The following is a 144,179-nucleotide window of genomic DNA, read 5'->3' as shown; positions in this document are numbered from 1 at the left end:
AGCAATAATAATAATACCAAACCTAGATACATTTTATTGAAATATAATATTTATGGATTCCCCATCCCCATCCTTTTAAAGCTTGTAACATTTGTTTTAGTTTGGATTGAAAATCTGGAAAGATTTTTTTAAATTTTGTGCAAAATTATGTTCATTATATTTAAAAGTGGACAGAAGTTAAAAATATAGTATGTTCTAAAGAAGGAATGATAGTTTTCCTTTTCAAATATGTCCTTGATTATGTTCTACAAACTTAAATGAATATGGCAAACATAAATTGACTTCATGTTTCAAACCTCAAAAGATTTTTTTTTTAAAATGTGGTTCAGAAAATAGATTAAGAGAACATGTTTTCTTCATAAATAGAGGTGATGTTTTGTAAATTAAGAGAAAATTAGCTGGTGTTAGGAAAATGTCTCTAAATGTGGCCATGCATAATACATATGAAGCCACAGTAATTTAATGCTGAATTGATACTCTGAATATCTAGAGACACTTTAAAGAATAATTACAACATTTTCTATAGAATCCTGGATGCTTTGTGCAAATATTTGAGATAAAAGAATGCTCCTGAAAAACCTTACAACTCAGGTGTTCTTTAAAGAACATCGTATTTCATTTATGTTGTTGAAAGCCTTGTCTCTAAGCTGTCATATGGCATAAGTGCCAACGGAGACTCAGCCTGCTCTGTGAAAAATCATGAAATAAGTAAATAAGTGTAGTCACTCTTCTCATTTTAGAGACTTTTATCTTTTTGTGGGAGAGTATCCAGGGTATCTGGTTTCTCCCTTCCCTTAGGTACTCGTGCCTATTATCTCTCTCTTTTTTTTTCACTCCCCCTTCCCATTTTATTTTTTTTATTAATTTATTTTGATTTATCAATAATCACTTCCATATGCTTTTGAGTTGAAAATTTTTCTCCCCCTTCTTCCCCCCACCCCAGATGGTACACAATCTGATACAGGTTTTACATTTAAATACCCATTAAACATATTTTCACATTAGTGAAGTTGTAAATAAAGTTTTTAATGTTTTTTTTCCATATGCTTTTGAGTTGAAAATTTTTCTCCCTTTTCCTCCCCCCCACCCTCCCCAAGACGGCGCACAATCTGACATAGGCTTTACATACCCATTAAACATATTTTCACATTAGTGAAGTTGTAAGTAAAAATTAAAACCAATAGGAGGAACCGTCAGAAAGATGAAACAAAACTCAACAGAAGTATTATCTCTTTTTAAAATGAATTCTGGAAAGTATATGAAAACAATTCATACTAAGAAGTAAACAACAATAGCTTAATTTTTAAAATTGTAGTAGGCATATAGAGGGCAGCTAGGTGGCGCCATAGTCTATAGAGTGCTAAGCCTGGAGTTAGGAAGGCTCATCTTTCTGAATTCAAATCTGACCTAAGACACTTATTAACTGTGTGACCCTGGGCAAGTCATTTAATCCTGTCTGCCTCAGTTTCCTCATATGTAAAATGAAATGGAAAAGGAAATGGCAAACCACTCCAATATCTTTGCCATGAAAACTCTTTGTCCAAAGGTTGGATGTGACTGAAAATGAATGAACGACAATAAGGCATATAGAACTAAAGGAATAAAACCCCTAACTGTGACTTTCCAGTTTTACTAAACAAGTGAGAAAGTTCATTTTATTTTTATTGTTTTAGCAGTAAGTCAGCCTGGAATTATAAAACCACACCATACAAATTCTCTTTCCTTATAACCTTAGCTTTGAGCAGATTATGACTTGCCAGCTAAGTATGGACAGGTCAGCTTAGCTACAGTGATTTTATGTGCTATTCTCTGCTAAGATAGTCCCTTTACAAAATTTTTCTTTCTTTCTTTTAAAGGCAATTGGGGTTAAGTGACTTGCCCAGGATCACACAGCTAGTAAGTATTAAGTGTCTGAGGCTGGATTTGAACTCAAGACCTACTGACTCCAGGGCTGGTGCTCTATCTACTGTGCCATCTAGCTGTCCCCCTTTATAAACTTTTTGCAAAATGGGTAAGGACAGCTCCTATTTTTCTATTTGTAGATGCAAAATTGATATTTGTTTATATTTGTTTAAAATGAAGGTATTTGAAGGAAAACTCTTTCCTAATTTTAATCTGTAGTGAGCAGGGCTATGAAAACGTCCCTACAAGGGCTTACCTATTGGGATCAATCTTAAAACTGCTGAGATAATCATGCTATAAATCACAGAGCTAGAAAGAACTCTAGTTACTTTAGTCAAAAGGTCCTTAACCTGGGGTCCATGAACTTGTTATTTTTTTAATAGAATAATTGCATTTCATTGTTACTATTTTTCTTTGTAATCCTATGCATTTTTAAAAATTTGCATTTAAAAATATTATTTTAAGAATGGACTTTAGGTTTCAATAGAATTCCAAAGGGGTGTCTTATGACAAGGTTAAGAAAATTTGTTCTCATCCAAGTGCCTCTTTATAAAGTTATAGCCCAGAGAGGCAAAATTAACCTAAAATCACACAGCTGATTTGCGGCAGAGCCAGGATTAGATCTAGAGTATTATGACTGTCTGTCTAGTGTTCATCCACATTTTGTGTCCTTTGAGTGGTTGGTCTATTTGGACCCTTCCTACTTGTTTAGGTAGATTTCAACCTAAGTACTGTGAATTTTGCTTTCCCTGTAAAATGGAGGATTTATCTTCCCCTCCTAACCTGTTTATGAATTGGTTCATTAATCAAATCACCTATCATTTCACCTCTCTGTGAGTCTTTGACACATTCTTATATTTGGCTGAGTGTTTTGGTCAGGATCTGAAATGCTGATAGCTCTTCTAAAGGAAGATCCCCTGCTCTCAAGCCTTTAGGCAAGATGCTATTTAGTGTCTTGTGCTAACAAAAATGAAACCTACACAAAGGGTCACATATGTATCAGTCTTCTCTCACACCTTGGACTGCTCCTGCAGCTGCAGTTTTAAGATAACCATGAATTGTCCTAACCCTACATCAGTAATAAAGCCAATTAATTACAAGACTGGGGTGAGTGGAAGAGCTAAATATGCATTCCTTCTACTGTTTTGGTTGGTGGACTTGTTATATTTGTGACAATAAATGAGCTGCTTGTTTTAGGGCTTCTTCAAGAAACATGATATAGCACTCTATTTTTCTTCAGATTTTGTGAATTGCAGTTGACACAGTTACTAAATTATATTAATCTTGACGAGTCATCTGAGGATGATCACTGCCATGGATTGCTCTACTGAGACAACAAAGGAACTTTTCAAAAAAGGAAACACTGCCCTCTTGTGATCCAAAGTAAAATGGGTGTAATCTAAATAAGGCAATTCTTATGAAATGCTTTCTTTGATCTCTTTAAGAGCAGGGAGCCTTGCAAAAGATCAGAACTGAATACAATTATTTTATCCCTTCTTTCCTCTCCTGTGCCACTCCCTCAAAGCAAAACAAAAGGAAAGGACGTCTAAATTGCCCAATAGATTGATTCCATTTACTGATAAGTATAATGAGCATATTTCTGTGTGTTCGTACTTCAAAAGATTGGTGATTTTGTTGGTAGGTTTCTCCTGGCACTGTTATGTAGTGAAACCACTTAACAGATGGTTATTCATTAGATGCTTTGAAAAAAATCATTATCTCCTAAGCAGCCTTCTGGTGGTTAGTTAGCCTCTGTGAATACTGCTAGGTTGAGCTGTCCTCAGAGGACAGCCTCCAAAGGCACTGCCACATCTAGACCTGAAGCTTCTTTGGTTTGAGGGCAATCCTGTGCTCTACTGGTACAACCTTCAGGAACTGTAGAGTCAACTCCCTACCACAATGAGGCATCACAGTTGGATTTTGGTACAAAAAGAGGTTAAAGAAATTCAATGCCTGTCTTCTTTCTGATTGGTTAAAGAGCTGATTTTTCACACCACACACTCTCTGAAAAATATACTACTCTGTACCCCAAATCAGTAGGTCTGTTGTTTTCAAGCGTGTTGTGTTTGACTTTTTTGTTCCACACTTTGAAAAAATTATCTATTTCTATCTACATCTATCTATCCATATATATATATATATATATATATGTATATATATATATATATATATGTATATATATATATATATATATATATATATATATACATACATACATACAAATAATCATCTACCTGACAGGCATAGTGCTAAGCATTAGCGATACAAATATAAAATTGAGACAGTTATTGACCTCCAGTACCTTACATTATAGTTGGAGAATATACATATATACAAATAAATATGTATAAAATTTGCACACAATAAATATAAATGATTTTCATACAACATTTAGCAAACTACTCATGTTTGCAAATAATCAAATTGAACTGTGAAGTGAGCACTTCCTACAGTGGTATAGATCATGACCCATTCATCCCATACCTGCCTTCCTATGCCCCTGATATTTTCATGTCCTCCCATCATTTCACCACAAAAGGCTCTCTACTTGTCATGTATTGGGGGCCTTCTCCTCCCAATTTTGTGAATATACCATTGAAATATACCAGTTGTTTTCCTTGATCTTACTCTACGACAAGCCCATTTTTTCTCTTGTACATCCTTTATGCTGCTTCTCCTTTGTAGTTCTCTGTTTACAGCGTATTTCAGAGGTAGCTGGGTGGTACAGTGGATAGAGGACCTGGAGTTAGGAAGACCTGAGTTCAAGTCCAGCCTCAGACACTTACTATCTGTGTGACCCTGGGCAAGTCACTTAACCTTGTTTGCCTCAGATTCATCATCTGTCAAATGAGCTGGAGAAGGAAATGGCAAACCACTGCAGTATCTTTGCCAAAAAAAAAAAAAGACAACAAAAACCCAAATGGGGTCATAGAGAGTCAGACACAATTGAAACAACTGAATAACAGTGTGATACAAAGTATTCTTCATCACCAGGCATTACTCTATTTTCTTTGAATGATTTAAATTTAAATTCTTTGGAGACTTGTGTTCTATGACTTTAAGCCATACAATAACATTAGACAAACATTGGTACTTAAATACTGGCTTTTAATTCAGAGAGAAGTTTGAGGTCATTAAAATAATTTTACAATTTCTGAAAGGGAAAACATGTATCCTCCTTCTGTTCAATTCTTGACCCAACTCATTACTCATTTGTGGTGTTTGTTACACATACATATATGTGAATATCTCTATCTATGTCTGTATATCTATCTGTTCATTTATCTATCTACACAGTCATCATCTTTTACATGAAAGGCATGGTGCTAAGCTTTAGGGATATAAATATAAAAATGAAACAGTCTTTGCCCACAAGGACCATCCATTTTATTTGGAGACAACCTATACACAAATGAGTATATATAAAATATGCACACTGAGGTAATTTCTTTTGGTGACAGGGCACCAGAACCTGGAGTATCAGGAAAGGATTCATATAGAAAGTGTTGCTTGCGTAGGGGTGTGAAACAAACAAGGATTATAAGAGGTAGATGTGAAGTGAGACAGCATACCACTGACAGGGGACAACCAATGCAGAAGAGTAGAGATGAGAGATTGACCCTCATGTGTGAGAAACAGAAAGAAGGGTAGTTTACCTGGATTGTAGAGTGTACCAAAGGGAATCATATCTAATAAGTTTGAAAAACTAGATTGGGGCTAGATTGTGAAGCTAAGTGAAGGTGCTAATAGTTGATCTTAGAGGTATCAGAGAGGTGCTGTAGCATACTGAGGAGGAAAGATCTGCCAATGATCAGACTTTAGACTTTTGAGCACTTTTGGAAAGTCATCTTGGCAATTAGGAGAATGGATTGGTTGGGAAACGGGGAGAAACTTAAGGTAAGGAGGCCAATTAGATAGCTATTGTAATATTTCTGGTAAGAGATGATTAAAAAAAACCTGGAATAGATGATTGGCTGTCTGAATAGAGAACAGGGGACAGACATGAGCAATATGGAGGTACAAACTATAAGAATTAGCAACTGATAGTGTATGTAAGGTGAGTGTCAAGGATTATACGAAATTATTTTTGACTGGATGACCAGAAATATAATTGTATTCTTAAAAAGATTAGGGAAGTTCAGAATAGGGTTTGGAAGGAAAGATAATGAGTTCAGTTTTGGACATGTTGGGTTTGACGCTTATGGGATAACCAGCTTGAAATATCTAAAAAGCAAGCATAAAATCAAAACCAGAATCATCTGCACAGAGATAATAATTAAACATAAGGGAGCATTTACTGCAAAGGGAGTACATGGATATATGCTCTAAATAGGATTACAGAGAAAGGTCCATAATATAGCTTTAGGGTACAGCCACAGTTAGGGAGCATGATATAGATGATGAAACAACAAAGGAAACTGAGAAGGAACAGTCAGACTTGTAGGACATGGGAAAGGAAAAAATGTTATGAAAACAGAGTGGAACCCAGAGTGGAAGAGAATTTCCCCTTATTTGTCACTCCTTTCCTTAGTTTTAGAGTTTTATTTATTCTTTTTTCTTTCCTCCTTTTATCTAGTTATTTAACTCTCCCTTTTTCTTTCAAATAGGACATTAAATTTTCTCTTTTTTGTGTGGGGGGGAAGGGATTAATTAAAAACCTATTTGCTTTTGTCCCTTTTAAATTCGTTTGTTAGTTTTTTCCTCATATTTTGTGCCTTTTTCTGAAAAAGATTTTTTTTTGCCTTGTTCTAGTCAATTCTCTTCACTTCTGTCTATTTTAAACTTTTATTCTTTGATTTATGGTCCTATATTTGTTCCTTATTTATACTCTGTGTTCCTCATTACTGGGTCCATGGCCTCCCACCCTTCTGGATGCTGGTTGCTACTAGGAGTACTAATTCTTCTTTTCTTGAGGTAAGATATTGTCCATGGAGGGACAATACATTCTCAGATTGTTGTATCTCTGAATACCAAATCCTTGCAGGTCATTCCCATTTTCAGGTCCCATTACAGGACGTATTTTTTCCCCCATGGAAGTGTTCTTTACTTTCACAACTATACTGAGATTTCTCCTTTTTTCTCTGTTCCAATCTCTCCCTTTGCCACCTTGCCATTCTCCTACGCCTTTTCTTCTTTATGGGAAAAGATATACTTATACACAAATCCTGAGTCTGTCAGCTCTTTCTATCTCTCTGTATGTCTGTCTGTCTCTCTGTCACTGTCTGTCCTGTCTCTCAACACGGACCACATAATAATTTGTTTTGCTAGTTCATGCATAGTTGTCATAGGGGATTTAATTGTCTTTTTAATTTTTCTTTGGAGAAAAGTTGAAGGGAGAGGAAATAGATTTTTGTTAGTTGAAAAAAAAAGACATCTTTTAATGATCCCACTACTAATTCCTTTTTTTTAAAGCCCATAGCTGCCTTTCTTTTTCAAGGTGTTTTCCTTTTAATACTTTCTGGAGATAGGGCGATTTATTGTTATTTGTACTTTGCTTGGTAGCTGTGTCAGGCCCAGAAAGAGACATTTCCCTTTTAGTGTGATTCAAAGTGAGATCCAAAATTGGTAAACAGAAAAGTGGCCCGAAATCAATTCTAGTATTTCTTAGAGGCTGAGAGGAGAGAAGAAGTTAAAAACTCAATTCTGGAACAATGTTCCAAAGCCTGGGAGAAGGTAGGCAATGACCAAGGTCAGGAAACTGGAGTTTGAGAAGAGCACAAAACCTTCATTGGTGACTGACAGCTTGCCTCACCTCTTGTAAAGAATCATTCTGAGATAGTCTTCCATGGCTATGGAGTGCTGGCCATGTGGTTTTCTTGCTCAGCTGCCTCTTTACAGCTATGAACCCAGACAGACTCATGAAGGTCATGCCACATCTACTTAAGTCAATGAAGTGTTCAAACACCACCGCCCCTCCTTGTGATTCTTTCCAGGCTTTAGTATATGCATTTATTTTTGGCCTTCCTGCGCTCAGTTCTATCTCTTGTGACTTTTCCATAGCAAACAGCCATTTGAATTCTAGCCAGCATTTCATCGTTTGGTTACCGAGCACAGAATAGAGCTGCAGCATGGACATACTACACTTTTTGTTTTTCATTCCTTTCTAGGAGTGCATCATGCTACAGTGAAATACTTTGCAGGTAAGTATAACAACTATGTTTTGTGTAATGTTAGCAGTTATTCTCCAGGTATATGATTTTCTCTCAACAATACTGATTAAATGCATTATGCCTAAGCTCATGTGTATTGACATGAATATACCTAGATTCTATAATCAAATAAAATGTTGCAGTTTCCAGAAGCAATTATTTCATCACCTTGGTTTTTAGAAGTGATTTCTTTAAGCTGATTTGGATCTGGCAAAGGATACAAGGTTTTGGTTGAAAAGCACACTAATGAGTAGAGTCTGCATTTGGTAACATGATGTAATCTGAGAAGTAGCTTCCAGATCACCTCCAGTGAGCCCAGAGTGCAGGCATGCAAATCTTGAACCATGCTGCTTCTGCCAAGAGAAAATTTAATAAGGGAATAAATCTTTCTTTTCACAGTTAAAAGTCCTTAATTCCTTCAACTTTCCAAACTTCTCTTTTCTAAGGATTCTAGGTATCAAAATGGTGTCCCTTGAAAATTATGCTTTGAGATTTAGATTATGCCTTCCCCCTGCCAAAAAAAAAAGTATTTATGGGTTTGTTTTTAAATGTCAGAACAAAATGTTCACCTTAGGCAAAATTGTGAACTTCATTGTGAGTATCCTCCTCTCTCTTTAATACCCCCCTCCAACATATAAATAGACATCCACCTTTATACTGTGTCTTTTAATTCCTATTTTTAGGGGCTCTCCTCCAAGAGCCCCATTGTGGAATATTTACCCTGGCAATCTTAAGCTGCCTGTTTGGCCACCTAAATCTTGTTGATATTAAGAGAATTTGCTCTTTCTTCTTTCATCACCCAAATTGAGACTGGATTGTTTTGTATTTCTGTGCCTTCTAAAGATGACAACTTGCTAGCATGAGCAAGCTCTAGAAGGAACTTTCAAGCCTTTCTATTTTCATTGCACATAGTGCTTTTGAATGAGTGTGTTCATTTTTACAATTTATTTCTGGAAACAGTGTTCTTGGCTTTGTTATCTAATTCAAAAGAATGACTAATGGTTGAAATTTCAAGCTGGATAGGCATGGAGAGCAGCAGGATGGCAGAAGAGATATTTTTTGGCAAAGGTTGGTGACTTCATTCAATGACTTGGTTAACCTGTCCTGGAGATGGCTGGCCCTGGGGAGTGTTGGGTCATACAAATAAAAAAGACACTTGTGAACCAGTCTTCTCTGAGATATGATGACCTCCAAACTAAGAAGAAGATTGATGAGGGCTAATGTAACATGGAATAAGGCATTCCTTGGGAACTATTACTGCTCCCCTCCCCCACCACGCTGGTATCATTTTGTACATATCCTTATTTATTTTCCAGTGAATGTGTTCTATGTAGCCTTGGTAGAATACAAGTTGTTTTACAGAGGGGACTATCTCACTTTTGCATTTCTATTCACAATGCCTAGCACAGTTCCAGTTACAACTAGGTCCTGATTAGTGTGAATAATGAATCCCTTTGAAATAGCCACATTATCAAATCTGTAATACTTCTATCTATCAGGATGGAACCAATGACCATATTTTGCATTATTATAACTTCAAATAATGCAAATTCAAAACATGACACCACTTCATAGGAATTTATTATTTGCACTAATTGGGGCCTAGCTGTATCTAAGAGGTGCTTAATAAATACTATTTTTTTTTGTCATTCAAAAACAAGTAAAATGCTTTAATTACTTGGCCCCCTGAGCTTGCTGGTGCTTTGCTTTGGCTATGAGCTAGATCTTTTCATTCCTTACAACTGAATAGTCTCTATCTTTTTCACCTTTAATAATTTTTATTGATTTTCTCCTTCCCCTTTAAAAAATATGCCATGGCATGGAGATAATCCTTGATTATTAAAGACTTTACTAGTGGAGTACGAACTCTGCCAGGCTTTACCACCCCAGAAACATCTTGACTATGGTCCTGGAAATGACTATGTCTGCTTTTCAAAGAGCAGCTTAGCTAAGTGTGGGGAAGCTCACCATGAGGAGAATAGCCACTAAATCAGACATGCACAACTTGGCAGTAGATAGGGGCCAAAATTAAAATAGGCTAAACTTCTTTGGACCTCAGATAGATTTTTAGCTGCTCACTTTCCAAGTAAAGGTATAATTCATTATTAAACTATTTCTCAAAAACACTTTTTTTGCTGGGACATAATCTAAAACTGCCATCAGCATACACCTCTTTATGAAGTGACCTTCAGTAAAAGACTTCCCAGCAGCATCAATATCTTTAGAAATCTGAAAACTAAACTTAGTAGCTGCTTCATTTTCTGAGTTTACTTTCTTGAAAAACTGTTGTTTCCCACTGAGATTTTTCAACAATTTAGATGTTTTAATTTGCTTTTCATTGTTGTCCAATTTGCTTAAGTCAGGATGTTTTGTTGTGAAATGGCAAAGAAGACTGTATTCCTTCAGAATGACTATTACTTTTTGGCAAACAAGGCATACTCATGTAAGTAAACAAATATCTACTTGTCTACTCCGGATTAAATACTCTATGTTCTGAATCGATCTTCTGTTTGTTTTTATCTGTTTTACAAAGTCACACCAAAAACTTCAGTGTTAGAACCAAAAAATTTCTATAGCAACTGCTCACATACAAAGAAATACTGAACTGAATGTCTTACCTTGGAGAGAGCACCAGACACTTGTGAAAGATGGAGGTTGGCTGTGCAGTGAGAAAGGGGAAGAAGCCCTCACATTGTTGCTGCTCATTGCATAGAGGGTGTCAGCTACATTGGCACATGGCTGCACTCACTTGTCCCTGTTCAATGCTAGTAATGACTGAAAACACAGCAGAAAGATATGACTCTCTCCTCTCAGACTAGAGACAGAATGACATTGATTGCTGTGGGTCATGTGACAAACAGGAGAGAGAAAGAGAGTGCACAGTGGCAACCTACCCACCAAATTACATGATGGGCACAATAGTGACTAGTGGAAGGGTGGTTAATTGGAGCATTGACAAAGCATTTGCTACATCTTTACTTTCTTTTACATCCTTTTCCTTTTTTGCAGGCTGCCCAAAATCCTTTGGTGGGCTGTGAATAGCCTGCAGGTTGTATGCTGTGCAGGCCTGCACTAACTGCTTAATTCTTTGTTCATGGCAACCCATAAACCAAAGGAAAGTACAAAATTTCTATTAGATTTGTGAAGTCCCTGCTTTGCTTCTGGAGTAATGTTGGAAGAGTGGTAGAAAAAGGGGCTGAGATCACTAAAAAGTATGCAGTTTTATACAATCTATAAACATCAATTTAGCTGTTAGTTCTCAAATGTGAGATCGTTATTTAATTCCCAAGAAGTGGACATACTACAGCACAGACCATAACTAGTCAAAATACTCTAGAAGTTAGACTGTACAAATTGAGGCAGAGAACTGATCAAAGTAGATTATTATTTTGGGTAACAAGTTAAGACACTTCTTTTCACTTGAATTTTTCTTTTCTTTCTCTTTAGGGTAAAATTTTGAAAAATTGCTTTGGTAATCTTTTTCTTTATGTCTACATTGGCAGTATCAGAAATAAGAAATTAGAAATTTTGAAATGATTTTGTACAACTTGATATGCTACATCTGTCGGTACATGCATGTCTCAATCGCAGAGTAATAGTGGTCTCTTTTCTAACAAGTACCAACACCTCTAGGAAGCTTTGTGCAACTAATCCCATCCCCACTGATGAATGAGAGGTACCATGATAGAAAGAACATTGAATTTAGTGCCAGAGGATTTGGATTCAAAGTCTGACTCTGATACATGCTACCTGTTTGACCTTGGGCAGACACCTAACACAGTTCCTCATCTGTAAAATGAGGGCATTGGACCTAATGACAAATAAGATTTTTTTTTTTTACCAATTATAGATCTATGATATTATGAATTTGAATGAGAATAGAGGGCACTCCAGCCATGGCAGAAAGACAACCAGTGAAAGGACACAGAGTCCAGAAGTGAAGTGCCATGTGCTAGCAGCAACAAGATGGCCAGTGTCACTGGATCTTAGAGTACAGAGAGGGGTGTAGAGTGTAAAAAAACAAAACAAAACATTAGAAAGGTAGGAAGGGACCAGGTTGTGAATGGTTTTAAATTCTAGGCAAACAATTTTTATTTGATCCTGGAGGTAATAGGAAGCCACTGGGTAGAGACAGCGACATGGTTAAGCCTTGACTTTAAGATAATCATTTTGGCTGCAGACTGAGGAATGGATTAGAGCAAAGAGAGACTAGAAGCAAGGAGACAAATTGAAAGGTTATGATAGTAGTTGATGTATGAAGTGATAAGGGCCTACACCAGGGTGATAGCTTTGTGAGTAGAGTGAAGGGGACATACTTGAGAGGTATTTTGAAGGTAGAGATAATAAGACTGGGTGATATATTGGATATGCAGAGTAAGCATGGGTGAAGAACTGATGATGACACCAAAGTTGCAAGCCTGGGTGATTAGGAGGGTGCAGGCCCCTTGACCGTAATAGGTAAGTTCAGAAGAGGGGAAGATTTTAGGGGAATGATAATGACTTGTTTTAGACATGTTGAGTTTGAGATGTCTACAACACATCCTATCTCTCTTATCCAAAATACAGTTGGTAATGTGAGACTGAAGCTCAGGAGAGGTTAAAGCTAGATAAATAGATCTGAGAATCATAGAAATGATAATACAACCCAAGAGAGGAAGAGATAGTATAGCTGGAGAAAAGAGGAGAACCTAAGGTAGAGCTTTGTGGGACACCTACAGTTGTGAGAGTTATGTGGGTGAGGACACAGAATGAAGAGTGAAGAAAGGTTAGACAAGTAGGAGGAGAACCAGGAGAGAGCAGTGTCACAAAATTCTTCAGAAAAGAGAATATTAAGGAGAATAGGGTGATTGGCAGTGTCATGGATTTCAGAGAGATCAAGAGAAATGAGAAAAAGCCACTATTTGGGGATTAAGATATCATTGACAACTTTTGAGAGACCTATTTCTGTTTAATGATGAAGTCAGAAGACAGACTATAGAGGATTTAGAGGAGAGTGGAATCACTGAATAAAGATGGTTTTCTTAAGAGCTTAGCCATGAAAAGTTAGCCAAGGGTGATAGCTAGCAGGTATAGTCAAACCAATTGAAGTTTTCTTAAAGTGTAGAAAAGAAATGAGTTTGTAGGCATCAGGGAAACAGCTTATAGATAAGGAAAGCTTGAAGATTACTGAGAAAATGAGGATGAAAGTGAAAACAATCTTCTGGAGAAGATAAGAAGGGATGGAACCAAGAGCACACATAGAGTGGTTTGCTTTGAAGGGCTACCTCCTCAGTGAGACAGGAGATACTTGATAATATTTGAGACATCTGAGTGAAATAAGTTGAGGAGGAAAGGAGAGGAGAGAGATTTTGGAGAATGGTGTCATATTTTTCAGTGAAGTATGAAGCAAGCTTCTTTGGTGAGAGGGTTGGAGAGGAGATGCTGTGGGAGGTTTGAAGAATGGTAAATATACTTAGAATGGCCCCTGTGGTGAGTGGCACAATGAATTGATATTGGAGGTGTAAACTGATTGCCTTGCTGCACTGAGAGCCCGCTTGACATTATGTAACATGAAAGTGTAGTGGGAAATAGCATGATTCCATGATTTTCAACTGTTTCACTCAGAAGCATGTGAATAAGAGAGAAAAACACTACATAATGAGAGTGATTTAAAGACGAGGCTGAGCAAGATGTGATCATTGATTGGATGAAGGGGCTAAGATTATAACATAGAAGATAGTGTAGAGTTGAATTGATTCACTAAGGGGTTATTTTTGTGCATATGGTACCTTTTGCTCTTTGTTGTCTTTGAGGTACAAACCTTGCTAGTATAAGTGGGTCAAAGGGCACAAACCTAAACTAACTTTTTGTGCATAATTACAAATTGCCTTCCAAAATGTTTGGTTCTATTCATGACTTCGCCAACATGCATCAGTGTGCTTGTTTTCCTGAAGCCTTTCTGATTTTATAATTTTTTTCTCTTTTTCATCTTTAGCAATCTAATGGGAATGAGGTAGAACTTCAAGTTGGTTCAATTTACATTTCTCTACTTATTAGGTTTTTTTTGGAATATTCTTCATATGGCTATAAGTAGCTTGAGTTTCTTCCCTTGAGAACTCCTCTTACCCATCATATTAGGTCCTTATTCTTATAAATTGTCTTGGATCATTGTACTGCTGAGAAAAGCTAAGTCAATCATAGTTGATCATTGCACCGTGTTGTTTTTTACTGTGTACAATGTTCTTCTGATTCTTCTCACTTCATTTCACATCAGTTCATGTAAGTCTTTCTAGGTTTTTCTTGTCTTCCTGCTCATCATTTCTTATAGCACAGTAGTATTTCATTGCATTCATATACTACAACTTGTTCAGCTATTTCCCAATTGATGGACATGCCTACAATTTCCAATTCTTTGTCACAACAAAAAGAGTTGCTATAAATATTTTTGTACATACAGGTCCTTTCCCCTTTTTAATGTTCTTTTTGGGATACAAATCTAATAGTCGTATTGCTGGATTAAAGGATATACATAGTTTTATAGCCCTTTGGGCATACTTCCAAATTGCTCTCCAGAATGGTTGGATCAGTTCACAACTTCACCAACAATGCATCAATGTCCCAATTTTCCCATATCTTCTCCAATATTTGTTATTTTCCTTTTCTTGTCATATTAGCCAATCTGATAGTTGTACAGTGGTACCTTGGGGTTGTTTTAATTTACATTTCTCTAATAATAGTGATTTAGAGCATTTTTATAAGACTAGAGATAGCTTTGATTTCTTCATCTGAAAACTTCCTGTTCATATCCTTTGACCATTTATCAATTGAGGAATGACTTGTATTCTTATAAATTTGAATCAGTTCCCTATATATTTGAGAAATGAGGTCTTTATCAGAGACACTGGCAGTAAAAATTGTTTCCCAGATTTCTACTTTGCTTCTAATCTTGGTTGCGTTAATTTTTGTTTGTGCAAAAACTTCTAAGTTTAATAAATCAAAATTGTTCATTTACCATTAAATTATTACCTTTTTCCAGAGATCTGAAAGGCAAACTATTACTTGCTTTCCTAATTTGCTTATGGTATCACCCTTTATGTCTAAATCATGTATCCATTTCACCTTATCTTGATATATTATATAACATGTTGGTCAATACCTAGTTTCTGCCATACTGTTTTCTATTTTTCCCAGTAGTTTTTGTCGAATAGTGAGTTCTTGTTGCAGAAATTGGGGTCTTTGGGTTTATCAAACACCATATTACTACAGTCATTTACTACTTTGTCTTGTGTACCAAATCTATTGCACTGATCTACCACTCATTTCTTAGAAAAGTACCAGATGATTTTGATGATTGATGCTTTATAACATAGTTTGAGATCTGGTACAGCTAGGCCATCTTTCTTTGTATTTCTTTCATTAATTCTCTTGATAGTCTTGACCTTCTGTTCTTCCAGATGAATTTTGTTATTATTTTTTCTAGGTCTATAATATAAATTTTTGTAGTTTGTTGTGGCACTATGTAAATTAATTTAGTTATAATTGTTATTTTTATTTTGTTTGCTTAGCCCACCCATGAACAATTGAAATTATTTCCAGTTGCTTAGATCTGGATTTATTTGTGTGAAAAGAATTGTATAATTGTGTTCATATAGTTTCTGGGTTTGTCTTGGCAGGTAGACTCCTAAGTATCTAATAGTGTCTAGAGTTATTTAAAATAGAATTTCTCTTTCTATTTCTTGCTGCTAGGCCTTGTTGGTAATATATAGAAATGCTGGTAATTTATGTAGGTTTATTTTATATTCTGTAACTTTACTAAAATTATTAATTATTTCAACTAGTTTTTTCAATTCATTCTCTAAGTACACTATTATATCATCTGCAAAGAGTGATAGTTTTGTTTCCTCATTGCCTATTCTAATTCCTTCATTTTTTTCTTGTATTATTGGTAAAGCTAACATTTCTAGGATAATATTAAATAATAGTGGCGATAATGGGCATCCTTGTTTCACTCCTGATCTTACAGTGAAGGCTTCTAGCTTATCCTCATTACAGATAATGCTTGCTGATGGTTTTAGATAACTACTACTTATCATTTTAAAGAAAAGTCCATTTATTCCTATGCTGTCTGGTATTTTTAATAGGAATGGCTCTTATATTTTGTCAAAAACTCTTACTACATCTGTTGAGATAATCATATGATTTCTGTTGGTTTTGTTATTGACATGGTCAATTATACTAATAATTTTTCAAATATTGAACCAATCTTGCATTCTTCGTACAAATCTCACCTGATCATAGTGTATAATGTAGTTGATATGTTGCTATAATCTCCTTGCTAGTATTTTATTTGAGTTTTTTCATCAATATTTATTAGGGAAATTGGTCTATAGTTTTCTTTTTGTTTTGGCTCTTCCTGGTTTAAGTATCACTGTCATATTTGTGTCATAAAAGGAATTTGGTAGGACTCTTTCTTTGCCTATTTTCCCAAGTAGTTTTTATATAGTATTTGAATTCTTTAAATGTTTGGTAGAATTCCTTTGTAAATCCATCTGGCCCTGGAGATTTTTTCTTAGGGAGTTCATTGATGGCTTGTTCAATTTCTTTTTCTAAAATAGGGTTCTTTAAATAATTCATTTTCTTTTCTGTTAATCTGGGTAATTTATATTTTTATAAATATTCATCCATTTCACTTAGATTGTCAGATTTGTTGCCATACATTTGGGCAAAATAGTTCCTAATTATTGCCTTATTTTTCTCTTCATTGGTGGTGAATTCACTCTTTACATTTTTTATATTGGTAATTTGGTTTTCTTTTTTTAAAATTTAAATCAAATTAACTAATGGTTTATTTATTCCATTTCCCCCCCATAAAACCAGCTCTTAGTTTTATTTATTAGCTCAATGGTTTTCTTACTTTCAATTTTATTTATCTTTCCTTTGATTTTCAGGATTTGTAATTTGATGTTTAATTGGGAACTTTTAATTTGGCCTTTTTCTAGCTTTTTCAGTTGTATGCCTGATTCATTGATCTCCTCTTTCTCCATTTTATTGATGTAAACATTTAGAAATATAATGTTGCTCTGGATGCATACTATATATTTTGGTCTGTTGTCTCATTGTTGTCATTCTCTTTGATGAAATTATCGATTGTTTCTATGATTTGTTCTTTGTCTCACTCTTTAATATTAGATTTTTTAGTTTCCAATTATTTTTAAACTATCTTTCCATGTACCTTCATTAAACGTAAGTTGTTGCATTATAATCTGAAAATGATGTATTTAATATTTCCGGCTCTCTGAATTTTATTGTGAATATTTTATGCCCTAACACATGGTTAATTTTTTGTGTAGGTGCCATGTACCATGGAGAAAAAGGTATATTCCTTTCTATTTCCATTCAATTTTTTTCCCCAGAGGTCTGTCAGTCTACCTTTTCTAAAATTTTGTTACTTCCTTAACTTCTTTCTTATTTATATTGTGGTTAGATTTATCTCATTCTGAGAAGGGAAAGTTGAGGTCCCCCACTAGTATAGTTTTACTGTCTATTTCCTCCTGTAACTCATTCAACTTCTCCCTTAGATATTTGGATGCTATGCCATTTAGTGCATATATATTTAGTGTTCATATTACTTCATTGTCTATGGTACCTTTTAGCAAGTTATAATTTTGTTCCTTGTTTCTTTTGATTAAAACTATTTTTGCTTTTTCTTTGTCTGAGATCATGATTGTTACCAGTTTTTTTGTTGTTGTTTTTGTTTTTCACTTCAGCAGAAGCATAATATATTCTGCTCCAGCCCTTTTCATGTATTCTGTGTTTGTCTCTCTGCTTCAAGCGTATTTCTTGTAAACAACATATTGTAGGATTCTGGTTTTTAGTCACCTTTCCTATCCACTTCTGTTTCATGGGAGAGTTCATCCTTTTCAAATTCACAGTTATGATTACTAACTATGTATTTCCCTTCATCCTATTTCCTACCTATTTATACTTCTCTGTCTCTTTCTCTCTGTCTCCATCTCTCTGTCTGTCTCTGTCTCTCTGTCTCTCTCCTGTCCCTCCTCACCAGTATTTTGCCGCTAACTCCTTCCTCCCTAAATCTGCCCTTTCTTCTATCAGCCCTTCCACATTTTTGTCCCCTCCCCTCTTACTGCCCTATAGAATAAGATAGATTTTTATACCCAACTGAGTGTGTATGCTATTCCTTCTTTGAGCCAAATCAGTTTAGGGTAAGGTTCAAACAATGCTCACCCCTCTCCTTTCCCCCCTGCCTCCACTCTAATAGGTCTTTCACACCTCTTTTTATGATATAATTTACACCATTTTGCCTCTCCCTTTCCTCTTCTCCCAGTGAAATCCTCTTTTTCAACCCTTAATTTTTTTTATGTCATCCCATAAAAGTCAACTTAAACCCACTGCCCTAATAGAGATATAGTTCTTTTTTGAAACTTTAGTAATTTATTTTGATTTATCAACAATCTTTTCTATAAGCTTTTGAGTTTTAAAATTTTCTCCCTCTCCCTCCCCACCTCCTTCCTCAAGACAGAGTAAAGTTGAATTTTCTGTTTAGCTCTGGTATTTTTATTGGGAATGTTTGAAAGTTCCCTATTTCATTGAATATCTGTTTTTCCCTCTGGAAGATTATGCTCAGTTTTGCTTTGTAGTTGATTCTTGGTTGTAATCCTAGCTTCTTTGCCCTCTAGAATATCATATTCCTCTGATTCTTTAATGTAGAAGCTGCTAAATCTTGTATTATCCTGAATGTGACTTCTCAATATTTGAATTGTTTCTTTCTGGCAGCTTGCAGTATTTTCTTCTTGACCTGAGAGTTCTGAAATTTGGCTATAATATTCCTGAGAGTTTTCATTTTGGGATCTCTTTCAGGAAATGATTGGTTATTTCTTTCAATTACTATTTGGCCTTCTGATTCTAGGATATTGGGGCAGTTTTCTTTGATAATTTCTTGAGAGATGATGTCAAGGCTCTTTTTTGATCGTGGCTTTCAGGTAGTCCAATAATTCTTAAATTTTCTCTTCTGCATCTATTTTCCAGGTCAGTTGTTTTTTACAGTGAGATACTTTACATTTTCTTCTATTTTTCCGTTCTGATATTGTTGGACTTTTTCTTAGTGTCATAGAGTCATTAGCTTCCATTTGCCCAATTCTAATTTTTAAGGAATTATTTTCTTCAGTGGATTTTTGTACCTCCATTTACATTTGGCCAATTCTACTTTTTAAGGAGCTGTTTTCTTCAGTGAATTTTTGTGCTTCCATAGTAAGTTGTTGAATCTTTTGTTTTTATGAATCTTTTGCATAGCTCTCATTTCATTTCCTAATTTTTCTTCTCCCTCACTTATTTGATTTTTAAAATCCTTTTTGAACTCTTCCAAGAGGACTTTTTGGGCCCAAGATCAATTCATATTTCTCTTTGAGGCTTTGCATCTGTGTTTTGACGTTGTTGTCCTCTTCTGAGTTTGTGCTTTAATCTTCCCTGTCACCATAGTTTTCTATGGTCAGAGCTTTTTGTTTGTTTTTTGCTCATTTCCAGCCTATTTCATGACTTTTGAAGTTGAGCTTTGCTCCTTGGGACACTGTCTCAATCCTCTTGTTCTTGGGGCTAAGGGCCTGGTCACTGGCTTGTGCTGGGGCCTCCCAGGCTGGCAGCTTGCTTGCTGCACTGGAGCTGGAGGCCCCACAGCTGGCTTGCTGGGCTGCTAGCCTGCTGATCTAAGATGGGGTCTCAACTACTGATCCGTTCTGGTGCTAGGGGCCTCTAGCTGGCTCGTCCAGACACTGCCTGTGCTGGGCTGAACTCTCCTTTTACCCAAGTGAGACAGACCTTTCCTGCAGTCCTTCTAAGTTATCTTGGGCTGAAAAAATGGTTCTGTTTTTGTGTGTTCTGTTGTTCCAGAGTTTGTTTTGAAGCTTGATTTAAAATTGTTTCAAGGGCAACTTCTTGCCTTTTCTCTGCCATCTTGGCTCTGCCTCAGTGCTCCTCTTGTGCATTTTGAATTATATGTTCTATAGACATCTCAAATTCAACATTTCTGAAATAGATCTGGTTATCTTTTCTCCAAAATCTACTCTACTTAAGAATTTCCTTATTATCGTCAAAGGGACCATCATCCTTCTACTGTGATCTTTATCTATTCTTTCTTTCTCATCCCACATACTTAATTGGTTGGCAAATCTTGATATTTCTACCTATATAATATTATTTACTCATTTCTCTACACTAAAAGCCACTACCCTAGTTCAGGCCCTAATAACCTCTCACCTAAAGTATTGTGATCTCTTCCTATTTGATGTCCTTGCCTCAAGTTTTCCAACTCTAATACTTCTTTTACTCACTGCCAAAGTGATTTCCCTAAAACACAGGTCTGATCATGTCACCCCCATGCCCTACATATATACACACTAAAGAAATTCTACTGGCTCTCTGTTACCTCTAGGATCAAATATAAACTCTTTAATTTAATTTAATTTAAAACTCTTTGTAGCTGGAGCCTTTCCTATCCTTACAGTCTTCATTCACAGTTCTCTCCTGCAATCATTCAACATTCTAGACCCACTGGCTTATTTGCTTTTCCTCACATATTCTGTCATCTCCATACCTTTTCACTGGCCATTCCCCATACATGGAATGTTCTCCTTCCTTGTCTTTGCCTTTTAGGATACCTAGCTTTCTTCAAGACTCAGCTCAAATGCCACCTCCTTCAGGAAGCTTTTCCTGGTTTCACCAGCTAGTAGTGCCTTCCCCTGTAGGGTTACTTTGTGTATGCTCTTTATGTATCTTGTTTATACCTATTCATGTACGTGTTTTCACCCCCTCCCATTCTGATGTAAACTCCTTGAGGAAGAGAGTATTTCTTTGTATTCTTAGCCCATATGGAGCACAGTACCTGGCACATAATATGTACTTAAAGTAATTGAATGCTATAACAAGATCAACAGATAATTACTCTACGGACCCTATACTCCACTAGTATTTATAGAATGTTGTGAGATTTAGAGTTGGGACTCCAGCAGGTCGATCATATCCCATATAGCCCAAAACTCTCTATATTAATTTTTCTCCCCTAATTTTCATTTAAATCAAAATTTTTTACAGATCTAAATTTGCCCTCCATAAAGAAAAAGAGGTCTAGCCCCAACATGAACCCTAGCCTTTATGTCATTAATTAGAATAGTCAGTCAACAAGTAATTTTTAAGCACTTACTATGTATCAAATACTATGCTAATTGCTAAGGATTCAAAGAAAGGCAAAAATATAGTACTTGCCCTCAAGGAGCTCATATTCTAACATGGGAGACAATACGCAAACACCTATGTACATAAAAGATAAATGCAATATAAATGAAAGATAAACTCAAAGGGAAGGTACCAGCATGGGGGTAAGAGGGAAGGGACAGGATAGGACTGGAAAGGTCTCCTACAGAAGGTAGGATTTAAGTTGAGTCTTAAAGGAACCCAGGAGGTGGAGGTGAGGATCTGAGTGATGGACATTTAATATTAAACCTAAATAACTTGACCATGACATTAAGACACTTGCTCCTTGAAAGGAAAGCTATGACAACTCTGGATAGCACACTAGAAAGCAGAGACATCACCTTGTTGACAAAGGTCCATATAGTCAAAGCAATATATGGCTGTGAGAATTGGAGTATAAGGAAAGTTGAGTGCTGTAGAATTGATGGTTTAAATTGTGCTGGAGAAGACTTTTGAGAGTCCCTTGGACAGCAAGGAGATCAACTCAGTTAATATTTAGAGAACTTAATTCAGACTATTCATTGGAAGGTCAAATACGGAAGCTGAAGTTTAAGTACATTGCCCACATAATGAGAAGACAGGATTCATTGGAAAAGAACCTGATGTTGGCAAAGATTGAAGGCAAAAGGAGAAGCTGATGGCAGAGCATGAGATGGATAGATAGTGTTATGGAAGCAATAAATATTAGCTTGGACAGACTTCAGGAGATAGTGGAGGATAAAAGAGCTTGGCATGCCATGGCCCATGGGGTCATGAAGAGTTGGACATGACTGAACAACTGAACAACAACAATAACACAAACTAGCTTCAAGACTCAGTGCAAGTTAACCTCTTTGGGACTCACCTTCTTGATTGAGTAAATGAGGAATTGAACTAGGTGACCTCTAAGCTCCCTTCTAGCTCTAAATCTGTGATCCATAAGTACCCAGCTTTTGAAGATATGAAATTTCAATGATTCCAAGCTCTATGATTTCAATAAACATGTTTCTTTATTTTTCCTCTTGTTTTTTTTTGAGGTAAGATTATAAGAGAAGAAAAAGGTTATTTCTTTTTTGTTTTGTTTAATTTTTAGGCAATTGGGGTTAAGTGACTTGCCCAGGGTCACACAGCTAGTACATGTCAACTGTTTGGTCTGAGGCTGGATTTGAACTCAGGTTCTCCTGACTTCGGGGCCGGTGCTCTATCCCCTGTGCCACCTAGCTGCCCCTATTTCTTATATATAAGTAGTCCTCTGGCTTCACTTTTTCCTTTTCCTTACTATAAACCATGAATAGACTGTACGGGAGCAAAGCTACCAAAGAAGAAATATAGAACAAAGCAAAGAGTTCTGAAGTTGGGGAAAATTAGTGAAACGGGATCTAGTGACAAGGGAAAATGCTCTTTGCTTATGAGACTCCTTTCTCATTTACAAATGGCTGCATCTCCAACTATTCTGAACATATTGAATCAAATTAAATGCAGCCTATGGCTCTGCTCTGTATGATTCTCTGTACACTTTTGTTTAAAGCATGTCATTCCTTTAAAATAAATCCTTCAAATGATCAGATTTTATTTTTTTATGTGAGTACCAAATGAGCTTTTGTGTTATTAAAAAAAAAGACAGAGTTACTGTTAAAATACATTTTCTCAAGCACTACTGACATTCTGTAGGCTGTAATTTTATTTGTAGGATTTTAGTTACATTTACAAAAATTTACTATGTTGTACCTGACACTTTGAACTAGATAATAAGGAATAAATTGTCTGTTTTGACATGCATAATACTCTTGAAACATCTCTCAATGTCAACAAATTATTTTACCTGCCTCAGTACTTACTAGGCTTAATTAGAGACTACCAAAAGCTCGATAAAAGCTATTCTATGATAACCAATCATCAACAAGCATTTATTAAACACCTACTATATGCCAGGCTCTGCATTGACACATATCTTATAAAAAAAACCACATTTCTAAAATATTTTTCTTTTTCCTGCCTTCCCCCAGCAAATTGAGTGATCCTAGGGCAAGTAACCTAACCTATATTCTTCAGTTTTTTTTTCCCTTTGTACAGTTAGAAAAATACCAACCCATCATCATATAACTATCAAGTATAAGCAAACATATGATAGCTATATTAATAATTTAATGTATATCAAATCATAAATTAGATGATATTTCAGTACTTCAAGAACATTTAATTTTGTAGGTGTGGGTACTTCTTCCAACTAGATCACCATCAATCTAAAACTTTGCCATTAGGTGTTAACTGTAGCCTAAAAAAATAGTTCTAAAGCTAAGATGGTAATGAGTCCCCCTGAACATAACAAGGCTTGTCCTTTGCAAGAGACATTATTGGACTACATTCAAAGCCTTTTTATACACATATATTTATGTCTGAAATATTTTAATACATAATCAACAAGCATTTATAAGTGCCTACCACTCTATGCACCAGGCATTGTGCTTGGTTCAGGGGCTTAGAAAGACAAAAATGAAACAATCTCTCTTTTTAAGGATCTTATTTTGGGGGGAGGGCAACATGTGTACATATAAGTATATACACATAATATGTATAGGACATCTCTGCCCCAGGTGGCTTTGAGCACTTCCCTAAAGGCCAGCCCTAAGATGCTATATGTAGCTTCCTAGTAGAGATACATGACTTTGAATTGCTAGAGAGAAGAGGGCAAAGAAGTGGAGAAAAAGAGAGAGAGATCTGGTTAGAGATGAAGTGAGTTCTTTGAATGATGGGGAGAGACCTTCCTGGAGCCACCTGTGCATAGGAAAGGTCTATAGCACAACAAATGGTAGAGCCATCTAACTCATGGTAGTCTTTGATCTAATCTAATCTGCATAGTTTCCTCATAACTGCTTTACAATTTGATTGATTTATTTGCTCACACTAGAAACTGGAAGAGGGATCAAGAAAGGCATCATATAGAAGTTGATGACTGAGTTGAGCTTGTTGGAGCTGGAGGGGAAAAGGGAGTGCATTCTAGGCACATGGGACAGCCAGTGTCAAGGGACAAAGTGAGAAGAAAGAGTGTCGTGTCTAAGGAAAAGCGAGGACAGATTGGACTGTATAGTGAATGAAAAGGAAAAATGTATCATATAACAAGCCTGGAAAGGATTTGGAACTTTCATTGCCAATCAGAGAAGTTGGTGTTTGATACTAGAGGTAATAGGGAGTCACTGGAATTTATTGAGTAGGGGAGTAACACAAACTAGGAATGAAGGTTGGGCTGAGTTCCCATAAAAAGTAAAAAAGACCTAGAAGAAGGTCTCCAGAATGTTGTGGGCATCCACTCTGGAATAACACAGACAGACATCAATCACACAGGAGGCAGGCACCAGTGGGTGTGTGCACTGGATCTGAAGTCAGGGAGAACTGAGTTTGAACTCTGCATCAGAAACTTACTACTTGTGTGATCGTGCCTGGGTAAATCAGTTAACCTCTCTTTGCCTCAGTTTTCTTATCTGTAAAATGGGGATAATAGCACTTACCTCCTAGGATTGTTGTGAGCTTCAATTAAGATATTTGTAAAGTGCTTGTGAATCTTAAATCACTATGTAAATACTAGCTGCAATTATTATTGTTATTATTATATCTAGCAGGGGAAGGAATGCCCATATTGATCCATGATAGCTGCAGATCCATTGAAGTATTTATCAGATGATATCATTTTTGTGAGTTTCTTTTAAATGAAATTTAAATGAACATTCTCTATAATATTTCCATCTTGTTATAAGGCTGTTATTAGCTGTAAGATATTTCCTCTAGGCCCTCTCCTATGAAGGCCAGCAGGAAAAGCATACACACACACACACACACACACACACATCTATTTATATCTGAGGGCTGGTTTTAGCCTGCTTTATTTGTTTTATTATTTATTAGACATTTTCTTTGAGACCAAGAACAACCTGGTAGGTGGTACAGCGCAAATAATAAGATAAGCATTATCTAATGGTTACCTATAGAGAAAACTGTCAGGAACCATTCAGTTTACACATTGTGTTGAAGCTGAAACTTGCCCTCTAACCAAAAAAAAATTTTTTTTAGAGAGCTATAGACTGGGAGGACTCTTGAGAAGTCACACAAAGATGTATTTCTTAGATAAGAACTTCCAAGTGAAGTATAGGGGTAGCCCAGTGTGCTATTGCTATAAGTGCATTTACTGAAAAGCTGCCAAGGAAGAATGCAGCATTCAGGAGACCAAAGCCCTGTCATTTCATTATGTCAGGAGATGGAGGACTTTGTGGGGTTGGGAGGTAGAGAACTATTGCACTTTATTTCAGAAGAGGGCTTAGTCTCTTCAAAGGAGCTGAAGAAAAGAGATTAATTGTTGTTCAATGGGGATTTTTAAAGATGGCAAGAGGCAAGCAGCTTCCTCATGGATGGAAAATGGTGGTGGAAGAAGTAAGGGCATGGCTTAACATGAGAAGATAGCATAAGAAGGAGCCTTTGGTAGAGAGAGACCAGAAAGCATTGGGTAGTGGACAGTGTTTTTTTAAATTTTTTTGTAGTGATATTTAGAAAGAGAAGAGGGAAAAGGTCCAAGGAGAGAATAGTGGAGAATTGAAGCACTAATTGGTTAATGAAGGAGGCAGCTTAAGAGTGGTTAGAAAAGCAGGAAAACCAGTAATACCTGGTATCCCAGAGGCCAAGAGATGAGGGAATATACAGCCAGAAGAGTGGCTCATTGTATACACTATGGAGAGAGGTCAGATAGAATGCAGACTAAAAATACTTTGGTCTTTGAGAGGTATGACTTCTTTGTAAAAATAAGGACATACCTATTGTCCTAAGTCAGGAAGGAAAGAAGAAAAGTTGAATAAAGATATTGATCAAGTTTGAACTGTGAAGATAGTAGTTCCCACTGTACGGTCTCAGTCTTTTCAGAGAAGTAGAAAGTTTTGAGGCATCTTATTGGAGCTTGAGAAAAGAAAAGAAGATTTAGAATAGCAACAGAGATTGGCCAATAAGCCAAATCTTTATAAGCATGTGCAGATTAATCCTGCAATTCCATTTGTAAAAGATATGGGTGAACATGCTTCTGGAAGATGGCGTGCAACGGAAAAGCCTTAGTCTTTGGAACATGTGGAGATATTTTGTAACTGGTTTTGGTCTCCTAACCAAGTAGTAAGAGCCCTTTTGATTGTCTTGGATGTATGGGAGGGCATAGGTATTCAAAATATCAAGGCTAGTCCCTTTCCCACCCTTCACTTCTTCCCTGCTCTCCCCGCTAGATCTTTCTCTCTTTCCCTCTCTTTCTCTCTTTCCTTCTCTCCCTCCCTCCTTTCTGTTTCTATCTTTGTCTCTGTGTCTATATCTTTCTGTGTCATTGTGTGTCTGTTTGTCTCTCTCTCTCTTCTTGATTTGACCTTTTTAATCTGATTTACTTCTTCCTGGTGTCAGTCAAAAGACAATGCTCTAAGGGTAGAGACCAAAGGGCTTTTCCTCATTTGAGGCTGATGTGGTTCTGTAAATATAGGATTTAGCTCTGTGCCCTGAAGTTTATTCTTTGTTTTGGGTGAGAGAAGTTGGAGGTTTCTCATAAATTTTGAAAAACCAAGAGAGAGAGCCATTTGTAAGAAAGAGTGCCAGGCACCATGCTAAGCACTAGAGCTAGGAAGAAACTCAAAAGACACTCCCTAATCTTAAAGAATTCACAATACAATGGAGAAGACAACATGTGGATAACTATGTACAGTTGTCCCTTGACATTTGTGAATGTGAAAAACTGGGAATAACTCTATGCCCCACCCAAACCTTTATTTTTAATAATCCTGTTCATATTTATTTAACACATAAAACAACACACTGCACCCATAAAAATTTCAGTTTCTATGCAAGCTATATCAATATCTCTGCACACTGCAGTGTTTGGCAGCCTCTGGTGTAGCTACAGCAACTACTTCATGGATTTCTTTCTCCTACAAAAAGCTCAAGATCATGCTGTGAGAAAATCACGGGACTGAGTCTGGCTGGTAGAATGCCAGAGGAGGCATTCCCAAAGAAAGTATTAGGCTTGCAGTTCTTAACTCACTGAAACTTTTAACAAAAAATTTACTTCTTATATTAAACTTATGTATGTATACTTATGGTAGTAAATGATAAAATAGATTAATAATATTCAGTATTTATGCATTTTTGACTTTATTTTTTTGAAAATTTCTTTATTTAAACACATCTGTGATTTTCCACAGTGAACCACAAATCTCCCAAAACTCCCACTTAATTATCAATGGCCAACCTGCGAATAACAAAAACTTTGAATGTGAAAGTTGAGGGATGACTGTACAAATAAGCTATGTATAGGATAAATTGGAAATAATCAATTGAAGAATGCCATTAAAATTAAGAAGATGAGTCTTCCTGATTCCCAGGTCAGTGCTTTACCCACTGTGCCACCTAGCTGCCTCCTTGTAAGGAGTAGGTACTTTATAAATATTCCTTGATTTTTTGCATTATTTTGCTAAATGAGAGTAAGGCTTTTCTGAGTCTATACCAAAAAGATACATATATTCCAAATTTCATCTTCATCATTAAAATTTCTGTTTTTATTATTTATTATCTTTATACATCATTTTGTTTATAATAGTGAATAATGGTATTTTAAATAATATAACATTATATATAACATATAATATATATTATATGTAATATATAATATAACATATATGTATTTATTATAAATATTTTCTGTCACTTTTTCTATTCTTTATTTAATATTTTTCCCCGACTACATGCAAAAACAATTTTTAACTTTTTTTTTAAATTTTGAGTTCCAAATTCTCTGCCTCCTTTTCTCATCTCCCCCATCATTGAGAGAGCAAACAATTTGATGTTATACGTACATGTGCAGTCATGCAAACATATTTCCATGTTAGTCATATTGTGAAAGAAAACACAGACCAAAAAAACCTCCCCAAGAAAAATAAAGTAAAAAAAAAAAAGATATGCTTCAATCTGCATTCAACCTCCATCAGTTCTTTCTCTGAATATGGATAGCATTTTTCATGATAAGTCTTTCGGAATTGTCTTGGTCTCTATCACTTTCTTAACCATAGCCAATCAAGAAAACAACAAATCAATTCTTAATTTTTTTAGCATTTGCCAATTTCAGAGATGTATATGCCCACACTGAAAACTGAATGATTTGCTTCCCAGAGAGCTTGCCATGGACTATTTCCAAAATTTGTCTTTCTATCTCCCAGCTCTCTGGAGTACACAAGCTGTCCCCAATGCCTAGAATATGCTCCTTCCTCATCTTTTCCTCAAGATGAGCTCAGGTGTCACCATTTCAGACAAACTTTTCATATCAATGTTGTTCCTCAAGGAGATTATCTGCTGTGGATACTGCTCTGACCCGCTGACCTGTAGCATGTTTGTAAGTTATATATTTCTTAGAATTTAATAAGTCTAAATTCTGGTCTGTAAATCAGTCTCTTCTGACATGAATTACTATGACTCAGTACCATAGGACTCCATCACTGTTTCCTGAGCTGACCAAATTAAGTTTATGAAACTACAAAGTTGAGGATTGGCCCCAGGTCTGTAGTGACCTCTCCAACTCAATTCAACAAAATTTATTAAGTCACTACTCAGTTCAAGGAGATACAAAGACAAAAAAGTGCCTACCTTTAGTGAGAATATATTATACTGGTAGGTTACATTGCCACTGTTTATGAGATATATCCAGATAAAGTAAATTCAAGGTAATTTGAGGAAGGAGAGAAATTTAACAACTGGGAGAGGGACACATACTAAAGGCCTTAAAGAGATGATACCTGAGTTTAACTGGAGGGAAATTAAGGACACTGAGGCAGAAATAAGGAGGGGTTGCTTTTCAGGCACGGGGAGACAGCTTGTGCACTACATGGAGATATGCAGTAGAAAGCCAACTTTGGGGAACAGCTACTTGTTCAGCCTGCTTGGGATGTAGAAGGACAGTAACACTAAATAAGGTTAAGAGGTTTGGAACCCCATTATTGTGGACTTCAAGATCCAGTGGGTTGGCATTTTTTCCCAGAGACAATAGGGCCACTTTTCAACAACCAGTCAGTTCCAAGAATTTATTAAGCACTTACAGTGTGCCAGACACTGTGTTAACCATTGGGAATGCAAAGAAAGGCTAAAACATGGTCCTTGTTCTTAAGAAGCTCATATTCTAATGGGGAAGACAATATGTAATAACTATGTATATATAAGATATACGTTAATCTGAGGGAAGGGATTTGTGGTTAAGGGAGGGAGTGCGGAGTAGAGGATGTGGGGAGGAGACTGGGAAAGGCTTACTGGAGAAGGTAGAATTGAGCTGAATCTTGAAAGAAGCCAGGGAAGCCAGGATCCAGAGGTGAGGTGAGGTGCAAGAGCATTTCAGGCATGGTGGGACAGCCAATGCAAAAGCATGTAGTTAAGAGACGGAATATGAGGAAGAATAAGTAGGCGAACATAGCTGGATCATAGAGTGTGTGAAAGTTAGCCAAAAATATCCAAAGATGTACAAGAAATTAAAGGGTGTGAGAAATGTAAAAAGGTCATAGGTTTTGGCAATTAAGAGATTACTATAAAGCTTGGAGAGAACAGAGTCAGGAGAGTGATGGGGTTATAAACCTGATTATAAGGATGAAAAATGGGTATTTAATGAAAATGAGGAAGTGTTGAATGTAGACAACTTTCTAGGAGGATGACATTTAAAAGAAGGATATAACTTGAGAGGAATTCCTGGGATAAATTTTTTTTTAAAGTATGAGGATCTGAAAAATGAGGGAGTTGAACTAGATTTGCTCCAAGGTTCCTTCCAGTTTTAAATTGATGGTCCTATAATATGGGAAGGAATCAATAGAAGGCTAGAAACTGAAGATGAGAGGAGAATGGGAAGCAAACTCCAGAGAAGAGAGGCAATGGTGTCAAGGGAACAGGTTGGGTGGAGTTTGTCTTGACAAAGACAGGCCACTTTTTTCTTCAGGTGACTAGATAACATGAACTTGTAGTAGATCCAGGTGGCACACTTGAGTAACTTTCTCTGGTGTTATTCAGAAGCACATAGTGAGGAGTGGAAAAAGGTAGATAATGAAGATGATTCCAGATTGAAAATGAGTAGGGTGTGAACTATGGTAAGCTTTTTATCAAGGCAAAGGAATCAGGATGCAAAACAGTACATAGTTATATGCTGGTCAAATGAAGTTTCAAGACCAGGGATGGGTAATGCCCTCAAGGCCACATGTGGCCCTCTGGGTCCTCAAATGAGGCACTTTGACTTGAATCCAAACTTCACAGAACAAAACCCCTTAATAAAAGGATTTATTTTGTAAAACTTGGACTTGGTTAAAAGGCCACACCCAAGTACTTAGAAGGCCACAAGTGGTCTGGAGGCCTCAGCTTCCCCACCTATGGTCCAACCTATAGAGATAAGAAACAGAAACTAGAAAGGGGGTGAAACTAGAAAGTGGGGAACAGAGAGGAATAGAGGGATTGGAAGTTGTTGTGAGGACAAAGAATAAGTGTGGACAAAGTAATTCATAAGAAGAGATGGAAGGGTTATGGGACTAGTATCAGAAAAAAGGAATTTCAAAGCTTAAGACTATAAAGGTAGACATAGACACAATTGGGGATTGTGGTGAGATCCAAGGTATGACTACACCTGTGAATGATAGAATAAAAACCTAAGTCACAGGAGTTGAGGTTGGTGAATTGGGTAAACGTTGTGTTGGGGGTAGACCTCAAAATGTATATTGAAATGACAAGAATGAGGGCAGGAATAGAGCTAGAGTGGAACAACGTGAGCCAGATACCATACCACTTGACAAAGGAGGAAGACCCAGGACCTAAGCTTCTAAAATAATATGGCCCCTTGAAAGATTGCACAAGGGAGTGGTGATAAAGAAGGGAGGACCTAGAAATGCTGAGAGGAACGAGGAAATCAGAAAGATATTAAGCTGATTTTCCTCTTGGCTTATAGCAGAAAATACAGGGATGCTGGGAAGGCAGGTATCAACTATAATAAGGCAGCTACAAGTTTTAGTGGGGTATTTGAATTGGTAAATACCCAGTGTGTTATTTTCTGTAATCTTCTTTGAACTCCTACTCAGTACCAGTTCCATAGTCTAATTCTCAGAGGGCAGGGAAAAAGCATACCTAGAAAATGTCCTGAAAATGGAATAAACATTTGGCTCCTAAATCTTCAAATTCCCTAAATTACAAGCCCCTTATTATCATTGGCACCTTGAAGTTCAAGGCAAAGGGGAAGATAATCCTTAAGTCTTCAACCAACAAGTTGGACCATCAATCTCCCTTCTTACTGATTTTTAACAGTAGCAAGAACAACATTAAATTTGCTCACAACTGTTCTAGGGATAGTCAAAATCATAGCTATAGGATAGCCCAAGCAACAAAGCTTCATGACCCCTTGCCTGGGCTTTTGCAATAGCCTTAAAATTGGCTTCCCTACCTCAAACCTTTCCCCATTCTAGTCCATCCTCCACTTAGCTGCCAAAGTATTTTGCCTAAAGTGTAGATCTGGCCTTTCTCCCTTCCCCTTCCAAACTAAGTACGTTCTACTTGTTTTCTACTACCTCTAGGATCAAACATAGAATCCTCTGTCATTTAAACCCCTTCACAACGTAATCCCCTCCCATCTTTCCAGTTTTACACTTTAGTACACTGGTCTACTTGCTATTCTTTATATAATACAGTCCATCTCCAGGCTCCATGTTTTTGTGATAGTCTCCCATGCTTGGTATGTTTTCCCTTCTCACTTTCAATTTTTCTTTCTCTGGCTACCTTCAACACTCAGGTCAAATCCTGCTCTCTGCAAGAGGTCTTTCTGGGTTCCCTTTTGCTGCCAGACCCTTCTCTTCTTCTAAATTACCTTCCATTTACACTGTATAAATTGTTTGTGTATGTAGTTGTGTATTGTCTCCCCCATTAGCTCCTTGAGATCAGGGGCTGAATTTTCTCCATTCTTTGTGTTATCAGTGTTTAGCACAGAGCCTGACATGTAGGTAAGCACGTAAAAATTTCTTGTTGTCTGAATAACTGGAATCTCTTCCCCCTAAATCTCCCATGAGCCTCCTCATCCCCTACTCCAAAGTCTGGAAAAGGCATTGCATTATTGTCAACAAATTGGTTAGCATTAGAGATGTGATTAAAATGTAAGCTATTTTAAAAATAATTTTTTGCTTTCTATCCCACTCCTATCATTAAAAAAGAAAAACAAAACCCCTGTAACAATGTATCATTAAACAAAACACATTTATTCATTCACTGTCTGTATAGAAATATGTGTGTGACACACACACATATGTATATACACATATAATTCTGTATCATTAATCCATCACCTCTATGTCAAGAAATGTGTACCATATTTTATCTTCAGTCTTCTGTGAATCATGGCTGGTCATTGTGTTAATCAGAGTTGTAAAGTCTATAAAAGTTGTTTGTAAATTTTTTTAATTTTTTTAAATGAAAAGAGACTTTATTAAAATAAGTATCTTTCTTTTTTAAAATTTATTTTATTAATTTATTTTGATTTATCAACAGTCACTTCCATATGCTTTTGAGTTTAAAATTTTTCTCCCCCTTCCTCTCCACTACCCCTCCCAAGACGGTGCACAATCTGATATAGACTATACATTTACATTCCTATTAAACATATTTTCACATTAGTGAAGATGTAAGTAAAAATTAAAACCAATAGGAGGAACCATTAGAAAGAGGAAACAAAACTCAACAGAAGAGAAAAAAAAGATAGACATTCAACTTTCACAGTTATGATTACTGTCTGTGTCTTTTTCTCCACCCTTTTCCCCCCGTTCATGCTTTTCTTTCTCCTTTCTCCTTCCCCCCCACTAGTGTTTTGCTTTTGACCACCACCTCCTTTAGTCTCTCTTCCCTTCTATTATTCCTTTCCCTTTTCTTCCTCTTTGCTCTTACTGCTTCTTCCCTCCCTTCTATCCCCCCTCCCTTTTCTTTCCCCTTTTCACTCCTACTGCCTACAGGGGAAGTTAGATTTCTATACCTAACTGATTGTGTTATTCCCCTCTTGAGCTAAATCTGATGAGAGTAAGGTTCAAACAATGCTCCACCCTCTCCCTTCTTTCCCTCTGCCGTAATAGTATTTTATGTCTTTTCCTGTAATGTAATTTACCCTTGTCTGCCTCCTCCTTTCTCAGTACATTTTCTAAGATCAGACTAATCCACTTACTTGGATCCATTTAACCCACTTGATTAGATTTTTTTTTATCATTACATCAAAGTCAACTAATATCCACCCCTTTATGATACTCCTTTAACATGGTAATAAACAATACAGTTCTCAAGAGTTGCAAGTGTCATCTTCCCTTGTAGGGATGTAAACAGTCCTTTATTAACAACATTTTGTATCTTTCTGTCCCATTTACCTTTTTATGTCTTTCTTGAATCTTGTACTTGATCAAATTTTTTGTTGAGCTCTGGTTTTTTATCAGGAAGGTTTGGAAGTCCCCTATTTCATTGAATATCCATCTCCTTCCTTGAAAAATCATGCTGATTTTTGCAGGATAGTTGATCCTTGGCTGCAATCCAAGCTCCTTTGCCTTACAAATATCATGTTCCATGCTGCAGTCTTTTAATGTAGAAGCTGCAAGGTCCTGTGTAATCCTGACTGTGGTTCCATGATATTTAAATTGTTTCTTTCTGGCCACATGCGGCACCTTCTCTTTCATCTGGTAATTTTGGAATTTCACTATTATATTCCTTGGCATTGTCAATTTGGGATCTCTTTCAGGTGGTGAGTGGTATATTCTTTCTATGTTTATTTTACCTTCTGGTTCTAGGACTTCAGGGCAGTTTTCCTTTATGATTTCCTGAAAGATACTGTCCAGGCTCATTTTTTCATCATGATTTTCAGGTAGTCCAGTGATTTTTAAATTGTCTCTCCTGGATCAATTTTCCATGTCAGTTGTTTTACCAATGAGGTATTTTATGTTTTCATCTATTTTTTCATTTTTTTGTTTCTGTTTGACTGATTCTTGCTCTCTCATAGAGTCATTAGTTTCCATTTGTCCAATTCTAGTTTTTAACAGATTGTTTTCTTCTGTTAGTTTTTGTACTTCCTTCTTCAATTGGACAATTTTATTTTTAAGGGATTTGTTTTCTTCAGTGTACTTTTTTTCCAGTTTTTCCAGTTTTTTTTAGGGACTTGTTTTCTTCAGTGCACTTTTTTTCCATTTGGCCAATTGTATTTTTTAAGGACTCTTCTACATCTCTCATTAGACTTTTAAAATCCTTTTTGAGCTCTTCTAAGAAGGCTTTTTGGGCTTGAGACCAGTTCATATTTCCTTTTGATGTTGCAGATGAGGGTTTGTTGACAATGTTGTCCTCTTCAGAATTTCTGTCTTGATCTTCACTCTTCTCATAATATGAATCTATGGTACGTTTCTTTTTATTCATGGTTTCTTTATTCCCTGGCCTTTAAAGAGATTGAGCTCTCCTGCTGGGGAACAGAGGGCACTGACCCAAGCTTCTTGTGTTGGGAGCCTAGGTCTTGGTCACTGGCTTTGTGTGCTGGGGTCACTTATGTTGGCAATTGGAGGCTGTAGGGTTTTGGCAGCTTACCTTGTGTTGGGCTGGAATCAGCAAGGCTGGAACTTTCAGGCAATTCTAGGTTGCCTGCTTTTCCTTTCCTATAGCTTTCTTCAGCTCCTTCTAGGTGGGTGCTGCAGGGTGTTTATCTGCCTGGTGCACCTTGCAATGCTGCCTCCCTTGTTTTTGCTAATGCACTGGGAGATTCCTTTGTGGTACAGTGCCTAGGCACCCGGTGGTTTTCTGAGCTGGTTTCCACTGGTTCCCCACACGCTCACTGAGGCACTTGGAGGTCCAGGTGTTGGTGTTTGCCTGCTCTACCACCTGGGCTTCAGGATCTTCTCCTGGTTGACAGTTGGAGCCTGTAGGGTTCTGACAGCTTATCTGGTGTTGGGTTGGAATCAGCAAGGCTGGGACTTTAGGAAGACTCTAGGTTGCTTTCTTCAGCTCCTTTCAGATGAATGCTGCAGAGTGCTTGTCTGCCGGGGCCCTTTGTAATGTTGCTTCCTTTATTTTTGCTGAGGCACTGGGATAGCTATTTGCTGGGCTGCTACACTGCTGTTCCCCTTCTTTCTTCTAGTTCAGCTGTGCCAGGTTTTTTTTTTCCTGGGGTGATATTTTCTGGGTTTTCAGAGGTTAATAGGGGATGGTGAGAGTGACTACTCCGCCATCTTGGCTTCTGGAAGCAGAACTTCAATATTGTTATTATGTAAATTGATCTCCTTATTAAAGTCTTCATTTCTTTCTTTCCTCATCTCTGCCCCCTGGCTTCCTTCAAGTCTTAACTAAAATCCTACCCTCTATAAGAAGACTTCCCTAATTCCCTTTAATGCTAATATTTTCCTTCTGAGATTATCTTCAACTGTTAACTTGTATATATTTTGTTTATACGTAGTTATTTGTATGTTGTTTTCCCCATTACACTGTGATCTCCTTGAGAGCAGGGAGTATTTTTGCCTTTTCTTTTTGAAACCCTTGTGGTCAGCACGGTGTAGGTACTTAATAAATATTTTTTGATTTTATCTAACTTGACTAACCAAGTTTCAATGAAACCTTCCCTTTCTTCATTTTTTTATGGCACAAAAGTATTCCATTGCATAAATATATCATAATTTGTTCAGCTATTCCCCAGCAGATGGACATCCCTTTAGTTCAGTTCTTTGATACAACAAAAACAGCCACTATACATATTTTTCTGCATTTGATTCCATTCTATTTTTCTACATTTGATTCCATTCTCTTTTTCTTTGATATTTTTGGGTTATAAGTCTAGTAGTAATATCATTAAGTTAGAGAATATACACCATTTAGTAACTTTTTGAGAATAAATTGCTTTTTAGAATGGCTATACCAATTCACAGCTCCACCAATAGTTCAGTAATATGCTTATCTTTCTAAGCCCCTCCAACATTTGTCATTTTCCTTTTTGATCAGCTTTTTGCCAATCTGATGGGCATGAGGTGGAACCTCAAATTTAATTTGCATGTCTCTATTAATGATTTGGAGCATTTTAAAATATAGCTATTGATAACTAGATTTTTCCTTAGAAAATTGAATGCTCATATAAATTGAGGAATGAAATGTAGGCTATTTTAAGATGCTATGTGCTAAAACAAATGGCTTTCTGAAGTGATTGTCATAAAGAAGAAAATGTATAACCTGCGTGTATCCTCATTTGAACAATGAAGTATGTACAATGAGTTTTTTTTTATCCATTCTCCCCAATGGGGAATGTCTTTTTCTTTCCTTTTCTTTTTTAGGCAATTCGGGTTAAGTGACTTGCCCACGGTTACTCAGCTAGTGTCAAGTGTTTAGTCTGAGGCCAGATTTGAGCTCAGGTCCTCCTGACTTCAGGGCTGGTGCTCTGTCCACTGCGCCACTTAGCTGCCCCTGGAATGTCCTTTTCAATACACTCTCCTTCGTGTATGTATTAATCATTTGCAAGGTTGTCACTATAGTTGAAAAAAAAGTATTTTAAAAAATAACTGTTAAAGGCACAATTGAGAACATATGTAAAAGAGTGAAGTACTTGCCTTTTGGCATTACAATTTGAATGAAAACAAATATCCAGATCTATATATTCTCATTTTATAAGAACTTTTATAACTTCTGTATTAGAACATGGAAGTGACAACTCAGGAGAAGTGTTTGGATAATCCTATATGATGATGATGATAAGTAACATTTATATAGTGCCTACTAGGTGCCAGTCACTGTGCTAAGTGCTTTATAAATACCTCATTTAATCCTCACAATAACACTGGGAGGTAGGTGCTATTAAGCTAATTTTACAGATTAGGAAACTGAGTCAAACAGAGGTTAAGTGATTTGCTTAGGGTCAAACTACTAAGTCATGTGTCTGAGGCCAGATTTGAATTCAGAATTTCCTGACTTCAGGCCCAGCATTTTAAGCCACTACAGAATTTGTTCCATAAAATTGCCGAATCCTCTAATGACTTCACTTGCACTCCCATGTAAAGTTACTTCAATTTATTCTCATTGCCAATACAGCTGCAAAATTAGACTCATCAGCCCATGTGTGTAATGATGGATTTTCATCCAAAATGCCAAATTAGAACGTACTCCCTAGGCAAAGAGATCAAAGAAGAGAGAGAAAAACCAGGTCCAGGGCAATCCCAGTCAATAAGTTTGGAAGACAAACAAACAAAAAGCCTTATTGGAAATAGGATATCAAATAGTTCCGGTTGGGCTAAAAAACAAACAAACAAACAAAAAAAACAGCCCTGAAAAAAAACGTCAAGGTTTGGACATAATGTAGGTGTTCCAGTCATTGATATAAATTCTTGATAGCCCAATAAGTGGTCTGGGTTCCTTTCACCTTTGACGAAAGTGTTACAAAATTGTAGAAGTTGCCCCAAAATAAATAAATTCCATGCCACTTAATGTACCCCCTTTCTTATTCAAGTTAAGTTAAGGTTTTGTAACTAGTAAGCTATGTAACATTGTCCAAATAATTTTATTTCTCTAGACTGTGGTTTTCTTAACTATAAAATGAGGGAGCTGGAGTATGACAGAAAATCTCTAGGAAATGAACATAGAGCAATAAAAATAATGGGATAAAGCAGTTGTCCTCCTAGGATAGCTTGAGAAGACCTCAGAGAAGACTCTAGGGGCTGAGGTTTGGCCAGAGTGAAGTGTAAACACCTCTAGGTCAGCTGCACTGAATCAACAAACAGTGGGCCCTGAGGGAAGCAGATTGGGCCTCAGGAAATTTCACCACAACCTTCACATCATTCATGGCCTCAAGAAATTTCACCTCAGGAACTTTTTTTCTCACAGTCTCAGGAACTTTCACCTCATGAACTTTTACTTCACAAACTTTCATCTAAAGAGTAGCAAATGGCTGAATGAGGGAAGATTGAAAGAGCCCTTGCTATTTCCAGAACTCAGACCTACCAGTGCTGACCAGACATGATCCCAGGCTATGGCTGTGGGTGAGGAAGAGTGAGCACAAGCCCAGTGAGCATGGTACCACATAGAGCATGGACATTTTGAAGACACTGTGTGTGTTCCCTAATTATGAGGCACTGATAAAGGTAAAACTGTTTACTTACAATATGTGAAAAGATTATCAGTATTCTTAAAACTGTTATCTTTACTAAGACAGTTTGAAAGAAAGGTTGCAGTTGAGTTGCATATGATGGGGTGATTCTAAAAAAAACTGGTTGGAAAAAGTAAAAAGGAGCAATTACCTCATAAAATGAGTGTAAAAGGAAGAACTAATAGAGAGGCAACAGGTGGGGGGGGAGGGCTGGTATATTGGAACCTTACTTTCTTCTGGGTTGGAGAGGAAAGAAAGTGTATATCTGAAGAGGTTTAGAAGTCTGTACTTCTAGAGAGGTGAAAAAACTGAGGGATAAGATGGGGGAGTGACTTTTAAAAGAATATATAGAATAAGGTTAAGAGGATTAAATTACATCCTTTGAACATGAATGGGATAAACTCACCCATAAAACAGAAACAGATAGCAGAATGGATTAAAAATCAGAATCCAACAATATATTGTTTACAAGAAACATATTTAAGTATGAAGGATACTCACAGAGTTAAAATAGAGGCTTGGAGTAGAATTCATTATGCTTCAGCTGATGCGAAAAAGGCAGGGGTGGCAATTGTGATCTCAGACAAAATTATGACTGAAATAGATTTAATTAAAAAGAGATAAACAGGGTAGCTACATTTTGATAAAAGGTATCATAGACAATGAAGCAATATCAATACTGAACCTATGTGCAACAAATACTATAGCATCTAAATTTTTAAAAGAAAAGTTAAGTGAATTACAAGTGGAATAGATAATAGTACTATAATAGTAGGAGACTTTACTCTCCCCCTCTCAGAAATAGAAAAAAATCTAACCTAAAATAAATGAGAAAGAAGTTAAGAAAGTGAATAGAATCTTAGATAAACCAGATATAATAGATATCTGGAGAGAATTTAATGGAAATAGAAAGGAATGCACCTTTTCCTCAGTGGTTCATTGTACCCTTGAAAAGATTGACCATATATTAGAACATATCATACCATATATTAGAAATATAAAAATTTTATAGTTAAAAGAAAAAAAGCAGAAATATTTAAAGCATTCTTTTCAGATCACTGTGCAATAAAAATATATTTGATAAGTGACCATGGAAACATAGATTAAAATTAATTGGAGATTAAACAATCTAATCATAAACAATGAGTGGGTTAGAGAACAAAGCATAGAAACAATCAATAATTTCATTAAAGAGAATTACAATAATGAAACAACATATCAAAACTTATGGGAGGCAGAGGAATCAGAGATTAGAGAAAAATTTATATCTTTAAATGCTTACATCAATAAAATAGAAAAAGATCAGACTCATGAATTGGGCATGCAACTAACCAAAAAAATTAGAAAAAGAACAAATTAAAAATCCCCAATTAAATGCTAAATTAGAAATCCTAAAAATTAAAGGTGAGATTAATACAATTGAGAGTAAAAAGCAAACACTGAATTAATAAACAAAAATAGGTGTTGGTTTTATGAAAAAAAGATAGATCAACAATTGGTTATTTTGGTTTAAAAAAAAGAGAAGAAAACTAAATTATTAGTATCAAAAATGAAAAGAGTGAATATACCGCTGATGAAGATGAAATTAAAGCAATTATAAGAAGTTCTTTTGCCCAATTATATGCCAATAAATTTAATGATTTAAGTGAAATGGGAACACTAATGCATTGTTGGTGTAGTTGTGAACTAATTTAACCATTTAGGAGAGCAATTTGGAACTATACCCAAAGGGCTATAAAATCCTGCATACCCTTTGATCCAGCAATGCTACTACTAGGTCTATGTCCCAAAGAGATCATCAAAAAGGGGAAAGGGTCCATATGTACAAAAATATTTATAGCAGCTCTTTTTGTGGTGGAAAAGAATTAGAAACTGAGGGGATGTGCATCAATTGGGGAATGGCTGAATAAGTTGTGGTATATGAATGTAATGGAATACTATTGTGTATAAGAAATGATGAGCAGACAGATTTCAGCTAAACCTGGAAAGACTTACATGAACTGATGCTGAGTGAAGTGAGCAGAACCAGGAGAACACAATAAGATGAACACTGTGGAAAGACCAACTTTGATAGATTTAGCTCTGCTCAGCAACACAACAATCTAAGACAATTCCAAAAGACTCATGATAAAAAATGCTATCCACATCCAGAGAAAGAACTATGAATCTGAATGCATATTAAAGCATACTATTTTTTCTTTTTTTCTTTTGCTTTTTTTCCCCCCTCTCTTATGGTTTTTCCCTTTTATTTTGATTCTTCTTTCACAACATGACTAATGTGGAAACATGTTTAATATAATTGTGCATGTTTAGCCTATATCAGATTGCTTGCCATCTTGGGGAGGGGGAGATAAAGGAGGGAAAGAGGAAGAAAACAAATAGAACTCAAAATATTGTAAAAGCGAACGTTGAAAACTATTTTACATATAAGTGGAAAAAATACTATTAAATGGGAAAAATGAAAAAAAACAATTGAAGTGAAATGCAAAAATGTTTATAAAAATATAAATTGTCTAGATTAGTAGAAGATGAAATAGAAGTGTCTAAAAGAGACCTAAATGATCATTCATCTCCTCCTCTGTGCCCATCTGGATCGGTAGAGGTTAGACGGGGAGAACACTCTGGGATGCATAGGGAGAGAGTGAAGAACAGCCTAAATAAAATGAGGACCTTGGGTACCTCCACCATGAAAGACCTTGATGGTCCTGACCCTGGCTCCACTCTAAAGTCCTCTGTAAATGCCATCCAATGGAAGGTGTTCCTTGTACCCATGACATTCAAAACCAAAATTGAATTAGTGGTGAAATTGTATGACAATCAAATTCACAAAAACAGGATGGTGTGTTTTGTCAATTAGGGAGACTAGTAATGTTTAAGGGATGGTAAAAGAGCAATTGTTATTCAACATGTTTATAATGACACAGACATTGAGGCTTTGTGGTATAGAGAAAGAGCACTGGATATAGAATCCAATGTCTTGGATTCAGATTTGGATCCTTCCATTTGCTACCTTGTGTAAATTATTTTGCTTTTCTGGACCTCAGTTTCCTCATCCAGAAAATTAGTTGTTTGGACTAGATAACTTCAAGGGAAGAAAGGGGAAATGGGGGAGAGCAGGGAGAGGTGGGAGGAATGGGGAAACTCATTCAACCCCTATTCTAAAAATTTGAGCTATCTCAAAACCATAAGAGACTGCCCTGGGATATAGTGGGTTTCTCTTCACTGGAAGTCTTCTCAAGTTGGATGATCATTGGTCAAACATATTGTAGGGGGAAGAATTGCTCCCTTGAAATGAACACAATCTCATTGACTTCTAATTCTTGCCTGGAATTCTTCATCTTCATCACTGAAATGTTTTTCTGATTCAGAGACCTGCATTGCATTGGAAAAAAAACAGAAGCTCATATCCTGATAATCTTGTATGGTTATGATAACTGAAACATTGAGATGTTGTGACTTTCCCCAGCTTAATACATTTGGCAGCTAGGATACAGAATAGCACTGAAGCACTCCGGAGTAATGTAAGTGAGTATCAACTGCATCAGCACGGATCTTCTCTGAGACAGATGGTGCTGATTATTGTATAATTGCAGCTATCTTTGTAGCACTTATTCATACCCAGGTATGTTGACTCTTTCAGTCTGTTAGGCATTCTCAGTACTTAGATTAAACTCAAGTAGTATAGAATTAACAAGATTCTGAAGATGTCTAAAATACATTAAGGTACAGAGTGATTCAACACTGCTCAATAATTTAGATGAAATGGTTTAAAATTATACAAGTCAGGTGTCTGAATAATTGCATGCTTGAATTTATTTTATATTTTAAATGATATGTATATAGTTTTTATTTCACCATGGTGTGCTGCCTTTTTTTTTGAAAAAATGGGAACTGGGCATAAGAGCTGAAACTTCACTATGATATCTTTGGTCACTTTTTTAGTACAGGACGTCAGTGCAGCTCCTCAAACAGAGATGGAAGAATTGTGGGTGGCATACCACTTTCTATTTATTGCTGGGTATCAAATTTAGGACTTTTCTGGTTTAGAAATCATAAATTATTTATATAGAACCAGGTTTTTTTTTAACCTAGTTTATGACAGGCTGGGATTTTGCCAATCTCTGTTGAAACTGTCTAAATAATTTATCCTATGTTCCTTCAAAGTACAATACTTTCTGAAGCCCAAGAAATGTTAAATAAGATTCCCCCTCCCTTTTTTTTTTGTTTGCTTCTCTGCTATGAAGAAGGTCAGTGAGGTTAAGCTCTTCTATTTCCTTTGAACTTTTCTTGGTTCCTTGTCTTCACCCAGGGAGCTGGATTCCATTTTCCCCTCCTATTGTTCCTTTTCTTTTATGTGACATTTCCAATGCATTGAGCCTTTTCTCTGAATCCTCTGTTGCCTGCTAACTTTTTTTTTCTATTAGATTTCCGTACAGTCTAATTTTAGCTATGAATAATGGGGGCTTCCTTAGAAGAAGAGAAGTCATTTACTTGGAGAACCCCCAAGCCTTTTGGGGATAGTGAGAAATGAATAGTTTTGACTTGAAATACCCAAGGCATCAATGATGAGTGAACATCAAAAGATTGGGCTGTTTGGTGGAATATATTGGGAATTTATGTGAACTTTATTCTCACTATAAAAAATGGAAGTTGTTATAATTGCAAGTGTAGTATTCCTGATACTTTCATTTTCTATTAAGAGATCTATATTTTAGTGAGACTGTGTGTGTGTGCATGTGTGTGTGTGTGTGTGTGTGCGTGTGAGATCATCAAGTTCATTTTATAGACAAGAAAGCTGAGTCCTAGATAGGTGACTTGCCCAAAGTCACTTTGTAAAGGTTTGTAGCTGAGCACAGGATTAAAAACCAGTTCCTCTGACTGCAAACCCGGTGGTCTTACTAATTCACATCATTTGGTGTCTACCTTTTATAATTTGTAAAATGTAGATAATACTTGTAATATGACATCATGTGAACAAAATGTTTTCTAAACTTTCAAGTGCTATGTGAATGTGAGGAACTGAATAATTAGAGCTGTCTGAAATTGGAATGGGTATTGACTTACATGTCACTGGAAGTCTTCATATAGAGATTGGATGGCCACTTGCCAGATATTTCATACATGATCAATATTTTGGATAGTTAGACTAGATGACCTTGAGGGTTCCCTCTATTTATGTACTTCTGTGAGCCTGACACTGGAATTAGAGAGGTAAGAGAAAATGCAAAGTTGTAGAATATCCTTTTAGTGTTGTCTAGTTATTACTATATAGACTTAACTGTGGGAATTATAAGAAAAAACCCAAATTGTGGAAAAAGTTACAGGAAGAACATTGAGTGTCTGAAAAATATGGACATTTGAGTTGTGTCATTGCCTGTAAAGTAGAATAAAATTAGAAAAACAGACTATAAATTAAAATAGATCTTGTAATATGCCTGTTTGGATTACAGAATGATTTTGAAGGAAAATATTATCCTCTGATGCTATGACTGAAAGTATGTAAAATCTGTATCTATAGCAATATAAAAGCAGTTAGTTGTGCAGACCAGCTCATTTAATGCAAGTCAAAAGAGTTAATAGCATGTTGATGATGTATAACATGAAATACTGAAATTAAAATATTTTCTTTTGTTGTTTTTAGAAAGCAAAGTAATTGGTGGCTCCCATAATCTCATAAGAAAATAAGGCTTTGTATATTTATATAATTTTCTTAAATCTTAAGGCAAATTATTTGCAGAAAAAGCATAAATGAAAAAATATTTGATTTTACTACCCACTTTGTTTCTCCTTTCATGCCAACTTCAGATATTAGGAAACAGTTTATAATGCCTATAAACCAAATATTTTAAAATGTATGTCCTGATTTCATTTTTACTATAAAATGATGAATTATGGAAATCTTCCTTTTGCTGTTAGTATAGCATGTTATACATATACTGTTATAGTCCTATTTTGCTGGCAAATTGTGGCATAGAGGTACTTCTGGGCTCTCAAAAGATGTGCCAGAATTGGCCATGCTTTGGGGGCACCGATGATATCCTTACAATGTCAAGAGAAAAAGGAAAGAATCCTGAGTCCATCTTTGTTGAGTGAACCCTGTGCAGCAAATTGATGGGAAGAAATGGCTAGGCAAGGATGGGTTGTAGTCTACATGATTAGAGGAAAAAAATCCACATTAATGAGATCATAGATGCATTTTTTTATTTTCCTTTGACTCTTCACATCTTTTTTTTTTCTTATTTCCTTCTTGGAACATTTCCATTTTTCATGAAACATCATCCACAAATGCCTGAAGAGTAGAGACATACTTCTCTAGCCTTTTCACCTTCTATTTTGGGATAGAAATCTACTTGAGTTGTCACAGTACTCTAGGAGTATTCTATTCTGGTTTGCACAGTACTCCATTAGATTGAAATCTCCTTCAATACATGGACTGTCTTTTTAATTTTTTTATTTAATTTTTTTTTTTTTGGGTATCCTCAGTGCTTAGCACAGAGGCTGGCACATAGTAGGCTCTTAATAAATGTTTATTGATTGACTGATTCATAGGCAACTCTCTATGAATATAAATTGCAGAAAAGATGCCAATATGTATTGGTAGAAGTTAACTTATCTGGGATTTTCCTCTACCAATGAAATAATGTACAATACTTCTTCTGATATATGATATATGATTTATAAGTAAAGATAAAAATCTGATTTTACTTCTTAAGATACAATCTTTTTTATGGGCTCCAAATTTAGTGAACAGAAAATTCTTTTCTTTTTTATAGATAATTATCTATTTTGTGTTCAGTTTTTTATATTTTATATTCCTGCGACCATTAATTTCTCATAAGCACCTCAGACATGGAACAAGAGACAAGATATTTTTGAGGTCTTTCCAATATAGGCAAGAGAGAATTTTGGAGATGCATCACAAGATTGAAGAAAAAGTAGACTATAGGTATCTTTTAGGAAATACAATGATTATATAGAAAACATGAATCATATAAATGTATGTATGTGATATATAGTCACAAAAGTTTTAGATTTTAATAGTTTAACACTGCAATAAGAATTTTGGGAAGCATTTTCTCTATATGATAGAATCACCTGTTCTTAGAGTTGAAAGGGACATTATGGATTATTTTCATATAACTATCATTCTCCAGGTGAAATACAGAAATATAAAGAGATTCAGTCTCTCAGATCTCCTGATTCCAAATCTAATGCTTTCTGTGTCACTATGTATCTTTCATTATATATACATATACCAGGTGGCAAAGCACACAAGTCCATGGGTCCAAGACTTTAAAAAAGATCTCTCTAAGTCAAAGTCAATATGTATATTAGGTGTACGCTAATTTGGTATCACGTTATGAATTGACTTTACAATATTCAGCCAGGCTTTCAAGGCCCTCTATAATCTGGCTATACCCTACTTATCTAAACTTGCTTTCTTAATAGAAACTCTGCTTCTCTAGGTCTGGCTTCCTTACTATACTCTGTATTTGTGAAGCTTTTTCTTGTCTAAAATGCACAAAAGCATTTTGCAAATCTATACAAATATCACTATATAAATATCAGTTGTTTATGTTTGCCTCTGACGCTTTGCTTTGTCAAATATGGTGCTAGGCACATGGCAAGTGTTGAATAAATATTTATTGTTTGAGGGATTGTTAATGACAGTTGCTAGATAAAGGAAATAACATCATTTATTTGGAGATAAAATATGTCCCATTTATTGAATGTGTTAGCACACATTAAGGTTTTTAAGTTGAAGAAACTGATAATGCATTATATTCAAGGGTTCTCTACCACTGTGTGGGTATTGGCTTAAATCTAATGAAGAAAACGTTCAAAATTCATTTATTGCAATACAAATTCAGAGGAAGAAGAAAAGATAAAAAATTCAGTTTGGGGCAAAAGGGAGCAGAGGGTAATGTACATGGGACTTGGAATTAGAATATTTGTGTTTGAAGCCAGGTTTTACCACTTCCTAGCTGTGTGACCTTGGGCAAGTCACTTCACTTTTTACAAACCTCAGTTCCTTCATTTGTAAAACAGAGATGGTAATAATAATTGAACTCCTACCTGGTAGGGTTCTTACAAAGGAAAAATGTTGTAAATGGTAAAGTGTTAGATATGAATATGCTATTATTATCATTCTAACACTGAGAATAATGCTTTGAACGTAGGTAGATGCTTATATAAAGTTTTGGTAATTGAAGTCACCAGAAAAGGAATTACTTACATTTAAATTCACTGTCTTATAGGCAGAATATGAGAGTAAACAGTAAACTTAATTTTAATACAGGGAGCAATGACTGGGAATATTTAAAATCTGCTCCATTTAACAAGGTGGACTTGGAGCCAGGACACCTAGGTTAAGCTTCTTCTCTGACTTCAGGTGGACATGTGACTATGGGCAACTCTCTAAGACTCTAAGTTGCAAAGAAATTAACAGTTTGCATCGATAGAGGGCATTTCCTCAGTCAGGAATTGCCTATATCAAGCAGTCACAGGTCCAGTCAAATTCCCAAGTGCTTAATATTTACTAAGTGCTGTGTTGAGCACTGGAGGGTAGAAACAAAGGTGGAAACAATGTATAAATCAAGATACATATAGAATGAATAGGAGATATCAAAGAAGGAACCCACTAGCATTAAAAGGGATTAGGTTTCTTGTGAAAGATGGGATTTTAGATGAGATTTGAAGAAAATTGGGAGAGAGTCAGAGATGAGAAAGGAGATCATTGCAGGCATAGGGAAACACCCAGCACAAATGGAAAGAAAAGGAAGACAGTGTTGTGTACTAAGAATAGGATTCTCTATCCTGATCTTGTACATTCATAATAGAAGGGCCAGGATCTCCTCTGAAACCTCCATTTAATGAAGTTTTCCCCAAACCTATGCTCATTTCCAGCCCTCCTTCACTCTTAGTTTCTCTAGACTTTTATAACATACCATTATGTAGTTATCTTTTTCTTAACCTCTATTTTTTCAGCTTCGTTTTATGTGTTTTATTTCTACCATTAGAATATAAGCTTCTTGAAGGTAGAGACTATTTTTGTTTTACTTTATTTGTATCCCCATGGCTTAGTACAGGACCTGATACATGATGAGTGCTTAATAAGTGCTTTATCCATCCATCCATCATCCATCCATCCATCCATCCATCCATCCATCCATCCATCCATTCATCCATTCATTTGTGCATCCATCCATCCATCCATTTATCTATCCATCCAAATTTTCTATGACATTCAAGTTCTTCCTTTAATCCAATGAATTGTGGGTCAAGTGATAATTATAATTATTGCATTCTAATGGGACTACTTCAATTCACTAAACATTTATTAAGCCCCCTTTATGTACAGTTCTCTTTAAGAATGACACCAAGTTTAGATAAGATAAGGCTCCTGTCCTTATGGAACTTGCAGTCCAGTAGGCTATAAGACAATACAACATAATATAAGTAACCATAATTTAGAATAACCAATGATAGGTATATTAGAAAGGTGAGGAAAAATACAACAGGTAAGGTGAAGTACAATAGGAAAACTTTTTACCAGCAGGGGTAATATGCTAGTTGAAGGCTTAAAGGCCTCTCATAAGCATTTCACAAATACACCTTTAAGATACAGAGCTACCCTAATTAATATATCTCAAGTGCCATCTCTTCTGGGCCACAAAAGTGCAGGTCTCACCCACTTTAGATTTAAAGCACATTTTTTTTTATTCAAAGGAAATGTGAAAATTCCACTAGATGGTGCTGTAGGAACATAAACCGATTTTACAGTTTTCTCTCCCCCTTTCCATTTTTTCCAGCTGTAGATTTTTTCCCCACATGACTGTCAGTTAGAATTCCTGTGAAATCCACCTACTTACAATTGCAGAGTCATCTTGGGCTCAGAACCAGGACTGCCCTCATAAATAAAATACGATTGGGACTACTTAGGTGGGAGACTGCACTTCAGACAGGGCTTTCCTACAATGCAGACTAAAGGTAAAGCTATAAAATAGTCAAAATTCTGTCTTGGTTACCTCCATCCAAACTCACTTTAGATTCTCCTGTTGTTTTTGGTGTTCTTTGGTGTCAAGACTGAGTTTTATTTGTCTACAAATCCCCCTCAGTGTTTTGTAAGTAATAGTGAGAATCATTGGACAGTGGGAAGAACCTTGGATTTAGGATCAGAAGACCTGAGTTCAAATACTATCTTTGCTATATTGTTTTCTTGGGTAAGTCACAATCTCTTTGGGCCTCATTTTTTTTTTTTGTCTGTAAAATGAGGAAACTGTTCTAGATGGGATCTGAGGCCTCATAAGCTGCACATCTGTGATCCTATAACCAAGTGATATCGGAGGTCCTTTCCATCTCTTAATCTGTGGTTCTAGTAGTCCACTTGATGAATGTTTATTGAGTTCCTCTGGTGCTGGGCCACAGAATCTGTTGAGCACCTTTAACATCCAGAGAGTTTACCTGTGGCATCTCACCTAGAGTCCAGATAGAAGCCTAATATCTGTATCTTCTCCATTTTCTTGGTCATTATAATTTACTTGCTTTATGACTCACTTTTCTGAGGGCTCACCTCGACTCTGGGTAAAAGTTGGTACTAGTAGTGAATAAGAATAGCTAGATAACAAAAAAACTAATGTAGCAAACTTGTAGGAGAAGTCACAGGAATATGAATACGGTAGAAGAGATAGATTTGACTTCTTAACTCTTTTCCCCATCATTTTGTGAATGCTAGGAGAAGGAGGTTAAAGAGTCTATGAGGTATCATAACAACAAGAAAACAGTAAGAAAAGATTTTCTTTCCTAGGATGTTTTTGGAGAAAGATGCTAAGAAGAAAGTACTGAGCAAGGCCACTGGGAATAAGGAAGAAATCAAGCCATGTTTCTGGAGACCAAAATGAGTCTTTGTTGTTGTTCAGCAATGTCTGACTCTTCATGATCCCATTTGGTGTTTTTCTTTGCAAAGATATTGGAGTGCTTTGCCAATCCTTCTCTAGCTCATTTTACGGATGAGAAACTGAGGCAAATATGGTTAAGTGACTTGTTCAGTGTTTTAGTAAATGTTTGAGGCTGTATTTGAACTCAAAAACATGAGTCTTCCTGACTCTAGGCCTAGTACTCTATCCACTGTGCCACCTAGCTACCCCAGTGAAAATATTATCTATGTTGAACAGAGGAGGACATTGAAGCTCATAGTAGTTATTTCTTGACCAAACACAGCTATTATGGTTACATATTTAAAAAACCAAACAAAACGAAACAAAAAACAAACAAAAAACACAAACCTCCAAAAAATATAATCCAGGCAAATAGCATAGGAGAAAGGGCACTACATTTGTGGCCCAGAAAATCTGAGTCTGATCTTCGACTCTGTGATAGCCCCTGTGACCTTGGATAAATTGCAAACTCTCTGAGTCTCAGTGTCTTCATATGCAAAAGGAAGAGATTACATTAGATAACTGTAAGGTCCCTTCAAGGGTCTGCTATCTATGAATCTATGGTAAAAATTTCTGGCACTCAGCCAGGCTAAAGGAGGAGCTATTGTGGTGTTAGGCCAGGGTAAGTGGGTACTCTGACATAGGTCTGCTTCTGCCCCTTAGGGCACTGCCTGAGCATACAATCAAAACTATTACCTCTTGCACCCTTTATTCCTGATGTTTTTTCCTCTTCTTGATGCAGCAATTCTAGTATCATTTAGTGCTTGGCACTGTGCCTGGCATATAGTAGGCACTTAATAAATGCTGGCTGATTAAGTAAGATACCCTAGATCTTTGTCAAATAAGCAAATAAATGATGTTTATAGGAGGATATAGCTAATATTTAGCTTTGAAAGGTGCTCCCTAGTTGCTCCTAGGAAAAAAATAATTCTAAATGTGGAGAGGAATTTGTGTTCTATCCTCTTCTTGGGGGAGTCAGTTTGGCACAATGGATGGAGAACTGCTCTTAGAATCAGGAAGAACTGGGCTCAAGTTTGGCTTCTGATACATATTGACTTTGTGACCCTAAGTAAATCACTTAATCTCTCATTGCTCTGGGAAATTCTCTAAAACAATGCATTACAGAGAAAGCATTGATTTGCATTGATAGGAAGAGTTCATTCATCTACATATTCCCTATACCAATGAAATCACAGATCTGGTCCCTACCCTTATCCTACCTGTGGTAAAGAGCTTATGGTACATTCTTCTTGGAGGTTAGTCTAAGGAAGACACTCAAGAGGAAAGCAAGATCCTATCCTAGTCCTGGAGCTGCTGTTCCAATACAGATTAATGCCATAGTATTTCTTTGCTAAATGTGTGGGCAGGGAAAGGGAGATCTAGTAGCAAGAGCAGTTGCTAGGCTAAGCTGCTTCTGTCTTAAGTAGCATGGATCAGATCTGGCAGGAAGTGAGGAGTTTAATTGGTAGATGAGACATCAGAGCAGTAGGATGCTCCTGGAATAGCACTGCTGACTGTTAGCCTTTGTTCTTCTACAGCTCCCCCTTCACTGGGTGAAAATGATGGGAGAGTTTAATGAAGAACCGCAAAGGTGATACCGATAATGAAGCACTCATTCCACCAGCTCTAACAGGTGTTAGAAACATTCTTTGTTGCCACCTTCTGATGAAAGACACTTGAGTTTCATTGTATTCTCAACCATTTTCAGACCTGTGCCTTTGAAAGTAATGTTGGCATGCATTTCAGTTTGTCTCCCTGAAATAGCTTTGATGTTCATCATTTAAAGACGTGTGTTAGAACAAGAATGCTTTCCATTTTTGGCCAAGCTCTTTTTCCATGAATGAGGATCTTGTTTTCACATCTTGAATATGGAAAGTCCAAATCAAATGGGAGCTGTGACTTCAAATTGAAATTTTCTAATTCAATACAAGTTGAAAAACACAGTTATTAATGGTATATTATTTGCAAGTCACTGTCTTAGGTCCTGGGAATACAAAAAGAAAAGAGCTAAGAATCTCTGCTTTCAAGAACCTTTCAAGACCCTGGAGGATATGGCAAGGACAGAGATAAATAAATACAAAATAATTTCAGGAAATAAAAGTCACTAACAATTGGAGGGAATCAAAAAAAGTGTCACATAGGAATTGGAACCTGAATGAAGTCTTAAGATGACTCCGTATTGCTTCTAGGGGAAAAAAAAATACAAACTCTTCTGCCTGAATTTTAAAATTACGTGCCTAAAGCCATTTTAACAAGCATTTGCTTTCTTTCCTTTTCCACTTGTGGTGGCATACAAAGCCCTTATAACAAATATACATCAACCAAAATGATTTCCTCTATTACCCATGTCCAAAAATGTGTGTCTCATTTGGTCTGTGTCATTTAGCTTTCTCAATCTGAGATTTAAATCTTTCTTTACAGATTGGTTTGTTGTTGATCCTCTTCACTTGTTCTGTGATCCGGCTAAATTGTCCTCCTAGTTATTCTTCAACCCCAGTGTACCATTTCTTATCTCTGTACCTTTGTGCAGGCTATCCTCAATTTCTGAAATGTATTGCAACCTCACTTCTGCTGCTAGAAATCCCTGCCTTTCTTTCAGCTGGTTTCCTTTTCTTATGGTAAACCTCTCCAAATCTTCCTAGTTGTTGGTACTTTCTTCCTCCTGCAATTGCTTTCCATTTGCTTATCTCAGCAGAAGGTGTGGCATCCACATCCAATAGAAGCTAAACTCTTTGAGTCAGAGAGAGAACTAGAAATTCTGATGCTGAGGCAAGTGGATGCAAGAAGAGGCAGTTTGATTGCTAATGGGTAGTCATGGGGCAAGAAGGAGCCATCCTTCTTCTACATCATCTTCTCTTGGGCCTTGCCCTCCCTTTCAATCAATATGCCTTTCCTTAGTTACAATTCCACCTTGAGGGAACGGACCTCGTCCTTTGTATCCTTGTATCCCCAGCACCTGTACTATGTCTTATATGTAGCAATAGTTTAATCAATGTTTGTTTACTTGAGAGGAAGAAGTGAGTGTATTGTAAGAGGCTGAGAAGTAAAGATGGAGCACATTTCAGGCAAAGCCTTAGGTCTGGATTTCCAGTATTCCAATCACTAAAACTCTTTTTAATTTTTCAATTGGGATCTTACTCTAGGATTGTATCATCATAGATTTAGAGATTTAAGGGACCTTCAAGATCATCTAGACCAGAGTCCTCACTTTACAGTTGACAAAACTGAGGCCCAGGAAGTTTAAGTAACTCATCCAGAAGGTGGGAAGTGGTCATTTGATCAAAATCATGGTTAAGGGCTCGAGTAAGTGATGTATTTTAAAGGCATAACGATTACAATGAGTCAATTATCAAACAATTATTAAGAGCTTCCTATGTGTCTTTTGTCTTTTAATTATTTCTATTTATCCTATATATTGTTCAATTTGTATATAATTGTTTGTGTGCTGTCTTCCCCATTAGATTGCAAGCTCCTTGAGGACAGGGACTATCTTTTGCCTCTTTTTGTTCCCTCAGCACTTAGCACAGTGCTTGGCACATAGTAGTTAATAAGTGTTGCTTGATTGATTGAAGACCCTATGTTAAGCTCTGGGTATGCAAACATACTAAAAATAAATACTTCTTGCCATGAGGAAGCTTAAATTCTATTGGTCACATAAGACTTTTAAGGTCCTTTAAGGCTGACAAAGCACTTTCTTTGAAACAACATAGAGAGGTGGATAGTGGAAATAATTATTTTTTCCATTACAAATGAAGAAACTGAGGCTCAAAGACTTTGAGTAATGGGCCCAGTGAGATTTCAGAACTCCTCCTGATTCCAACTAGCACTCTGCTGACTGCACCACACCCATTGTCAAACAGACTTGTGAGGATAGCCTTTCATTGACATCACATTAGCTCCTGCCAATTCTACAAAGCAAGGTATAAAATATTTTCTTCTGAGATTTTAAGGCTCAGTAGCTCTATAATAAACTTCAAAGAACTGAATAAACTCCACACGAATTGTAAATTACTCTAGCACACTAAGCCCTACAGGCCTGGTGGAAAGGTGAACTCTGGGAGAACTAAGTGTGAAAGATTTCCCCTTCCTCCTTCCTGATGAGTCATTTATCTACTTTGTTTTTATGACCTTGTTTGTATCTAGAGAAATATTCCTAATAAACAGAATTCAAGATTAGGTTTATGTCCCATATTTCATGAAGAATTGGGGAATTGGAAGTGTGAAGTGAAGAGGAAAGAAGAAGTTACGGTAGGCATTTGAAGTCATGCCAACATAAGTGCGATTTCAGGAGGTCTTATCCAAGGACCATTCTACCTTTATTATCCATTGAAAAACAAAAAATATATGCATATCTTCCCTACAAATGCATGAAATTCCACTATTAGTCACATATCCCTTTGTTAAAGTTATTCCTTTACTGGTGTTCCTTTTTTTTTTTAAAGTAAAATGTAAATAACTGGAAGAAATTGACATGTTAAAGTCCCCATATCTCAGAGAATAGATTTATACTAATTCATACATTTATTTGTTGAAACCCAACTATGTGAAAACCATATGATTTATCATCTCCGATAAATTCATTAAATACTTCCCAGTGAGTTTAAAAAAAAGAAAAAAACATACTGGAAGCCTAGGGGAGATGGGTTTGAGTGCCCATAGGAAAGAGGAGTAAGCTTTATATATTTCACATTTTTTTGTCTAGGGTTGTCCCTGAAGTTAAAATTGCCAGAAGTTTCCAGGTAGCCCACTTTTAGGATTAATGTCCCAGGTGATTCTTCTTTAAGGAATCCTACTGGATCCAGAAGGCCTAAAGAGTTATTTTTTGTGGCAAATAGCCAAGACCAGCGAGGTCTGTTTTGGATAAGTCAACCTGGGTTCTAGGCAGAGATTTTCTGTGATCTGGGATTTTCTTTATATCACACACAGCTGTAAAGAAGACATGCCATATTCATTCTTTGAAACTTTTTATGCATTTTATGCCATGAGTTAGGGGACAGTGAATTTTCAAAATGAAAGTTTGCGTACGAATTGGGAAGGATCTTACAGAATCTCAAATTTATGTCAGCACTTGTTTCCATGCATCTGTAAGAACCAGAGTGTTGGATCAGAGAGTGAGAGGTTCTGATAGTCCATTTCTCTACCATCAAGCACAGCAGACTTCAAACCTCCTAGACAAGATGGCAATCCCTTCTGGAAGTATGCTGCAAGGAGCCTTGTAAAGGAGAGAAGCAGTCTGACATGGCTCATGTTTTTTCCCCCATTTAACCGGTAAATCACTGTTTTTATATCACTACAAAAATTGTTGGCATACAACCCTTTCTCTGTCTCGAGGCACAAGCGTATTCAATTAGTGGGGAGCCAGAACATTTGTTGTAATAGCTACTTTTAATTTCTTTTGTTGATACTGCTAAAAGAGTTAAACACTTGTATTCATCTCCTCCTAGAAGAGGGTCTCCATCAGGGAACAGTGAGGTAACATGTGTGGTGACAGCTACCTTAGTTACCTTGCTGGGAAAGAGATATGAATAATGTTTTTTAATCTTTCATCTATCAACTTTCTCACTTAAAAAATTACATACACACACACACACACACACACACACACACACACACTGTCTCTCTCTCTCTCACACACAGCCTGTTCTTGACAGGAGATCCTACAGACTATATTTTGCTAACAGTTTTTTTCCCATATTCATTATTAAATCAAATGGTACATTTACTTACATGGTTCTGAATAATGTGGAATTGCAGCATGAAATTTCTTATTGTTTATAATTTCACTTCTGAAAGCTCCAATCATGCATTCTTGAAATTTTTGTAAATGCTTTTAGCATTCATGTCGGTAGTTTTCATTTTCTTTCTTGGCTATTTGGCTGCTAAATCCCCCATTTCTAGTATTATCCTGGCTGTGTCTTGTATGCTACCTGCTGTATGTCAAAACAATTTTTGAAATGACATTTTCTAGTTGCACATTTTGAGCACTGCACAAAGGAGAATGGGATATAAAAGATGTTTGTCAATGTTTTTATTAACCAAAGACATTTTTTTAAATGTTCAGAATTTTAGCTGAAAATTATTTGAGGCAATCAATGACTTCACTATCCTACTAGGGCCAGTGTTATTAGTTTCAAAAAGTTGCATAAACAGGAAACCTCTTTACAACAGTCACATAGAATCATTCAGTCACGGGGTTAGAAGGAACTCATAGTCAATTTAGTACATGGGTAGCAATTCCTTCTACATCTGTAAGAATGAAAAATGTAGAGATTAATTCAGCAGTTAGTAACCTTTAGCATTACAAAACTAATGTACAAAGTGGTTTTTCTAAATTAGTCATGTTATAATTTATATCTTCCTTAAATTGCATAAATTAATAAATAACAAATTAATTAAATCTTACTTAAATCACAAGTAATATTCCTATTTTATAGATGAGGATACTGAAGTTCAGAGAAGTTCAATTATTTACATGGTTAGTAAATGTCAGAGCTAAGATTTGAATTCAGAATCTAATTTCACTGAACCAGAATTACTGTGAGATGCAATTATGATGATTGGTTTCTATTATCATCACAATAATCAAATTCAAATGGATCTGTGATCCATCCTATTAATATAGATACTCCAAATCTGTGGTGCAGATGACGAAACCATCCATGCTTGTCCAGTTGGTGTGACCCCTGTCCACATCCTGGCATAAATTCTCCTGGGAGGGGTCCACTCAATTTATTAGGTGCCCTCCTTGACTTATTTTGACATTCATAACAAGATTACTAGCAGAGCACATGGGATGTCCATCTCTTGTTTTTACTATATGGAACAGCTGATTTTTTTTCAATTATACATTTTCTTTGATGACAATGTTTACTCTGGTTCTTCCTCAAGGTGTCTTATATCCTGTACCATATTTTCTTTGTGCGACATTGACACTCAAATAGCTGTGTAAGGCCACTCTAAAGAACTGGAGAAAGGAACCATGAGAACAATTCCAGAATGCAGAGCCACAATTCTGGCAGAAAGAGGTGAGTTATGAGAAACTGTGAGGGTGAAAGATTTCCTTTATACTCATTCTGATGTGTGATGGCCAAAGACTGCTTGTGGGCAAAAAGATCTTAATAATAAGTAGAATTCAGGCTTGAGTTTATGACATGTATTTCATGGGGAAGGAATTGGTGGGTGTGGAGTAAGGAGAAAGGAATTAGATATGGCTAACATTAGAAGTAGGACAAATAATACTGATAAAAACTGTGTGATTTTAAGGGGTTCTGTCAGGATCTTTCTTCCATCTCTCACATTCACTACAAAACATATGTATCTTTTGCACTGATGCATGAAATTCTACTATTAGTGATAAATTCCTTTGTGAAAATCAATCCCTTTGCAAGCATTCCCTTTTAAATGTTAATGATTATTATTTAAATCATGGTGACCAGCTGTTCCCTCTCTCCACTAAAGAAAGAATAGGAATAAATCGTGGGTTAATATGAAGTGGGATGGATTGGACAATCTCTAAGATCTTTTCTAAGCCCTTTGCTATGATTCTAAAAGGCAACATCAGGGGGCTTAACTAGAATCAATCTAATCTTTGAGGACCTTTTGGATTATTGAGGCTGACTCCCAACTGGATAATAGCTTTGGATAATGTGCTAGACTTACATAAGTACCCTAGAACCTTTGTATCCAGAGTCCTTCAGGATCCTTCATTGACCCAGAATCAGTACTCATTTCTCTTAATATCACTTCTTCAATGTGGAACTGGTTGATAAAGGCTGTCTCCTACCTGAGTGACTGCAATATGGCTGAGGTGCGGAATATCAGAATCCTATAACATTGCTGTCCTGGATATAGGTGTTGTGTCAAAGGTTACATACAAGTTGAGTTGAAAAGAGAGAATTGTAGGAAAGGAAGCACAGATGGTCATGGTTAGTACAGATTTACACTGAGAAAAAGGAAGAGGGGCTGCATGGCTGAATCTGCAGAAGTGTCCATAAACCCAGAGTCCTATCGTATGTTGATGACTCTACAGCCAGCATAATGAATAAGTCCAAGAATCATTTGCAAATCTCCCTGCTGGCTACCTTGTTCCATCTACAGGAGGGATAGTTTTCCTAACCCTCCATGAGTTTTCTGCACTCCTCTCTTGCCAGTTGCTACTTTCCTCTTAGCATTTTTGAGAGATTGTCCTCATTACCTATGACAATGGAGATGGGGAGAACTGAATTTTGTTGCTGACACTGTGGGTTAGTGGAAAGATTTTGACTTAGAGGACAGGGAAGTTGTTTCTCTGACTCTGCTACTTATTACTAGACTTAGAGAAGTCATTTAATCTCTCTCAGACTCAGTTTCCTCATGTGTAAAATGATGAAGTTGGGCTACATAACTTCTAACGTTCCTTCCAGCTCAAAAATTCTAAAGTACCTTGTTATTTAATTTTAATTGAAAAACTTTGCTTTTGATTTGTGGCTCCTGAATAATCTATAAATAGAATGAGCAATTGAATGAATAGATGAAGAAAAGTAATGGAGTACTTATTTTGTTCCAGGTACAGTATTGTTGTATTGAATAGAAGTAGGAGCCTGAGCCATATTTGCATTATAAAGATTAACCTAAACCCCTCACTGAATCTGGGGCAGCTAGGGGCCCATTTGTAGGGTCTCTTGTTAAGCTTCAAATCTGCAAAGACACACACTTTTATCCATGTTGGGTATTTTTGGCTGTATTCCTGTTACAATTAAGCCAATAGGTTTTTAGAGTTGCTATGACTAAAAATTCATCCTGTGGACAACATGATGATGAACCTCTGAATTTAGCTAGGCTATTTCTTGGATTATAGAACCATTATGTGTCCCACAAACATGTTATTTTTATTAATTTCAGCCAAATTTATATGTAAATATGCCATAGGTTTGTAAAAATTTTGTTTATAGATGTCTTCTATTACCTCAACTGACTATAAACCTCTTAAGGTCTGACAATGCATATTCTTTTTCTTTGGTGTCCTCCCACAATGCCCAATTTACCTGCATACACAGTGTATACTCAATAAATATTGGCTGCCTGTACACTGAGCCATAGTAAATTGAAGCCCTGAAGACTTAGCTGTGGCTGCTTCAACCCATGGGTTTGTCTGTGTGTCTTTTGTTAGGGTGCTAACTAAAATGTAATAGAACAAATTCTGCCTTTGCAAACTCTCCTCTTTTCCAACTATGTTTCCTGATGTTTGTTTTTAAAGGAACCCTTCCACTGAAGATATTATTTTATAAGAATTTTTAGAGAAGAAATAGGAAATGACTCCTGCCAAATCTAATCATAAATCTAAGTGAGCCATATAACCTGTTAAAGGTGTGAATAGTTAATGTATGGCATTTAACGTTTATAGGGCACCTTCCAATATGAAGGCTATAAAAATACCACCTCATCTTAAGCTAATTTTCACATTGTACATATTCCTGACCACTTGTTTTGTCCAACTCTTTATGACCCCATTTGGGATTTTCTTGGCAAAAATACTAGAATGGTTTGCCATTTCCTTCTCCAGATAATTTTACATATGAAGAAACTGAGGCAAACAGGATTAAGTGACTTGCCCAGGGTCACACAGCTAGTAAGTGTCTGAGGCTGGATTTGAACTCAGGTGTTCCTGACTCCAGGCCTGGTGTTCTATCTACTGTGCCACCTAGCTGCCCCTACTAACCTTTAGCCAGTATTATATCTGTGCTTTATATTACCATGATTGCTTTGATGTTTAGGGTATACTAAGGAAGGAAAAAACACCCATCAGTATGTTTCATAAGGAAAATAATAAAAATAGAGCTAAAAAGGAAAGTTAAACAGTCTGTGAATTTCTAGGTTTACAATGGGAATGTTTAGATAATTGTTTTCAAAATGATTAGAGTGAAATTGTGTGCTTAAATGATCCAAGAAGTTTTTTTTGTGATGTTATCCTTGGAAATTCTGCCTGGGACAAAGTAACCCAATCTTTTTTTTTTTTTTGCCACCTGGTGCCCATTTAATGGCGGCTGTCTGCCAAGCTGAGAGCATTAAACTAATACTCACAAGACAACTGACCTCATAAAAAAAAGCCAAGTACATTAATCCCATGGTGAGCATTAATGAAAACAATTGCTAAAAACTTCACTAGGGAGCAAGTGTTAACTATCTGTAGGTGTGGAAACTTTTGATAGGTATTCAGAAGAGTGTGTACTTTTCTGATTGGAGCTGAAACATCGTTTGAAGTCTTACACTGTTTAATCAGAAAACCAAGAACTTTTCTCCTCTTTAACCTATCACTCGTGTATGTATGTGTGTGTGTGTGTATTTGTGTAAATATGTACACACCTTTCCATGTTACTCAATCACAGCTAAATCATATAATTAAGGCAAGAAATTACCTAACTGAAAGAGGGTTCAAAAATATTGGCCCTCATAAGAATCCCTTTTGTGAGAGTGTATAATTGATATCTGCTAAAAATCTTCATAAATAGCAAGTAAACATTCCCAGAACAAGACTTATGTCAATCAATCTACAAGGACTTATGAAACACTCTTTGCATACCACCATGCTAGGTGCAGAAGAGGCAGAGACAAAATTGAGACTGCCTCTGATCCCCAAAAGAACTTATATCTATGTGCTGGGATGGATTACCCTGGAGATATGGAGAATCTCCTCTGAGGATCTTAAAAACCAGATTTGATTGTCATCTGAAGGGATGGTCCCTCAATGTAGGCATCAGAGGAGGATGCTTTTTCAAGGTCTTCTGGTCTAAAGGATATCTTCTATCTCCTAGGCATAAATTCACCTAGAAAAACTCCAGAAAAATTATCAGGTTTCAATCTAGCTTTTTAAATGCTGCCAATGACACTAGCTGTCGAGTCAAAAAATAAAACAAAACAAAAAACTTTCCAACCAAATCAATAGCACTAGATACCAGTTTCTTTTTTCCCTCCATTTTTACTTTGAAACTTAGATGGATCTGTGTCCCTCCTTGCTCTCCAAATCTGTGTATACTTATCCTCATTCTGCTGTAAAGCCACCGCAAAGCCTCTATCCAATATATTGAAAGCCTTTACATGGTTTCAAGATTTTATGAAGGCACCCTGATATCTTTCCTTCTCTTCCCTTCTCTTTCTTGCCCTTTACTTTGTCTTGCCTTGCCTTCTTTCCTTTTTCACTGAACAAAAGCATTTTGTGGAAAAAAGGATTGGGGGTTTGAATCCTGGCTCTGACACTTATTGGTGGCAGTACTCAAGCAAGCCATTTAACTCAATAGCCTCCTTTTTCTCATTTATAAAATGGGATAATGATGCTTATACTACCTACCTCCCATGTCTGTTTTAAAGATCAAATGAGATAATGTATAAAATCAGTTAGGAAACCTTAACTGATATATAACTTAACTTATTATATATAAATGTGGACTAAAATAATCATAGAAATAGTTTAACTGAAGGAAGTAGATGTAGAAGTGGAAGAATATTGTAACTGAAAGAGGAAGATGTTGTTTTGTTAAAGACCCTAACTGTGTATTAAGATAAGCTTACGTAATACAATTTATTACCCAATCCTACGGGACTCTTTTCTTTTCTTTTCTTTCAAGACATTGTACCTAAAGAAATATTTCATATTCCAAATTGAATTTAACAAGCTTTAAAGAATTTTAAGCAATGTAGAAGATGTCTTTGTGGAAGGTATGTCTAAGTTTTGCCCTGGGTTCAGGTTTGAAATTCCCTACACAAGGTGCTCACTGATGAGGGCTGGAATTGAGGATGTGTCCTTAAAAAGTATGATATACCTTTGATAAATTTAATTTGAGAGGTATGAATTTGAACTTGTCTCTCCCTTCATATAATCCCCAATTAACATCTTATAGCTGATAGGGTCATTGCCCTTGGCTTTGGCCATTTAAAAAGGGGGGATGTAGAGTAGAAAAAACAAGGTAATAAGAATATAGATGAAAGGAAGACCATAGACAAAGTGAATCTGTGCAGGCACCTCAGAAGCCTATAATAATGATGGCAACAGTGGCCTAGCAGTGGTAATGGAAATAGTGAAAGAGTTCCTGTACAATGTTAAGTTCTTGAATCAAGTTGGAGTTAGAGCCAAAGAGTATTGAGGATAAAGCCAAGATATGGAAGAACAAACCCAGACATTTTGACATTCCCTTGATTCAATGAATTATGTGGTAAAGTTATCACTTTTCTATAGGCCTGATTACTGTCTCCAACTTTTTTGTGAGGCTAGGGAAAAAGGACAAAACCATAGTAGCATTACTGGTCTTGAGGATTCTAACAGGTTTCTTGGAAGGTGGGGATCATCAGAAGAAAGAGTTTTATAATTCTCAAACGCAATGGAGTTCTTTTTTGTGTATGGGGATACACAACAGGATAATATTATATACATATATATACACATATATGCATACATATATATGTGTGTAAACATGTATGAATGTGTATATATGTGTATACGTATACACATATGTACATACATACATATACACACACATATGTCTCTTGGTAAAGTATAGGCCTACTGGTCAAGTAAAAAGAGTTGTATTATCTGTTTATGGACTTGGTCATGTGTCTGTTATGTTTTCTGTTGGCCAAGACTAAAACTTGTTCTTTATTCTGTGTCCTGCTAGCCTAGGTGCTTTCATGGGAGCTGAGGGCCCTTCTCCTTTTGTTGCAGAGAGGTAGAAATGAGCCAAATTCTGAAGATCCTGGCAAAAACCTCAGGTGGAGACACAATCCTAAAGAATAGGACTATTGAAAGATTGACAATATTGAACCTGTTGTATGAAAACTTAAAGTGCTAATCTGCAGTGCTGGGTCATAGGTTACATAAACAACTATCTACCTGTTGTAGAGAAAAATGAAAAAATCTATGATCAAACTTTTACTTAACTGTTTCACAGTAATTTTTAAAAATTCTAACCAGAATGACAGTCAACTATAGCAAAAAGTAAAGGAGGAAGATTTAGACATTCTGGTCTTGTCTATCAAATTTAGTGGCCTTTCTCTTCTTGACTGATTGGTTTCCTCACTTGACATATTGATTAATAATTCATTTGTTTGTTTTCAGCCTGACCCTCAATCTGATTACTCTACTATGGAATAATGCTAGTTTGGTGTCTCTATAGAACTTAGTTACCCTGTTTCCACTCATGTAGGTTAGAAGATTACCATGCTGCACTCAAAATTAACCAATTTCAATTAAAAAAAAAGATCTCTCCATGTTGCTCTCCAATTTTTTTCTTCCAATCAGGATTTAAAAAGGAAATGAAAATGAGATAATTTTATTCACTTTAGGAAGAATAGGTTGCAATGCATTACCAATAAAAAGCAGTGTAAGAGATGCTATTTAAAGGATGTCATCAGATGTCAAAAGATGTGTGACCCCCATCTCTAGGAGTGAGGCCTCCTTAGTCTTTGAGGTTCAGAATGCTGGATCTTTAGGGTCTTCCCTGGCATTGGTTCTGAGCACTGGCACCCATATGCTGGTCTCTGACACTAACTGGGATTCCAAGGTATTTGACACTAACTAGATCTGTACCCATTATATTCTGGTGCCCCTGGATGCTCTGACTTTGAGTAGTGAGAGTCCATGTTTCTATAATGTACAGGGTGCAGTGTAAACTTTACACAAAACTTGACTTAATCCCCTTATGTCTTGTCTAATAGATATGTATGCTCACTTTAGATTGGTTTATATTCCAGGACCAGATTGGGTCTCCATGGATCAATGGAAGTACTCCCTACAAAGGTCAAGATCACAGCTCCTTTGTACCTTCTTGTTCTGTGCAATTCTTGTCCATGACTTTCCATAAATGAATACATGAATGAATGAAGCAAATATTTATTAAATGCTTACTATGTGCCAAGAGCTGGGATGCAAATATAAAAGTGAAAACAGTTTTTGCCCTCAAAGAGCTTTTATATGTATAAGTATGTATGTATGTATGTATGTATGTATGCATGTATGTGTGTATGTATGTGTGTATGTATGTATGTATGTGTGTATATATGTATGTATGTGTATGTGTGTATGTATATATGTATGTATGTATGTATGCCTTTTCTGGTGGCAATGACAGGATTCATTTGATCATGCTTCTGGACAGAACTAGAAAGGGGGAGGCAGGAGGACATGTAGGGTATGTATGAAGTGCAATGTATCTGGCAGGCAGGTGGCTGGAGAATAAAGTCAAATATGGTTGGAAATTGCTAAGATGTAATGGGTTTGTCTCAGACACTGACAAGCTATGTGATCCTGGGCAAATCACCTGACCTCTGTTTGCCTCGTTTCCTTATCTGTAACATTGTTCAGTCATTTCAGTCATGTCTAACTCTTTGTGACACCATTTGGTGTTTTCTTGGGAAAGATACTGGAATGGTTTGCCATTTCTTTCTTCAGCTAATTTTTATCAATGAGGAGCTGAGGCAAACAGATTTAAGTGACTTTCCCAGGACCATATATCTAGTGTCTGAAGCAGAATCTGAATTCAGGTCTTCTTAACTCCAAGCCCACAAGTGTGCCGAATGGCTGCTTCCTCAGTCCATTCCTATGATGGAGGCATTAGTCCAGATATGTTAACATACTGTGGTACAATGCCTGAACCATTCATTTATTATCTCTCATTTTTGCTTTTGCTGCATGACTGACCTTTCTTCTCCAATGAAATATTTCTTGGAATATACAGTTTACCTGTAAGTCATTATTGGTGATATGTTTTTGCTCAGTTGTGCTCACCATATTTCTCCCCATTGTCCTTTGGGGGCATCTGTAAAATTGGTGTTTTGAATATTTTTTTCTCATATAATGCACAGTAATAAGCAACACTAGACTGACACATAAAATCGACAAAGCAGTTCTATATTATAGCATGATTTGGCATAATGGATAGAGCTGGCATTAGAATCAAGAAGACTGAGGATCATATCTTACTTACCTCTTGTCACATAGGACTGTCATTTAACCTTTTGGTGCCTCCAGACAACCTTTAACACCATTAATAGGATACAAAGTAGCCAACCTGCTTTAGTACAGGGAATGTTTTCAGGGAGTTGTCATATGCAACTGCTGTGAAAATTGAGCAGCTGGACCATTGAAGAAGGACCTGGTGGGCTGCCAGAATGGGCTGGAACTGCTTCATTCAAAGTTCAGGGGAAGAACTCTTGGACTTGGTATGGTGGTAGAAGTTAAGCAAGCACCATTTACAAATTCACAGATTCCCAAGGGGAAAGTGGAGAAAGCAAGAAGCTGGTAGGAACCATGTGTAGATTCTATACATGATTTCTTCCTCTTACCAAGGAAAACTCATGATGGAGTAAACAAAAGCTATGTAGAACTTGATTAGAGTCTACATTTGGGTTTTATAGGAGTTGGATATGGGACAAACTGAAAATTTGTATTCTGCCTAACATGGCATTCATTTGCATTAAAAACAAAACAAAACTTTATACTGAGTGCAAAAATAAATGAACTGAATTCTAGACTCAAACCACTTGAAATCAAATTCTACCAAGCATTGGACTGGGGGTTCTGTAACTATGCTTAAATATTTCCAATAATGGTGAGGGAGGGAGGGATGAGACCCTTGGGGTTGTCTTAAGCATGTTGGAGAAATTTAGCACAATGTTATTTCAACCTTTTGGAAGCATGTGCCAAATAAATCCTTTCCTGAGAAGCTTTATCATTATAGCACATGCATTTAGGATTCTCTCTGAGGATTCTTTGTAGAGTGGATTTAAAATGCTCAAATATATTTCTTAACATTTCTGATAAATGGTATTGGCAAACCCTATAAAGCACATGCAGCTTGGTTTTTATAAAAGCGTTCTAACCTTCTTTCTACATATTTTCATTGACTGAAGGCTATCTGTGTTGGCACCTTAACATGCATTGCTGCTGGGTTGATAGTTCATAAATAAGACCTTAAATTCAATAACGTAAAACATAGGGATTATACTGAGTAAAGTCTAGTAAGATGTAGCATGTAGGTTGGACTAATGGACTATGGAAGGAGAAGGTGATAAGTTGAACAAATTACTACTTGAAGGGGAGTGAGAAAGGCTAAATGAATTGTCAGAGTTTGGCTATGTGTGTTACCTGCAGAAAAGTGAGTCCCTGTTTGATATTCACATAATGCAATTATATATGGCATAAGGTGTTTTGTTAGCTGAGTTAGTATTTTATGGGTGCACAATTAAATTAACTCCCTTGCTGGTATTAATAAAGTCATTTATGAATTTCTCAGAGGAGAAAGCTGTGACAGGCACTGCTGTGCTGCTGGAAGATGTAAATCTCTCTCTGCCTTTGTCTTTCTCTCTGTCCCTCTGTCTGTCTCTCTTTCTCTGTCTATCTCTGTCTCTTACTTCTTTCATCTCTGTCTCTCTGTTTTCTATCTCTGCTGTCTCTCTCTTTGTCTCTGTCTCTTTTTTTAAAATCTCCCTGTCTCTGTCTCTCTCCACACACTCACATACACAAACACACATATGAAGTAATGTTTGAAATGGCTAACTTCTTGAAAGGTCAAGTCCAATAATTTATTCAGATCAGTTCATATTTTCCCTAGTTATAAACTCTGTCAAGAACAATAAAACAGCTAAAAAAAGGGCATGCATGCATATAGTTTTGTTTGTATGATATATGTGTTTGTGTACTGAAAATTAAACAACCACAATAATAACAAAAAACTACTAGCCATCACAGGACAGATGAACTTCCTGACTTTACTTGAATTCTACTCAGCAAATATGAGTGCCTACTATGTGCCAGAAACTATGCTAAAATCTAAGACAGCGTTTAGGAGTGGATTGAAACGAAGTTGAGTAAGACACGGTGTTTGTCTTCAAGGTACTTATAATGTAGTAGGGAAAATATAGTATTACAAGAAGTTTGGGTATACAAAGAATCATAGACAAAATAATATAAGTACAGGTTTAACTAGTAGGATACAGACTACTAATCAACCACTCACTTATATAAAAAGATTCCAGGCATGTCCATGCTCTACTTCTGTGGCACCCCAGGAGCCTCACCGTGGCTTGGTTATGCAACTGAAATTGTACTCATGCACAACTGAATCCAAGACTACTAGCTTGATAGATGCAACTGACTAATTTTAGTGGGCCTACAGATGCTAAGGTGCCGTGGGATTTTATGTGGAGGTAGACAAAGAGAGCTGAATGCTCCAATCCAGGGTGACTGACTGCAGCTGTCTTTGAATACTCCAGTCATGAGTAGTTCCAATAAACCTAAGCACAAGGCTTAATAAAATTCCTTTGGGGTTACAGCCTGCATCCATGAATATTCATCAGTCACTGTACCTGCCTCTGTCTTATATCCCTCTTTCTCTAGAGGAGGGGGCTTATCTAATTGGCCTGCATCAGACATTACACAAGTAACTACACACAGGATGGAAAATGAGGGGTATAAGAAGGATTCAAAGTACCACAGGCGTTTAGAAAAGGGAAAAGTCACATCTAATAACAAGAGATCAATGACAGTTTTGTGGAGGAACTAAGATTTGAACCTTGCCTGATAGGAAGAATTTCATAAAAATATCAAGAGAGAAGAGTGATTTTATATCTCCTGTGACAAAGTATTAATCTTGTATATGAACCATATGGTCAAAGTCGGAAGTATGAATTGGCAGAATAGATTCTTGTTTATCTGCAAGGGTTTGGGTGATGTTAGAAGATCCACTGGACGATAGCTATCTTCCCCACCAATATTAGCTGGCTAGTGGAGATGACAGAATAGTAATGAGAAATGTGATGGGAGACAAAGAAGCTCCCTATATCACTTTTTTGCCTAGAAGGGCTAAAGATGTTTTGTTTGATACTTTGTGAATATTCTTTCTACCAAACCAGATCAATCAACAAGCAGTCAGTTGCCAAGCCTTTAAGCTCTTCTCATGCCCCATGCGTTAAGCATTTGGTACAAAAAAGGCAAAAATAGACCCTGCCTTCGAGAGCTCACAGAGCAACAGAGGTGAGAAATATGACGCTAGCAAGGTACATATGAGATATATATAGAGTAGATAGAGGGTAAAATCAGAAGGGAAGGCCTTCTGCAGAAGGTAGGGTTTGAACTGATTCTTGGAGGAAGCCAGGGAAATGAAGAGTCAAAGGGGAAGGACAACATTTCAGGCATGTGAGACAGCAATATAAAGGCATAGAGATGGGAAATGAGTCTTGGGCTAGTGGTTACTACTGCTGCTGCTACTGCTGCTACTACTATTACTACTACTACTTCTGTTAATAGAAGTAACATCATGGAGGTTGGTGTGGCGAGATTGTAAAGTGTGCAGAGTATAGTAATGTGTAAGAATGCTAGAAAGGTGGGAAAGATCCAGGTTATGCATAGCTTTAGATATCAAACAGATGACTTTATATTTTATCTGAGTCCTTCTATGTTTTCTCATCCTATATTGCTTCCCATTACTTCCCATTAATCCACCGTAGAACATAATCCATGTTACCTTCCTTACTTTTACTCTTTTTGTATTTCAGGGTTTTCAGTGTATAATTCAAGCTGTCTATCATTTGTCTGTCATTCTTGTTACATGACTAACCTACGTACTTTTTCTGGTCATATGTTTTGGCGGAAGGGTAGGCTTATGTGTGAGAGGAGTGGAGTAAATTGTCCAGATTTGAAATTTCATCAGGCAACTTCTGGTATAGAAATTCCTTGTGCTGAACAGTTAAGTGACTTGTCTATGGTCATATAAGTAATATATATCACAGGCAGGAATTAAATGAAAATCTTCCTAACTCTGAGGCTGACCCTCTATCCATTACATCATAAGAATTGCCAATAATTTTTAAAAATTAAACTAATTTTATTTTTAATTTATGGAATAAAATAAGCATTTCTATAATATAGTATAATTAAAAAGATGATACCACTAATGGAGATGAAATTAAAGCAATTATAAAGAGTTACTTTGTCCAATAATTATTATTGAATAATTTTAATTAATTAATGTTATTTTAATGTATTGAATAATTTATTGAATAATTGTTGTAAAGGACAATATTGATGTTATGTGACTAGAGTCATCTCTTTAAATATTCCTGTGCTTGTACATATCCTCAAGCCAATCCTTTTAAATTTTAAACAAGTATTAATATCCTATTTCCAGATATTCTCTCCCACATATCATGAGAACCACTTCTTCAGTAAACAAAAATTATTAAACTAAACCATATGACATGGACACTGATTATGCATCCACAGTTTCCATCTTTTACCAAAAGAAGTGACATATGTTTAGTGTTCTTTTCTCCACGACCAAGATTGTTCAAAGTCCTTTACAACACATATTGCATAGAAGTCATTACTGGTAGCTTATGCGTTTCCATAGCCCTCTCATATTTGTAATCTAATTCTTCTAGGAACATGAAATTTCATGATCACAAAAAAACTATGGGATGCCAAAAAGATAGGCTATTGCATCAGTGGAGCAGTTCAGAATTGTTGAAAGCACTATGCAGTTTCACAAATGCTACCTAGCCTCATGCTAATTAAATCTTGGCTGAAATTATGATGTCACTAATATTTGGTTCAAGGTTCACATTCTGATGAAGAGTCAAACTTATACAGCCTGTCTCACTCTATCTTCAATCTGAGAAATTAGAGTTTTTAATTCACTTAGTTTTCCTCAATAAATGTTTAGATCAATCTCTTTTATATTATCTTGAATTTTACTAAAGTAGTGTAGTAATATATGGTCCAATTAACAAATTATGGTCCAAACTAACAGGTGATTATATGATTCCATCTGTGAAAGGAGAAGTTTGAGTGCTTTTCCATCAACAAAAAAATCCTTCCATTATTTGGATTTTATTAAAAACATATGTGGTGGTACTCACAGACATGTTTGGTGATCATAGATCTCCCTGTTTGCTTGATGTCAACACTTGTTTATAGAACAAAGTTATCTCTGTTGTCATATTTGTCATTGAGTTCTGTAGGGGTTTTTTATATGTTTCAGAGAGACTGAGGGAAGCTGAGAAGAGTACCTTTTGTTCTACTGAGTCAAAAATTTTCTAAAAACCAATAAACAAAAGGATTTATAAAACCTCCTGGTTAACCAGGTGACTATAAAGATATGTTCTGTTTTAGAAAATCACTTCAAAGCCTACTTGTTCTCTTTTCATGTTTTCACCAAGGATGCCCTTGACACGTCTGTAGATTATTGTAATAAAGACTCCATAGAAATGAGAAATCAGGCTTATAGACCAATAATTTCTACTCTCTTCCTGGTTGCCCTTTTTCTTTTAACAATACCAACAGGGATAGGACTGGATCAGTGATTTCTTTGGCATAGGGAACTCCCAGGAGAGTTAACTCCCTGTACTAAGAGTAGGTTGGCACCTTCTCTATCACTTACTGTTTTAGAGGGTCTTAACGTCACTTAGATCCCTGAGAGGTTGTGAATTGCCCAGGATCACAGAATAGTATGTGTCAGAGGCAGGAATGGAATCTGTCTCCTCCTGGTTTCAAGAATAGATGCTTCTGTGCCTCAATGCTAAGTTTTCAAAGCAAGGCAAGTCAAGTCAGTCATCATTTATTAAGTGCTTACTATATGTCAGTCACTGTGATGAATACAAATATAAATAAAAAGAAATGCAATCCCTGCCCTCAAGGAAGTTATGTTCTAATGGATAAAAGACTACACTTAAAAGGAAGCTGAAAAGAAGGGAATAGAGGGGGAGAAGTTACCCAGACAGGGACACAGTGGAGAAAGAAGTTCAGAGAATCAGGAGCTGAGCACAGAGAGGAATGAAGGGGAGTGAACATGGAGGGCTTCAGCACTTTACTTAAAATAAAGGTTCTGGAGGACCTGAACTATCAGAAAAATAGGCTACGGGAATAAAGTAATCTTTCAGGGTGAGAACACTTTTGGGTTATGGTGGACAAAGAAATCCAGAGAGTTAGGAAAAAGAGATTAAAGAGGAATGAAAGAGTGAACACATCAGTAAAACCACTGCTCATGGCCTTTCCCATTCTTCTGTGATCATTTCCATTTTTGAGATCTATCAAGAATTAATCTCTGAAGTACATCAAAACTGCATCTTCAGCATGAATTTTTAAAATGATCAACTGTCCTTTCAATTCTTTGCCACCACAAAAAGAGCTGCTATAAATATTTTTGTATAAATAGGTCCTCACCCCACCCCCACCCCTCTCTTTTTATCTCTTTGAGATTCAGACCTAGTAATGGTATTGCTGGATTAAAGGGTATGCAAAGTTTTATAACCCTCTGGCTATAGTTCCAAATTGCTCTCCAGAATAATTGGATCAGTCTCTCTCTCTCTCTCTCTCTCTCTCTCTCTCTCTCTCTCTCTCTCTCTCTCTCTTTCTCTCTGTCCTGTCCCTTCTCAAAAGTCTTCTATGTTTCTAACTACCGCCTTCCTTAATCCACCTTCCCTTGTATCACCCACCTCCCCTTTCTCTTATCCCCTTCTGTTTCTAATTCCCTTTTGGGCAAGATGGATTTCTAAACCTAAGAGAGAGAGAGAGAGAGAGCGAGAGAGAGAGAGAGAGAGAAGAGAGAGAGAGAGAGAGAGAGAGAGAGAGAGAGAGAGAGAGAGAGAGAGAGGCAGAGAGAGAGAGAGTATTCTTTCATTTTAACCAATACTTATGAGAGTGAGGGTTCCAACATTGTTTGCCACCCCCCCCATTCTATCTCTCTCTTTCCACTTCTCACAGCGTATCCCTCTTTCTCACCTCTTCACTTTTTTGGAGATTATCCCAACATAATTAACTCACACTCATGCCCTCTATCTTTATGTAGACTCCTTCCAACTGCCCTAATAATAATAAAATTCCTTGGAGTTACATGTATTATATTCCCTTATATGAATGTAAATGTAACTTTATTGAGTCTCTTGTGATTACTCTTTGATGTTTACCTTTTTATGCTTATCTTGAGTTTTCCATTTGAATGTCAAATTTTCTATTCAGCTCTGGTTTTTTCATCAGGAATTTTTGAAAATAATTTATTTTAAAAAATGTCACCCTTCCCAAAAGGATTATATTCAATTTTACTGGGTGGGTTATTCTTGGTTTTAATCCTAGCTCCTTTGTCTTCCAGAATATCATATTAGGAGAATACCATAAAGGAGACTTCTGCTCCTTTAATATGGAAACTGCTTATTCTTAGGTGATCTTGACTATGTCTCTACAATATTTGAATTGTTTCTTCCTGGCTGCTTGAAATATTTTCTTCTTGACTTGGAGCTCTAGAATTTGGCAATAATATTCCTGGGAGCCTTCATTTTGGGATCACTTTCAATATCAGTGGTTTCTTTCAATTTCTATTTAACTCTCTGGATTGAAGATATTTGGGCAGTTTTACTTATTTCTTGAAATATGATGTCTAGGATCTTTTTTGGTCATGGCTTTCAGGGAGTCCAAAAATTCTTAATTTATTTCTCCTGGTTGCATTTGTCAGGTCGGTTGTTTTTCCAATGAGATATTTCACCTTTTCTTCTATTTTTTTTATTCTTTTGATTTTGTTTTATTGTTTCTTGATGTCTCAGCTTTTAGTAGCCCAATTTATATATATATATATATATATATATATATATATATATATATATATATATATATATATATATATGTTTGGCAATTGGGGTTAAGTGACCTGCCTAGGGTCACACAGCTAGTGTCAAGTGTTTGGTCTGAGGCCGGATTTGAACTCAGGTCCTCCTGACTTCAGGGCCAGTGCTCTATCCACTGTGCCACCTAGCTGCCCCCCCATTCTAATTTTTAAGGAATTATTTTCTTTGGTGAGCTTTTGTACTTCCTTTTCCATTTGATTTATTATGCTTTTTAAGGAATTCTTTTTTTTTCCATGAATATTTGTGTATTTTTTACAATTAGACCAATTCTGTTTTTTTCTCATATTTAAATTTATTTTAAACTTAAATACAAAATAAGAAAAGGAAAACAAAACATTGCCTTGTACACAGCAGAACATAAGAGAAGATTCATTATAAAGCAACAAATTTCCATTTCAAGAAAAACTATATAATAAATACTACAAATTATTTTCAAAGCTGTCCATCTTCTCTTTGCTTCCTTGTATGCTTTCTTTTGTCCTTTGCTGTGCACGTGTTACTTTATTTTTTCCCTCTTCTATCCTCTCTCCCCAGAAGGCTACAATTGAGCATAGATATATACATACATACACGTATATATATATATATGTATATATATATATATGTATATATATATATATGTATATATATATATGCATATACATCGATATCCATAAAATAGACATATATGCACATATAAATTCAAACACATATATGTAAGACTGCATTATGCTTATTTCAACTTGTCATCTATTTCTACGTAGATGGATAATATCTACCTTCATAAGTCCAAGTCTTGCCATATTTTTTCTAAATCTATCAGCTCATCATTTCCTATATCACAACAAAATTCTGACCCAATCACATTCCATCTGGGAGATTGTCTATCAGAGTCCACCCACCAACTTTTCCGCATTCTTTCTATTCTTGGTTACATATATTTTATTTACAGGAAAATTTTAATTTAAATAATAAAAATTATCCATTTTACACTTCAACACTGCTCTCACCTTATAATATGATTTAAGGTTTGATACTACTGATTGTAGTTCCTTCAAATCTTTTCCGCCTGGTTTCCTTGAAGCTCCTGACCATCTGTTCTTCCAAATGAACCCTGTTATTATTATTTTTGACTCAATAAGATAATTTTTTAGTAACTTATTTGGGATGGAATTACATAAATGGATAAGTTGGGTGAAATTGTCAATTTTTAAAAATTATATTAGCTTTACCTACTCATGCACAATAAATATTATTTCAATTATTTAGATCTAACTTTGTATAAAATATATTTTGTGTTTATATTAGTATAGTTTTTGTGCCTGTTTTGGCAGGAATACTCTCATATTTTTTATGCTGTCTAATTATTTTATGTGGTCTGAAACTATTGATTAATATGACTGACACATAGTGTAGTTTCCCTATTTTTCTTTTTTGATCAAATTTGATCTTAGCTTTAACTTTGTTTGAAATCATGATTGCTACCCATTTTTTTTACATAATAAATTCTACTCCTGACCTTTATTTTATGTTTGTGTGTATCTTTCATTTTTATAGCATTTTCTAAAAGCAATGTATTGTTGAATTCAAATTTTTAATCTGCTATCAATTTCCATTTTATAGATAAATTCATCCAATTCACATTCTAACCTATAATTATTTGTGTATTTTCTTCCTTCCTACCTCACTATCCTCACCCCATTCCTATCTCCTTTCACTCCTCTACTCTACTTCTACCTGCTACCTTGCTCTCATATGTGTTTGTGTGTGTGTGTGTGTGTGTGTGTGTACTTGTTTAATTCTAATTGTGGCTCTGCCATATTTGAATTGTTTTTTTTCTTATTACTCATAATATTTTCTCCTTAAATGGGGGTTTTGGAATTTGGTTATGATATTCCTGTAGGTTTTCCTCTGAGGATCCCTTTGAGGTGATTGGTAGATTTTTTTCTATTTCTACTTTTCCCTCTTGTTCTAACACTTGGGGACAGTTTTCTTTATTTCCTGTATTATTGTATCAAGATTCTTTTTTTCATTGTAGTTTTCAGGTAGCCTACCTATTCTTATAGTTTCTCTTCTTGATCTATTCTGCAGATCAATTGTTTTTCTTATGAGATGGTTCACATTTTCTTCTATTTTTTCATTCTTTATATTTTGTTTTATTATTTCTTGGCCTCATGACTTTTCTGGCTTCCCCTTACCCAGTTCTAATTTTCAAGGAGTCATTTTCTTCCTTAAGATTCTAGGTCTCCTCTCCAGTTGGTTGCTTTTCTTTTCAGTCTTCGTGTTTTTCTTGGATTGCTCTTACTTAAAAAAAAAATTCCCCCCCAATCTCTTATTTGATTTTTGAAGTCTTTTTTAAGTTTTCCTATGAATTCTTTTTGGGCAAGTGACTATTTGATATTACTTTTTGGGGTAGAAGTTTTTCTTTTTTTTTTTTTTTGCTTCAGTATCCCCCTTTAAAGATGAATCCCATTCTTATCTATTCCTGTAGTAATTGTTGAACTAAACTGTTGAACTGCCATGCATTCATTTAAATTCTACTTCAGAAAGCACAAGTCCGATGGGCTGGCCACGTTGTTCAAATACAAAATGTACTCATGCCAAAAAGACTATTTTATGGAGAACTCACACAGGGCAAGTGTTCACGTGGTGGTCATAAGAAGTGGTACAAAGACACTTGGGATTGATTATGTGACATGGGAGACACTGGCATAGCTCACACAGAGTGGCATGCCCGCATCAGAGAAGGTGCTATGCTTTATGAGCAAAGCAGAATTGAAGTAGCTTGAAAGAAACATGAGATGCACAAATTTAGAGAGTTCACCCCAAATGTTCACATGTGCCTGACCTGTGAACATTCTGAGCTTATATTAGTCTGATCAGCCACAGGTGGACACACTGTAACTTGACATAGTGATATCATTTTGGTCCTCTTTGAGAATGAAGGACAACAACCACAAACAGTAACTGTCTATGGTTGTATTCTTTCTCCTTTATCTACTCATTTTCTTTTTAATTTTTAGTAGCTTGTTATTATAATCAACTCTAATCCTGGGCTGTGGGGGATGGTGCCTCTGTCCTCTTACTGTTATTTTTTTTAGCTTTGTGTTGGGCCCAGCCTCTGCACCCCTTTCTTCCTCCAAGCCATAGCCAGGGCCCCCTGGCACACTATGCTAGAAATGCTTTTGCTCCATGAGAATCCTCCAGTGGCTATGAGCTTCAGTTCTCCCCTCTGGCCTGGAAGTGAGACCAAGAACTCTGCTTTCCTATACATGCCCACAGCCAGCAGTGTCCCTGCCCCCTGCTTCTGTGCTCACCACTGTGCTGGTTTCATCTTGCCCAAGGCTGCATTTCATCAGCACAGATAGGCCTGGCATCCCTTCTTTAGGAGAGGATCCCTCAATCTTCCCCCACTCAGACACTCTATTCCCCACACTGTCTGGGAGTTGAAAATTCCTATGGCTAAGGTCAAGACTATGTCCCAACTCATTTGCACCCAGGGCTCATTGCTTGCTGTTTCAGGAGAGCTAGCCCGGAACTTTTTACACTTCATTTAGCTGAACCTCCATCCTGAGATTTTTCTTTGGATCTTCTCCAGGACCACTGTTCTGCCCCAACTTTTGTTTATTTTTGCTGCCCTATGTTGACCCTGAGACACTGTTTTGTTTGTTTGTAGAGGAAATCTGGAGAGCTTGGAATTTTCTGACCTACTCTGCTATCTTCCCAGAATTCTTGTTCCCAATTCTGTTTTTTTTTAAGGTATCTTTTTTTTAAAAATCATTTTTGTGCCTCTTTTACTAAGCTGTTAATTCTTTTCATAATTTTTTGCAGTACTCTCATTTCTTTTCCCAGTTTTTCCTTTACCTTTTTCTTTAACTCTTCTATTAATTCTTGTTGGTCTTGGGCCCAATTAGCATTTTTCTTTGAGGCTTTGCTAGTAGCTCTTTTCACATTATTGTATTTTGACTTTATATCTTGGTCTTTTTGCCAATGTAGTATCTTTCTATGGTCATGTTATTTATGTTGTTGTTGTTGTTTGCTCATTTTCCTAGCTTACATCTTGACTTCAAACTTTATGCTAGAGTTGGGCTCTTCTCACCTGGGGGTGACAAGGTACTGTCTCAACCTTCAGGTTTTTCCATGCTGCTGTTTTCAGAGCTAGTTTTGGGAAGATTTCCAAGTTTTCAGTGCTTACAAGGTGGCATCATGTGAGAAGAGGTATGTTCGCTGCTATTCTGATCTGTCCTCTGGCCTTTACCCAGGAAGGGTCCTTGCTCTCTTTTGACCAACCACATGCCCTTTTTTCCATACTGGAACTGCATTCCAGAACTGTGTATGGGCAACAGTTTTCAATCAATACCATCTGTACCTAATGCCAACAAAGGGTCCCCTGTAATCTCTTTTGGACCAGTTGCCCACTCCCCTTACTCTCTCTGGGCTGAGAGTTCCCAGAGCTGTTACTACTACTGCTACTGTGGCAGCCAACTTCTGTCTATCACAACTACTGCTTTACTCTGGCAGGTCCCCACCCAGGTATCACAGACCTTTTCTGCTGATCTAAGTTGTCTTAAGCTGGAATGTCCCACTGACCTTTTGTTGGCTCTGCTACTTCAGACTTTTATTTGAGGAGTTATTTTAAAGTTATTTTGGAGGGGAATATTGGGAGAGTTCAGCTAAGTTGCTGCTTATACACCACCATCTTGGCTCCACCCCTTGTATGATCATTTAATATCCAGGATTTTGTAAGGTCTTTCATTGAATTTCTTGGCTTAACCTTTGCAACAGCTATCTTCTGCAGCAACTAAGCTTCAATTATCTGCATAGTAGTCTGTCTGTTGTAGTGTAAAGGAAAGAGCATGGGGCTTGGAATCAGGAGAATAGGCTTCAAATCCTGGCTCTGAGCTTTATTAGTTGAATGACATTGATTTTGCTTTCCCTCTTTGAGACTGAGGTTTCTAATTTGTAAAATCAGAATAGTAATACATGCATGGCTTGCTTTTTGAAGGATGTAAGGAAACTGCTTTATAAACTTTAAACATTATGGAAATGGGAGTTGTAGTTATGTCCACTATGAGCAGTGAAAGATGAAATTGCCAAGAATCTCATGAAATGACATCTTATTTCACTTGGGTACATGAGAAAACCAACTCACCCAATTTCTTTATTCACTTTTCCAAGGAGAACTTCAGAGTTCTTATGGGTTGGTGCTGTTATAATCATATGCCTCTGTAGAAGAAAGCATGAGCCTTCTAGGTTTGATGTTTTTTTCCCCCTAATTTGGTGTTTTCACTCTCCCTTACTTTAACCACCTTATTATCAGACTTCACATAACCATCTGATTTAGAAATAACAATTTTCACCTTTTATGTGTATAGCATCAATTTGATTTAGCACCAATATCTTTTCTGTCTTTTGATTTCATTTGTTGGGAGAATGTCTGAATGGACATTGGTTTCTCTGGTAGCATGCTCCTTGCTTTGCTCATTGGATGGATAACACATTGAGAGTGCCTAGTATTAAATTATGCCACCCTGCCATGGTCATCTCTGCTCACAGACTTCCTGGTGATGTGCTTCTTTAAACTTACGTAGACAGCATCTCAGATGACAGCTACACCATTGGTCATCAGACCCTTACTCAAAGACTTTCCAACTATGTAGGGACATCTAAAGCTTGTTCCTTTTTGGCACGTCTCAAATCTACAATGGGATGAGATATTAGGAGTGTCTCAGTTTGGATTTGAACTTAGGTCTTATTGACTTCAGGTCCAGTGCTCTATCTATTGCACCACCTAGCTGCTCTAGATTGTTAAAAAATAGTTGAATGAGTTTTAAATGTCAAATTGAGAAGTTTGTATTATATTTGTTATATCATTTTTATGTAATAGATTTTTAAAAAAGGAAAAGAAAAAAGGGAAAATACTACAAATTCTACCACCAGACCAAAAAAAATCTGATGTTATCTGCAGTATCCCACACCAATGTACGTCCACTTCTGCAAAGTAGCAGGGAAAAATTTCTTCTCACACTTCTTACTTGCTTGTTCTTTACAATTTTACAATGAATTTTAAAAAATTGTTTGTGGTTGCTATTCTTTCCATTTATATTGCTATAGTCACTGTGTGTGTGGTTTTCCTGGCTCAGCTACTTTACTTTGCAGAAATTCATGTAAGTTTTCCCATACATCTCTGTATTCATCATATTCATCGTTTCATATAGTATACTACAATACAGTATAGTATAGTATAGTATAGTATAGTATAGTATAGTAAAGTAATATTTCATCACATTCATGTACCACAATTTGTTTAGCTGCTCCCCAAGTGATGGGCATCCACTCTGTTTCCAGTTCTTTGTTATCACAAAAGTGCTGCTATAAATATTTTGGTGCTATACAAAGATTTTCTTTTTGTTAATGACCTCCTTAGATGTATGTGCCTAGCAGAAGAATATGCATAAAAGGCTAGGGACTTTTTAGCCAGTTTATTTATTTATTTATTTTTTTAACATCACCAGACACTCCCTTAGTATCCCTCCCTTTTTCTCTCCAAGAGAGCCATCTCACGTAACAAATAATATTTCTGAGATTAAAAAGAGGGGAAAAATCACTATAACTGATGAATACATTGAAAAAGTCTAAAACTATGTATGTCATACAATGTTTTTGAATCTCCTACTTCTACAAAGGAGTAGGATGGGAGTGTCTTCTTATATCTTTTCTTTTGAGCTCTGCTTGATCTTTATAATTTTTCATTATTCACTTGATATTTTACGAATGTGTTATTCTTTCCATTTACATTGTTGTAGTTTCCATGTATGTTGTTTTCTTTAGTCAGTTTTTTAAATAATTCTAAATTACTTTAGATAGTTTATCTAACAATTTAGAGGCATTTTTAAAAATTGAGGATATCTATTGAACTAAGAAAATCAATCAATCAAGAAACCAACATGCATTTATTAAGCACCTACTATGTTCTAAGCACAGTACTTGATGCTGGACATACAGACAATAATAAAAGAGTCTCTGCTTTCATCTTTACAGAAGAGGAAACTGAGGCAGATAGATATTAACTGACTTGCTCAAGTTCACACAGCTAGTGTCAGGTTTTGTTCTTTTGGGAGAGTCAACATACGCACACATATAAATATATATAAAGTAAGTATATACACACTAAATTGAAAAAAACATTAATGCTATTTTTGGTGAGGGAGCACTAGTAAGTCAAAGAATCAGGAACAGCCTCATAGGAAGCATGTCTGTTTAGTTGAGAATCACTGCTAAATCAATAATTTAACAAGTATTAAGTGCCTACTATGTGCTAAGCACTATGCTATAAGTTTGTTATTTAAGAGAAAGAGAGGGAAAAGTTAGTCTAGAGGGGTGGGGGCTAAGCCAATTTTTAATTCTGTTATTTTATAATAGTCAATTGTTTCTGTAGTTTTAGTAATTTCAGCCAGTGTTCCAGAACCCATCTATTCGATTGCCTTTGAACCTAGTGATTTTTTGAACATTTTATAAAGACTCATGTGAGTAGAAAATTAAGGTGTGTGTGTGTGTGTGTGTGTGTGTGTGTGTGTGTGTGTGTGTGTGTGTATGCACTTGGGGAAGGGAGTTATTTAATCTTTTTGTGTCTGGATGTAATTTGAGAAATATTGTTAATATCATAGCATCACATTTCCACAACTCGCAAGTTTTTACTCACGTATTTGCTTCGTATGTATTTTGAAATTTGATAGTGGGAAATAAGGAAAGGTGCCATGAAGAAAGTGACTTTCAAAGGAAGCTAGGGATTCTAAGAGATAGAGGTGAGGAGGGAAAATATTTCAGGTTTGAGGGAGAAGCTCAGTAAAGGATGGGAGATTAAACATTATGTGTGAAGAACAGCAGGTTTGACTGGACTGTGTAGTGCGTGAATGCTGAGGAATAATGTATCATATGACGGGAGTTACATGCTGCAAACAGGTTGGAATGGGCTTTAAATGTCAAAAAAAAGTTTTTTGTTTTATCTAAGGGGGATATGGAGTCACTGGAATTTTTTTCCCCATTCATTATTTTATTCATCAGTTTTCTGAATCAAAACCCCCAGATAAAGGTTAGTTTACTTACTTTTCTTTTCAGTCTGAATCAAAAATCTTAGAAGATGATTCTACCAAGACTTCAAGTTGTTTGCTTACTGAACTAATGATACTTAGGATAAGTTCCAGATAGAGATCTGAACTTTTGAGTAGGAAAGTGGCATCATCAGAGATTAAGTCTGGGAGGACAATCACAGAATCAAGTAAATCCAGATAGTTCAAATTTACCCACTTATAACAATTCAGTCATTCTCCATTATTCACAAACAGATTATCTAGCTTTTTGTTCTTACTGACATAAGGTTTATTAATAGAACCAGAGATTTAGACCCAGAAAGGATCATAGAACTCATCAAGTTCAACCCCTTGACTGAACAGGTGAGGAAATGGGCTTAAAGAAATAATTTACTCTGTCATACATACAGATAGTAAGCAGTTGAGCCAGGATTTGGATTCTATCCCACCTCCCATTTATTCTATTCTCTCTTTTGACCCTGTCCCTTCTCAGAAGTGTTTGCTTCTGATTAACCCCTACCCCAATCTGCTCTCCCCTCTATCATCCCCCTGCTCTCTTTTCCCCTTCCCCCCTTATTTTCCTGTAGGGTAAGATAGATTTCCATACCCAATTGTGTATGTTATTCCCTCCTTAAGCCAAATCTTAAGAGAATAATATTCACTCATTCCCTCTCATGTTCCCCCATTTCCCTCCACTGTGAAAGCCTTTTCTTGTGTTTCATGTGAGATAATTTACCCCATTCTACCTCTCCCTTTCTCCTTCTCCCAGTATAATCCTCTCTCACCCCTTAATTTTATTTTCCAGATATCACCCCTTCATGTTCAACTCACCCTGTGCCCTCTATCTATCTATCTACCTATCTATCTATCTATCTATCTATCTATCTATCTATCTATCTATCTATCCATACATACATACATATATTTTTTCCCCTCACACTACCCTAATACTGACAAAGGACTCTTGAGTTACAAATATCATCTTTCCATGTAGGAATGTAAACAGTTCAACCTTAATAAGTCTCTTATGATTTCTCTTTCCTGTTTACCTCTTCATGTTTCACTTGAGTTTTGTATTTGAAAGTCAAATTTTCTATTCAGCTCTGGTCTTTTCATCAGGAATGCTTGAAAGTCCCCTATTTCACTGGATGGCCATTTTTTACCCTGAAGGATTATACTCAGTCTTGCTAGGTAGGTGATTCTTGGTTGTAATCTCATCTCCTTTGCCCTCTGGTCCTTTGATGTAGAAGCTGCTAAATCTTGTGTTATCCTGATTGTGTTTCCATAATACTTGAATTGTTTCTTTCTGGTTGCTTGCAATATTTTCTCCTTGACCTGGGAACTCTGGAATTTGGCTACAATATTCTAGGAGTTTTCCTTTAGGGATCTCTTTCAGGAGATGATTGGTTCTTTCCATTTCTATTTTGCCTTCTGGTTCTAAAACACCAGGGCAGTTTTCCTTGATAATTTCTTGAAAGATGATATCTAGGCTCTTTTTTTGATCATGGCTTTCAGATAGTCCAATAATTTTAAAATTCTCTCTCCTGCATCTGTTTTCCAGGTCAGTTGTTTTTTTTTCCAATGAAATATTTCACATTCTCTTATATTTTTTCATTCTTTTGGATTTAACAGTGTCTTGATTTCTCATAAAGTCACTAGCTTCCAATTGCACTATTCTAATTTTTGAGGAAGTATTTTCTTCAGTAAGCTTTTATACTTCTTCTTCCATTTTGCCAATTTTGCTTTTTAAGGCATTCTTCTCCTCATTGGCTTTTTGGACCTCTTTTGCCATTTGGGTTAGGCTATTTTTGAAGGTGTTATTTTCTTCAGTATTTTCTTGGGTCTACTTTAGCAAGCTGTTGACTTGTTTTTCATGATTTTCTTGCATCACTCTCAGTTTTTCCTCTACTTCTCTTACTTGCTTTTCAAAATCCTTTTTGAGGTCTTCCATGGCCTGGGACCAATTCATATTTTTCTTGGAGGCTTTGGATGTAGGAGCTTTGGCTTTGTTGTCTTCTTCTGGTTGTATGTTTTGACCTTCTTTGTCACCAAAGTATGATAATATAGTCTGACTCTTTTTGCCCTGCTTGCTCATGATCCCATCCAATTACTTGAGTTATAAACTCTTTGTTAAGGTAGGGGTCTGTTTCCAGTGTGAAGAATGTACTGTCCAAAGCTTTGGAGGTTTTTTGCAGCTGTTTTCAGAGACGCTTCTAGGGACCTGTAAATTTTCATTTCTTCCAAGGTGGTATGATAAGAGGTTAGGTGTTTACTCCTTTCCTGGCCTGTGCTCTACAAGCACTGTTTTCTGTCTTGGAACTGTGAGGAGGATTTCCTCCAAACTGCCACTATAAGCTCCACCATGCCAGCACTCCTTCTCACCCCAGGACCACCACCCAGAACTGTGACCCAGATCCACGCATGAGCAAAGCAAGAGAATCCTGCATTAACAAAGAGATCACCGTAATCCCCCTCTGATCACCCACTTGATTCCCCCTCAGTCTGTGGGCCAGAAGCTCCAGAGGCAGCTGCTGTCCAGGGGCCACACTCAAGGACTGGGGCTGGGACACCACCATGCTTCTCTCTCTCACTGAAGGCACAGACTTTTCCCAGTAACCTTCCAAGTTGTCTTTGGCATTTGTGGGTTGAGAAGTCTGGAAACCGCCACAGCTACCTGTGATTCAGTCCTCTCAGGGCTGCTTCAGGTTCACTGAGGCCTGCCTTGTCTGAGTGCCTACACTGAACTGTGCTTCTTTCCCAGCCCAGTGCAATATACCTTTCCAATCAACCATCCAGGTTGTCTTGGGCTGGAAATTTATTTCACTCTGTCTTTTTGTGTGTTCTGCTGTTTTAGAATTTGTTCAGAGCCATTTTTTTTAATAGGTATTTGTAGGGGTTTAAGGGAGAGCTCAAGCAAGTCACTGCTTTTACTCCACCCTCTTGGCTCCGCCCCTCCAAGGCACCCTCACTGGAATGTTTTGAACAGGACAGTGGCATGGTCCCATCTCAGCTTTAGGAATGTGACTTTGACATCTGTGTGGAAAATGGTAATTTCTTCCTGAAAATTCAGTATTGTTTTGTGTATAGTATTGATTGTCAGGACAGATTTTTTTCTCCTCTAAAATAAATTAACTGCCTTTAACATAAATGAAAATGTGCCACAAATGATGAAAATATACTTTAATCATAAAATATGATAGACTACAACAGGATTTGCCCTCTATGTGAAGTTCTTTCTGTAATACTGAAAGTTGTTCATCAAAGTATTTAGTTTTTTTTTTTTTCCTGCTGTTTGGTCAACTTCATCATTTTCTTTTCTGGGGAAAATCTTTTCTCTTCCTCACCTCACCCCAAACTCCTTTCTTTTTGCATGGTATGTATGACAGTGACAAACTAATTTTAGTGCTGTTAACTCTGTCAGGATATGGCAGAACAAAATCAGATTCTAATCATAAGACCTATTGATGGGATGTGACTCAAAGTATGGCTTGTCATTTATAAAGCACATCCTTCACGTTGCAGTCCCTGGACCTTTAATATCTTCTCACTTTGCTCTGTGCTATAGATAACATCCCTGAGAATGACTAAAGCTATATGTCATAGATCCTTGATGGCAGTAAACTGTAACTGTCATCATTTCACATAAATGAAAGAGACGCTGAGAGTAAGGAGATGTCTGCTTTACACAAGATGGTGGTGGCATTCGTGCTAACAATAGGTGCATGAAACATACTCTGTTGGTTACCATTCTGGGGCATACCTTTATCTTTTAGAGGCTAATGGTTATGAAAAACCCTCCTGAATTTTTGTACTGGTTCTATAACCTGAAGTTGCAAAACCATTGTCTTCTTTTTATCAGGCAAAATGGTTTATCTTTGTGTACATACACATACACACATATGTGTATGCATGTATGCACACACACATATACATACATATATCTAATAGAGAATAATTTTCTCAAAGAAACTAAAAGTATTTTACAGATTTTATTTAATTAGCCTCATGCTTATACCTCTGAGGGAGGAAGTAAAAACTACTATATATCTGATTTATCATGGAGAATTTAGATGATTCATTAGTATAACACCAAAGAAGGCAATGATGAATGCTTGGCAGAAAATGTAGATTTCTTGGATCCTGCTCCACAGGCCTTAACAATTAAGCTGCCTTGCTGCAAGAAAGTGATATTTCTAAATTTAGAATGGGTATCCAGTTTAGTTTGGTCTAATAATCCATTTTTCATTCATGATAATTCTACAGATATCAAGTAATTATACATTTGGGATGATGAACCCAAAGGCAAGTTCTGCTCTTTGGAAAAAAAAAATATTGTTTCTATGAAGCCAGAAGATAACCTATTGGCTCATAAGAGATAACAGCTGGGCATAAAAGATTTATTTCTATAGGAGTCAAGGAGCCATTTGTTTCTAAATGTACGTGTAAGTGCTATATGTTTATGTTTTAGATGAATATGGACTGGGATAGAAATGGGGTTGTGATTTCATTGGTATAGGACTTTCCAGTATAAATAAACCTCTTCTACTAATGTAAATTAACATCTCTGCAATTTACCCACAGCCTTAGAGAGTTACCTAGTGGCCCCTGACAGATTAAGTGACTTGCCTAGCATCACACAGCCAGCAGGGATTAGAGGCAGGATTTGAACCCAGCTCGGTCCTAGATCAGTTCTCTATCACTCTGTGACAGTGTCTCTTGTTTATATTTCAGAGGCAATAAACATCTAGATACAGTGGATATACATTTATTAATAAGAATTATAAGCCATAGCAATTTGAAACAGTGATACTGAACCCACAGGTATTTCACAAGTAATCACTGAATCACGGTCAGAGATGGGGCTTTTACCCAGGTCTCTGTATCTTTGAGACCAGTTCTGAAATATTATAAAATAAAAATGTCCTTGAGTATTTCAGGTAATTCTTATGATTTCTGTTTGCCTCTCTGAGTAGATTATGTAATTGGAAGACCTAGATAATGGTAATAGATTACTTTGTTCTCAGAAAGATGTTTTATTAGAGAGGAGTCCTCACAGTGTTGTGTTTGACATTTTGGAGACTGAGGAGTACATTTTTGGTTAAAAAAAATTAAGTGAAACTTTCCTTCCACCTTGACATATCAGGTTAAAAGGAAATTATCATTCACCATTCCAGGTCAGGGAGAAGATCAGGTAAGTTAGAAAAAAGCTAATTGAATTAAGGGAACCATATTAAAAAGGAGAAAGAAGTGGTCTAATTTGAAGACTACTCTGATAGAAGGAAAATATGAAGGAGGAAAAAAAGTTAAAATAAAAGCACCCTTTGCGTATTTGGCAAAGGGAATCTTGATTCTAGGGAATGATATAAAGAAGTTAGAAGCTGACTCATTTTTAAAAAGTGAAAGAATGCAAGTCAAGGCATTTTAAACTAAAACTAAAAATATTGAAAAAAAGAAAATTGAAAATATGGCTGCTAAAGTTCAATTAAAAAATAAGCTATATGCAAAGCACTTGAACATGAAGGGAATAGACATAGAAATTTGGATATGAACTTTGCCATTATTACACAAATGTATTAATAGGGTTATGAACTGGACGGTTGATTTCATTGAAACAGAGATCTCCCAGGTGAGGATACTCCCTCTACAAATTCAGAAGAACCCCTTCTTTGTCATTTATTGCCTTAAAAATTACTTTGTGACACTGAATCACAAAGTCAGAGATGGGACTTGAACCCAGATCTCCCTATCTTTGAGAACAGTTCTTTATCCACTATGCTGCACAAATGTCTTTCCCACAAATGAATAGTACTTTATGATTGGAAAGAGTGTGGTGAGTGAAATAAAGAGTTAGCTCTCAGAGCAGTACTCATTTTCACTTGGATTATTTAGGTTAATAGCTACTTAGGGATACTCCAGCTTCAATCACACATCACAGGATACATATAAGAATTTTTTAATAATTACTAAATAGATATTAATGGCTAGCTTAGAGGCAACGTGTTGAAATGGAGAAAGAGCTGTCCTCAGAGTTCTTTGGCATCATAGAAACAAGACTTGTTAGCACCTAGTTCAGGGTGGATGGTGACTGAACCCATGATTTCAATGGCATAAGGAATGCCCAATGAGGAGACTTCTACTACCAATGCAGGTCACTGAGAGGTAGCTTGATGGCCCATGGACAAAGTTTGGGACTTGGAGTCTGGAAGACCTGAATTTGAATACTTTCTAAGACTTTATTAGCTCTGTGACCATGGGAAAGCTACTTATCAACTCAGTGGTCTAAGCAACTTCCTATGCTTATATTTTGCAGAGCAGGTGCCATACTACTACTACTACAACTACTACTACTACTACTACTACTACTACTACTACTACTACTACTACTACTACTACTACCACCACCACCACCACCACCACCACCATCACCACCATCTAGCATTTATATAACACTTTAATGTTGGAAAAGCACTTTATATATGTTATCTCATTCGATCCTCACAACAACCCTGGGGGATAGGTGCTACTATTATCATTTTACAGACAAGGAAACTGAGGCTTAGAGAGGATAAGTGACTTTCCCAGGGTCACACAGCTAGTAAATGACTAAGGATGAATTTAAGCTTCCTGATTCTAAGTCCCAAATTTTGTCCACTGTTACACCTAGCTTCCTCTTGACGCCCGGGGGTTTCCTATACCAGTGACATCACAAGTTCAGTCATCACGCACCCCAAAACTGGATGTTAACAACTCTAGCTAATACCATTCATTTTATTGTAGAATATCCTATCTAGGGACTGGCTTTCAGATAATTTGACACAGTCATTAGAATTTGCCACAGAATAACTAGGCATCTTGACCGTTATAGCTGAAGTATTATTTCAGAAATGTAAGACTTACTAAGGAGGAATAGAATAAGAAACTAAACAATAGTGTAGCAAAGAACAGAAATCAACTTTTATATGGTTCCCTTGATTCTGAAATCTCCTATAATGGAAACAATATTTAGAATGTTATCATAAAGAATCATACAAAAGAAATGAAAAAAAATTTTAAGCAAGCTAAAGATGAGGTAGCCATAGTCATTTTGAAGCTCTATCTAGTTTTAATGAATGCCAAATCTGGTAATTTGGTTACGTTTTAGGATAATAGTATAAACTCAAATTGTAAGAAAAATGGCTACATTAAAAAATAAGGGAACTTTAAAAATAGAGGCTAGAGAAGTATGTGGGTTTGGAGTTAGGAAGGAGAAATAATTGTGGGCAAGGCATCACATGTTGCTATATAGCTATGAAAAGGGGGCAATCAAACTAAAGAAAAAGTGGGACCTCAAAGCAATTCTAGCTGAAAACCATAATAAGAAAATTAGCTACTTCAGAGCAATCCAGAAAATTAAATATCTAGATTACTATGAATAGATTTAATCTAGATGTATGAGGAGAAAATGTCTGATGAATACATACAGAGGTTAAAATTTCTGATTGCCTATAATCAAAATCCATCAAGTCTGCCTATTCTAATTTTCAGTCATTTCTGTAGACTACAAATTGAGCCATGCTTTATAATTCTTGTTGAGCAGAAACAATTTAGGGCAATATTAATGGCACCAATCCCACAACTTGTGCAATTCATCAGGGTGGTAACTAGTTTTAGGGCTGTCTAGTTGAACTGAATGAAGTGCAAGGACAATAAACCAAGATTATATAACAGGCAATGGTATTTAGAATGAAAGAAACCAGATCTTCTAAAGTAAAAAAAATATTTTTAATATATTTTGGTTGAGAGGTCTTTGACATGAAGATATACCTGTCCAAGATAAGACTGTCTTCTCACATTTCATCATCATAATCTTTACTCCACTGCTTGATAGCAATATTACTGGAAACTTAATCCGGCATTGTTAATAGCAGTTTCTTTTAATTGAAAACAATACTGAAAAATCTATAAACCAATTTGAAGCAAAAGGGAAAAAGATTGCATATCATTAATTCATGAGGCAACAAGTGTTTATTAAGCACCTACTGTGTGCCAGACACTTTGCAGAGCTTTGGTGATGGAAGTATAAAAAATGAAGCAATGCTTACTCGCAAGGAGTTACATTATAAAGGGGGAGACAAACACAAATATATGTGTGTGTATATATATATATATATATATATATATATATATGTATATATGTGTGTGTATGTATGCATGTATATGCATGTATATGTGTATACATATATGTATAAATATATGCATTTATACACGTGTGTCTACATATACATATATACATATCTAGGTGTATATGTATGTATATGTTTATATACACATATATCTCACAAAAATAAAATGAATAAATAGAACTATATACAAAGTAGCTAAATGCACAGTAGTTAGGGAAAGATGATACTCACAGTTGGAAGAATTAGAAAACTTCTGGCCAGAGATGAGGCTTGAATTGCATATTAAAAGAAGAGAGGGTCCCTAGGGGCAGAGGTAAGGAGGGCATAAATTCAGACATGTGGGACAGCCAGTGCAAAAGCCTGGAAAATGTCAATGGAGTGTCCTCAAGTCAACAAGCAGTTATTGAGCACTTACTATAATGCCAGGTGCTGTGCTTGATGCTAGAGATACCAAGAAATACAAACACGTGACTCTGCCCTCAAGGAGCTCACATTTTAATGAAGGAGAAAACATGCAAAAACTTTGTACATACAAGATATTTACAATATAAATGGAAGGTCATCTCAGAAGTTGTGAGTGAGGAACAACAAGTTCAGCTGGGCTAGATCCAAGAGTGTAATTTAAACACAAGTCCTAAAATGAACCTCCCCTTGCCTCTTTTTGGTAATCAGTATGGCAAGGGCTTCAATTCTAGCTAAAAATGTCCTTAGCATTTATGGGAACTTCTAGAGAAGCCCCCAGGATCAGAATTCCAAATAACCAACTAAATAGCCATTTTAAATTAGAAAAATCTATAAAAACTGTATATTTCAGAGGGCCGTATCCTTCCTAATTTTCCACATCAAGGATAGAATTTAAGAATGAGATTAAACTACTTTGACCTTGGTTGTGACATGATAATGACCTTTCAATATATTATGAATCCATTGAGGGCAAGGCTCTTATCTTTGTACCTTTACCAGTGCTTTAAGGTGCAGTTCTTTGCGTGCACTAGGTGCTTAATAAATGTTAATTATGAACCTACCATGTGCAAGATATTGTGTTAGGTGCTGGGGATACAAAATTACAATAAAGTAGTTTGTAGTGAAGATCTTTGTTCAGTCAATGAGTCAAATTATTAGAGGCACCGAGTTAAGGTTGATGCAATTGATCTCAGGTACCTTTTGGATCATCCCTCCCTTTCTTGGTCCACTCCTTTATAGCAACAAAAATCAGCTTATTTTTATCTGGAGCCACAACCCCTTTGGAAAGTATAGATAGCAAGTAAAGGTTTAAATAAAGCAGGAAACTCTCAAGTTCGCCAAGCAGTGATGAGGCAAGAGACAGAGGAGATCAGTTGGGGCAAAGAATCTCCTGTCCCACACACAGCAGGGCAAGCAGGTGCATCCAGACAAACAGCAAATTCTGTACAGGCAGATCACTCCTTAGGTGGGTCAGTGAGTCAGACAAGGATCTTTTTAATTTTTCTTAAATTAATGTATTTTTAGTTTTCAACATTCACTTCCATAAGCTTCTGAATTTTAAATTTTCTCCCTCTCCCTCCCCACTCCCTCCCCAAGATGGCATGCAATCTGATATAGGCCATACATATACATTCCTATTAAACATATTTTCATGTTAGTCATGTTTTAAAGAAGAATTAGAACAATGGGAGGAAGCACAAGAAAGAAGAAACAAAACAAAACAGAAGGAAAAAGAGCAAATAGTAGGCTTCGACTTGCATTCAAACTTCCTAGGTCTTTCTCTGGATGTGGATAGCATTTTCCATCATGAGACTTTTGGAGATGTCTTAGATACTTGCATTTCTGAGAAGAGATAAGTCTATCAAAGTTAGTCATCACATAATGTGGCTATTACCATGTACAGCATTCTCTTGGTTCTGCTCACTTCACTCAGCCTCAGTACATACAAATCTTTCCAGGTTTTTCTGAAGTCCATTTGCTCATCATTTCTTATAGCACAATAATATTCCATTATATTCATATACCACAACTTGTTCAGCCATTCCCAATTGATGGGCATAACCTCAATTTCTAATTCTTTGTCACCATAGAAATAGATGCTATAAATATTTTCATATATGTGGGTCATTTTCCCATTTTTATGATCTCTGGGCTACAGCCCTAGAAGTTGCATTGCTGGGTCAAAGGGTATGCACATATTTTTAGCCCTTTGGGCATAGTTCCAAATTTCTCTCCAAAATGGTTGGATCAGTTTACAACTCTACCAACAATGCATTAATGTTCCAATTTTCTCACATCGTCTCCAACATTCATCATTTTCCTGTTTTGTCATGTTAGCCAAGCTGATAGATGTGATGTGGTACCTCAGAGATGTTTTGATTTGCATTTCCCTAATCAATAATATTTTAGAGCATTTTTTCATGTGACTATAGATAGCTTTAATTTCTTCATCTGAAAACTACCTGTTCATGTCCTTTGAACATTTATCAATTGAAGAATGACTTGTATGTTTATAAATTTGACTTAATTCTCTATATATTTTAAAAATGAGCCCCTTATTAGAGACAACAGTTGTAAAAATTCTTTCCCAGTTTTCTGCTTCCCTCCTAATCTTGGTTGCATTGTCCAGATAAGACTCTTAAACACATAGTGGGCAATTTATAAATGCTTATTCCTTCCCTTTATCTTCTTTCTCCTACTGCTCATGATTATATTCAGTTCAAGGTAGCAGTGCCCTTTCTTACCATCTGCTCACTGATGTGTTGTGTCATCTTTGAGCCTCTTCCTTCTTTGCAGAGAGCAACAGTACCCAAGTTTCCTCTGTCCCATATGGCTTTTGCCTCCCATGAGCCTTCTTCAGTCCTTCCAGTTGGGCAAAAATCCAAAACAAACAAAAAACTCCAACAAAATATATACTTTCTTTTAGTTCCTTTGCTGATAAGAAGCTAAAATACTATGGGTTAAGAGCCAGAAGAGACTGTAGCATTATCTAATCCAAATTCCTCATTTTACTGATGAGGGAAATAAGGTTGTGACATTCCCAAGGTCACACATGTAATAAGTGGAAGAGGGAAGATTTGAGCTTGGGTGGTCTTGCTCTAAATAAACTTCTTCCATTGTATGACACTTCCTCTCCTTCCCATCCTCTAGGGACTTCAGTTTTACTGGAGGATGCAAAATATGCACAAATGATGAGGTTTTACACACTTGACAGAGAAAGCTCCATAGGAAGCTGATCCTGGAAGGAAAGAAAAGATTCAGAATTAAATACACAGATGAGGCTGCAGGGCTTCCCAGGCATGGAAGGTTGATTGTGTGAATACATTCAGGTGAAAGATAGAAGGTTGAGTTGGGGGAAGCTAAGGGTTCAACTTGGCTAGAACATAGGGGGCAAGAAAGGAAACAGTATGAAACAAAGATTAAAGAGTAGGTTGGAGAGAACTTGAGGATGGCCTTAAATGCCAGGCTGAGGACATCGACATGATAGATCAAATAATCTAATGGTGTCACACCAGGGCATGACTGGAAATAGAACAGAGCTGCCTGGGAGGGGCCAGCTCAAGATGCTAACTCCAGGATAATTACCAGCATGCCTCTCCCATGTGGTAACTCCTTTTCATTCTTAATTATTTGTAGTACCTTAGGGATACAGACTGGACTTGTGATTTCACTGTATAGGGTACTTCTAGGTGAGGAAACTCTGGAAATCAGCACTCCTATACAACTATAATCTTAGGAGTTAGCTAGATATCTGAGAAGACAAATGACATGCTAAGGTCTAATAGCCAGTCAGTATCAGAGGCCAGATGGGAATGCAAATCTTCCTATCTTCTGGGTCAGTTCTGTATTTACTATCCCTAGCTGCCTTTCTTAGAATCATACATAGAATAAATAGCAAATTTATAATAAAGTCAGTTTTTAAAGAAAGCTAAAGCTTTTCTACCCCCCCCGAACATGCATGTCTACTGTCTACTGAGGGGAAGCTTCTATATTCAAGGACATGAGGGAAGACAGCAGTTTACCCCTCTTTCCTCCTAATGCATTTTTGTTTTTGTTTTTGTTTTTGACTCTGTGTCTCCCCATCCCTCTTAGGCTCTAGGTACAGGGGACACTTATGGGCCAAATCTTACCTCTGATCAGAAGGGATTCATTTTTGACCTGTGCCCCTTCTTAGGCAGCTTAGTGGCTCCCCCCTTCCAGAGGCACACCATATTGGTGCCAGATTTAGCACAGATACCTTATCAGCCTGGTGGCTTAGCCTACTGAGATATAGAACTGCTGAACTCATGAGATCTACCATCCCCAGATTCCCTGGAAGCAGGGGTTATAGGCACTGCCTCCCTCATTCAACAAAGTACATTTACCCTTGAATGGTCAACTTGCATACACACATACATGTAATAATGTTGCATACATACATACATATACATATGTGTATATGTAACCACTTCAGTATAATTGGTTTCATTTTAATCCTATGTATTTTGTGCATTTTAAAATATTATTTTAAGAAGGGATCCCTTTGCTTCATTAGATCCCTATAGGGGTCTATGATATAAAAAAGGACCTTTGTCCCAGTGGAAGCGCCCAATTCCTTCCTGCCTCCAAGTTCTCAGAGCACTGAAATTAACCCCAATTATGCTGTGTAGCAGTCAGCCAACTATGCAATGCAAATAAATATAGGATTTGGTAAAATGCTAATTGTGTGTGTGTGTGTGTGTGTGATATCTCTTTTTAATGCATTATGTTGGCTGAATTCAGAGTCTGGGATATTTGACTGAAGAAGAATGAGAGGAGGAGGAAGAGGAGGAGGAAGAGGAGGAGATAGGTAGACAGCATGGACCCAGGCAGACAAACAGCATCCAAAGTTTGGGAGGTCAGATAAGGCAGGGAGAGCACTAACTGGAGAAGCTCTAGTGATCAGAATTTTTGCCTCTCTTTGTGGTGAGTTTGTTCTCTGGACTGTTTTTATGTTCCTTGCAGAGTGTGGAGAATTCTGAGCCCTCCAGGCTTGATTGTTGCTGAGAGGAGAAGTATCATGTTATAATAAAAAGACGGCAGAGACTAGAAATCAAGACATGTGGCTTCTAATCCTGACTTAATATAATACTTGACATAATACTTAGGGCCTCACATTGATAAAATCACTTAATCTTCTTGAGCCTCAGGTTCAAAGTCTGTAAATGGGGACAAGCAGGGACCCTGGGATTGGGGAAAAGAGATGTTGGTGCAAATTACCAGTGGTAGTGGGGGGCTGAGGCCTGAAGCATTTTTGCTTTTCTGGACAGTGTCATCATTTGCCTAATGTTTTTGACATCCATTGTAAAATTGGTGAATTTCAAAGGTAGGGAATATGTCTACATTTATAGTATCTATAGATATCTGTATGTAGGTATCTATGTTAATGTATCTATATGTATTATATCTATTTAATATCTTTATCTCTGTTATTAAAAATGTAGATATGAATATAAATATATTAATATATAGATATTATAACTGTAGTTATAGATATCTGGCCAAACGTAACTTCTTTTTCCTCACTCACAACTGCTAGTGGTTTCCTTCTGAGATGATCTTCTACTCATCTTGTAAATCTTTTGTATGTACAAAGTTGTTTGCATGTTCTCTCCTTCATTATAATATGAGTTCCTTGAGGGGCAGGGATAATGTTTTTGCTTTTCTTGATCTCCTCAGCACCTAGCACAGTACTAGCATTGTCAGTGCTCAACAAATGCTCATTGACTTTGGGATACTCCATCTCCAGTTATATTATACATTTGTGTATTATAGAAATATCTATCTCTATAATATATATATTTATACATATGTATAAATAGATACATATACATATGAATACATGCATGCATGCACTCTGTGTATATGCATATGTATATACATGTGTGTGTACACACATGATGGTGTGAGCAAAGCAGAATTGCAGTAGCTCAACAGAAAAATGAGATGCTCAAATTTAGAGATAACTGCACTCCAAATGGACTGTATTTCATTTGCATGCCAGAAAGGAATATATACGTATGTATATATGTATATATAATTTATACACACATATTCATCACAATACACATATGCATGCATGCATGCAAGTATATGTGAATTTCCTCTTCGGTATACAAATGAAACATGGAATAGGAAAAGAAAATATTGATTCTGAAAGAACATGTGAAAATGAAAATTTAAAAATGTAAACAAATTAAAATCACATGTATTATATTTCAATAAATATATACAATAAATATATCCATATCCATATCCATATCCATCCACCCATCCATATACATGCATATGTAAGTTTAACCCACCAATACAAATCCTGTGTGCAGATTTTCAATGAGTATTAACAGTCCCCTCTCCTCTTCTCCATTCCTTTCCCCTTCTCTTTCCTCTCCTATTTTCCACCCTTGCTGTGAAGCCTGAAAAAAAAAATCAAAGGATAAAACCCAGTCTCATAGGCTATGGGGATAATGAAACCTACTCTAATTACTTCACGGTACTATTGTCAGAATCCAGTTGGTATCTTTGAGAATTAGGTACCACATGCATCTAAAATAACTTTATTGTTCTGATTCTGGATGAAGCTTGTGCAGAAGAGTAGCTAGTTTTATTCTCTCTGTTTTAGAGCTTAAGGAGATTGTCGTGAAAGGGCCAGATAAGCCAGCAAATACTTAACGCAATGCCACTTTATTAGGTTCATTTTAACTCACATGAGAAAAAGTTTATGGCCAATCATAAGACACTGAGGGACAAATTCACTGGCAGGTTTAGAGTTAATGAGTGAGTGCTTCAGTGCATAAATTTCAAGCATCAAAAGAAAGGGGCACAACTGGGTCTCAGTTGCCAGAATGCAAGATGTTTGCCAAGCCTTGGATGCAATTGTGTTTAGGGAACAGCAGGAGGAAGAAAGGGTTTTAGTGATGGTCCTGGGAAAGGCAACCTTTGCATTTGGTGCACCCACGTCATGCTGAACTCATCATTCCTCCTGGTTGATTTGCTATGGTATAAGTAAGGCCCAGGGCAGCTAGGTGGCACAATGGATAGAGAAGCTGGCCTAGAGTCAGGAAGACTAATTTTCCTGAGTTCAAATATGGCCTCAGATACTTCCTAGCTGTGCGACCATGGGCAAGTCACTTAACCCTGTTTGTCTCAGTTTCCTCATCTGTAAAATAAGCTAGAGAAGAACATGGCAAACCATCCCAGTATCTTTGCCAAGAAAACCCCAAATGGGGTCACAAAGAGTCAGATACGATTGAAAAACAACAACAATAAGGCCTGTCAATTGGATAGGAAGGGAGGTGAAATAGCATTCAGTATCATATGATCCATTTCCCAGCCCTGCTGTTATAGACACAAACCTACGAAGAACTGGGTTATGGAAGCCCTTGCTATATATGTACAGGGAATGGGATTTTCTAGAAGTTTCCTCACCAACACACAAAGACAGTGATGGACAGGAGGGATAGGAGGATAAGGTAACACATCTAGGACAAGGGCAGCCTGCCACCAACTGCCATATGTATCTCAGGCCCCCAAAACAGAGAGGTTTTTGGATTACCCCAGCAAGGAAAACAATTGATTTTGCAATCTAATTTTGATGGAAACATTTTAGAATTAGGATTTTTAAAAACACATCAGAAGTTAATTTACAATTACAATGGACCAATAAAGAAATTCATTGGTCCTTTTGTATCACAAGCCATAGTCCATATTCTTAGTACCATATAAGACCATTTAGTCTTAGGACTAAAGTTAGAAGGAATCTCAGATGCTATCTAGCCTAACTTTGTCATGTTAAAATAAAGCCCTGAGAATTTGTGATTTGTCCAACCTCTCCCAGGTGCCAAATGGTAGAGCAAAACCTTGGATAAATACCTCCCTGATTCCAGATTCTTTGATTCCAAATCTGATGCTCTTGCCAATGTATTATGCCTTTCCTCCTTTAAATGTAGATTCATTCTTTTTGTGAGTCTTTTTAAATAATGTTAGTTGGAAAAGAGAGATTATGTACCCTGTAAACTTTAAAGGCCAAGATATTATAATTCAATATTAGATGGATCCATGATCTCATGGACATAAGTATTCTTTTACCAAAACAGATTGTAACCTGCTCATGCTGTTTATTCCTGTCCATATCCTTCCATGAATCTCTGTGACCCCTGTAGAGAATTGTCTATAAGAATCAATTTTTCAAGGGGCAAAGCCAAGATGGTGGAGTAAAAGCAGTGACTTGTTTGAGCTCTCCCCCAAACTCCTGCAAATACCTGAAAAAAATGGCTCAAAAAATTCTAAAGCAGCAGAACCCCAAAAGACAGAGTGAAACAAATTTCCAGCCCAAGACAACTTGGATGGTTGATCAGAAAGGTATATTGCGCCAGGCAGGGAGATGAATATGTTTGGCGTGGGCCTGCAGGTAAACCACGCCTCAGTGAACCTGGAGCAGCCCTCAGAGGACTGAGTCACAGGCAGCTGTGGCAATTTCCAGACTCCTCAACCCACAAATGCCAAAGACAACTTAGAAGGTCAGTGGAAAAGTCTGTGATTGCGGTGAGAGAGAGAAGCTTAGTCCCAGCCCCAGTCCCCCGAGCATGGTGCTATGGTGGCGGCTACTGTCAGAGCTTCTGGGCCATAGAGTGAGGGGGAATCAAGTGGCTGATCGGGGGGATTGTAGGGATCTCTTTGCTGGTGCTGAGGCAGGATTCTCTTGCTTTGCCTGTGCTTGGATCTGGGTCACAGTTTGGGAAGGCGGTCCCAGGGTGAGGGGGAGTGATGGTGTGGTGGAGCTCGCAGTGATGGTGAAGACAAAATCCTCCTCACAGTTCCGAGACAGAAAACAGTACTTGTGGTCATTCATAGACTAGAGCACAGGCCAGGAAAGGAGTAAATACCTTGCACTTGATCATACCACCTTGGAAGAACTGAAAATTCACAGGTCACTAGAAGTATCTCTGAAAACAGCTGCAAAAAACCCCCAAAGCTTGGGACAGTACATTCTCCACACTGGAAGCAGACCCCCCACCTTAACAAAGAGTTTATAACTCAAGTAATTGGCTGGGATCATGAGCAAGCAGGGCAAAAAGAGTCAGACTATATTATCTTACTTTGGTGACAAAAAAGATCAAAACATACAACCAGAAGAAGACAACAAAGTCAAAGCTCCTACATCCAAAGCCTCCAAGAAAAATATGAATCAGTCCCAGGCCTTGGAAGAGCTCAAAAAGGATTTTGAAAAGCAAGTAAGAGAAGTAGAGGAAAAACTGGGAAGAGAAATTAGAGTGAAGCAAGAGAATCATGTCAAGTCAACAGCTTGCTAAAGTAGACCCAAGAAAATACTGAAGAAAATAACACCTTAAAAAATAGCCTAACCCAAATGGCAAAAGAGGTCCAAAAAGCCAATGAGGAGAAGAATGCCTAAAAAGCAAAATTGGCCAAATGGAAAAGGAAGTCCAAAAGCTTACTGAAGAAAATACTTCCTTAAAAATTAGAATGGAGCAATTGGAAGCTAGTGACTTTATGAGAAATCAAGACACTGTAAAACAAATCCAAAAGAATAAAAAATAGAAAACAATGTGAAATATCTCATTGGAAAAACAACTGACCTGGAAAATAGATCCAGGAGAGAGAATTTAAAAATTATTGGACTATCTGAAAGCCATGATCAAAAAAGAGCCTAGACATCATCTTTCAAGAAATTATCAAGGAAAACTGCCCTGATATTTTAGAACCAGAGGGCAAAATAGAAATTGAAAGAATCCACGATCTCCTCCTGAAAGAGATCCCCAAAGGAAAACTCCTAGGAATATTGTAGCCAAATTCCAGAGTTCCCAGGTCAAGGAGAAAATATTGCAAGCAGCCAGAAAGAAACAATTCAAGTATTGTGGAAACACAATCAGGATAACACAAGATTTAGCAACTTCTACATTAAGGGACCAGAGGGCATGAAATGTAATATTCCAGAGGGCAAAGGAGATAGTATTACAACCAAGAATCACCTACCCAGCAAAACTGAGTATAATCCTTCAGGGGAAGAAATGGATATTCAGTGAGATAGAGGACTTTCAAGCATTCCTGATGAAAAGACCAGAGCTGAATAGAAAATTTGACTTTCAAATACAAGACTCAAGTGAAACATGAAGAGGTAAACAGGAAAGAGAAATCATAAGAGACTTATTAAGGTTGAACTGTTTACATTCCTACATGGAAAGATGATATTTGTAACTCATGAGACCTTTATGAGTATTAGGGCAGTTGATGGGAAAAAAATGTATGTATGTATGTATGTACGTATGTAGATAGATAGATATAGATAGATAGATAGATAGATAGATAGATAGATAGATAGATAGAGAGATAGAGGGCACAGGGGTTCAAGATGAAGGGGTGATATATGGAGAATAAAATTAACGGGTGAGAAGTGATTATACTCAGAGAAGGAGAAAGGGAGAGGTAGAATGGGGTAAATTATCTATAAAACAGAAAAAAGGCTTTTACAGTGGAGGGGAAATTGGGGAAGGTGAGAGGGCATGAGTGAATCTTATTCTCATAGGATTTGGCTTAAGGAGGGAATAACATACACACTCAATTGGTTATGGAAATCTATCTTACCGTACAGGAAAATGGAATGGCGAGGGACAAGAGAGCAGGGGGATGATAGAGGGGAGGGCAAATTGAGGAAAGGGGTAATCAGAAGCAAGCACTTCTGAGAAGGGACAGTGTCAAAAGAGATAATAGCATAAAGGGGGATGGCAGGATAGGATTAAGGGAAATATACTTAGTTTTTCACAACATGACCACTATAGAAGTGTTCAGCATGACCACACATGTATAACATGTATTGAGTTGCTTGCCTTCTCAATGAACATGAGTGGGGAGGGAGGAAGGGAGAAAATTTGGAACTCAAAGTATTAAAAACAAATGTTAAAAAATTGTTTTCACATACAAATGGAAAATAAGATATACAAGAAATGGGGTATAGAAATCTATCCTGCCCTACAGGAAAATTGAAGGGGAAGGGGATAAGAGAAGGGGGGGCTATAGAAGGGAGGGCAGATTAGGAGAAAGGGTATTCAGAATGTATGCCATCTTGGGGTGGGGGGAGAGACAAGATGGGGAGAAAATTTGGAACTTAAAATCTTGTGGAAGTGAATGTTGAAAACTAAAAATAAATAATTTTTTAAAAAAAAGCCTGATTTTTCCTGCTTCATTTTTGTGAAGAACTATCTTGATAAATGCATATGGACCAAACTCATAAAGGTTTTGAGAGACACAAAAGTAAGCATAAAGGGTCAGAAATTACTAGTATCTTCTTGGTTGCTTTTTTCTTGGTACTGACCTCATCTATGATTTCACCCTTGCTTTTGCTTTATTTTTGTCCTTGAGATATCTTGAAAAGACACCTAAGGGTCTTTAAATTGTGTTACCTTCCAAAGAGATTTCCTCTTTTTGTATTTATTTAGGCACAGTTATTTTCCCCAACATCATTTTCTCGAGCATAATTTCTATTTTCTCATATAGCATTGTTGTTTGTTGTCCTTTGTGCTTGAAGAGAACCAAAAATGACATCGCTATGTTGGGTTCAAGGTACAGTGTGTCCAGTTGTAGCTGATCAGAACAATATAAGCTCAGGAGGCTGTCCCACACATTAGGAAAGAATAGTCCTTTTGCAGTGGAGATGTCTCTAAATTCATGCATCTCATGTTTCTTTTGAGCTGCTACAGTTCTGCTTTGCTCATAGTGCCTTCTTTGATGCAGACTGTGCTAATGTCTCCCATGTCTCACAATCAATTCCAAAATTCTTCAGAGAGACCTTGAGAATATTCTTGTATTGCTTGTTCTGACCTCTGTGTAAGCACTTACCTTGTTTGAGTTCTCCATAAAAATAGTCTTTTAGGAAACATACATTTGGCATTTGAACGACATGGCCTGCTCGTTGGAATTGTGCTCTCTGCAATATATATTGAATGCTTGGCAATTCAGCTCAAGAAAAGACCTTAGTGTCCAGTACCTTATCTTGCCAGGCAATCTTCAGAACCTTCCTAAGACAATTCAAATGGAAGTGATTCAGTTTCTTGGCACAATTCTGTAAACCGTCCAGGTTTCACAAGCCTACACCAATGAGGTCAGCGCAACACTTCTGTAAACCTGCAGTTCAGTATGCAGCCTAATACTTCTCTCTTCCACACTTTCCTTCAGAGCCTCACAAACACTGTGAGCTACCTATGGCAATGCGTGCATCAATCTGATCATCCATGTATACTTCCCTGGAAAGTATACTGCTAAGGTTAGTGAACTTATCCACTCAGAATTTCTACATTTTGCTTATCTATGTATGGATGGTGTGGTGCTGGCTAGTGGAGAACCTGTGGTTTCGTGGTGTTAATTGTCAGGGCAAAATTAGCACAAGCTGCAGAGAATAGATCCCTACTTCATATATCTCAACCTCAGAGGTTGCACTGAGTGCACAATCATCTACAAACAAGTCATGCACCAACTCCCTCCACTTTATTCTTGGTGTGAGGCCTTTTCAAATTAAATAGTTTACCTGAGTAAATCATTTAAACCCGATTGCCTCACCAAAATCAAATGCAAAACAAAACAAAACAGAACAAAAAGTTAAATAGTTTACTATCAGTGTGGTAGCTGACTTGATGTCATTTTTGTCTTCATTGAACAACTCGTTCATCTGTGTCTGACAACAATGCAGAAAACGTCATGCTAAAAAGCATAGAAGCAAGCACACAGCCCTGCTTCGGTCCATTGGTGACTAGGAAAGCATGAGAGCAACATCCATTATCCAGAACCCACGGAAGCATCCTGTCATGAAACAGGCATAAAATACTGATGAATTTCTCTGGACAACCAAATTTTGGAATGGTCTTCCAGAAGCTGTCAAAGTGGATGGTGTCAAAGGCCTTGGTCAGATTGATAAATGTTATGTACAGACCTTTGTTATGTTCATGACATTTTTCCTGGAGTTGTTGGGCAGCAAACATCATACTGACTGTTCATCAGCACTTTCTGAAGCTACACTCACTTTTGGGTTGATGACCATCTTCCGGGTGAAGGATTACCAGGGGTAAGGAACCTGTGGCCTTGAGGCCACATGTAGCCTTCTAGGTCCTCAAGTGCAACCCTTTTACTAAATCCAAACTTCATGGGATAAATCCCCTTAATGTTTGGATTCAAAGGGCCATACTCGAGGACCCAAAGGACCACATGTAGCCTTGAGGCCATAGGTTCCCCACCCCTAGATTAGCCTATAAAGGAGGACTCTGGCAAGAATCTTGCCAGCAATGACTGAAAAAGAACCCCCACTCCTTTGTGATTATCACAGGACAACCTATTTCCTTTTTCTTGATCAAGATGGACAATGGAGGCATCCTTCAACTCCTGGGGGATAACTTCTTGCCATATAATCTGGAAAATTTCAGTCAGCTTTTTTATGAACTGCCTTATAAATCTCAGCTGGAATAGAATTATCACTAGGCACTTTGCCACATGAGAGGAGCCTAATGATATTCAGTGATATTCTTCAGTTGGAAGTTTGGCTATAAATGGATTGACTTCAACTTGAGGTATGTGGTCAATGGCTTCAGCATTGGTTGATGATGGTCTGTTGAGCTCTGGAAGTGTTCAGCCCATCTTTCCAGGAACATATCCTTATCACTGATCTGTATGACTCCATCATTACTGAGTAGTTGAGATGCACCACAGGTATTTGGCCCATAAATAGCCTTCAGGGCATCATAAAAGTGCTTTGGATTGTTACTATCCGCATAAAACTGAATTTTATCTGCCTTCTTACAAAGCCCAAAATCCTACATCTCCCTAAGCTTTACGTGTACTTTACTTTTGATGGATTTAAACACTGCCTTCTTAGAGATCTGTAAACTAGTCTGCTGGTGAGCCCTGTGGAGTTCTCATTTTTCATTTCTTCATCATTTTTGTCAATCCAATCTTGATGTTTGTAAGTGTTCTTGCCAGATGAGTAAATGTAGTACTGGACACCAAATCTCTGAAATTCTCTGTTGTTGCCAACCATGTTTTGGCTCAGCTTTTCTCCAGGTTAGCAATAAACTGTTCATGCTTGGGGAGCCACTCTAATCTATTGACATTAAGTTTTCTGGTGGTCATCTTGCCTTGAGACCACTGCTTTTGTTTTCCCTCATATAGCATAACAGGTAGAAAGAAAATAAGAAAGAAAATAAGCATTTATATACTGCCTACTATATACAAGGCACTGTGTTAAACACTGCCAATATTATCTCATTTTATTCTCACAATAACTCTGTGAGGCCGATGCTCTTATTATCTTCACTTTACAGTTAGGGAAACTAAATCAAACAAAGGTTAAGTGACTTGCCCAGAGTAATACAGCTAGGAAGGGATTGAGGCCCAATTTGAATTCAGGTTTTTGTGACTCCAGGAATAGCTCTCTACCCACTGCACCACCTGTCTTTGTCTAATGAGCAGGTAAGGTCTAAATGTGTTTTCACTGTCATTGATGATGAGAATAGAACATTTCAGACACATTGGTAACTCTGTTCCATTCCATTTTTATTTTTTCCTTTTCTATTTTCATCAAAAAATGCTTCTAGGTGATCTGACTTTTGGGTCTCATGCCCATCTTTCTGTAGGCACATTTCTTCTCTACTCCTAATTGCTGTTTTGCAGAATGATATTACTTGTCTCCTGATAAACCTTTATGTGGGTCAAGAAGCAAAAATTAGAACCAAACATAGGCTGGTTTGAGTTTGGGGAAAGGCTTATGACAAGGCTGCATCTTGTCACCTTGTTTATTTAACTGAAATGCAGAGTATATCATGCAAAATGCCAGGCTGAATAAATCAAAAGCTGGAATTAATATTGCTGGGAGAAATAACAATCTCAGATATGCAGATGATGCCATTCTAATGGCAGAAAATGAAAAAGAATTAAAAAGCCTATTGATGAGGGTGAAAGAAGAGAGTCTAAAAGTTGGTTGGGAGCTTAACATCAATAGAACTAAGATTATGGCAACTGGTTCCATCACTTCCTAGCAAATAGAGGGAGAAGAAATGGAAACTGTCAGATTTTATATTCTCAGGCTAAAGATCACTGTAGACAGCTATTGCAGCCATGAAATTGAAAGATGATTGTTCCTTGGAAGAAAAACTATGGCAAATTTGGATAGCATACTAAAAAGCAGAGACAATGCCTTCTAGTCCATCTAGTCAAATGATCATCTAGTCAAAGCTGTGGTTTCTCCAGTAGTTATGTATGGCTGAGAGACTTGGTTTATGAGGAAAACCAAGTGTGTAGAATGAACACTTCTGAATTGTGGAGCTGGAGAAGACTTTTGAGAGTCCTTTGGACAGCAAGGAGATCAAATCAATTAATACTTAAAGAAATTCAGACTACTATTAGAAGGAGAAATACTGAAGCTGAAACTTAAATACTTTGGCCACATGATGAGAAGACATGACTCATTGGAAAAGACTCTGATTTTGGGAAAGATTGGAGGCAAAAGGGAGAAAGAGTTGGCAGAGGATGAGATAGATAGATAATGTCATGGAAACAATGAAGATGAGCTTGGACAGACTTTGGGAGATAGTGGAGCATACAAGGGCCTGGTGTACTATGATCCATAGGGTCACAAAGAGTCAGACATGACTGAATGAACAACAGCAAATTACTCACAATCTTCCATCTTCTTCCTCTGTACTTTTTGTAAATGGGCTTCTTCTATAAACTGGAATTGTCTTTTGTTTCCTTGTTCCTTTGTTTAACAAAGAAATAAAATGTTTGCTGGATGATGCATTATGTTCTTTTAGCATCCTTCGTATTCACATCAGTTAAACTTCACTAAGAAATGGCTATGATCAGAACCACACTTTTTACTTTTGATTGAAAAGTTTTCAGGAAACCGATGTTTCAAATAGGCCATTTTGGAGCTCTTATAATTACATACTATGTCTTCTCATCTTTATCCTTTCTTCTAATTAGATGTTAATTTTGACCTTTGCTTCAACAAGTTGATCAGCAGCACACAGGCAGCTGATTCTGAAGCAACTCCCACATCAGTAAACTTTTATTTCCATATCTGTGAAAATGTGATTAATTTTTTGATGCTTAATACTTAGCACATTTAGTACCTTTTAACTCTTCTTGAATAACACTGATGATATAATGGCATGAGGAGGCCACAAATTATTGTCATCTTTGCTTTCTTAATTTCAGACTATTTTCTAACACACACATATACATACACATACACTTATTATTATATATTTACCTATACACTATAAACATATGTGCATAGATATAGATATAGATATAGACATATATGCAGTTAAGTGGCGCAATGGATAAAACATTGGGCTTGAATGAGGAAGACTCATCTTTATGAGTTCAAATCTGGCTTCAAGCATTTATTAGCTGTGTGACCCTGGGCAAGTCACTTAATCCTGTTTGTCTCATCTGTAAAATGAACTGGAGAAGGAAATGGAAAGACATTGTAGTTATCTTTGTCAAGAAAACCCAAAAATGGGGTTGTGAAGAGTTGTATGCAATGGATAAATGACTGAATAACAAACAACAACATATATGTGTGTGTGTGTGTGTATATACATGCATACACACTTTTTTCTTTTTTACTAATTGTGCTATGGTAATTTTTGAATCGAATCCTCCAAGTATCAAGTTTTATGTTGATTTGGTTTGGAGGGCTTTAAACTCTTTATAGAAATTCTCTAATTCATTATTCAGAACACTTGTTAGTGCATAAACTATAATTATCTTAATGGTAGTCATTGTTCATTATGAGTACTGCAAGGTAAAGCAATCAAATGTCCTCTGAAGTGTTGTATCTTTTGGTTCTTAAGGCATATTATGAGACCAGTTTTACAAACACCTTTATTTTCCTCTTTGAGAACTAGATTATGAATAATTCTTTTATTTAGCAAAAACTTTATGTGTCTTTGTTTCTTTTTCAGAGAAAGATATCTACATGGGTACCGTTTAATTCTTCACATAGCATATCTTAGTTTTAGTCATTAGAAAAAGATCTCTCGGAGCATCAAATTTATATTCATACAAATTTATATTTATATGTTTTATATAAATGTATTTATGTGCTCTCAAATTAAACTATCAAATTAAAATTATCTTTATCTATGGTATACAATGAACTAGGCTGGAATCATGAGGCTAACATTGAAACACTTAGGCGGAATTGAAAAGTTCTGACATTGTTGGTCAGAAGCCACCTCCTCCTGAAACTGCTTGTCTTTGCCAACCAGAGATATGTGAGTGAAGGCCAACAATTGGTTGATAGTGCTAGCTCATTTACAGAAATTATAGAGGAAAATTATAGAAAATATGGGTTTTGTCCAAGGCCTGCTTCAGCTTCCAGAAAATCCATCAATCCATTCATCCTTCCTTTCTTCCTTCCTTCCTTCCTTCCTTCCTTCCTTCCTTCCTTCCTTCCTTCCTTCCTTCCTTCCTTCCTTCCTTTCTCTTTCTCTCTTTCTCTCTCTCTCCTCTTCTCTTCTCTCTTTTTCTTTCTTTCTTTCTTCCTTTCTTTCTTTCTTTCTTTCTTTCTTTCTTTCTTTCTTTCTTTCTTTCTCTCTCTCTCTCTCTCTCTTTCTTTCTTTCTCTCTTTTTCTTTCTTTCTCTCTTTCTTTCTTTCTTTCTTTCTTTCTTTCTCTCTCTCTCTCTCTCTCTCTCTCTCTTTCTTTTCTTTCTTTCTTTCTTTCTTTCTTTCTTTCTTTCTTTCTTCTTTCTTTTTTCTTTCTTCTTCTTCTTCTTTCTTTCTTTCTTTCTTTCTTTCTTCTTTCTTTCTTTCTTTCTTTCTTTCTTTCTTTCTTTCTTTCTTTCTTTCTTTCTCAGAGAATCATGATTAGAAAGTAGTCCTAGGGTGGCAGTTTATCCATAAATTAAGTGTTTGAAAATCAAGTTTGTGAAATAAAGGAATGGAAGAGTATAGAAACCCTCAGGTCCTAGGTCAAATAGACTGTGTTTTTGACACATTACTCAAATGACCCCTGAGCTGACATGACATACAGCAATCAGAAGATTATGAGCACCCAGGGGTTGGAAGTCAATAATTTTTCTTCTGCCCTGGAAAGATGCTCATTGCTTGTTTCTTCTTGAGGGCAAGCCTCTGTGAGGGATCAACAGAGGCATGGACAGTTTTGTCTAAATGTCATCCTATCCAACTTTCATCTTGTGTCCTTAATTGCTACCCTTTGATGATTTTAGTAAAAGTATGATTTCCTCTGTTGTAGTCTAAGTATTCATTACAATAGGAGGTGACATTCTAAAATAGGTAAGAGCACTGGCTCTGGAGTCAGAGGAACTTAGTTGCAGTCTCCCCTCTGACACTTACTATGTATGTGAACCTCAGCCTGAGTCACTTAACTTTCCTGGCCCTCAGTTTCCTCATCTGTAAAATACATGCTTTGGCCAGGTGTGGCAGAGCATATCTATAATTGTTGATACTATAGAAGACTGAGGCCAATGGATGCTTGAGCTTGAGTTCTAAATTAAGACTAAAAGCTGATTGGGCATTCATACTAAGTCCAGCACAAATATGATAGTGGTGTTGGTAGTGGGAATACCAAGCTGCCTAAGGAGAGATGAATCAGCCTGTCAGAAATGCAACAGGCAAAAGTCTCTGTGCTGATTGGCATTGGTGTTGGGCCCATAAGAGGCTATAATACTTCCATCCTGGCCAAAACAGGGAGACCCAGTGTCAAATAAATAAAAAAAATAAAATGGACTTGCACTAGTGGTTCCCAAATGTATTTGTCCTGCCACCCCCTTTTAAAAAATTAGTCAGCACCCCCCTGGAAATCTACTTTCTTTAACCCTTTAACAATTTTTTAAAAATTTGCATCATTTCAAAAAATATCCTTTTTTTTAAATGACATCTTAAATTTGTGTTTTTTTCCTGCATTGAAATTTTCATGACACAACATTGTGTAAAAACTGTATAGTATCTGTATAGTATCTATGTAACTGTATAGTATCATATTGTAAATAAGTCATTACACACACATATTCATGCTAATGCATACTGGACTTCCCAACAATGAGCAACAAGCTTACCTGCCAACACTTGCTTGTTAAGATCTCTCAGCAGACTTGACTACTTATTGGTTATAACTTGCATTTTGCATGTTTATTTGGAAAATAATGCAATCACTATGACTTTAACTCTGTTACATAACAGATGAAATGTATGAACAATTTTTCAAAATTTTCTTCTCTTCTTTCCTTATGTTCCACTACCCTCTTATTTCTACTCAACACTCCCAATTGCACCCAAGGCTACTGCCCCCTCCTCTCCTGCCCCCATTCATTCCAGCACCTTCCAGAGGGCTGTTATTGCCCACTTTGGGAACCCATGGACTAGACCTCTTTAATAAAAGGATTTGTTATATAAAACTTTGACTCAGTCAAAAGGTAGTACCCAAGGACCTAAAAAGCCACATGGTAGATCTTTCAGACCATCCCTGGTAGAGTTCATCCTTAGCTCCAAGCTGATGATTCTATAATCCTATCAATCAACATAATCCTTTGAGTCAGCCACCTAAAGCGCCTCTGGGTGAATTTAGAAGATTACAGATAATGTCATCTCACAAAATAACTCTAAGGAATGGAGGGGGAAATGACTTTCAATTTTCTAATCTCTAAAATGGAGATAATAACAACTAACATTCATAAATACTTTGAGGTTTGTAAAAAGCACTTTCCTTACAATAACCCTGTGGGGTTGGTGGTATAAATAATATGATCCCTATTTCACAGCTGAAGAATCTGAGACTCCAAGCTTTTAAGTGAACTGTATATGGCCACATAGAAAACACAAGAGGTGAGCTTTGAACCCAGGTTTTCTAATTCCAAGCCAACTTCATTTCCATTGCCACAATGCCTTACGATTGGCAGTGTAAACTTCTAGATGGAAGGCTGGCCTTGGAGTCAGAAAAATGAGGGTGGACATTCTGCTTCTGACCTATATTAGCTGTGTAATTAGGAGCAAGTCCCTTAACTTCTTAAGACTATCATTCATAGACAATTTGCCAGTGAGAAGAGTTTCTACACTGGCAGTTCTTAGCATCAAAGAAATTATATGTGTAGAATCTCTTTTACTCTTCCCACCCCCACAAAAAAAAATGTCTTGCACTTCCTACCTTATAGGATTATTGTGAAAGAAATGCTTTGTAAAACTCAAGGTGTTACATGCATAGGAGTAATTAATGTTATTAAATTTTTCCTGGGACCTTTCCCTCTTTCTTATTTTTTTTGCCCCCACACCTCAAATCTTCCCTGGAGAGACACAATATGAGTCTCTTGACTTCAATAAGATGATCAAAGGAAGGTGAAGAGGACCCAATATTGTTGCCTCATAGATTTTTACTGCTCATGGAATCATGTTTGACTGTTCACTAGATATTGCTACCTTGACACTCTATTTCTTTTTATTGTCAAGTTCATGGTTCTCTATTTCAGTTCTTTCCTTGTCACTAGTTACAATTTCTAGCCATCAATTGAATGAGGTAACTTTCTTTTTCATTGGGGAAAGTTTTTAATCGCAAAAACAAAGAAAAAAAATATTTCCCTGATGAACGTGGATCCCATTTTTTAGTGCTTTTAAGAGTTTCAGGGCCCCAGTGCAGTTATGTTAGCTCCCTTATCAAATGCCCCATTACCAGCTATGGATCTATACTTCTATTTTAACTGCTTTCTCTGAGGGAATAAGAAGAATGGAAAGTCTTTGCCTTCCCTGGTTGGGGAAGATAACATCAAGTTAAAATCCATTTTCTTTTCATTAATTTTTCATAATTTTCCTTTCTGTATTTGTACTTACATAAAAGCATACTCTGGTATAATCCCAGGTTATTTTTCCTTTGTAGACTATAAATAGGAAGCTTTTAAATTCTGGAGTTCTAATTTTGAAACATGAATCCATTATTTGAGACTATTCAGTTTCTCTTTTGACTTGTTGTATAGTGCTAATTGCCATGATAACTAGACACTGCAAAATTTAACCCCAAAACATCAAATATGAAGTAGATGTACTTCCTTTATTCTCTTTGCCACTGTATCATTAGTAGGGTGATTGATGAGGGCTTGTACACTCAAGATTACAGATTCACTGTTATTTGACATAAGACAAGAGATTTCAACAACTAGGTAAGTCTGGCATGTTTTCCTGACTTGCAAATTTGGGGAATACGGAACTCTACATGTAGTTCCATTTCCTACAAATGTGAACCTAGCAAGCACTCTCTCTTATTTATGCCAATTTTGTTTTGGTAAGGAAGTACTTTTATGTGGGTTGTGGCCTCATGGGTCCAAAAGTTTGCTAAAATGCAGAGGGTTCTTGGCAAATTTTTACAGTATTCTGTTTAGAGCAGAGGTGTCAAACTCATACCTGCAGGGCCAGCAAAACTACCAAGTGCTGCTGAACCAAATTAAAGTATAATTGGGAAATGTTTAACAAAATAAATTAAAATATAACATAGATAATGTTAACCTGTGGTTTACTAAGTCTAGATGCTGCCAGCAGGAATTGATTTGAATTTAATGCCACTGATTCAGAGCATCAAAGATGGCTATAAACCTTAAATTTGATCTTAAATGTCATCTCACAGAGACAGTATGGTATAGTGGTTAGAGAGCAACCCTCAAAGTCAGAAACACTTGGGTTGAAGTCTACCTCTAAGGCATACTGGTGGTACCAATCACTTAACTCCTCAGTTCCCCAGCCAGCTCTCTATAAGTTGCAGAGCAGAAGCTGATTTACATTCATAGAGGGATTTCTTCACCTGGGAGCTCCCCATACTGATAAAATTACAGGCCTAGAAAAATAAAAATGTCATCTGTAGTGTGAAAAGAAGAGTGCTGGTTATGAGATTTGCTCTATCCAGTAGCCTGACAGCTGACATACTATTCTTTCTTCAACTTTTATTTTCTACAACATTTTCTTGACCTTTCCCCAAGAACTCAACTAGAATATGTTAAAACAGTTCAGCTCTAGATGCAATGAACTCCAGATGCAAGGAACCACTATTATAATTTCTTTGTCATGAGGAAAGAGGACAGTGTTCTGTCCTGCAGTGATCAATAACAGGAAATACCTTCTAAACTATCTGCTCCTCTGACAATAATGACAAATTAGCCTAGTGTTTGTACCACTTTTGTGATTTCAGTATATTCTTTCAGCGATTTCTTCCACTATTTCCTTCTGCCTATCAATATCACCTTGGTCTTATCATGGTTGTATTTCAGCCTGCTAGGTTTTGTCCAGGAGCAGAATTCCATCAGTCATTGAGACAGCTGCTTCACTGTTTTTACTGGATTAGACACAAAAAAGATAGCATTTTAGTCTGGGTGGCATTGAAGACTTGTTTTTGTTTCTGTATGCTCAGAGTCATTGAACTTGAGAGTATTGTATTGAGATTTGTTTTTCAATGCTCTAGACTACTTCAAAGCAGGCACTTGCAACTCTTATTACTAGCATTCATGCTGTTGATGGAATAAGAGGAAATTGTATTTTAAGTTAGGGCAATGTGTGAAAGCATTATCATGGTTGAGAGAGGTAATATGTAAGATCACTCAGTAGTAAATATCAGAGACTCAGACTGTCAGATTCAGGATTTATTTATTCCAAGTCAAACACTCTATCCTCTGTGTCAATCAGCTACTTGGTGAAAGGTTTATCAAGATAAAGGAAAGAATTATTAAGAAAATAAATTCTATATTTATAATGGAAGCCTAAAATAATAGAATTTAAAAAGAGCTCGGAGGTTATTTACCCAGGTCTTCTATTCAGGGAAGAAATTCCTTATGACAGCATTTCAGACTCAGACTTCACCTTGAATTGTGCTGGGGAGGTTGCTGCAACTCAAGTCAACCTAATACACTGTTGGGTTCAATGAGATTTAATTGTTTAACTATTATAAAGTTATATCTTTGTCATCCTCATGTGGACTGGTTAGGTGGTGCAGTGAAGAAACTGCTGGACCTGAAGTCAGGAAAATCTCATTTCAAATGTGGCCTGAAAAACTTGCTAGCTGTGTAAATCTGGGCAAGTTGCTTATACTTTGTTTGCTTCAGTTTCCTCATCTCGAAAAAGAGGATAATAATTGTACTTCCTCAAAGCTTGCTTGTGAGGATCAGATGAGATAATATTTGTAAAGTGCTTAGCATGGTACTTGGTACATAGTAAGTGTTACAAAAATGTAGCACTTACTATGTGGCAGGCACTATGCTAAGCACTTTACAATGCTTTCTACAGCTTAATGAAAAGGCCCCAGATTTTATTTTCATTTATTTATGCTTTTAAAAATTTATTTTTTTTGGGGGGGTGATAGAAGGGAGAACAAATTAAGGAAGGCAGTGATTAGAAGCAAAATAGCCTTTTGGAAACATGGGGGGGAAGAAAGAAAGAGAGAGAGGGAGAGAGAGAGAAAGAGAGGGAGAGGAAGAGGGAGAGAGAGAGAGAGAGAGAGAGAGAGAGAGAGAGAGAGAGAGAGAGAGAGAGACAGAGAGAGAGAGAGAGAGAGAAAGACAGAGAGAGACAGAGAGAGACAGAGAGAGAGAGAGAGAGAGAGAGACAGAGAGACAGAGAGAGAGAGAGAGAGAGAGAGAGAGAGAGAGAGAGAGAGAGAGAGAGACAGAGAGAGAGAGAGAGAGAAATAGAAGAACAAAATGAGATAGAGGAAAATACCCAGTTAGGAATCACAACTGTGAATGTGAATGAGATGAGCTCACTCATAAAATGGAAGCAGATAATGGAATGGATCAGAAACTGGAATCTAACAATATGTTGTTTGTAAGAGTTACACTTAAAATGGAAAGACACACAGAGTTAAAATAAGTGGCTGAAGCAGAATCTAATACAGTTATTCCTTCCCCGTCATGCCTTTCACCATCATGGTTTCGATATATTGTGGGTTGGCATAAGAAATTACTGTAGTATTTTTTTAATTTCTTTTTCATATAGCAGTTTTTCTTACCATTGACCTACACACAGCCTATGACCAAATACTTAACCAACATTTTACAATAAAATACTCTAAACACCCCATAAAGAAAAAGAAAAAAAAACAATTCAGACTTCTTCTCTGCTATGAAGGGAGGGCCAACATAATTTACATGGAATTCCAAGATTGTAGGGGCACTATACCCCTAAACCCTGCAATGTGGAAGGGATAGTATACTTATGCTGTAGTAAAAAAGGTAGGGGTAGTAATTATGATCTCAGATAAAGCAAAACAAAAATAGAACTAATTAAAAGAGAAAATCAGGAAAACTACATTTTGCTAAAAGGTACCATAGAAAATGAAATAACACCAATACTTTTTGTAGAGGTTTCTCTGATAAAGGCCTCATTTATCAAATATATGGAGAATTGAGTCAAATTTATAAAAAAAAGAAAGCCATTTCCCAATTGATAAAGCTTCAAAGGATATGAACAGGTAGTGTTCAGAAGGAGAAATCAAAGCTATCATCAATCATGAAAAAATGTTCTAAATTATAATTGATTAGAGAAATGTAAATTAAAACAACTCTGAGGAACCACCTCAAATCTATTAGAAATGACAAATGTTGGAGGGACTCAGGGAAAAGAAGCACACTAATGAACTGTTAGTGGACTAGTGAATTGGTCCAACTACTCTGGAGAAAAATTTGGAACTATACCCCAAAATTTGGAACTATATAACTGTGCATACCTTTTGACCTTGTAATACCACTATTAGGTTTGTATTCCAAAGAGATCAAAGAAAAAGAGAAAAAGTCCTATGTATTCAAAAATATTTATAGCCACTATTTTTGTGGTGGCAAAGAATTGGAAATTGAGTGGATACTTATCAATTGGTAAATGACTGAACAATCTGTGGCATATAATTGTCATGGAGTACTATTATGCTATAAGAAATGATTAGGGAAGGTCATTTAAAAAATATGGCAAGACCTATATGAATGGATGCAAAGTAAAATAAGAAGGACTGGGAAATCATTGAGACATTAACAGCAATGTTGTAATGATGATTACATGTGAAAGACTTGGCTACTCTGATCAATACAATCTTCAAAGACAGTACCAAAGGATTCATGATGAAGACATGCTATCCACTTCAAGAGAGAACTAATGAATTTGAGTATAAATTAAAATATAATTTTATTGTTTTCCCCCCTATGGTTTTTGCAATATGGTTAACATGGAAAAATGTTTTGCATTATTTTACAAGTATAATTGATATCATATTGCTTACTTACTCAGCAGGTGGGGAAGGGGGCATAAGGAGGGAGAGAACTTTGAACTCAAAATTTAAAGGAAAAAATACCAATAATAAATAAAAAAATAAAAATTAAACTTTAAAAAAATGCTAATTATTTGGGTGAATTTATTTTATATCTTGCAACTTTGCTGAAGTTATTAAATGTTGTAAGCAGATTTTTAGTTAATTCTTGAGGGTTCTTTACATGCACTATCATATCACTTGCAAAAAGTGATTGTTCCTTATTGGCTATTTTTATTCCTTCAATTTCTTTTTCTTTTCTTACTGTTATACCTAGCATTTCTCATACAATATTGAATAATAGTGGTAATAATGGACATCCTTGCTTTACCCCTGATTTTACTGGAAAGGCATCATGTTTATCCCCATTACATATAATGCTCACTCTTAGTTTTAGGTAAATACTACTCATCGTTTTAAGAAATGCTCATTTTTTCCTATGTGTTCTAGTGTTTTTTAGTAGGAATTAGTGTATTTTCTCAAAGGCTTTTTCTGCATCTACTGATATAATCATATGATTTTGTTGTTGTTAGTGATATGGACAATTGTATTCTTATTATATACAGAATCCTTCTAACTGCCCTAATGATGATAAAGCTCTTAAAAGATAAATGTATCATCTTCCCATATAGACTTGTAAATATTTTAACCTTATTGGATCCCTTATTGTTCCTGTTTCATGTTTACCTTTTTGTGCTTCTCTTGAGTCTTTTATTTGAAAGTCAAATTTTTTCTATTAAACTCTGGTCTTTTCATCAGGAATGCTTGAAACTCCTCTATTTGATGAAAAATCAATTTTATCTCTTGATGGATTATACTCAGTTTTGCTGAGTAGCTTATTCCTGGTTCTAATCTCAGCTCTTTTGCCTCCTGAAATACAATATTCCAAGCCCAGAGCTTTTTTAATGTGGTAGCTGCTAGATCTTATGTGATCTTCACTGTGGCTCTACAATATTTGAATTGTTTCTTTCTAGCTGCTTGAAGTATTTTCTTTGAGCTGGGAGCTCTGGAATTTGACTATAATATTCCTGGCAGTTTTCCTTTGGGGATCTCTGTCAGGTGGTAATCAGTAGATTTTTAAAAATTTCTATTTAACCCCTGTTCTAGGATATTGAGACATTTTTCCTTGATAATTTCTTGAAATATGATGTCTAGGCTCTTTCATTGATCATAGCATTCAGGTAGTCCAGTAATTCTTAATTATCTCTCCTTGATCTATTTTCCAAGTCAGTTGTTTTTCCAATGAGATATTTCAGATTTTCTTCTATTTTTTTTTCATTCTTTTGACTTTGTTTTATTGTTTCTTGATCTTTCATGGAGTCATTAGCTTCCAATTGCCCAATTCTAATTTATGAGGAATTATTTTCTTCAGTGAGTTTTTATATCTCTTTTTTTCCATTTGGCCAGTTCTATTTTTTAAGGTGTTGTTTTCTTCAGTATTTTTATTCTGCCTTTTTTAAGCTAGCTGTTAATTATCTTTTTATAATTACTTTCCTTTGCTTTCATTTACCTCATTGTTCCTCTACTATTCTTATTTGACTTTGAAAATATTTTTTTTTAGCTCTTCCAGGAATTCTTGTTGGGCTTGTAGCCAATTAACTTTTTTTCTTTAAGGCTTTGCTTGCAGTTGTTTTGACTTCATTGTCTTTTTCTAAGTTTTTGTCTTGATCTTCTCCTGTCACCACAGCAGCTCATGGGGTTCTTTTTTGGTGTTTGGTCATTTTCCCACCCTATTTCTTGTTTTCAAACTTTATGCTAAAGTTGGGCTTTGTTGCAGGCATGGGAATCTCTACAGCAAATTCTTTTAGGTAGGTGCTATAGACATTTTTGTTTCCATTTTACAGGTGAGAAAATTGAGACTATGTGAAGTTAGGTGACTTTTCTATAATTACACAGCTAGGAAATGCCAGAGGTTGAACATATTTTAAGTTCAGCCCTCAATTCACTATGTTATGATCCATGTCACATTGTATTCCTTCTTTTACCTCATCATTATAAATTACTCTATTATCTTTGTCATCTAAGTTTTAACATGGTACAATACCCTTTCGTCTGGTTCTTGGCACCCTTTGATACTTACAAACAATTGCCAAAATGATATTCTTAAAGCACAGTCTAACCAAGTCATTCCTTGGCTCAATAAGCCCCAATAGGTTTCTATTGCCCATAGAATCACATACAAATTTCTCTGTTTGTTACTTAAGGCTCTTCACAACCTTTCCAGCCTTATTACATATCACTTCTCTTTATGCACTTTCTAATCCAGCTAGACTGGTCTATTTACTTTTGCTCATGTACAATATTTCATTTATAATCTCTGTGCCCTTGCAAGGCTTTCTCCCATTTTTGGAATATACAGTTTTCCTCTTCTCTGTCTTTTAGAATCTCTACTTCCATCAAAGCTTGACTCAGCACTTTTTGCATGGGTCTTTTCTAATCTCATTCTCTAAGCTACTCATGCCTACCATTTGAAATCAGTTTGTACTACATATTTTGTGCATATGTGTGTGTGTGTGTGTGCATGTTGTTATGTCTGATAGAATATTTGTTCCTAGTGTACAAATATTGTTTCATTTTAGTCTTTGTATCTGAAAGGTAATTTTCAGTGCCAAGAGCAGAGTAGGCTCAATAAATGCTTGTTGATTAATTGATTTGGTGTAGTCACACCAAAAGCATTTAATCCTAACACATAATGTTCTTCCTGGCATTATGAATAATCTTATGTATTAGACAAAACCTATGTTCCCATAGGAATGGAGTATTCAGGGATCCTGAAGGCCAGCCAGAAAAATCCTCTCAAATGCACAATATCTATATTATTGAAATCTCTCATTACTCATCCTTTTTGGTTAAATCCATATATACATCCCTTTTTTTTCCATCCCTAAAAAAATAGAATATTAGAATTTTGAGGATAATAGAAGTCACTTATATTCCTGCCAGAAGCATGAATCTTTTATTTCACAATATGTCAGCATTTGCTTACATATATATATATATATATATATTATATATATATATATATATATATATATATTATATATATATATAGTTATGGTTATAGTTATAGGAAACTCATACTCTAGGAGTCAGTCCATTCCATTTTTGGACAGCTCTAAATATTTTTCCTTATGCAGATCCAACTTCTGCCTCCTTGTAACTTCTGCCCATTGGTTATAGTTCTACCCTTAGTGGCCAAGCAAAATAAATAAAATTCCTCTTCTACATGACGTGTCTTCAAATATCTAAAGAAATCCGACCTATCTTCAGATATGTTCCATGTCCACTTCCTTCAAACTATTCTTGCATGGCATCATTTTCAGTCTCATCATCATTGTGGTCCATGCTTGCCAATATCCTTCCTGAAAATGGTCCCTAGGATTAAACAATATGACAGATGTATTCTTAGTGGTTCAGAGTCTCAGACTGGTCGGACTATAATCACCATTATTCTGGACACTAGATCTCTAGTAGTGTCACCTAAGATTCCATTACTTTTTGTGGCTTCCATGTTATAATCAAACTTGCAATACACTAAAACCTTCACATCTTTTTTTCTCACAAACCACTGTCTAGCCAAGTTTGCCTAAATTGTAATCATGTGGTTAATTTGTTACAGCCAAATTATAAGACTTGCAATTATCTTCCAATGATTTCATTTATTATATTCACCTTAATATTATTCCACCCTCTCTAGATCTTTTTTTGGATCCTGACCCTCCTGAACATATTAGCTTTCCTTCACTGCTTCAAGTCATATGCATGTTTTATAAGCATGCCGTCTGTGATTTTATCCAAGTTATTGTTAAAAATACTGAATAGGACAGGGCCAAGGAAATATCCATAGGGCACTCTATTAGTTACCCCACTCCTTGTTGACAGCTACTTTTTGTCAGGTAAGATTACAGTTCAATTCTGTATCATGTCAATAAGATAAGCTATGTCAATCTGAAAGTTGTTCCTTACTAATAAAAAATAAACACTTAGACATTTCTTTAAAAAAAAAGTATCTCCTTTGGTACTCTCTGCATCTCATTGTTGTAACATGGACCCAAACTGCTTCTCCAAACTTACTTCTATTTACTTCAGCCAAAATGGTCTATCATCTTTCAGCCATGCCATACAAACTCATATTGTAATAATACCACACCCTTTCTTCTTTTAAGTTCTAGATCAAGAGCCAGATCCTGCCTGATTAATCTAGCCTATTCAGATTAATCGTATTAGGAATCAAGGGCAGGGAAGCATAGTAAATAGAGTAAATAAGTGGTTTTGGAGTTAGCAAGAGTTGGGTTCAAGTCTTTATCTGTGTTACAACATTGACAGGTGATATCATCTATATGTTTTAAAAGATAGCTTTATCATTTTCTCTTAAATAATAAATGTTATCATCTGAGGTATAACTAATTTTTCTGCCAAACCTTACCTGTTTTTCAGTTGTTTCAGTTGTGACCCCATTTGGAGTTTTCTTGGCAAAGATTTGGAGTTGTTTACCATTTCCTTCTCCATTGTACAAATGAGGAAAGTGAGGCAAACAGGCTTAATGACTTATCTAGGGTCATAGAGCTAGTAAGTATCAGAGGCCAGATTTGAGCTCAGGTCTTCCTGACTCCAGGCCCAGTGTTCTATACACTGATCCACTTAGCTGCTCTCCCTAAAACTCTACCTACAAAACTGTAAACAGAGGGTACCACTTAAAGCTATATAAAGTTAATTTTGGGACAATAAAAGGTGAAAAATGTCCTCTCTCTTGAAGGGCCAACTTAAACTCCATCTTTGCCTTGAAACCCTTTTAGTCTGTCCAGCCCACATCAATCTCATTTTTCTTATAATTCCAGTGTCATAGGATCATCAACCCATAAAATCCTCCATCAGAGCTGGAAGGGACCCTCTGAGGCTCAAGAAGTAAAATGACTTACCTAGGGTCACACAAGCAATAAGGATCAGAATTCAGTTGTTTTCTAATTGTATTATCAGTTTGAATTGAACTTTCTTTGTTCAGGTAGATTGGAAACTTTCTGAGATGACAGAGTATAAAATTCAATAAAACTAGTATTTATTAAATTGCTATGAAAACTGCCTCATTTTCAATCCATATAGGTAGAGAGAGAGGCAAAGAAGTATTTATTAAGCTCCTACTCTGTGCTAGGCATTGTGCTAAGTGCTTTTAGAAATATTATCTCCTTTGATCCTCACAATAATCCTGGGAGGTAATATTACTATTATCCTCCTTTTCCAATTGAGGAAACTGAAACAGAGGTTCCTAGGGTCACATAGCTGGTCAATGTCTGAGGCTACATTTGAACTTAAACCTTTCTGACTCTGGGCCCAGCACTCTATCCAGTGCCCCATCTAGCTATTTCCATATATGCACCTCCATATTTTCAACACATATATGAAATTTTAGATAATATATACATATATAATTATGAGGTTTATTTGCAAAGATCCTTTAATAATACATTCCTTCTTGGGTGTCTCCTCATTGCATAGAAATACTCTGAGTTCTTGAAGGCTACACTGTCTGTTAGTTCTTATCAAGCTGGGAAAAGATGGTCATGGCAATGGACTGTATGCCTGTCATCTAGACCCAGCAGACTTGGACCAACAAAGTTGTATATCATTTGATAATTTTCTTTTGGCCACAGTAACGCATCAAGACTATCTCTTAAGGCACATGGTAGTTGTGAGCTGCATTGAAAAAGGGCATACTTATACTGATGAAATGATGGATACTTGAAATAATGAGGTATTTCAAAATAAAAAATTATAATACATAATTTATACCATGTACCTTATTTGTGCTATCCCTGTTTTCTTTTAAATAATAAATGCCTTATCTTATATTAAGATGCAGTTTTTTTGGATGCTGATTCTACATATTTATTTATATTTTTTCCTTAAAAATAAGCATTGGTTTTCAAAGTTTTTGGCTTCCTTTTTAAAACACCTATCAATTACTATAATTAATTTTGGAAGATGTATATTGTTACTTTGATGTGCCACTGAAGTCTTATTTCATAATGTTTTTCCTATACATTCCTCTGTGACTATGTCCCAGGTCATGTAAGTAGGAAGTATCAGGCAAAGTGAGACTTAGGTACTATGTGAGGATTAAAATGGATTTCAGAGCCTCTTTTTCTTTTTATGAGTTATCTTACAGGGCTGTTCTGATGAAAACCAGATCAAAGAATCAAATATTTAGAAAAGGAAGATACCTTAGAACCCATCATGTCCAACTATTTCATTTTACAAATGAGGCACAGAGAAGTGTGACTTGTCCAGGGTCACATAGCTAGTAAGTATTTGAGATAGAATTTGAATCTAGGCCTTCCTGATTCTAAGTCCACTGTCCACAAAGCCTGATATGTCTGTGTGTATGTGTGTGTGTGTGTGTGTGTGTGTGTGTGTGATATTATTATTAATCATTGACTATTTTAGGGCAGGGCTTCAATGTAAAGTAGAGGCCAATGGGTATCCATACTTGAATTTAGAATGGTATTTGAGGGGTTAGGAAATACTAGTCCAAATGTATTATTCAGTCATTTGCTAACGTACTATGTGCTAGGCACTAGGAGTACAAAGACAAAGACAAAAATAATCCCTGACCTCAAGGAATTTTTGTTCTAATGTGGTAAATAGTATGTGAACAGCAAAGGCAACATAAAATGCATATAACATAGATACCAAATAATGCAAGGTAGAAGGGCACTTATAACTGTGGGGAGGATGGATTTCTATTGGAAGTGGAACTTCAACTGATCTTTGAAGGAAGCTAATGATTCCCAAAGGTGGAGTTCCAAGAATGGGGATATTCATTATGAAGAACAGCATGTAGGCCAGTATGAGTGGAAACCAGAGTGTGTGATATGAAATGGCTACATAGCTAAGTTTGAGTCAGGTTGGAGAGTGTTTTTAAAGATACAGATAGGATTTTATATTTTATCCTATGGTAAGGGGTAGCCACTGGTGTTTCTTTAGCATTGTCAGACCTGTATCTTAGGAATTTCAATATGGCAGCTGTATAGAGAATAATTTTGATAGGAGACCAGTGGAAAAGGTAGGCAGGGGGCTATTGTACTAGTTCAAGTAAAAGATGATGAGGGATTTCATTAGAGCCAAGAAAAGTCAATGTTGGCCATGATGATCAATGTTGTTAGGAAATAAGGATTTTCCCTTATCAAAAATAGAGGATTGAGGAAAAGGGGAGGGTGTTATGTAGTCAGGCTCCTTTTTTATTATTTTTTAAAGACTTAGAGCACATAACAACTCAGAAGAGCTTTCACTAATAACTAGTATTTATACCGTGCTTCATTTTTTTAACTAGATGCTTTACAAATATTATTTTGTCTTTATAACAACCTTGGGAGGCAGGTGTTATTACGATTCCTATTTTATAGGTGAGGAAACTTATGTTGACAGAGGTTAAGAACATCCCCAGGGTTATATCACTAATAAGTGTCTGAGGTTAGATTTGAACTGAGGTTTTATTGACTTTAGGTCCAGGGTTTTATCCACCATGCAACTTGGCTGCCTCAAGACCCTACATTTTTGTGAGAGTTGGTGAAAAGAATATTTTCCATTTGACAGTATGAATGAAGAGATTTCAATTAATTTGCTTTCTGTTTGTATAGACATACACAAACATATGGCTACAATCTTCTCTGGATTGCCCATCTGTGTAATTCTACTGACCCAAGAGCTGATATTCATGGCATATATTAAGCCAAGGACTGATACATGTGGTTCAAAAGCAAATGTTCATTAGGCAATGAAAACTTTCTCCCTATGATCAGAAAAGTTCAGAACCATACCATAATACTAACTCACATTTATAATAGCCCCAAGGCTTTCAAAACACTTTAAATACTTTAAACATGTGACATTATTGGTTCCTCCCAACAACCCTGAGGTAGATACTGTTATCATCTCCATTTTACAGATAAAGAAACAAAGTTAAAGAGGTCAAGTGATTTTACTGGGGTTGCACAGATATTAAGCACCCAAGGAAGAACTCAAAACCAGGTCTTCCTCACTCAAAATCCAGCATGAATTTCTGATCGGAGGATATGCTAGTGAATGCCCAAACAAAATTTCCTGCCCTGAGTAGCTCTCTATGCATGTTGTGGCTAAATGTGGCTGTTGTCTTTATCTGGCAATGACTAATGACTGAAAAACCTGGAGAGTTAATGTAGTTGTAAGTTGTAGGGACGAGCCTGCAGGCATAGCCTCTAATGAAAATATTTTACTAAGGCAGTGGAAAAGTAAATGGAAACCTATCCTCAAGACTCTCAGATCTGGGACTCTATTCACTTATGTATCTTCATCTCAGCATACCTGCACACAAGAAATAGACTTTTAAGAACAAATTTTACTGTAAGATACTTGTCTGCCAATGTTTGGATTTCATGGCAAATATACTTTTTTCCTATCTGTGTGTGATCCTTGCCCTAATCAGTCTTCTTCCTTTTTACTTGCATTTTTTTCTGCATTAAATGACACAGAGAGAGCCTAATTGATTTTTATTGAGTGGAGGTGTTGGTTAGAAAACTCTGAAGCCCAAAAGTTGTTGCTGAAACCAAATATTGAAGAAGCCATTGCAAAAGTTGGTGTAAAAAGAAAAGTTCAATGATCCTTCTTGAGTGTTAAGATAATAAAATATCTACTGCGGTGTCATCAGGATGAATTCATATTTGTGCAAAATATTAGTGATTTTGATATTTTTAATATAACGAACCCGTTTCTTGTCTAGCTTGGATTCCATCCAAGTTATATAATAAATGTTTGTAATAAGACAGTATTGATTCCTTCCCCCAAGACAAAAAGCTCTTTCCCAAATAATAGCAACTCCAGTTTTAATAAAAAGGCTTTTAATTTTTTTCTTAATGGAAAGAGCTAGTCTTGATTTTCCTGTTTTAACTCTCCAGCTTCAACAGTTATGCAAAGCAGCTCAAGTCAAAGAATTTTGCACTTGTAAAATAATTTTACATAACTGTAAAACAATGTAATGGCATGTGAAAAATGAGACAGAAAGGTTTTATAAGTAATGGCTTAGCTTCAGTTATGTGCACTGATATCCTGAAAGTGGCATTTGGAAGTAATATTGTATACTTTAGCTGTAAGTATATATGGCAATAAATTTGAGGCAGCAGTTATCCTTCAGTCAAATAAAATATTGAACACAGCATATCATTTTAAAATGATGTGTGGCTCACCATGGAGAGAGCAAGTTGACAATATTCAGTAATGCTTGCTGACCCCCGCACTGATAAAGACATAGTTTAACTGGTTTATTGACAGGAAACATTATTGTAGGTTAGATGGACTCACAAAAGATGGTGGTACTATGCCCCTCTATTAAAACAAACAAACAGAAAATCCTATCATCAAATCCTTTTACATAAGGAGCTCAAAGTACATTGTTAGGGCTATTATTCAGAAATAAATTTTAACTTTACATTTTCAAAGAGCTTTAGCATTTCATTTAAAAAAAACACTCCTCAATCATTATGTGTTGTGGGCTACATACCATTGTTTTGGTATTTTAAAGATGAACAAACTAAGATTGATTTAGATCTAAAAGGGACTTTGGACGTTCATCTAGTTTAGGGTTTTTAAACCTGGGTTTTTGAGTCTATTTAAATATATTTTGATAGCTATTTCAATGTAATTATTTTTCTTTGTATTCCTATATATTTTATATTATGTATTTATGAAAATTATCACGAGGAGTATATAGGCTTCACCAAACTACCAATGACGTCTGTGACTTGCAAAAAAAGTTAAAAAGCCTGATCTACTCTTATATTTTTATTTCTATTGATGAGGAAGCTAAAGGACAATAAGGTTAAATAACTTACCCCAGGTCACATAATTAGTAAATGTGGATTTGAACTTAGATACTCTGACTCCTCCCACTGTACTACAATGATTCAGTTAGGGTAAGTAAACTTTCTAAAACAAGGTGATTTTGATAGAAAATTTATCCTGATGTTATTGAATGCAAGTTGGTCCTTGGATAAATAATTTATATTTTTCTCTTCAATTAGCTTAATTAGAATTGTGTGGTTTTCACTTGTTACTTAGTCACCACTTTTCACCATACTGATATTTTGGTAAGTAATGACTAATGTTATCTACCTATTCTGCAGCAATATTGATAGAGTTTATATAGCATTTATATCTTCCAGAAAATGCATACCATGTAACTGGAATATAATTGAGCAGTTTTCTAGTTATCTCAAAACTTAAAAAGAATTATTTCACATCAGGTTGAAGCATTTTTTTTTCTTAGAAGCTAAAACAACCTTATACATCAGAGTCTCCTTCAAATGTTCCTGTGGAGTATTTAGCAATTGAAACCTTCATTAAAAGTGTTGTTAATAGATGGTGCCCCTAAAAAGACTTGCTTCATGTTACAGACTTAATCTAGTAAATAAGAATCCTTGAATTGTATTTATAGACTTTTAGATTCACTAGCCTAGGTCATACCATTAAATTAACCTGAAGATGCTTGTCACAGATAAGAAATTTGTACATTTTAAATATTTTCAGTTGATGTTTTCAATATTATCCACTGTTGAAACAGGAAAACTAGGAACCAGATATTTGGATATTCACTCCTAAGTAACATTTACATTAAAGGCTTCATTTTCCAGGACTCTCATTCTCCTATGTCAATTAAAAATTATGTCCATGGAGAGGAGTCCCTAAGATCTTTAGATAAAAATTTAGGCTACAGATCTTGCTTTCTAACTAGTGGTAAAAAAAAAAATGACCCAGTGGCTTTGTTCTTATATAGCATGCCTGAGTTACAGATTAAATTTGGGTTTGGCTTTTTCTCTCTCACCCCAGATCTGACATTCTGCTTTGTTTTCTCTTACCGCCTTCATAGTTTAGGATTTGAAAATAGTTTAAATTCCATGGATTCACCCTTTGCTATTGTTATTTTCAGCAAAAATGATTATTCTTGTGCCTTTAGGCTTATGGGATTATTGGCTAATGTTTTCTCTTAAAGGCCTGAGTTTGAGTCCTGGCACTGCTATATAGTGGTTTTATGATTTTGCCAAAGCACTTATTCTAAGGCATGTGTGAATTGAAGATTTCTGCAACTTTTAGATATGATCTCCAGTTTGCAATTTATTTCTAATTGGCTTTTTAAAAAATTACGGAGCACCTTTTTTTCCTGGCCCCTAGAAAAAAATTAAAAAGAAACCCTTGCAACAAATAGCCCATTAAAAAAAAAAAGGAATTCTTACAATTGCCATCTGCACAAATGAATGTCTGATTCTGGATGTTAGTCTGTCACCTCTCATTCAAAAAAGAGATAGCATCCTTCATCATTGGTTCTCTGGCATCATTGAATAATTTGTTTGTCAGAGTTCTTACATTCTTAAAACTGTTTTTACGTTGTTGATGTTATAATATAAATTGTTCTTCTGGTTCTACTCACTTCATTCTGAATCAGTTCATATAAAACTTCCCAGGTTTCTCTGAAATAATCTCTTTCTTTATTACAGAGCAATAGTATTCCCTTACATTGATATACCATAATTTTCTAAACATTCTTCAATTGATGGGTACTCCCTTAATTTCCAATTTTTCTTTGCCAATACAAAAAGAACTGCTATGAATATGTTCTTTGTTTTCCTCTTTCTTTGATCTCCTTGGGGTATTGGCCTTATAATAGTATTGCTGGAAGAAGAGTCTTACACTGTTTTCTAGGTTTAGTTAAAAATTGCCTTCCAGAATGGTTGGACTAATTTACTGCTGCACCAGTGGTACATCAATGTGCCAGTTTTTCTGAATTACCTCCATACTTGTAATTTTTCTTTTTTCTATCAACCTTATCGATAGCATGGGTATGTGGTGAAAAACCCAACTTGCTTTAATTTGTATTTCTCAAATGAGTGATTTGGAACATTTTTTCATATGTCTATAAATGACTTGGATTTTTTCCCCCTGGAAACTGCTTGTTTGTATTTGATCATTTAGCAATTGGGAATAACTCATTTTTATACATTTGAATCAATTCCTTATATGTCTTAGAAATGAAGCCTATATCAGAGAAATTTTCTGCCACTGTTTTTTTAATAGTCTCCCTTCTAATCTTAGCTGTACTGAATTTGCTTGTGAAAAAACTTTCTACTTTTATGTAGTCAAAATTGTCCATTTCATCTTCTGTGATCTTATCTGTTCCTGTTTATCAATTTTCCCCTTATTCATAGATGTGAAAGGTATGTTTTTTCTTGTTCCTCTAATTTGTTTAAATATGACTTTTTATTTCTAGATTATACATCCTTTTGGAGCTTATCTTGGTATATAATGTGAGATTGTGATCTAAACTTAATTTCTGCCAGATTGCTGTCCAGTTTTCCTAGTAATTTTTATGAGTGAGGCCTAACTAATAAATGAAAGCTTTGGGTTTGTTAAATTAAAGGCTACTGGGTTAATTTTGCTTGTTTGGTATGTCATGTTCCTAATATATTTTACTGAATAACTTCTCATTTTCTACCAGTACCAAGTTGTTTTATAGTTTATTGTTTTGTAGTATATTTTGAGATCTGATACTATGAGGTGTCTTTCTTGCTTCCTTTTTTCATTATTTCTCTTGAGATTCTTGACTCCTTGTTCCTCCAGAAGAATTTTTTCTAGTTCTATAAAATATAAGCAAAACTAGAACTAGTTCTGTAAACCTTTAGTAGTTTGATTGGTATAGAACTGAAGAAGTAAATTAATTAAATAGCATTATAGCATTGCCATTTTATATGATCTTAGCTCAGCCTCTCCATAAGCAATAATATTTCTCCAAATATTTAGTCTGTTTATTTCCTTAAAGAGTGTTTCATAGTTGTATTCAGATAGTTCCTGCATTTCTTGATATGTAGTGTTCCAAGTATTTAATTCATTCTGTAGTTATTTTAAATCTATTTTCTTCTCTTTTAATCTCACTGCTAGGTTTCACTGGTAATATACAGAAATGCTAATGATTTGTGTGGATTAATTTTATGTTGTATAAGTCTGCTGAAGTTATTCATTTTTCAATACATTTTTAGTTGGCTCATTAGTATTTTCTAAGTACATCATCATGTTATCTGTGAAAAGTGATAATTTTTTCTTCCTTTTCTTTGTTTATTCCTTTACTATCTTTGTGGTAACCAAAATGCTTAGATAGCATTTTAGCACTATGTGAAATGATAATGATAACCCTGAGTATCCTTGCTTTACTCTTAATCTTATTGGAAAGGACTCTGGTTTATCCTCATTACATATATTGCTTGCTGTTGGTTTTAGATATACACTATTTACTTTTTCAAGGAAGAGTCTATCTATTCCTATGATTACTAGTATTTTTTAAAAAACAGAAATGAGTATTGTATTTTAATAAGTTTTTTCTTTGTCCATTGATATAATCATATAATCTTTGTTCTTCTTGTATTTATTTAAATTAGCCATTTCATATGGTCAGTTATGTTGAAAATTTTCCTAATATGAAATCAATCCTACATACCTGATATAAATCCAGCTTGCTCATGTTGTATTATCTCTATGATATATTGCTGTAATCTCTTTGCTAATATTTTATTTAAAATTTTTGCATTAGTGTTCATTAGGGATATTTGGACTATAGTTTTCTCACTCTATTTTGACCTTCCTGGTTTGTGTATAAAGACTGCATTTGTGTGATAGAAGCCCAGCTTGCAGTTAAAAAAAATTCATTGGGCTTCTACCCCCTCCATAATAACAATAAATGACATTTATATTGTACTTTCAGATTTATAAATGCCTTACATACTCCTCATTTTAGCATCATAACAATTCTGTAAGTTAAATGTTACAGCTATAATTAACTCCATTTAGTAGATTAGGAAACTGAAGAAGGTAAAAGAAGTTAAGTAATCTGCTCAGGGTAACTCATCTAGTAATTGGATGAGGCAGGATTTACAAAATCAGATTTTTTTTTGCTTTTAATCCTTTTATATTTTTCTTTTATTATCTTTAATTTAATTTATGGAATAAAACAAGTGTTTCCATAACATAGTATAATAAAAAAAGATGATTGCAAGTGAAACTGCAAATATACTCTATATAACTTGTTATTCCTCTTAAATATACAACACTTATCATGTAAATTTCTTTTTTCCTTCTTTCCCCATCCTAAAAATGACCACCATTATATACAAATACACACACACACACACACATATATACATATACACATACATATATATATATATATATATATATATGTGTGTGTGTGTGTATGTGTGTGTGTGTGTGTGTAAATTTATTCCTTACATACATCTACTTGTCAATTCTTTCTCTGGATGCAGATAATCTTTCTTCGTATGTCCTTTATAGGTAATTTGGATATTTATAATAGCCAAAATAACTTATTTACTCAAAGTTGTTCTTAAAACAATATTCCTGTGTTATACTACTACTACTACTACTAATAATATATCATCATAATCATCATTATGGAATCACAGAATTTGAAAGTTGGAAGAGACCTCAGCCACTATCTACTCCATCTCATACCCAAAAGGAATCCCTACTATAACATAGCTGATAAGTGTTCATTTAGCTCCTGCTTTAGATCTCCAAGGCAGTTGACCCCACAATCTCCCTAGGTGAGAAAACCTTTCTCAACATTATGTCTAAATTGGGTTCCTTGTAAATTCCAGCCATAAGAGTTAGTTCTACCCACTGGGATAAAATAAAGCAAGTTTGATCCCTCTTCCACGTGAAAACATTTCAAGTATTTGGACACAGGTATCATGCTCTTTTCCATACCTAGCCACCTTAGACTCCAGAGTCTTCTCTTCTCCAGGCTAAATATTCACAGTTCCTTCAACTGTTCCTTATATGAAATGTATTCAAGGCCCTTGTCTAGATGCTGCTCAGCTTACCAATGTCCTTCTTAAACTATGGATTTGTACTCAGTTCTTCCTGATTCCATTCCCTGCTCTCTATTTCCTCCACCTAGGCCTGTGGGTATGCTAGCCTCTTCCTGTCCCTTTATCATTTACCTTTAGTTACCATTTCTCCTACTCAGCATGGTCAGCCTTTTTTCCTCTCTGACTCTTTATCCAACTTCTGACCACAGAATTCCACTTCCTAGAGCCCTTCTCAACCACTATCACAATACGATTTTATAATACTCTGGTATAATTTGCAGATTATTTATTTGTGGAATATTTGTAGATCTGGGGTGGGTGGAGTTTTCATCACTCGATGTGTATACATTGCACTAGAATGACTGGGCTCTCTAAAAGCATCCCTGTGACAACATGAATAGTCTTTCTGAAAAAAAAAATAACCAACTACTTTTAAAGAAAGATTCTAATAAATCCTGAACATTTTTCTCTGACACCAGTGATGCTAGTCAAATTCTTAGTAATTATTCTAACAGACTAAAGGATAAGACACTAAGTAAAACTAGCCTTGAGGATAGCTATCTCTAAAGAATATGAAATGAGGCTCCCTGAGGCATCAAATAGAAAGATGATGGGAGATAGAATTATAATTGCTGCTATATTGGTGCCTTAAGCATTTCCTGTTTCCTATAACATCTTTAACTAGAGAGTTTCGTTAAGTGGTTTCACTTCTTTCTTCCCCTTCTATCTTCATTATTTCCTTTTCTTTTAAAGATCTCTGTAATTAATTTTTTTTTCTTGTTGAGTTTTCTCCTTTTATAATCTGGCTGGTCTTTTGTGGTGAAGGTGGGGTGAGAGAAATCTAAGACTAATAGTTTCTTTTCCAAGTAGGGGGTGGAAAATAGAATTAGATTTAGAAGACCTAGAGACTTAAATGGGATTCTAACTTATTCTCAGTGTACTTATTAAAAACATTTACACTAGCCACCTTGAGGGGTTTTAATGAGAAATAGAATGATTTAATGTGTGATTAAGCAGATAATGCACTCTGTAAACGATAAGGCTCCATAGTAAACATTGCCGTTTTGTCCCTACCACTGATTTCATCAGTCTAGTGAACTCCCTATGAAGAAATATCCTCTACCAATACAGACCATGAGTGATTCTGCAATTTGTAGTCTTAGAGTTGCCTGCAGACACTGAAAGGTTAAGTGATTTGCTTAGAATTACACAGTATATATCTGAGGTAGGACTCAAACCCTGAACTTCCTTATTTGAAAGACACCTTTCCTAGCTACTAAACCATTCACCTCTCTATAGTAAGGCATTATTATTAGCATGGGACAGCTAGAAGACATAGTGGATAGAATGCTGAGGCTGGATTCAGGAAGACTCATCTTCCCTAGTTCAAATCTGGCCCCAGAAATTACTAGCTGTATGACCCTGGGCTAGTCACTTAACCTCATTTGCCTCAGTTTCCTCATCTGTAAAATGAGCTGGAGAAGGAAATGGTAAACCACTCCAGTATTATTGCCAAGAAAACCCCCAATGGGGTCAGAAAGAGTTGGACATAACTGAAACAATTCAGCAACAAAAAATTATTATCACTCTTTAGCTATATGTCTCCATATCAGCCATTAGCATCCTCACTTGCTGAGCATTCATTGTGTTATTTTACTGGATACTGTATATCCAGTAAACTAAGTATAAAAATGGTAGTACTTGGAAGGAAACTTAGGAAACATTTGTAATATTCAAAATCATGTATTAATTAATTGCTATATGCTAGATACTGTGCTAAGGGATAGATATGCAAAGAAAGGCAAAAACAGTCTCTGTCCTCTAAGGGCTCACAAGATAAGCATCAAAATAATTAGTTACATAGAAGACATAAATAGAGTAGAAGGAAAGTAATTTCAGTGGGAAAGGCACTAGCAGCTGCTGAACAGAAAAACAAAGTATTTTAGAAGGTGTTAGGTACTTTAGCTGAGCCTTGAAGAAAGCCAGGGAAAAAGAGGTAGATCAGAGAAGGAAGGGCATTCCAGGTATGGGAGACAGCCAAAACAAAAACACAGAGACTGGAGATGGATACTGTAAGCAAGGCAAGGAGGCCAGTTTGTCAACATTATAGATCTTGTTAAGAACAATAAAGTATAAGAAGATTGGAAAGGTAGGAAGGCTCCATACGTACACACATATATGTTCATATGTTGTTTTCCCCATTAGATTGTGAGCTCCTGTAGGGCAGCAAATGTCTTTTGCCTCCTTTTGTATCCCCAATACTTAGCACAGTGCCTGACACACAGTAGTCATTTAATAAATGCTTATTGATTGATTGATGGGTTATTAGATCCCATTAGGAAGCAATTACTTGTACATTTAAAATAAAATTTTAATGTACACACATATATATGTGTATCTCTATCTATGTCTATACCTATATATTCCTAACCAATATATTGTGGGATATACATTTCCAGAAATATCAATATATTAAAAAAAAGTTTTAGGAACTATTGCTTCCTTTGGGGAATTCATATTATATTTTAATAAAAGTCTAGTTTACAAAGCACTTTCCTCACAACACTTCTGTGAACATTTTGTATTTTTATCTTTTCCATTTCACAGATAAGAAGACCGAAGCTCAGAAAAGTCTTGCCCAAATTTACACAGGGACTTACTAGCAGAGTTAGGATGTGAACCCTATGAAATAAAATCGATGGTGGCCGTAGGAAGGATCTGGTAAGATGTTTCCTGTGTTTCTTCCCAGTTTTCCTCTCCAAGAATCATGTTTTTATCTGATATTACAGGCTTATTTTGGTTTCAGAGGCTCAAGGCCTTCTCATACTCTATGCTCTATTACAAACTGAAAATCAGTCCTGGGAGTAAATGTCTTCTTATATTTTGACAGTGATCCTTGTCAGTCATGGAAGCTTTAGGAATTAAATAAAGTTGAATTTTACTCTTACATCTTTTGCCTTCTAGCAATTAGTTTTCATGTGTAGCTATAGTTCAATTAAAAAAAATGCCTTTGCCTTTCATTTCTGGATATATAATAATTTTAAAACCAACTTTTCTTTGATTTTCCTCTGTTTAATTTAGAATCAGAGTTTTTAAGACAGTGTGAGATCTGAGATAATTTTGTTCATTTACTTTACTGAAGCCCAGAAGTGTTAAGTGTTATATTCAAAAATTACCTAGCTGATTATTTGCAGGGGTCAGGACTAAAACAGAGCATTGTTCTCCAGCCTTCTCCTGTGGTGTTTTGGGCCCTGCATCATTCTGTCTCCGTGCTAGCTTTACACTGACTACGATTGTCTGTCAACAGTTGTCCATTAGCCAATCTCTCCACTTTATATTTACCATTTGAGGGATTAATTGATTATTTAGAAGAGATTCTGCTTTCTAATTTGAAAACTATTATTTAGTCAAAAACCTCATTGAAGAACATATTTGGCAGGAGAACTACTGACCTAATTAATAAGTTTTTAAATTATTATTTTAATTATATTTATATATTTAATATGCTAATGAATTAATATAATGAAAGTTTTAAATTAAATTTTGAAGGGAAGGAAAAAAGCCAAACTAAAAGCACAAAATCACATAATAATGGAGGCCTATATCTGTGTCATAGTGAGAGGGGAAGGGAGCAAGCATTTATTAAGCACTTGCTATGTGTCAGACTCTGTGTTAAATGTTTACAAATACAATAATCCTGAGAGGTAAGTGCTGTTGTTATCCCCATTTTACACATGAGGAAACTAAAGCAGACAGAATTTAAGTGACTTGCCCATGGTCACATAGCTAGTATGTGACTGAGACTGGATTTGAACTCAGGTCTTCCTGACTCTAAGCCAAATTTTCTATCCACTGTTTCATCCATGTACCTCTCATAGAGAGAAACAATGTGGTTAAAGTAGTAACCAGTGATTTTTGTGTAAAGATTAGTCTGGAATAATATTTAAGGCCTTAGATATCTGTATGTCAACACATAGAGCTTGTGTAATAAAATAAACTAATCTTAGAATCTTTACACAAGAAATTAAATACAATCTCTTTAGAATAGAGCTTAGTATCAAATAAATGGAAAGATACATCTTATACCAAAAAACAAAAACAAAAAAAGGACCTAAAAGAAGAGATAGGTGATAAATACACACACACACACACACACACACACACACGCACACATACACACATGTATGTGTATGTGTGTATGTATGTACATATGTGTATATATACAGATCTATGTATATGTATACATATGTGTAATAGTGGAAAGCATAAAAGGAGAGAGAAACAAATGAAATTATTATTTGAGCCTACTCTATATCAGTGGAGTCAAATTTAAATAGAAACGAGGTCACTAAACAATAAATTAGGATCCCTGTGAAACATATTTTGACTTAGAAATCCACATATTAAGATTACCTATGTTCCATTGTATTTTTATTTATTTTGCTAAATATTTCCCAATTATATTTTACTCTGATTCTGCTGCATATGGGTGTGTTGTGGGTCAAGTGTTTGACAACTCTGCTTTAGACTGTTCAGTCAAATGGTGTATACAGATGATGCTCTCCTGAATGTGCTAGATTTGGGATTCTAGTGAACATAAAGAAAACCTCACATTAAGTTAACATATCATAACTACAAGGTTTATTGACAATATTCAAATTGATTTGGTGGACATATTCATATAAAAAAGGTACAAGACATAGAGGTCCTATTTTACTGCCATCCCATGTTACCACTTTGGCTGTATTCAGGAAAATGAAGCTGCAATCTAACTACAATCCAGACAACTAGTTCTTTTTAGGTAAGAGGTGGCTTGCAGATGTCGGGAAGTTTATACTGAAGAAGACAAGGTAAGCCAAATGCTTTTATAGATACACCAATTTTGACTAGGTCACTTAAAACTAAACACTGCGGTTTGCTAAGGGTAAAAAAAAATCCATTTTTATTGTATCAATTGTTCTTTGAATCCCTTATTATTAAGGTATTATTACTCAGTCTCCGTTTAAGCAAATGTTTTTATTTCTATTTCCCTTAATCAACAAATCAAGAATACTAGTCACAAGTTTGGAATGCCAACTTTGTGCCAGGCATTGTAGGAAGTGTCAGGGTTACACATATAAAAGTCAGTTCCTTCACTGAAGGAACTTACATTCTTTTACAAGGTGGATTGTAATATATTCACTGATGAATAAATATGTGAATCCACAAAATAAAGTGATTTCATTGTGGGGGGGCACTAACATCAAGAAGATGTGCACTTGGTCTGAGCCTTGAAAGGAGCTAGGCTTCTGAGAGAGAAAACATTCTAAACATATGAGACAGCCATGCAAAAGCATGGCAAACAGAGACAATGCCACATACAACATTGTTTACAACTTTATGCATTATGATCTGCAAAGAATGTGATTGATATTTCTGCCTGTCTGTATTTGTTATTTCTTTATGTCCTTGAGCATTTTCATTTTTTTTTGTAAAGGCATAGAGATGCCAAAAAATAGATGTGTAAGGTTCTCCTTCAATAATTTTAAAGGCTTCATCACATGTAGTTTTTCTGACATTCTGTCCAGATCCTTAATTTCTTTTTTTATCTTTCCATTAGATTTGTGTCAATCTGATGAAAACACATGAAAGTCAGCATTGTCCTATTCTCTACATTTTCTTGTAATTTAGCAAGCTTTTCTTTTAAGTACTTATGGGATATATTATTTATTGCATCTAAATTTAATACTAGTATTTTTCATTATTTAAGTGCTGATAGTGGTCTGGACTATTGTGATATATATGTGGGGAGAGAGAGAAGTGATGTGAGAGATATTATACAAATAGGAATGATAAGATTTGGCAACTAAATGGTTGTGTGTGGATTGATGGAGAGTGTAGACTGATGATAATAACAGCAAGCTTGCAAACTTGAGTGACAAGAAGGGAAGTGATATTCTTGACCGGGGAAAGGAAGTTTGGAAGATGAGAAGGGGAATAAGTTCAGTTTTGTATGTATTAAGTGAAGATGTCTATAAGACTTCCAATTTGAAAGGTCTAATGGACAGTTAGTCATGTATGACTGAAGCCCAGGAGAAAGACTAGCACTGGACATGTAGATCGGGGAGTAACTAGTTATGATATTTCAACCCATGAGAGCTGATAAGATCACAAAGTGAGCGAGTGTAGTGAGAAAAGAGAAGAGGGGTGCATCCATCATTAGTGGGCATAGTATGGATAATGATCCAGCAAAGGAGACTGAGAAAGAGTAGATCACCTAGAAAGAAGAAGCAAAAGAACAAAAAAAAATTAGAGAGGAGAGTGTTTAGGCGGAAAGGTTGATCACTAGTGTGAAGTACTTTGGAAGTCAGGAAGGATGGGGATTTAGCAAAGGTCATCAGATTTTACAATTAAGCCACTATTGGTAACTTTCATAAAGACATTTAAGTTGAGTGATGACATTAGAAACCATATTATAGTGGGTTTGGAAGAGAATGACAGGAGAAGATGTGGAGGCAGTGAGTGTAGATGATTTTTTTTTTTCAGGGAGTTTAACAAAGAATGGTAAGAGATATTAAAAAAAAAGTAGGTGGGATGGTGGGATCTAATGATTTTTTAATAGATGGGGGAGGTTAGACATGAGTATATTTGTAGGCAGCAGGGAAGGAATCAGTAGATATAGGGAGAGAGAGAAAGGGGGAGAAAATGAGAGAGATAGAGAGACAGACACACACACACACACACAGAGCACACGCAGGTGGGGAGAGGGGAGAGAATAATAATTCTGACAGTCTTCTAGAGAAGATGCAAATGAACAAGATCAAAGAGTTGGCCTTTTTAAAGAGAGACATCCCATTCCATTACGTTATTTCAAAGCATCCTTAAAGATATAACTATATCTTCCTGCCTAATTTTTCTCAGAGGCAGTTGTGCATAGTTGACAGGAGTTGATAAGAGACCAGCCTTGGAGTGAAGAAGACCTGGGTACAAGTCCTCTGACACATATTTGCTGTGAAATTATGGGATAGTTGCTTATTCTCTTATGTCTTCGAGGAAGCTCTCTAAGATTATATGTTACAGGTGAGTGGCTGAGCTGCACAAGTGCAGGGAATTCACCATACCAATGAATTAATAAATCTAGACACTGTATACTCCCAGCCCCCCTCCCATTCTCATTGAGCAAGAAATTAAGTAGCTCAGTTTTCATAGGCACCAGTAGACCCATAATCTGGCATTCAATCACTCTGCTAATTCTTACTATATGTAGGAACTTGGTTCTCTTGGCCTCAGTTTCTCCATCTGTAAAATGAGGATGTTAGAGTGATGTCTCTTCTAGTTCTAGAACTATGGTATGATGTTCCTTGGATGGATTAGATTTAGACCATCACTTGGAGATGAGGTATTCCATTAGGCTTCTCACTACCCGAGCCAAATCCATGGCACTCATCTAAATTGTGATGGGATACACATATATTATATTTTATTTTTTGGCTAGGCAATAGGGTTAAGTGACTTGCCCAGAGACACACAGCTAGTGCGTATTGTGTCTGAGGTCAGATTCGAACTTAGGTCCTCCTGACTCCAGGGCCAGTGCTCTGTTCACTGCACCACCCAGCTGCCCTGATACGCATATATTTTAAAAGGAATTTGGACTAAAGTAGTTAATACCATCCTTCATTACTGTCGTGTGTTTCTATAGTAAGGCAGGAAAAAAAAAACACATACAATCTAGTTCTCTAATGTTCAAGCTTTGTGAATCTCCTGTTGTAATTGTAGTTTGTTGATGAGATACCTGTCAACACATGGTTTCCTCTTTGCTACTGGTAGTTAAACAAAGAGAAGCTCTGAAACTAGGAGCACGTTTCTCTTCAATAACACAAGGGGCAACACTGGCTATGTAAGAGAGAGACAACAGAGAGGACAGAGAAGGCGGCACCAGCTTTAGTCCTCCTTGAATTTTTGCATCTGGGCCACACACGTTTGCAGGAGCCTCAATGTTATGTCACTAATTTGTTACCATGGAAAATTCAATTTGTGTGTATGGAAGATTTGGCTTTTTCACTCCACTTTTAAGTTGGCACAGTGAAATAGACACTGCAGGGCAAATACAGGACATATACACAGTTGAAAAGGAAAAGTATCCACATTCCTAGACGTTTAGGGTGACTTCAAAAATATATTTCTTTCTGTGTTATCAGTGTGTGTGTGTGTGTGTGTGTGTGTGTTTGTGTTGACATTTGCAACTTGTTTTTACTGTTTATGTTCCTCCTTACCCTTACTCTCATCTTGTCTATATCTTTCTTTCACCTCTCCTCTCCTGAAAGCTTCCCCCAACTCCTTTCTCTGGCTCAACCTTACACTTGAATCTTCCCCAACCCATCCAAACTATTTCCAATTTCTTCCTTTTTCCTATCTCCCTTCAATTTTTTTTCCTTTCTTCCTTTCTCCCTTCAATTTCTTTCTTTCTTTTTCTCTCCCTTTCTCTCTTACCTTTCTCCCTCTCCCCTCCCCCTCTCCTTCCTTCTCTCCCCCCCTTCCTCTTTCTTTCTTTACTACCTCCCTCTCTCCTTTCCTTTCTCTCTCCCTTTCTTACTCTCTTCCTCCCTCTCCCCTTCTTTCCTCCCTTCTTTCCTTCCTTCCTCCCTATCTCCCTATTTCATCTGGGCTGGAAGTTCAGAGGTTATTAATGCCATAATCTTACTCTAATCAGAACGAGAGATTTGACCTATTCCATTTCTTACCTGGGCCAGTTCACCCCTCCTTAGTCAACCTGGTGCCCCTCATCCCCATACTGGTTCAGGACATAGTTTAGATATTGGGTTAGTTTTAATCCACTGAAGCTTAGGTCCCCAGCTTGAGTGATTCCCCAATAATAGGGATAATAGGCATGTGCTACCACACCCAGTTTAGCTCAATTTCATATTCATTTTCAAAGCATTGTTAAATGTGGAAACAAAAAAATATATATTTTTCTAGAGCAGGGGTTTTAATTTGGGCTCAGTAAACTCAATTAAAATGTTAAATGTATTTCAATACAATTATTCATTTTTAATACTATTACTTATTTTTTCATTTAAAAACATTATTCTAAGAAGGGATCCAGAGGCCTCAATAGATGACCAAAAAAGAGTCCATGACACAAAAAAGGTTAAGAATCCTAAGAAATCTAGAATCATGGAAGTATGATGGGAAGCCTGCTAGATATCTTTTCAAAGAACCTGGGTTTGAATAACAGCAGTCATTTTGGGGTTCAACTTACTCCTCTGTAAAATGACTAGATCACTCCAGTCTCTTCTAACTCTAAATCCACGGTTCTAGAATCTATGGTGACCAATCCAGATTTTTAATTACATAAATATATTTCTGCTGTTGCTGGAATGTTTCAATTTCATTTATTTCCCATTTTTTTTGGGTGGGAATGGTATCTGGGATCAGTGACGGACATATTTATCCCTAAAACTCCCTTCAATGATGCGTCTTGGCAACTCTTTTCAATATAAGAACACTAAGATGTTAGATGACTTGCCACAGTCGAATAGTGTATGTCAGAGGCAGGACTAGAACCCAGGACTTCCTAACTCCAAGGCCAGTCTTCTCTGCAGGATGCCACTAAGCAGCTCCCTTTTCAGGGAAGAGGGATCATTACCAACTAGTAAAAGATTCATGCTAATTTTTTTTAAAGCTTCAAGAAGCCAATTCTCAGGGCTAGAGTTATCTAGAAGCATCATAGAAATCCAACAAGCATGTCAACCTAGATACACCTTGAAGGGGATTTTATTTTAGAGTCAACCTTTCCTTCAGGAATTGCAATAATGCAAGGTGAAAGAGAAAAATGAAAGGTATCAAGGAGTCATAGAAACAGCACACAAAGGCCTGGATAGCTGCTATTCCCCGTCAAAGCCAGTCTGTTAGAGGAATTTGGTCTTGAAATGGAGTGCCAAAAGAAATACTATCTTTCTGACCTTAAAGATCTTATTGCAGAGAAGTTAGTTCAGGACGATTTCTTTGGTACTCTAATGTGTTATGGCTAGTCACTTTGAAGACAGAGGAACTGGCCAGAGTTTAATCAGGGTAATTGAGTTGTTTCCTAGTTCTGCCTCTCTCTCTCTCTCTCTCTCTCTCTCTCTCTCTCTCTCTCTCTCTCTCTCTCTCTCATCTATCTATCCACCTCAGCTGTACTTATCCATCTCCAGGAATACATTGTCACTAGATTAATCTTCCTAAAACACTGCTTTTATCATGTCACTCCCTTGCTCAAAACTTTTAATAACTTCCTATTACATACAGAATAGATTCTAAACTCTGTAGCTGCTCAAAGCCTTCTACAATATGACCCCAACCTACTTTACCAAAAATATTTCCTATACACTACCAACTGTCCACTAAAACTAATCCTAATGGATTTTGTGCTTTATTGCTTTCTTGGATTTCTATTCTCAAGGACTGGAAAGCTCTTCTCCCTCCTTTCTGCCTATACAAATCTTACCCATCATTTGAGAACTAGACCATAACTTATGTCTTTTAAAAATCCACTCATCCACTCTAATCACCCCAGTTTAAAGTGATTATTCCATTTCCTGAGTTTCTGCAACCTTCAACAAGAAAACATTTAATTGTCTTCAAAAATGTACCAAATACTTCCTGAGAACTATTAGTTTAATTAAAAAAAACAGTTCCAGGCCTCAAGAGGCTTATAATCTAGTAAGAAAAACAAAACATGTAGACGAATAACCATAATACAAGGTAGAATACAACAAGAAATGTGCAAAAATAAATATATTGTGAGAATTCATAGAATCAAAGCTTTGGGAAGGACTTCAGAGTCTGTGTGGTACAACTCAGATTTGAGCAGGATTCACTTTTATAATATGCCCAACAAAGTTAGCCTCATTCGGCCTCAGCAAGTAAGAAGCTATATTTTCTCAAGACAATTCCATCTACTTAGGGACAGACCTAATTTTTAGGATATTTTTCTTTATTTTAAGGCTAAATTTTCCTCTTTGTATTCTCTAATTATTGCTTCTAGTTCTGCCTTCTGAGGTGATGCAGAAGAGCAACAGTAACAATTAAAAGAGCAATAAGAACATTTATTTAGCATTTTGTTTGCAGAGCACACGCACACACACACACATGTATATTGTTGTTTGTCCTTTGTTCACAAAAACGACATCAGGAAGGTAATATCATGACATAAAAGTGAATTGAATTTAAGTGAGACAGGGCTGTGCAAAGTTACCAGCCTCACTCTCTTCTCTGGATCCATCTGGGTCCAGTGGCAAGATATAGATGAGGATAACTGGAGATGGTCCTGAATGCAGTGGGAGACCATGGACTTTTTAAGCTAAAGTCTTTACCAGTTGTCAGTTTGACTGAGTACATATACATATACATGCATTATATTATGTGATTCTCACAACAAGCCTGCAAGGTAGGGGCTTCTATCTCCATTTTACAGATAAGGAAACTGAGGCTCAAAGAGGTTAAGTGACTTACCCAGGGTAACATTGCTAGAAAGTATCCTTGGTAGGATTTGAACTTGTAACTGCGTGACTTCAAGTCCAGCACTCTGTGCACTATGCCATGTTGTTGCCTAGTCTATCCCTCTTCTGTGTAATAACTCTTCAAAAACTTGCAAACACTATTATGGCACCCCTAAGTCTTCTTTGAGCATCTAGGTGGTGCAGTGGCTAGAGTGTTGGTCCTGGAGTCAAGAAGACCCGAGTTCATATATGGCCCAGATACTCACTAGCTATAACCTTGGGCAAGTCGCTTAACTCTGTTTGCCTCAATTTCCTCACCTGTAAAATAAGCTGGAAAAAGAAAAGGCAAACCACTCCAATGTCTTTGCCCAGAAAACCCCAAATGAGGTCACAAAGAGTTAGACATGACAAAAATGATGAAACAACAACAATAAATATTCTTTTCTCAAGTCTAAACATGGTCCATTTCTTTAATTCCCTCTTGTATGACGTAGTTATACTGCTCATTCTCTCTTTATATGCTTTCATCAGTCAATGAAACCCATTGCTCCAGATGAAGTCTTTCCAAGGCAGAACACAGTGGAACTATCACCACCATAGTTCTGGTCACTACATCTCTGTTAATCCAGCCTAAGATAACATTAGCTTTTGAGGATGTCATTTCATACTGCTGAGTCACATTTAAGCTTATTTTAGTCAACTAAAGCTCCAAGATATTTTCCCCATGTATTGTTGTCTGGCCATATTTTTCTCATCCTGTACTTGTGAAATTAACTTTTTAACTCAAGTACAGTATTTTATATTTCTCCTTACTAAATTTTACCTCATTTGATTCCAGCTTGGAAATACCTTTAATTTTACTCTTTGTTCATTCATTTGATTCTCATTGTTGACTTTATTTGCATCATTCATCGTTGTGCATATTGTTCTCTTGGCTATTCATTCTTTATTCTGCATCACTTCATACATGTCTTTGAATGTTTCTTTAAATTCTTCACAGGAAGAATTGATCATCCCTTATGGCATAGTAAGAACCTATTACATTTATGTGCAAGGAATTTATGCTGTCCTTCCTAATCATTAGGTTAAGATTTTATTTCTAGCTTTTTGTTATCACAAATATTACTTCTATGCATACTTTTTTTGCATATATGGGTCTTTTCTTGCTGTCAGTAATCTCATTGGGGGTATATTTTAGTACTGTGATCTCTGTAGCAAATAATTTATTATTTTACTAGAGTAAGAAGACTTTACCTCAGTGGCTGGCACAAAATAAGTACTTAATAAATGTTAGTTGAATGACTTACTGACTGCAAAGATTATTTTTGAATCCTCATCCTGTGACATAATGCACCGTATCAAATCCCTAGCTTTGTACCATCTATAAATTTAACAAACATACCGTCTATGGCTTTATCTCAGGTATAAACAAAAATTCAACACAGAGACAAAAACAGATCCTAGGATACTACATTCAAGACCTTAGTCCAAGTTGAAATTATTCCATAAATGACTAATAGAAGGGAAAAATTACATCTAGCTGTCAGGATCATGCACATTTTCATGGAGGAGGTTAATATTTAGACAATCTTTTTAAAGTATGTATAAGATTGTATTAGATGTAGATTGGGTTGTAAGGAAAGAAATAGGAGATAATGGCATAAGAAAACACACAGAAGCAGGAAAGTCCATGATTATTAAGGGAAGAATGAATAGTCTAGATTGGCTGGAATATATTTTTTTCCATGGTAGTACTGGAGGGCAAAGTTCAATTCCTTGCTGATCATTCCCTTCTGGTATACACTTGATTCTTGGCATCTTGGTATAGAAGTTCCTACAGAAGGTTGAGGTTTGAGAAACTTATTTTTATACATGGCTCTCTTCTATGGAGCTGACAGGTTTAGCTCTTGACTTATAATGTGAAACGGGAATTTATGGTCCAGGAATGCTTGTTACTATATCACTGTCTTTGGCTACTACCATTTTTAAAAGTAAGATTCTGTTACTGTTTCTGCTATCTCTGACTATGGGAAGGTGGCCTCTTCCTGGGGTGGGTGTACGAATGAGAGGTTTTTACCTTTCTAAGAAACAGCATCTGCTCTTAGATCCTCTTTCCTATCAATGCCCAGGAAAGGGCCTCAGTTTCCTCCATGAGCTGTGAATCAGTCTATCCAACCTCTTCATTTGGAGATGAAGACATAGTCTCAAAGGTTTACCTCCATCAAAACAATGCTGTTTGTGGCATATTTACATCTCATCAAGAAGACTAGCCTCTCCTGATTAGCCCTTTATAATGATATAATCAAAACTTTTCTTTAGAAAGGCTTTTCTGTTAGTTTTGTGTGTTATTGTTGGAAACCAGAAAAGAGAATTTAAATGAGACCCTCAACATGGGTTGTAACATTTGGAGTCAATAGAAACACAGAACCATATATTTAGACCATGGAAGGGGATTGATGTGAAGGACATTGTGAAAGTAGAATTGACAGGAGTTGGTGACTGATTAGATATGTTTATATAGTGAAGGAGAAAAAGATTCGAGATAACTGTGAGGTTTCATGGGTGGCTAGGAGACTATCTCTAATATTCATATGGCAATTAATCATATGCATATTTAAGATATTATTTTACAGCACTGTACTGAAGTTGTGCCAAAGTCGGCATGAAATGCTGAGAAATAGATTGGAAAATATGGCTGAAGATCAAGAAATAAGAAGTCCCAAACTTGAAGACTAAAAAGAGCTGTATAGCTACATATCATGGATATTTCTTTTAAGAAATGATGGAAGGAACTGAATTGAATGACATTACAATAATTCAAATTAATGATATCTTACAGACAAAAAACAACTGGTTCCCAACAGAGTCAATTCTGAATAGCTATGTACTATCAGAAAATCAATTTATGAGGGCAAAGATCAAAATTAACACAAAATTAGAAAAAAAATTTAAAATGATAATAGGGTATGCAGTTACAACAGTACCAACATGTCTATTTAAATAAATTTTAGAAGGCAAAAAATGGGGAATAAATAGACATCTACATAGACTATTGCCATTTCTTATGCATTTTTTAACCAATGCAAAAGCAATTGCCACAAAGTGACAAAAAAATCCAGAAACTCCCATTAGTCATCAAACACTTATTCTTCTACTGAGCAGAGAAAGAAACAAACAAAAAAACCCATAAAAGCTTGTATGTAAACTAATTTGTAAAATACTAGAGAAAGAGGGTAGAAGAATTAAATCCGTATTCCTACACAAAACAGCAAAAAGCACAGGAGGAAAAAACCAAATTTATGGAAAGCTTATTTTGAGTTACAAGTATGTCAGATCATTCCCAGATCACTCAAGGCTGAAACTAAAATTAGGACAGCATAGAGGTAAAATAGAAAAGATTGCCAAGTTTTCTATAACAAATTTTTTTTTTCAATGTCATTGGAGATGCCACATCAGATTTGGATTCTAATGTGATTGCCCTGAAATGTTGCATGAGAAAGAAAATGGCATGAAAGACAAAACAGAAAAGAAGACTAGGTACACTAGATCAAGTAGTCACCAGAGAAGGCTGTGCTTGAAGAGGTCAGTGTTGGAGGTAACAATTTTGAAGATGTAAAATGTTTTATACTCAAGATGTCTGAAAGAAGAGAAGATAATGGAAAATTTGAAAAATAATATCACTGGTTTTATTACTAAAAAAAAAGCTATCAAGAAAAGATCATTAAGTATAGATCATCATGCCAACTTTTTCATTTAACAAATTGTTATAAAGAGAACATTTAATTAAAACCAATCAATTGTGTAACCATACAGATATCTTGCATAGAAAATTTTTATCTCTAAAATGACACAATTGAATGAAAAGATGCAGGCAACATAATATCATACTGGATTTGTTAGTATTAACCATAAGAAATAATTTGATTCAGTAGGATAAGATGCCCCCTAAAGGCTTTTTTCCACAATAAGATGCCTCTTATGAATATGTTAAGACAACAAAATGTTCCTTGACAGGTTGAAGATAACATTTTTTGATGATCCTCTCATAATTAATATAAAATAAGGCATAAAAGCTGGAAACCAAAGTTGTGTATCACAATCATGTAGAATATTTTGTATGAAGTTTAAATGGAATAATAATTATTTATAGACAGTCAAACTCTCTAAATATTCCTGTTTGTGGATGTTATTCTGTCCATTCCATTGAACATTGCAGAAGCTATATCGTGTGCTTAAATACACAAAAGTTTGCCTTAAATACACACAGGCAAAATCAAATTGATGAATAATGTTTATTGCCCAAGCTATGCTATGTACTTGGATAGTATCTTAAT

General features: G+C 36.2%; 1 long non-coding RNA gene across 1 annotated transcript; it reads left to right on the top strand.

Moving 5' to 3' along the window:
- Window positions 1-54,331: 54,331 nt before the first annotated feature.
- On the top strand, window positions 54,332-131,289 carry LOC110221714 (uncharacterized). The gene is made up of 3 exons (XR_002328202.2): window positions 54,332-54,614; window positions 56,235-56,371; window positions 130,994-131,289. It is a non-coding gene; the product is annotated as an uncharacterized LOC110221714 (long non-coding RNA).
- The last annotated feature ends 12,890 nt before the right edge of the window (window positions 131,290-144,179 follow it).

The sequence above is a fragment of the Phascolarctos cinereus genome, unplaced genomic scaffold (assembly GCF_003287225.1).
Source record: "Phascolarctos cinereus isolate Bilbo 61053 unplaced genomic scaffold, phaCin_HiC Scaffold_726;HRSCAF=1367, whole genome shotgun sequence".
In the NCBI taxonomy this organism is placed as follows: domain Eukaryota; kingdom Metazoa; phylum Chordata; class Mammalia; order Diprotodontia; family Phascolarctidae; genus Phascolarctos; species Phascolarctos cinereus.
The sequence above is the reverse complement of the archived record's forward strand: the minus strand, read 5'-3'. Positions and strand labels throughout refer to the sequence as shown.